This window comes from Hakea prostrata, chromosome 3 (assembly GCF_041222555.1).
Source record: "Hakea prostrata isolate BN-2017 chromosome 3, UWA_Hpros_2, whole genome shotgun sequence".
NCBI classification, from domain to species: Eukaryota; Viridiplantae; Streptophyta; class Magnoliopsida; order Proteales; family Proteaceae; genus Hakea; species Hakea prostrata.
The window spans coordinates 64,955,438-65,099,616 of record NC_142602.1 but is presented as its reverse complement, the minus strand read 5'-3'; the positions used below and the strand labels follow the sequence as shown (position 1 = coordinate 65,099,616).

Below are 144,179 nucleotides of genomic sequence, written 5' to 3'. Positions count from 1 at the left end.
ACTCAGTTTCAATCCCCCTACTGAAAGGGTAGTAGCATGTGGGGTACCTAGCCATGCAATCTAGACTCATCCTAATAATGTCATCAATTATCATGATAGTGCTAAAGGCATCAACAAGCATGTGTCCCATTCCACAGCCCTTCGATATCACCAGCCAAGATATCCCAAAAGGAACACCTCAACTATCATAGCCATATACCAATTACCATAATCATATAACATTCACAATTCAGTAGGTAATTATGAAATCAAGGCAAACAGCAGTAGTATATCAGAATTAAATACAACTACAACAGCATATAATAATAGAAATTAAGACTAACAACTATTAGATTAACATGTTCAAGTATATGTAGATAGATAAGATAGATTGTCCTTACCTGCATATAATTGAAATGTCCGTAAAATGAAATCCAGTAACTATTAGAAGACTTTTCTTTCAAACAGTAAACACCTAAACACAGGGTTATTAGAATATATAAGTCACATGAATCAATTTGAATCAGAACCAAATGTCAATTGGTCACTGTTTACCAGCCGGTCGCTTAGGTTGAGCGATCGCCACTAGTGACCGCCCCAAAAACAGTGAGTTTCAATCCGAAACTCAGGCTTCTGATTACTCAATTTCAATCCGGATTTCGAGTAATCTTGACCTAAGTCTCTAATCAAACACTACCTAAGCCAAAAGGGTGAGGGAAAACTAACCATTACCATCAATAGATTACCCATAACCCTCCCCTTGACTGGATTAACCATCTCACGGAAACGGGGTTTCGTTTACGGTTATTCCATCTCAAGTAGATTAAAAAAAGAGTTAAAAATATCCAAGGGGGTAATCACAAAGACGAGGGAAAAAGGTTAAATACTAATTTAACGGACAAAGAGAGTAAAGAACGAAGGATTAATTCAATACCTCACGCCGGAGAGTCAGAGAATTAGGAAAGAACTGATCTTCCCAAGTCAATGTCAGTACTCCAGAGACTCTTTCGGATCTTCCCTGCAGCCGTCTAACCTCCCAAATAAGCAACCACGAATAAAGTATTCATTAATTAGACGGAAGTTGCCTTTTATAGAAGTCAAGGGCAAAATAGGGCAAAATCCCGAAACAGACCGAGGGCGGTCGCTTGGGCCGGTCGCTTAGGTTGAGCGACTGCCACTAGTAACCGCCCCCATGTAATTTGCCATACAAGGGTGCTTTTACTAGGGGGTTGATACCCAAGGCCAACCTAGCCTGAAAATAGGAGATGGGGGAGATCTTACCTTCAATCCGGACCTCTCTGAACAACACCTGACTTCCAGAATTCCAAAATCCAACTAAGGCAGGCTCTTCAGATAAAGGATCCAGATCCATGGGTCCTGGGTATGGATCATGGGCTTCAATCTGGATACTCCACAAGTTCACCCGACTAGACCTTCGGGTTCTCGGACCTGAAATATGGATCTCGGGTTAGAAATATGGGGGGTGTTACAGGTGGTCCCAACCACTCTCCCTTAACAAGAAACGTCTATTGGGTTTTCCGTGGTTGTTGGGTAAAGTCTGTCAAGCCATGGTTTGGGTTATAGGTCACCACTCTCTCACATCACTGTTTGGTATGAGACTTAGCGCATGCCAAGGTTATACTTAGGCCCAATGCAAGGTCCTATAGTCTCACACTACATATGGTCTAGTTATCTCCACTCATGCCTAGTGCCCTTTTGGTTTGATATATTCCCCCACCTATGAATGGAATCTTCAAAGGGAGGCATCTGTGGATCCCATTCCATAACCCAATGCTCATCCACATATAATGGACAAGTTCTCCATGTCCTCTCATGGGTTGGTTACCAGTCTTAAGCGCCTATGAGCCATTATCTATTATTTGCAATTCTCCCAAACTATGATAACATTGGCCTGCTTGACACACAGGACCCAACCATTGCCATCATGGGTTAACCCGGCTTCAATACCCCCTACCGGAAGGGTAGTAGTACTCATAAGGATTCCTAGCCCAACACTTTTAAACACCTATAATTCATGTAGTTGGTCTATATGCAATCACATAAAGTCACTAGGGTAATGGGTGAACCCACAACCCTAGTTTGTAACATATGATAAAAGGAGTAATCTAATTCAACATCATCCATTTATTTTCATATCAATAATTTAAGGTTTAAAAATAAAAGAAAAACTCAATCCATCCAAACTCATCCATCTCATACACTCTCATATTGTTTTCATATCACTAATTTTAGAGTTTTAACATGAAAGGAAAACTCATTCTTTCCAACCTTACCTTCCGTTCGCACAAAGTCACACATAAGTATATTATGGTAGATAGAAATTTACACAATTTATATCAACAATAGAATTTAAAATAACAACAATTAAATATACAAAACATGGTTAGTCATTCCTTACCTTTCAATTCGATTGATTTCTCAATTTCACAAATTCGGCTCACAAGAGTCAGCGATTAACTCACAAAAACTCCTAATCATACAAGAAGACTAAGAGTGTAACTGTCACATCCCCCTAGCCGGTACCCTGACTGGCATACTCAGGTGTGTGATCCACAGCCCCAAAGATCAAGTATCAATGAAATCATCCTCCCACATATGCAATAACATAATCATGAACGGATAAAATCAAGTATAATATTATAAATAAAGGATCTGATCAAGAAATGTATATCAGTATAATTAGAGTGCGGAAAATGATACCAGATGTAAGCACATCAAAAGAAGTAGAGTGAGGTGGAAACTCACTCCACAGTTACAGCGGAATGTAGCACGTAAGTCTAAAAAGAATTACAACTGTTTCTAAAGTAAAGTAAGGAAAGAAAATCAAACTGAACTACGAGTTTTCTATCCTATAGATAACATCTTCAAAGTAATGGACTTCATCAATCCAATAGAGATGTTCCAACTCTACGTTACGCCTAATCGTAGTAGGCAACTTGATCGCCCTAGGAATCATCAGGGTTATCTTCATAGTTGCCAGTACCTTGCGTATAATACGCTTCATCGGTTTGTGCTTCATCGTACTGTCCTTCATAGTAGTCAGTACCTGTGGAATAATCTAACCAAAAAGATTGCAAAAAAAGGAGTGAGTTCGAATGAACTCAGCAAGGCAAGTTAACTCATAACAATATAAATAACATACAGCAGATCATAACAAGATGCAATGCAATATGAAACAGATAATGTATGTATGCATCTAAACTCTATGTATGCTGTTCTCTATTGGCAGACATGCTTTAAGTCATAGCACCATACTTCTTTGGGAAGGTCTTAGTCACTCGGCTTCGGTTGGTAGTGGGTCCGTCATCCCTCTCAGACAATCCATGGCTAGGGTTAAGTCACCGCTCTCTCACATCACCATTGGTCTAAGTACTGGCGCATGTCAGGGTTAAGCCTAGCCCAATGCAAGTCATCTACTCAGTTACATCAACTCAGGTCCAGATACGTCCATTCCTCCCCTCTCGGGATCCTTTCCGGTATCCTTCACACTAGAGTCAGCGTATTCCCTCTCGGACTACGAACTCATCAACCCTATAGGTCATCCACATATAGTAATCGGGAAGCTCTCATGTCCTCTCACGCATATAACTCACCGGTCTTGAGCGCCCATGAGCCCAAGTTTATCCATATGCAACCCTACCTATAAATGGCCCCCATAATGTGATTCCCGTCCTCTCACGGATATAACTCACCGATCTCGAGTGCCCCATGAATCCCCATTGCTGCAACGGGTCGTTCGGTCTCAATACCCTTACGAATCGGGTCTGATATAATGGGGCATCCTAGCCAAACACTGCTAGACAGCCCTAGGTATGACAACCAATGATTCGGGAAAGCGTCGATGGGCATCTTCGGAGAACATCCCATACTATTCCCTCCTATGTCCAAGGACAGAAGTGTCAAAAGGACACCTCTCAATCCCAAACCATATCTAATCAAACACATTCTTAGATCAGTCATGACATACAAAATCAACAACTCATCATACAAAGAGAATGTAAAAGCATAATCCAATCATTAAACCATATGCAGTAATGAGCATTTCATATAATCTTGAATAATGAAAAAGAAGACATAAGTGAAGTGCTACTGTACTTACAGTAGTACATCAGAAGTATAAAATACAAGAATAGTAAATAAACTCAGAGTTTCTTAAGTTAGAAACCAAAGCATACGCGATCTATGTTATTATGAAATAATTGTCCTTACCTTGATTATCGTCGAAGATAATCCAAAGATCAAAGAGAGAGGCTCCAAACTTAGCAATTAAACCCCTAACTGTAAAATCCAGCCCTATCCTAACTCTAACCCTAACCCGGATCCATTGTTGTTTATAGGTCCGAAGACCCGAAGCGGTGGTAGAAGAGACTTGTGGACCCTTTTGATTGATAATTTTGAGTCGGAGTCCGAGCCCATGGATTATTGTTCAATATGTCTAAATTATTGTTGGGTTTGAGTGTCTTGTATTCTATGGGTCCATGTAATTATGGTTTTGGTTGTATTTGAAATTGAAACAGGGTTTGGATCAATTACTAATACTGGGGTAAAATTGTAATTACATTGGGATTAGGGTTTTAGATTTCCCTATAAATAGTTTTTGTGGGATAAACTATAGGCATCAATCTCTGTAGGAGATTGGGGAATCAATCCCTACAGGGGATTGGAGAACCCATTCTGAGGATAAGGATTGGGGGTAAGTAAATGGTAGCACTTTGTGGGTGTGAGAGTGGTGTGAGGTTTTTTTGAAATAGTGGAACTCTTTTTCTCTTTGGTGGACGTAGGCATGGTTTTGTCAAACCACGTTAAATTCCCTTGTGTGTTTTGCTTGTGTTCTTCTCTGTTCGTGGTTGTGCATCCATTATCCCTAACAATTATATCAAACATACCACATGTAAAAGTCCAATATGCACAAAATCTCTAGAATGCAAGATGAAACAACTTTCAAAGAAGAATTGAATTAGTATGATCTGTATTAACCCTAATAAATGCAGAGAAAAAATGAATTTAACATCTATATTATTCTCAAGAATAACTCTCTTACAAAGATTGTGCAATGTAAATCCACTACTAAGAAAATAGAATGCTCGAAGCATCTATTCACATGTACTAATTATGACAATTTTTAGACGAGTTCCATCGAGATTCACTAGGATTAACTACATATTTTAAATTGCAGTAATGCTGATGAAATAGTGAAGATGGAAAGAGAGATCGTGGATTTCTCCAATAGCTTCTCTACCAATATTCATCCAAGCTAATGGGCAATGGCAGCAGGCATAATAAATAAATGGGTTTGTGGATTATTGCTTCTGTTTCATCGAACTTGAATCTTAAATATTAGTACTCTTTCTTATGTTTATTGCGAGTTTAGTTTAGCTCAACGAACACTTGTGACTACTGGTAGGTTTGTTTCATGGTTACTTGTATTAGAGGTGTATTTTATTGTTCTAAGAGTACTCTCCTTCTTATTTGTGTTGTTACTTGACTCATTTTGGTTGTTCTTCCTTTGGTTCTTTCTATTTTTTCCTCTCAATTCCCAATTCGTTCATTTGGAGTTATATAGCATTTCTTTGCATAAATTTGTTGATAATTTTTTATGACGTAGATTACTAATCTGTGGGATTGTAAGTGTAGATTGAAATGACAAATGTGTAAATAAGGCAAGATAGGAGAAACTCATAATTTATCTTATTTCTTTTCTATAATTTAAATTTTTATTTTTTTTTCAACATTTTGCAATAATTAGTTGAGAATGCATTGGTTAATCAAATATTTCATAGTCATATGCCTTTGATTTGCTCATTTCTTGCAAAAGTTTCCTTACTGTAATTAGGAGGTCTTAATATGAAATTTTCTTAGTTTACTACAGGTAGTGAAGCTTCTTACAAAAACAGTTGTTTTGGAAGAGGAGACAACGTAGCTTGAAGAAGAAATTCTAAATTTTTAATATGGTTTCTATCAGGATGTTATCTATAACATGGAGCAATGCTCAATTTCTATGTCCCTCACCCCTGTGAAAAGTTCTCAATAGGATCCAACATACTCTTCATCCAAAACTCAAATCAGTACAACGAGATCTATTAACGTGCTTCTTTTCCTGTAAATTCTTCCAGTTTGAGACAATTGGTTTCTAACTCTCTAATCAAACTTAAAATAGTTCCAATCAATCACCAAATGTGAAACGACTAAAAGAATAAAACTCATGGTTTTTTCACTTGGATTCTTTGAAGCTATAGTAGGTATGAAGTTCCCTTTATTTATTATTTGAAGAGTTATTTTAACTCTTCAAGTCATTGTTCCTAAGTTTCAATTAGGATATTGAGTTTGAAAATGCTTTTCCTAATATACAGTTTGAATGCATTTTGAGAGATTGTGGAAGGAAACGTTTAGCTCTTCTTTAATTGGAATACATACTATTTTCCCTAGAAAGTTATTACTTTCATCTTGTTTTTGCCTCTATTTTAATGCATATCAATAAATCCCATAAGATTTCTACCCAATAGCCAGTCACACATGGATTAACAATTTTATGTATTTGGGTGTCGTACTTTTTCTGTAGAAGAACAAAAACTATCTTAAGTAGTAGTGAGGGAAGCTTGAAATTTCTCAAAATATTTTCCCACAATTGTAGGTATTATTAGGGTTTGTTAAGAAGTTTAAGAGGTCGTCGAGTGAGCAAGATCTCCATCAAGGTATTTGCCTTCTCTTCCTTCACTACTTCTCTATGTTGCAAGATGAGCTCTATAATTGTATATGACGTTTAGTGTATGTGATGCTCTTCGCATCATCAAGCACTAACTATATATACAAAAGCATGTTTACTCTTCTTTCGTGGCAAATCTTTTTATGGACTATATTATCTTTTATTTTTATTTAAATTTCGTAACTTGTGTATTAGTTTTCTTATCATTTTCTTTTTTTCCTCACAAATTGTTGGTACCCTTTATAACTTTTTTTCTTTAAATTTATTAATTCAAATTAGGAAAGAGAATTTGTTACCCTAATCCTCTCACCGCCCCCATTTTCTCTCCTCTCTCTCTCTCTCTCCACTAACCCAATCCTCTCTTTATGGATCTTGATTTTGCATCTAGGTCTTTCAAAGGTTCTTTATTGCTAACAGAAGAGCAATAGGACTAGTCCTATGTTTGGTGAGAAATCTAGGATTTCACGTTCTTACTGTATAACATTAGATTTTTATTTTTTTTCCCCCTTTGCCTTTGCCTTCACTAGCATTCGATTTTCTCTTCTAAGATAGATTTAACTTTTCTCCACCTTGTAGGGCTGGATTTCAGTGAAGATCGTACTAAACTGAAGTTGGCTATACTAGTAGAATAAAGGAAACCCAGTATAGAATGATGATGATTCTAGAGCTATCCCTCAAGATGATAACTCTAAAGAGATTTCTGTTGTAGTTCATCAAAGCCAGTGAGTATCCCTAACAGAGCACATAAACCAAAAACCATCAGTTAAAACCCTAATTTCTTAGTTCTGCCCACGTATGAGTATGTATGAGACTATTTCGATTTTGATTTTTGGCTCAATTTATTTATGTATTTATTTGGTATCGATACTATTCATGTTTGAGGCTTTTCTCTATGAAAATCGATTCCTATCAATTTATGTTAGCATTCAAGAAACCAATTAAAGAAACAACTAGTGATCAAGAAAATCAAAAAAAGGCGAAAAGGGTGTTGTTTCTTTTTTTCTTTTTTTGGTAGAATAGAGATTTATTTATTTAGAGGGAGAATCCCCTATTACAACCTGTACCAAAATTATAAAATAGTAAAAACTAGTGGATGTGAGTGGGGGGGGGGAGGTGATATTTAAAAGGCATCTTGCGAAAGGACACTTTCTTTCACAAGAACATCTGCCACCATATTAGGCCTGTGATATATATGTTGGAATGTAAGAGAGGCAAATGTGGTTTTAAGTTGTAGAATGTGATATGATGGGAAAAATCTTCCACGGAGCTTCATGTGGACGGTGTTGCAAGATGCAGAACAGGGCTTGATTGTCTGTTTCTACTTCAACGTCAGACAAATGAAAATCACAAGCCCACATGGCACTTTCTTTCACAAGAACATCTGCCACCATATTAGGCTTGCGATATATATGTCGGAATTTAAGAGAAGCAAATGTGGTTTTAAGTTGTAGAATGTGATATGATGGGAAAAATCTTCCACGGAGCTTCATGTAGACGGTGTTGCAAGATGCAGAACAGGGCTTGATTGTCTGTTTCTACTTCAATGTCAAACAAATGAAAATCACAAGCCCACAATAGGGCTTGACACATTGTCATTGCTTCTATGGTGAGAATCTCGTGAGATTCTATTCCTTGTCCAAAGCAAAAGAGCATGCAGCCCCAGTGATCTCTTGCAATACCTCCAAATCCCGCTACCCTACTATCCTAAAAGAAGGATATATCCACATTTAACTTGATGAAAGGGGGATTTGGTGCTTCCCATTTAATTTATGATGGAGTTGGACAAAGCGGCATGGCATTCTGGTATCCCCGACTATAAAATTGAAGACCTTTCCAAATTTGAAAGGAAACTTGTGATGTAGAAGGTCGCTCCTGAGTGTCAAAGAGACTTGTGTATGTTTTCCACAAAAGCCATAGTGTTGTGAGGGCGGTAGTTGACTATTCTATCTAAGGGTCATTATGCCATTGATTGATTCGACATATGACTTTATCCACTATGGAACCCTGTTGTACCAATATAGGGAAGTGTAGAGCTAAGCAATAGGGTGTCGTTGGTTAATCAGTTTGATTCAGTTTGTCAATAACTAATATAATTCTGTCAATTTCGGTTTCTCAGTTCTTGTATATCTCATTTTTTGAATTTGGTGTCGTTTGGGGTAGTTCTTGTACATTTCATTTTTATGCAATTCCTATTAATTTATGTTACCATTCAAGAACCAAAGAAATTAACAGCTAGCGATCAAGACAATCAATAATAGGTTTGTTAGTACAAGAGGTTTCTGCTTCTGGATTTATAATTGGGTAGTTCTTGTATAGATATTTCATTATCTGTTGTTCATCTTCTATCTGTCTGTCGTTACTATTTTTTCTTACAATCACTTAAACATAATTATGTAGGAGACTATAAAAGGAACAAATGGAGTGCTTGTGAATACTTCTTCACCCACCAAAAGAGAAGAAACCCTAACTACAAAAGACCTGACAGAAGCGCAGGAGGTGGAGATTGGAAGACCACTGGTAGAGTCGAGGAAATCAAACTCAGTAAATTCAAAGTTGTTACTGGATACAGAAAATCTCGTCTTCTACCCAGGTCCATAACTAAACCCAATAAGATTTTTGGTAACCAACATGAACCAATGGACAAGGTATGATAACAAATTGCATTGTATCTATAGATTTCTCTTCTTCTCTTAATTACTTTTCTTTGACTACATTAATTATGTACATTTATTTTGTTATGCATCACATTATTTATAATAGATTCCCCCCCCCCCCTCAATTTTTTTTAGTCGTCAAAGTGAGTGCTTTGCAAAATGAGAGAGGCAAAGATGAAGGAGAAGGGGAAGCCGAAAGTGAAGAAGAAGAGGAGGTGATCCCTGCAGAGCCTCTACAACAAAAGAGGAGAGTGGAGGAAGTGACAAAGCAACCCAATGTACCTGACTCTGAAGAAGCTGATCATGATGAGATTAAATTGCAAAAATACATGTGAAGGTTTGAAAAAGTTATAATGTTAGATATGCTTGAATCTGAGGAAGATGATCATTTGCATCCATACAACATCTCAACAGTTCCCCAATGTTATTGATGATGTTGATTGCAGTGCTTCCTTAAGAGACACATAAGCTCTTGGAAACCCACTATTGGGTAAAACACTTGGAATCCCACTCTTGAGTAAAGCAAAAGGAAAGAGAAGTCAAAAAAAGAGGTGTCAGAACAAGCAGACTGGTTCAAGCTTGGTCTAAAGAGATTGAACAAGATATTGATGATACACATTTGAAGCTCAATGGAGGTACTGTATCAGATGACCTTGGTGGGAACCAAAACATCTCTTCATGGTTGGACATTGATGAAGATGGCTTGGAATATCATGATTTAATGGGCCTTGATACCCATGGATGACCTTTCAAAGATTGACATGCACTGTCCGTTATAAATCTTGAACATTATTTAAGAAATTATATAGCTAAGGGTGTTAGTGTTGCTGATGAGATTATATAATTGTTGATACGGAAGTTTCACACCTAACCGGGTAGAACCCGAACGAGTTCCCACATCCGATTAGCACTCGTCTCTTCTACCATTGGGTTATACCCAGATGTGGCTCCGCATGTTATCGGGATATAGCCGACTAAGTTGACCAAGGCACAATGAACACTCTACTAATATGGTAACCTTTCTCTCTTGAGAAAGTCAACTCCATCGACGATTGCACGGGGCTAATGACAAGAAGGCGTGATCTTAGGAGATATGATAGCCCCTGTCGGATAGACTTACCAAATGCATATAAGGTAAGTCAATCAATATAAGATGGAGAACACACCTCTCCGGTAAGCATCCAATACACTCTGAGTATAATCTTGTGTAGCTTTTGCATGAAACCTCACTCTGTTCATCATCTGACTTTGCCATCGGAGGCGGCTACCCGGCATACAAACCGGCCCGCATCTAACCTTTCTTGCAGGGCTCATTGTCCCAGATACGAGAGGAGGCTCAATCGGATCCAGAAGTATAATTGATACGCATCAATTGTAATTTTGGCAATCCATTGTATTATATACTTCTTTGAAAAAGTTGTTGATAAGAATCTTGAATGTTTATGTTAAACCCAAAGTAATGTACGTCATTGTATAAAAATATAACTTGTGTGTAAGTGCTTCTTTCATTAAGGACACTTCAGAGTTGGAATTGTTAAAAATAATATATGGGCAGCAAGCATAAGACTACATATGGCTAGACTTTGCCAATAAGAAGGGTTGATAAGGACTAAGGGGATCAAGTCGTCCTCTTCTACAGAAGAAGAATCAAATACTTTTATGTTTCTTGTATTGATATCATTTTGTTTTCGCAAATCTTAAATTTTAATTTGATTAATGTTGCAGTCAATGTTCCCTGGTTTATAAAGTATCTTATTCTCTTGATCCTTCTTGAAGCTGCCAATGGTTGGAGAAATAACACTTGATTCATATAAACTGGTTTTCCTAAACCTAGAAAGGTATTTGCTTGATCTTCTTTTCTATTATACTTTTTCTTTTATATTTTGATTTGTTTTTAAAAAATTTAACTTGATAAGATTATTTGGGTCATGGATTCTACGGAGACACGGTCACACGGGTGATAGTGTCAGAGGTCATGCAAGTTTTATGGTTTCCACTCACTAAGGGGTTGTATGGTAACGATTCTGGCACACTTATTCTGTGCCATTTGCCCACTTTGGCACAGAATTCAACAAAAACATGTATGGTAAACCGGTTCAACTTTTCTGTGCTGGTTCAGCAAAACTGTGCTGAACCAAGCATTTGGCACAGTTTTTCCTTATGCCGGAGAAGCTCCAAATTGGAGCTTCTCCGGCACATAAGCGATTCTGATGAAAACGCGCGGCACGCTCATTCGATCGACGAAAATAAGGGGCATCGACGTCATTATACGAACATCAAATGAAACACTTGAAAATGGCCATTTCTCACACTCGCAATGGTCGGAGAAAGTGGACGGCACTGGGTTTTGCAAAAAACCTTAATCGATTGTTCTCTAGCCGGAGTTCTGAGGAGATCTGCAACTCAAATGAAAGCCATTGTTCTTCTGAAAGCCCTAATCGAAACGAGACCTGCAAATCAGGTAATTTCAATTCTAAAAACATAACTCAATCGACACTCTCGGTGGTTCTCTTTGCGCTTGAACTTGTTGCTTTGGACCTTCCTCCACGAAGAAGAGAAGATGTGATTGAACCAGTGAGAATTTGTGAAGACAAATACAGCTTCAGGTACCCATCTCTGTCTTTCATTTCTCTTTCTCACCTAGATCCTCAAAAAAGAAGTTTTTCTAATTGTCTCGAAGCTCCTTGCTCCTTCGCCTTCATAATTTTCCTGCCTCTCTCTGTGGAATGCAATTTCTGCGACTTCAATCATAGTAAAGGTATGTCTTATTGCCCTAAAAGTGTCTTCTCTTCTCCCCTCGTTCTTTCTTCAGCCAGAAAACGCATCTGTCCTAATTTATTTGGGACCAATTAACCTTGACATTTGTACTCTGACTTTGTACATACCATACAAGATCCTGACTTTGTAATCTGACTTTGTACATACCATACAAGATCCTGTGCCAAGATGGGCCAGAGAAACGTGTCCATCTGTGTCCAACCATACAAGATTTCAGTATAGATTCTGTGCCAAATTTGCTCACTTCAACACAAAAGCATAAAAAATGGATTTTGTGCTGAATTGGGAATTTTGGCACAGAATCGTTGCCATACAACCCCTAATAATCTCGGCATTGTGATATTGACCGTGTATAAAATTGGGAATTTCTATTTAAAAGTAAAATTTCTTGGTAGCTTCCAATCTCATATGTTGTTAGATATTAATTTAATTAGCTTGTGATCTTTACTCTATATAAAATTGGGATTTTCTATTTCAAAGTTGAGTTTCTTGTAACTTCCAATCTCATATGTTGTCAAATATTAATTTAATTAGCAGCAAAAGCTTCTCAAACAGATTTGGCTCCATTAAATGGTAGAATACTTTTTGCATATTGGTTTTTGGTTCTTCCATTTCCTTGTATGTTTTCGTTTACATTATTGTGAAGTTACTCTTTTTCACTTTTATTGTAATTATATTCTCATGTGTCATTGGTATTGATTTCATTTTACCTTTTCGGAAAGGATTTTAGGGTTTCTACTTCTAATCACCTTCCGTTATAAACTAAACATTAATTCTTCCTTATATAGGTAGGAATTACCTTTTTCAATTTTGTGTTCATTTGGTTGTTGCTATTGAATGTGTTAAGGGGTTGTATGGTAACGATTCTGACACACTTATTTTGTGTCATTTGTCCACTTTTGGCACTGAAGTCAGCAAAAACATGTATGGTAAATCGGTTCAACTTTTGTGTGCTGGTTCAGCAAAACTGTGCTGAACCAGGCATTTGGCACTGAAGCAATTCTGTCCAAAATGCGGAGAGCAAGTGAAGAACGACACCGTTTGCGGGCAAAGTTGTAAAATCATAATATAAAGCAAAAAGCCTAACACCTGAAGAGGCATCGTTCCATTCGCACAACCTTCGTTGAAGAATCTCACTCCAAAACTTAAAGATTCTCTCTCAAGATCGCTCAAAGGTGTTATGAATCACGCGAGAATCTCTCGCTCAAACCTTGTTTTGCTCAACAATCTCTCTCTGCTGCATCGCTCATTCAAACCTGAAACTACAGTGAAGAGGCATCGTTCATCAAAAGCACCGTTGTTCAAATCGTTCAGCTCTGTTAAGGTACTTTCCCTGTAACTCAGAAGTTCTAGTTTCGTGGTTGAAGAGGAAACACTTAACTATTATGGTAATTTATGCCGGGCATACAGCTTGGGGCTTTGTTTTTAGGTGAATTTTTCTTGGTTTGAGATTTCCTGAATTATTTGACATCTAACCTGGTTTTTGTAAACAATGAGACTGTGGGTTGGCTTCCGTAGTTAGGGTTTTTGTTTTGTTTGAGGCTTATTAATCAATTACAGTTATTATGATTCCAAATTTATATGATAATGCATTGTGAGAGATCCCAAAATTAGCAAACACAGCCTAAGATTATCACAAACAAAAGAGGATTGATAGAATAAGCTCTTGTATGTTGGAAAATGGGATTTGGAAATATTTCAGAAGGATTGAAACTAAATACTTTGTTCAATGCATTTCAATAAAATTTGTAGTTCCTCTGTGTTGGTAATACATCAAAAGTAATTCAATTCAATTAATTGATGGGGAAAAAATTCCTTACCTGGATTTGCTTTCCCTTACTTGAAGTATTCGCAGCGGAAGTCTAGATCCACGTTCTCGTTCCACCACCAAAGATTTACCGGCGAGATTCCTCAATCACAGGGAAAGGGAATAATATCCACAACCCAAATGCCGTGAATTAATGGAATGAAGATCAAATACTAGGAAAGAAGAATTTCTAAGCCTGCGATTCTAAGAGAGAGGGAGAGAGAGATGGAGCCGCCGTTTCTCAGAGATTCGCTCGTGCGAATGAATCACTCAGTTACTTACTAATGCGGTGGTTACCAAAATATATAACCCTATTTTGTAACCGCCCTAATAGTGAGTTTCCAATATTGCCCTTGGGCATTTAATTTATTAAACAAATTAATAAATTCCAACAGCTCCCACTTGCACAAGGGCAAGTGTTAATCTTTCAATGTGTCCCAGACACACTTGTATATCCCAGATATACACATTCAATCTCTCTGCTATGTATCCCAGATACATAGACCTCTTGTGTCCTAGACACACATGCATATCCCAGATATACATATATATTGATCTCTTCACTATGTATCCCAGATACATAGACCACCGTGTCCCCAGACACTAATATCCACAAGTCATCCGGCAAAATGGGTTGTGCGACGGTGATATATCCACACGCGTGAGCCCCAAACTAGAAACCTTCCCGGAAGGCCAGAATGGCACATCACTCATAGAAACAAATCAAATAAGCATTAGTATAACACAGTGTCCTAGGTTTATTCAAACTCACCAGACTAAAGGTATCTCGATCCCTCTGAGAGATCACCTTCTTGTCCTTAAAATGTTCACTACTCTGACACATACAATTGGCGCCAGCAAACACTTTTTAGGGTGCAGTTGAATCAAACCTTTCCTTTCGCCCAGCACCATCACTACACTTAGGATTGACTCCTTTCCCGGTAGTGCCCCTTTAGGTCGAATCAATCATGACCATAGGTAACACCCCAAAGTAGCCACATCAACCCTTCGTTTCATGATGTCGTCGAAAGTCACTAAGAACACTAATGGGCCATAAGGTCCAGGACTCACACAATGAGAGGAGCAGGGATCCATCCTCTCATTTCCAATGATCGCTAAGCACACATAGTATGATATATGTGCTATGGTGGAGCATTCTATATACAATAGAACGTATGTCCATCTCAACACCATACAGGTCTTAGTCCAGTCGCAACCCCTTGCGCCTAACCCGAGTTTCTTTATTGTCGCCACCCTAGCGCCACATAAAGTACTCGCACCTAGCTCCTATAGGCAACATGAATAGTGGGAACATTCATGTCGATTCTCTTCACAGTAGAGAAACTCATCTTGATTCCAAATCAAGGCGACATCATGATTATGAATTGACCTACACAAATTCATTCACAATCCGTCTCATCTCTCGCTCGCCTCCAAGGCGCCGAGAGGCGAATGCTCGTGTGAGTGAGCCATTCTCTTGCCTATTGACATATGTTGTTTTATGCTAGAAGAAAACACAATCACACAGAAAGTGAATAAAAAAATGCTGGAATGAACTCATATTATTCATTAATAAGAAAGTCTCCGTACAAAAATAAGTCACAATCTACGCAAGCCCAAGGATTTTACATGAGAAATAAAAACATCCTTGGCTATAGGTTTGGTAAGAGGGTCAGCTACCATCAAACTAGTAGATATGTGCTTAAGTACAACTTTCTTTCTTGATGTAATGTCTCTAACAAAGTGATATCTCAACTGTATATGTTTGGTCTTCCCATGATACTTGGGGTCCTTGACATAGCTAAGAGCCGCCGTACTATCACAAGTAGACAATGGCAGCCTCTTTGGATGTCATCACAATCCCAAGATGTCGAAGGAATCTCCTCAACCAAACAGCCTCTTGAACCGCAGCTGAGCATGCCACATACTCGCTTCCATGGTCGAGAGGATATACAAGCCCTGCTTCTTGCTACACCACGAAATGGCCCCGCCATTCAGCAAGAAAGCATATCCAGAGGTTGATTTGCGCTCATCGATGTCTCCAGCCCAGTCGGCATCACTGTAGCCAACTAACCGCAAATCCGATCCTTGGTTACACAACATGTAGTTACTCGTTTCTCTGAGATATCTCAATATCCTCTTGACTGCTTTCCGGTGCTCTATGCCTGGGTTTGATTGGTACCGACTAACCAAACCCACTGCATAACAAATATCCGGCCTAGTACACATCATAGCATACATAAGGCTACCCACTGCACTGGAATATGGAACTCTTTCCATCTTGGTTTTCTCCTCTGGAGTCTTAGGACCCATATCAAGGCTCAAATGCAAACCCTTCTCCACTGGAGTATCAATTGGTTTGCAGTTGTGCATCTGGTATCTCGTCAAGACATTGTCAATATAGGTCTCTTGAGATAAACCCCAAGAATCTCTTTTGCCTATTTTCGACAATCTTGACACCAAGCACATAGCTTGCTTCACCCATGTCCTTCATATCAAATACGGAGGACAACCATTTCTTAATGGTTTCCAATAGCTCCTTGCCATTGCTAGCCATAAGTATGTCATCTACGTACAGTGTCAAAATGACATAATTATTATCAGATCTCTTGGTGTAAACACAGTGGTCTTCCTCAAGCATGGAAAAACCATTTTCCATCATAGCTTGGTGGAAGCGCACATTCCACTGTCAAGATGCTTGCTTTAAGCCATATATGGACTTCTTAAGCTTGCACACTTTGCGCTCAAGTCCATGTGCTTCAAAGCCTTGAGGTTGATCCATATAGATCTCTTCCTCAAGTTCTCCATTGAGAAAAGCAGTTTTTACATCCATCTGATAAAGCTCCAAGTCCAACTGAGCAACAATGGCTAGTATGAGGCGAATTGAGGCAAACCTAACCACAGGGGAAAAAGTTTCCTCATAATCAACGCCCTCTCGTTGGGTGTAGCCCTTAGCCACTAAACGAGCCTTGAATCTCTCAATAGATCCATCCGCCTTTCTTTTGATCTTGAGAACCCACTTGTTCCCAATCGCCTTTCGGCCTCGGCGGCAAGTCAACCAAGTCCCAGACATGATTAACTTTCATCGACTCCAACTCTTCCTTTATTGCTTTTAACCATTCCTTTGAGCTTGACCCCGCAAGAGCTTCCTGCACGCTCTTTGGTTCATGCTCATCGACTGAAATCATCTCATAGTCGATCTCTTCAGGAGTTACCATGTAGGCTTCATCCTCTATGTCGAAACGTCGACGAGGAACTAGCCGCGCCCACTACGACGCAAGTGCATGTCGATTGCTCACCGTCTAAGGTAGCTATCACATCTGCACTCCCACTCCCACTAGGATCTTCCGGATGAACCCCGTGTTCATTATCCGGAATCTGAATCCCCGGAGTGACAAGACCACTATCTTGTATCTCAAAGAATTCCGATGATTCTTTGTTAACTCTTGAAAGAGATGGAAAATCATTCTCCAAGAATGTTGCATCCCTAGACTCAAGTTCCGTTCTCCTCTCACTCTCATCTAGTCCAATGAAGACATGGCCCTTTGAGGGTTCGGAATATCTCACAAAGATACACTTTCTTCCTCTGGGTCCAAGCTTTCCATATTGGTGAGAAGTAGAGTGAACATATGCCGCACATCCCCATGCGCGCAAGTAACTCAAATCTGCTTCCTTCCGGTCCACAACTCATATGGTGTGGAAGGAACCGATTTGGTTGGAACTCTGTTGAGGATATAGGCCGATCAGCAAAGCATCTCCCCAATAAGAGATGGGTAGATTTGCCTGCGCCATCATGGATCTCACCATGTCTAGCAAGGTTCTATTCCTCCTCTCAAGCAACCCCATTTTGCTGTGGAGTCCCCCGAAATAGTAAGTTGTCTAGATATCCCCTTTTCATCACATAACCCTTTGAACATATCGGAGAGATACTCTCTACCTCTATCCGTTCTAAGAGTTTTAATCCTTTTATCTAATCGATTCTCAACCAAGCTCATGAATTTCTTAAAACATTCCAGAGCTTCTGACTTATGAGAAATTAGATAAATGTGACCATACCTTGTATAGTCATCTATGAATGTGATGAAATATGACTGTCCTTTTCTAGTATGCACATTCATGGGTCCACACACATCTGAATGGATAAGTTCTAAAGGAAGAGAGGCTCTCAAAGCCTTTTTAAATGGTTTTCTAGTTGCTTTTCCTGCTAGACATGACTCACAGGTTGGCAAATCAGATAGTGAACCTTGGCCTAAGAGACCTTCTCTTGCCAACCTGTTCATCCTATCTAAGCCAATATGTCCTAGTCTAGCATGCCACAAATTAGAATCAATACACACAGTATTTTGGCAAACAAAAGCATTACTAGAATTAAATGAATAATCAATTGTATCCAATACAATGAAACCATTATCAAGAAAACCATAACTATAAACTGTATCACCCAGATACAAAACCAAAGAATTGTTTTCAAATACAACTCTAAAACCATGTCTTAAAAGATAAATAACATAAACAAGATTTCGCCAAATGTCTGGAGCATACAACACATCATGGAGTAACACGTACCGGCCACCTCGCAAAACTAATTTGCATGTGCCTATGCCATGAACCTCCACGCTTGAGCTGTTCCCCATCGTTATCATTTTGCTTCCTCTTGGAATACGACGGTATTCCACGAAGCTCGAGCGTTCCCTTGTTATGTGTTCTGTCGCGCCTGAATCAACAATCCACAAAGGATTTAGTTTAGCAAGCATAGTAGAACTTGTTACATAACAAGATGAGGTATAACACACAGTACATACCTCTTGCTCAGTGTAATCACGAGCAAAATGACCAGGCTTTCGGCACTTGAAGCAAATCAAAGCTGATTTCTTCTTGCCAGCACTAGTCCCCCTTGAACACTTGGGCCCACTCTTGTTTTTGTTCCCACCCCTGGTTACTTTGCTTGGACCGCCGAGGTTGAGCTTTCTCTCTCTTGCGCTTGAAGCCCGCACCCTTACTAGTGCTTGCTTCAAGCAGCAAATACATCGGTTTGAGGGGTATCGGCCAACATCCGATCCTCATCAAGCTCAAGGTGCTTGGCAGCTTGATCGAAAGTCTTGACCTCATCAGCATGAGTCAAGAAGATCTTCATATGCTCCCAAGTCTTTGGCAATGACCTGATGACTGCGGAGACTTGCTCCTCATCAGTCTTCTGGCACCCACATGCGCTCAATTCACTAATCATGTTAGACATGATGGTTATATGTTGCCTCATGGTGTGACCCTGGCGCATCTTATAACCGTCAAAAGTGAGTCCGAGCTGGCGGCCTCTTGTGGTGGAAGTCCCTCCATACTGGAACTTCACAGCCTCCCACAAAGACTTTGCAGTCCTATGCTTCTTATAACGAAGCATCAGGTCATCCCTCATGGAGCTCAGGATTGTAATCCTGGCTACCCGGTCTTTCCTCTTCCAAGCATTGTATATATCAAGGTCCCTGCGATCTTTGTGCGGTGGTACCTTCCTCAGGTGGGTTTATGGTCTCCAGCATATCCTGCTCTTCCAGGAGATATTGCACCTTTCGATGCCAGAGGTCATAATTCCTCTCATTCAGCTTATCTCCTTTAGTGAGGTCAGCAACAATGCTCTTGGTAGCAGCCATTTTTTCTAAAGATATTACATACAAGAATGAGTTCAATAAATCTAGCATAAAACACAACTCATGCAACAACAAATCACACTAGCATAGTCAACTTATGGGATAAGCACTTAAACCAAAAAAGATGCTAAAAAACATTCAATCAAATTCTCATGCAAACCCACATAGACTTATACACTAGCTTCATTCTGTGCAAGAAACATGATTGATAGACCCATAAATAAAAAATAGTTTTATTAAAATAAAACATGCAATCATGTTCAAGCTATGAGGTGGTTCACACAGAACACTTCTACCTCATTAGCTCCCACTAGACCCCATTAGGCCCTCAATGCCCAAACATCACACAGTTTGTCGGGCCATTGGTGTCCAGTAAGTTAGAAACACATTCTGAACTGGACAGACCAATATCCAAAAAAATCCATCTCCCAATTCCGTCTGCCTTTTATGCCCAGACGGATGACCGTCTGCCCAGACGGTCGACCGTCTGGCCCAGACGGATGACCGTCTCCCAGACGGAAATTCCGTCTGGGTCACTGTGACTACTCTAATAATAGACGGACGATTTTTCAATTTTTCTTGAACGAAAATTTTTCAAAAAAAAACGGTAAAACACGTTTTTTCACTCAAAAAATTATCCAAAAACACATGAAAAAAATCCAACAATAAATTTTAAACAAAAAATTATCATCATGGATTATCAATTCATGCAAATCTTCATTAGGGAAATTCACAAGGATCTCCCACTCGGATCCGAATCAAAATTAAGGGTTTCCAAAAAAACCCTATCAATTCTCCCATGGGTTTCGTATTAAACCCTTAATCCTCCCATTGGATCCATACAATAAAATTAAACAATGGGGAGGAACAATAAATGTGGGAACCAATGGCTCTGATACCAATGTTGGTAATACATCAAAAGTAATTCAATTCAATTAATTGATGGGGGAAAGATTCCTTACCTTGATTCGCTTTCCCTTACTTGAAGTATTCGCAGCGGAAGTCTAGATCCACGTTCTCGTTCCACCACCAAAGAATTACCGGCGAGATTCCACAATCACTGGGAAAAGGAATAATATCCACAACCCAAATGCCGTGGATTAATGGAATGAAGATCAAAAACTAGGAAAGAAAATTTTCTAAGCCTGCGATTCTAAGAGAGAGGGAGAGAGAGATGGAGCCGCCGTTTCTCAGAGATTCGCTCGTGCGAATGAATCACTCAATTACTCACTAATGCGGTGGTTACCAAAATATATAACCCTATTTTGTAACCGCCCTAATAGTGAGTTTCCAATATTGCCCTTGGGCATTTAATTTATTAATCAAATTAATAAATTCCAACAGTGATTTATCGAATAAGTTTGTGATATTTTCCTACATCACTTTTCATTTTCTCTCTATAATTCTGCATTTTAAGTTTTATAAATGAATTTTGCAGTTTCGTTTAGTTTTTGGCCACTCAATGTTATTTGTATCTGGGTCATCACGATATTCTGTGTCTCTTGGTTGGTCATGGGTGTGATAGGAGTGGTGTAAGGAGAAAGGCAACTTTTTCTTCATGCTGGTTTGTGGGTTTCGATTTATTCTCTGTTTTGATATGGGTGTAGTGGAGTAAATGTATAATAATGTGGGAATACGAGATGGGATTTATGGTGTCTAACAATGGATGGGATTTCAAGATTTTGAAGGGCTGAGATGGGTAATCTCAAGGTTGTGAGGTGATATGGTTGTCATTGGAGTCAATATATAACACTGAGAAATATGAGATGGGTTATCTCAATTGATTTGAGATGAATACTTTGGTAAAGATTAATGAGACATGCATGGAATGAGACAACTGTTTAGTATTTCAAGTTTGAAAAATATTGAAGAACATGGATTGTTGTAGTTGATATGAGGTGAGATTCATATACCAGTGTAGGCTACAGTGTGCAGAAGTTGTCAAATTTTGGTATAATTCTATTGGTAGATTGAGCAAGATCTTAAAAACAAGCTGGGGTTTCCTGATGGGATCGATCTCAAGAAATGGCGCTGTGACTTTGACTTTTTTATTAATGAAAGGGGCTGCAAGGGGAAGTTAAGTAGAAGGATTGATATACAGGACCCCATGGAGATATTCTAATGAATTATAACTGTTATTTTAGATGATTGTTTGGCAATTCATTAGTTAAACTAATGTGAATTCCCCCTATCTTTTTTTACGTTTCACAACTTCGATCCTTTGATTGTATTTTATGGATCTCTAGCTCAATTGGTAGAGCACTTGGAACATGAGCATGTTTCAAGAGATGTTGGTTCAAATCCACCAAGGTTCTTTTGATTCAATGATGAATTAGGGTTTACAAAAGAAAGTGATGAATTAGGGTTGGGAAAATTACGTGATTAACCACTTTTAGGTTTTCCTTTTACAAAAATAACCATTCAATGTTTCACTTAACAAAACTAGCTAAAACTAAGTTTGGTGTTTACAAAACTAGCCAAAATAGTGAATTTTCATTCCTTTAACATTTTTAACCCCTAAAACAAACCACATTGAAAAGGAAAATTCACTATTTTGTTCAAAAGGGGAAAGTAACTAATTTTTCATTTTCTTTGGACATTTTTATCCCCATATCAGTATGATTAATTTTAGGGGTAAAAATGTCCAAATAGATGAAAAATCACTACTTGGCTAGTTTTGTAAACCCAAACCCAGTTTTAGCTAGTTTTGTTAAGTGAAACATTGAGTGGTCATTCTTGTAAATGAAAACTTAAAACTAGCTAATCAAGTTCAACCAAACTATATGTAATTTGTCTAGCGTGTTTAAATTGTTTTACTTGGTTTTTATTAAAAAAAAAATAATTTGCAAATAGTTATGTTGCAAATTATTTTTATTTTATTGCGTAATTATTGATTTAATTTTAAATTGATGTATTAACTTTTCTTAGTTGATTTTATTTTAAAAAAAAATGTGCCGATTTTGGCACAGAAGTTGTACATACCATACAAGATTTTGTGCCAAGATAGGTCAGAGAAATATGTCAATCTGTGTCCAACCGTATAAGATTTCAGTACAGATTCTGTGCCAAATTTGCCCACTTCAGAACAGAAGCGTAAAAAATGGATTTTGTGCTTAATTTGGAATTTTGGCACAGAATCGTTGCCATACAACCCTATTGTTCTGGGCCAAGTTTGTGTATTTTTCATCGATTACTAATGTCGTTGTCCTTTTGTCTTTGACAAGTTCATGCTTATTATAGCTTTGGACATCATGATTGTCGATTTATCAATATATTACTTGGATGGTTTCCTTTCAACCCATGAACTTCCTGTAAGTTCATAAAATTGGCTCCGTAAAGGATTTCATAATTATTTAGTTTCATTGATGATTGTCTCTAATCTTGACCATTCTTAAATTTGTTATTTGTATAAAGAAAAAGCTTGGATTATGCACTTTACTGTGGCTTCTTTATCTTTGGCAGCCAAAATGGCTTGGACAGAAATGCTCATGTCTCTAGATTTATGAGTGAAGAACGATAGTATTTATCAATTTAAGAACTACTCTTTTAGTAGTATGATGAGCACATTTATGTGTAAAATCTTAGGGCATAAAGCATGCATTTTATACATTTAGAGTGGAGTTACCTTGGGTTTTATGTTGTTTTTGCAGATTTTAGGACTTTTCAAGATTTAAACAAATATTTGGAGTTTTGGGCTTGAATCATGCTATTTTACATGTCAAGAAGTCCATTCAAATTCTCAAATGTGAAAATGGGCCTGATCTGGAGCATGATGGGCTAGAGATATGTGATTATGGGCCAACTCCGAAATATCAAAGAGATAAAGAAGGCAAATTTGATCTACGGCTGAGATTTTAAATCAAATCTACAGAGATATTATTGAGAGAGTCCAAATGGAAAAGAGTCATTGCATACCTCAATATCTTATTTCCTATCTTGGATTTAATTAAATAAAGAAAAAGAGGAAAAAGAATTATATTTAGAGAAGGAAGAGGCAAAAATTCCGTTTTTGAATGTCTCTGTCCAGTTTTGATAAAGCCCTTCATCGAACGGTCATCCGATGTCCGATCGTGCTGATTTTTAGAGGAGAGCTTCACGACTACTTAAACCTCAAATCCAACGGTGGAATTATGCATCTGATCTCTCTAAGTCGGCGCGATTAGTACGTCAAAACCCTAATTGGTTGAGTCAGATAGAAACCCTGATTTATTCAAATTCAGCTGTGCCTCATATCTCATGTAAACTCTATAAAAGAAGAGCATACTCCATCAAAGGAGAAGGTGTTCTAGAGCTTAGTAGAAGCATTATTTCTTCTCTCTTCAGTTTATTTAAGCTTTCTTTAGTTTTCTATATATATATTCTTCTTTTGTTTCACAAATTGTTGGTACTCTTTGTATTTTTATATTTTTTTTCAAATTTATAAAATCAAAATTGAAGATTTTATGAATAAACTACAAATCACAAGTTACGAATTAGAAAGAAAAAAAAAATCATCTAAGCTTTCCTCTTTGTAAACATCATAAATGATGACTCTGCATATGAGACATTGATAAAAAACGAACCAGTTGTAGATATGGGAATATTCGATGAAAAATTTTGGAATACTTCTTGGAAACTTCATCTTCCAAACCGATTTTGCAATTTCTTTTGGCTAGTTGTAAATAATAGGTTGATGACTAATGCTAGAAAGCACCACTTGCATCTTCAAGATAATGATAAATGCAATCTTTGCATAACAGAGGTGGAAGATGTATTACATGTATTTAGGGATTGTTGTTTTGCAAGAAGCATTTGGAAACGTATGGTTAAACCACGAAATCAAATATGATTTTTTAGGTGCGAAAAGCAAGAATGGATCTATGTCAATATCTGTGGGTTTGCTGCCAAATGGAGCAACGATTGGCCTGAGCGATTTGTGTGTACCCTACAATTTCTTTAGGGATGGCAAAATCGAGATATCCATGAGGTAGATTTTTCCAGACCAGGGAATGGTATGCTCATTATCGAAAAATTTTATCGAGCCAATAAGGAAGCTTGGACAACATGCCGAAGCCCTGTTCTTGATCCAAGTAAAGAATTGGAAGTTTTAGGGTGGACATGCCCTAGAAGATGATGGTTTAAGTGCAACACGGATGCTGCTTTGTGAAAGTGAAGGAATGCTACGCTCAATTAGCTGGGGTGATTCGGGATCAAGAAGGCTTGTTCAGAGGAGGATTTGCTATCAAGATTCCTCTATGCCATGTAGTAGAGGCGGAACTGCGAGTAATCAAAGAAGGGGTAAAGGTAACGTTGGATATGGGAGCATGGCCACTCCAAATAGAATCAGACTCACTGAAGGCCATAAGGTTACTGGAACTAGAAGTTAACGAGCAAGGATCGATGGGAAGATTAGTTGCTGAAATTCGAAGCCTATATGCTTCTCGAGGCCATGTTAGATTTAGTCATGTGAGGCGTCAAAATAACAAGGCTGCTGATTGGTTGTCTAAGAGGCGGCTAATTGGAAGAGATGATCTGGTATTTTTCAATGATCCCCCGCAGGAAATGACAGACATCCTTAGAGAGGATTGTCTCAAGAGTTGTGCTCTAGTTTGATTTGTGTTGTTTTTTTGGGTCTTTTGACCCCGTTTTGTAAAAAAAAATAAAACATCATAAATGATATTTTAATTTTATAAATTTTGTAAAATCCAATCTGAAAATAAAACCAACGAATTTTATATAAATTATAAATCACAATTAGGAAAAGAAGTTGAATAAAATCATTTTGAACTTTTCTATTTTTAAAGTTTTTCGAACTAGCAAAAAGTTTTTTTTTTTCTAAAAAAATATAAATTTTCCAGTGAATTTTGAATAAACTACAAATCATCAGTTATGAATTAGAAAAGCAAAAAAAGAAAGTTTGTCTAAGCTTTCCTCTTTGTAGACATCATAAATGATATTTTTATTTTATAAAATTTGTAAAATCTAATCTGAAAATAAAACCAACAAGTTCTATAGAAATTATAAATCACAACTAAGAAAAGGAAGATAAAGAAAATCACTCCAAACTTTTTATTTTTTTATTTTTTTACTGTGATAATCCGATTTTATAAAGAAATAAATGGTATTTTTGGTTTTGTAAATCATAAACTATAAAATAAAGTTGGAAAAAAATTGTAATATTGTAATATTGGACACTTTTTGAAAAGACAACAATTTTAGTAAAAAAAATGTCAAATATAATATTTTTTCCTTTATTAATAATTTATTTTTGGGGTATGATTTTTATTAAGATCTTATCTATTTCTTTTGTTTTTATTTTTAAAAAATCTCTTTCGTTCTCTACTCATACACCACTAAAGATGAAGGCTTTTCCAAATGATAGCTAGAGAAGCAGCTCATCCTAGAGCACAACAATGATAGGATTCTTGAAGATTTTGGTGCACAGGTTCACTTCCTCTTATTCAATTTTTTACTGTTTCATTTTTTTTATGTATTGTTGCTTATATTTTACTTGCCGTTCATCAATTACATATAAATTTATTGGTGCTCATTGTTAATTATATGCATTGAGGGAAAAATATTGTGTTTTACACGCACCACAAACCCAAAAAGAAAACGTTAGGTATATTACCAAGATGATAGAGAACGACTATGGGAATAACTATAATACCTATGAGGGCCATAAGGAAACAAAACCGTTATTTCCATCGAACAATTTAATTTTGGGTTTTCAATTAAATTATTGGATGTTTTAAATAATGGCTTGAATACTTATTAGTAGTAAGTTGCATTTCATTTATAGAGTTTTAAATCCCTGTAGTTCTTCAATGAAATCTATTATATCCTCTCGGATTTATTTAATGTCTTAATTTTGATATCAGTGGATGATATATTTATTAATGTCGAACAATAAACGAATGTTGTCATTTATACTTTATTTATTTGTGTAATAATTTGTAAGATTAGGAATTGTTTATTTACTTAATTCATGTTTGAAACCATTAGTTGCACATTTTGATTGTAAAAACATTGCTTTACCATTCTATGTCATTGAAAATTGATCATATCGCATTTTAGAGCTCATTTTTTTGAGGTCTACTGATTTTTAATTTTTTTTTTGTTTGATCTGTCTATATAATTTGAATAGTTTTATTTTTATCAGTTTAGCATAATCTTTCATTTCCACTTAATTTTTGGTAATTATTGTTTGGTTGGAAATTTAGAGCATTTTGTTAATTATATGAAATATTGTGAAAATGATCATGGGTTTATTTAAATGGTTGCTTAGTAACATATATCTTTCATTCTCCATCAATTCAACCACCACGTGAGCCTCACTTTCATCTTTGCCATTCTCTCAGATTCAAGAATAACGAGGTGAATGACTATTTGGTGATGATGGTTTATCTAATGAGTCATCAAAGATGAATGTTGCTAGAGAAGCAAATTTGTCTAAAACAAGCATTAACAAGGAAGTTCTTGTAGATTTCACTAAAGAGATTCACTTATTCTCTTTAAATCTTCACTAATTCATTGTTGCTTGTGTATCGTCATCCTCCAGATTCCGAATGCTTACTTACGTTTTCATTGCTTGGATCATTTTGCTTCAATAGAACAGCTAGGTTAAGGCTCCAAATTTGATATTAAAAATGATGCGTTTTAACTAAAGTTAGTATTGAGCAAAGTATAAATGTGATTCTCTGTATACAAATCCAAGTACCAATGCAACGAGGATACAATACAATTAAAAATTGATATCCAAGACATTTCCCTTATTTTCCCTACGGCTGCGTTTGTTTGCTGGAATAAAAGTGGGGTGGGAAAATTCTTGAAAAAAGTGTAGATTTCTTACTTTTCCTTTAAATCCCAAAATTGTAGATTGTTTTGTTGCTTGGGGTGGGAAAGTTAGAGACAAGCTTTATTGAATCAAGAAAACTTGTCTGGTAATGTGGCAGCCATCCAACTTTTCCACTCCAAGCCATTTTTAAACCCTACAAATTTGGTAGGATTTTGTGGAAAAGTTTGAAAAAGTAAAAAGTGGGACCCACCAGTATTACTTTTCCACAAAACCCTTTTATTTCTTTTCCTTATCCTTCACCCCACTACACATGGGGCCCACATATTTTTTTTTTCTCACCCTTTTTTCCCCACCCCACCTTTGCAAACAAATGCAGCCTACATGTATGGTCACGTGCAATGCACTTGCAATTCTCATTAGTGGTTTTTTCTTTTTCTTGGGGTAATATTTATTGTTGGTATTCATTATTTGATTTGATAATTTCTTCCTTTCTCAAGCAAAATCTATTCATAACAAACCAAAAGACAACACAACTGAATAGATAGACATTCATGCATGGAGTCCTTGAGAATATTACCATCCTTCAAATGGATATCCAGGGATGGGCACATTTACATTTCCGGAAACTGAAGAAGAACAATAAGGGAGGTCAATGGCATTAATTCCAGCTTGGGGAAGGAACATGTGATTTGGTTAATATGCAAGGAGGGATTTGTTAATTCTCATTTCTCTTGTTAGGCTTTGCGACGTTTGCGTTTCTCTTCCCTTCTCTTTCCCCTTCTGCGTTATTTAATGTCTAACTGAAGGGTAAAAATGGGAAATGAAGAAAACAGAAAACCCATCAAATCTTATAATCCCATAAACCACGATCGCAACGCTGATGAAACCCTTTCTCCTCCCTTGCGGAATTCTCTGCACCTCGCGCCGTTCCTTGGAAACCATCGAATCGGTTTATGCAACTGAAGGAGATCTACCTGAGCTCTGAACCTTGAGCTAGGAGTTAGGAGAGTAGTATACATTTGTAATCTGCAAAAAGGTTAAGCACTTGAGCTGCAACCTCGAGAAAATCTGCTGGTGTTCAACACTTAAAACCTGCAATCTTCCAAAAACCAAATATACCCATTTCCCAACTCGCCCATTGCGGCTTGACAACACCAACCCAGGTAAGCCTCCGGGCTGGTCGACATTGATTCACCCCAACTTGCTGGAACTAAGACTTGCGTGATTTTTCGCCATTAACAGCTCGTCTTTCCTTCTGAGTGTTCTTGTCAGCGTACTCTAAAAGTGTACAGTTTCTACACTCATTTTCCTTCTGAAAAAGTTGAACCAGATATCGATAGTTTGATACATAGAGGATCGTGGGTAACGATGGCAGTTCACTGTTTCTTCTTAATTCCTTCTATTGAGTTGGTTGTGTAGTTTGCCATTGATTCATCCAAACTGAAACCGCACACTGCATGTGATTTTTGCTTCTTATCGAAATTTCCATTTGTATTATGCCTCGTCCAACTCCTCTCCCCTTGTTTCAGAAGCCAATAATCCCTTGTTTGTTTGGATATTTATCACTGACTTACATGGCATGTTTATTGCAGGGCTAATTCCTTAAGAGGGTGAGATCATATTTGTACCACCTCCGCACAGGTATGGTCCTTATATCGTCATATTCTTTTGATTTCTTATTATATTTCTCTAATTCGTATGCGATGGCTTAGTATTTTAATCTGATATTGCATATTTTATCACGCACTTTTTTTTTTCCTTCTAAATGAAAGCTACACTTTTACAGGTAATGTCTGATCCATTTCTTATCCACTCTGCATTTTTGTGACCTTCGCTAGAGCATGTACAGTTGACCTCAATTTTTTTCTGCATTGCTGTTTTCACTAACTATGGTTTTGTTGGTCTAAAAAGGCACACTGTTTCATTTGGGATCTCCGATCTTACTTAATGGATCAATCAATGGAAATGTTGAGTTCTGTGGCGCAATTGGTTTCAACTTCATCTACCAAGCAACGAATTCGGATTTTCCGTGAAGAGTTATCACCAGTCGCATGCAATTCAGGTGTTTATTCCCAGATTGTCACTGTTTTAGTTAATATGCCAGCACTTATGTTTGGGTCCAAATTGAATTATTGTCTCATTGTATAATTTACTTGTACATGTGTATTATGCTTCCTATTAAGATGACTGCCAGTGTTTCAAGTTTACTTGCTGCTTTTTCTATCACTACTATTGGTTTTGCATCTAAAATAGATCCAATATACTTTGCGGTTCTTACCGTGTATTTTGCTGTTCTTACTGCATAATGAGTGAGTGTATCATGACTCCACCCCGTGTGCCCCTTCTTTTAATGGCATTGTTGATTAAATAATGCTTCATGCATGTGTATGCAGGTTCAAGTTGTCAATTCACTGATGTTAAAGAGTAAACAATAAGTCATTGATTAAAAGAATAATTTGAGTGTGCTTACCAGTGGTATAATTGAAAGATACTTGGTGTGGTTACTTGTTACTTTAGTTGAATGTAATGACTTCAGTTCGGTGCCTTACATTTGGCAGTGTATGTGGGGTGTTCAGTGGTTCATGTTAAAAGTGTTGAATGTAATGACTTCAGTTGGGTGCCTTACATTTGGCAGTGTATATGGGGTGTTCAGTGGTTCATGTTAAATATCTTCTTTTAACCTAGTAAAACTTTTACACATATGAGTCAATTGACTCAATTGAATTGCTAAGCTGCGTGTTCCTTTCAAATTTTGTGCCTCTCATATGAAGAGTGTTAGTCCGTGCAAGTTCATTGCTGTGTTGTAATATCACCATATTTACCTATCTGATATAGTTTCACACACCATGCATCATCCATAGTATGATTGTCAGCTTAGTAATATTATTTTCTGTTCCACTTGCCCTCTTTAATGTTTGATTTCAATTTCGTTTTATTATTAGCGGAAGTAGCATGCGCTGGTTCCTTTTGTTTGGATTAACGTGCGAGTCTAGGCTTGATGTTTGATTGCTTTATTGCAGCCATAACACTGTGGGTTTCAAACTTAGAAACTGACTGTCTCCGAATTGGGGATTAAATCTGTGTACATTTGCCTGTTCCACACTTTGCAGTAATGGAAGCCTTGTGTGTGCCAGAGTTTCAGCTACCAAGATATTGGTGATCACTTGAATTTTGTGGTAGTCATCCTGGTGGTTATCTTCTTCATATGATTATCTTCCAGTGGTGCTGGGACAAGCTCATCATTAGCTTCATAGCTTTTTCCTGTTCCCACCACAATTTTTTTCTTTTTTAGGGCAGTCCCAGGCATAGTGACCTTCTCATGATGGTAGAAACATTTATCTGGATAAGTGCTGACAATTGGAGCCTTTCCTTTATAACCTGATCTAGGAGGGGCTGTGGATGTAGGTTTAGGTGGTTTGGTGGCTATTTTACTCCTCTTTTAGATAATGACCTGTCTGTTCTACCTGCTACCTGTAGATTGAGAAAGCAAAATCTCTGCCCTTAGGTCTTTCTCAAACAAATCTCTGAGCGATCAAATATGTCAGTACCATAAGACCACTCTGAATTTCATGTTTCAAGCCCCACCTAAATGCAGTAATTATTTGTAGTTTGGTTTCCCTAGTCCCTGTTCTTGAAGCTGGGGAGTTAAAACTTTTGAAACCTTTTATCAAACACCTTGGGGATGCATTACAAGGGCTGCTACACTATCTAACTTCAGAGCAATAAAGAGAATAAGATAATTGGCAGCAAAGCTGAGAATTGTCAATAATATTAAACTGTATATTTCATTCTTCCATCTACTAGTGTATAAAGAGGCTTCTAGCTGGCCTTACAGCACATAGTAGAAACAGGATTTAAATTCCTAAATTCCTAAAAAGAAAGAAGGGCGAACCCGATGCTGAAGGCTTCTACACAAGCAGAGTCCTGTTTGGGGGGGGGGGCAATTTTCCTACATAGCCTTACCCTAGTAATATTTGCTGAGAGGCTGTTTTTATTCCGTGACTTCAGTCAACAACTGTGGTCCATTAACCATTGCGCCAAGGCCTGAACTCTTGAAATATACTTTAAATCCTATTAGGTTTAGGATTCCTGCTAAGCTTATGTCTTGGATACCTAAAACTAAAACAAAACATAGGAAAAAAGACTTGGATACTTAAAACTGAAATATAAATAGGCTTCTAGCCAGCCTTACAAATCATAATAGAAATAGTAATTGAACTCCTAAATAGAGAAAAAGGGCGAACCTAGTGCCTAAGGCTTCTGCACAAGCATTTCCCTGGGGTTGGGGGGGGGTTGGTGGTGCAGTTTTCCTACACCGCCTTACCCAACAACTGAGAGGCTGTATTGATGCCTTGACCTTAGACTACAAATGTGGTCCACCAACCATTGCAACAAGGCCTGATCTTGAACTCGTAGAAAAGGACCAAAACTTAAAATCCTAGTGATGTAGCCATGGATCTAGGACTAAGGGTGAAGATGTAATTTCCCTAGAATGTGGCTGCCTGGGAAATTCCAGCAAAGGTAAAGGGGTTTATAGGGTTCCTTCTACAATCCAAGCCTGCTGAATGTGAAATTCATATCGGAATTCTTTTGAAGACTGAAGCTCATATTTGAATTTTGAATTCAAACTCAGAGTTAGGGTTTAGAGTGGGTTTGGCCAGTGTGGTTTTTGGACTCTGTCTTGCTGGTTTTGTTGGTTCTGAACTAGATATCAGGGTTTTAGAAGAATTAAGGCCTCTGGATAATCTGGTTGAGGGTTTTCTGGAGTTCTAAAATTCTGCAGAATTCCAAGGCTAAAGAACACTTGCAGAAAGTTTCAGGTTATGTGAAAAGTAGGGTGAATGGAAAAATAACTTGGGGATTGTATTCTAGGATTAGGTGCGATCCTAGAAGGGGAGAAAAGGGGTCAAGAGGGGCTGGGGAGGTGGGTCAAGTCAAGTGAGGGTGCTGCTGCTATCACATTAACAAGGGAGGAGGGGGGAAGGCTTACGGCTGCTAGGGGAAGGGGAAGAGGGGAAGGGGGAGGGGTAGGAAGGCTATGGTGGAAGGGAGAAGGTCTTCCAGGGTTGCGCAAGGAAGGGGAAAGGGTGGGGGGAGGGGCTGTGACTTACGTGGCTTGTTGGGAGCTTGAAGAAGGCTGCTGGACTTGATGATTGGAGCTTCAGAACTTGAATGCAGGCTTGCTTGAATGCTGGAATCAATTAATAACTCTCAAAGGAACCCTGCCACTCACTTATGCAATTTCTCAAACAGATTCTTAATTCATCAAGTCTGAAAATAAGTCACTTGAAAAGGCTATTTATATTCTGAAAATAAAGAGTCTGACTCAAACTAGGATTTCCTTAACTAATGAGATTTAATTACAATTCAAATTGGACTCTTATCCAAACTCTTGACAGATAAGATAAGGAACCTTATCTTATCTCAACTACAAACTATGACTCATCCAAACAATTTTAACTCAAAATAAAACACTCAAAACAAATCCAAACTTGATTCAAACTGACTCGAGAAAATTTCTGAAAATTTTCCTAATTTAATTTCAGAGGTAGATTAAGGGCTAAATTGCCCAAAATACCCCTTAGGGAGGTTTTGGCCAGGGGGAGTCTTTGTGTCACATCACATGGTAGTTCTAACATTCTGCTAAACTTATTTCTTTGATACTTAAAACTGAAATAAAATATATGAAAAGAAGACTATTATGCCCTTATAACCTAATTTGGATAGAATTGTGCATAGCTGACCACTTAATCCAATCAATAAACTCATTCTCGTGCTTAGGCTAGACACTTAACTTTTAGGCCCATAGAATATGCCCATGACCATATAAACCTATGGGACAAAGGCCCAGCACCATATCTCTCAACGCTAGTTGATTTCAAAGGAAAAATATCCAATTTGGTGCTGGATCACAGGCATCCTTGTGTCAGCATTTCCAGTTAGATGGTGCCGTTCCATAAACAGGTCACATGACTAATTAGTTATAGACAAGTTTTTTTTATCACACTGCTTTCCCTGCTCTATACCTCTGGTAGTGTAGCCCACTACTTGCTAGGTATTTTATTCAAGTGCATTTTATTGTTCTTGCAGCAAGGTTGAGTATTCATGGCTTTCAGTTTTTTTCTGTATTTTTTCTGGGTAATTTTTTGGCATCTATATGTTACTTGTAAACCATGTAACATGTTTCAAGCCTATGGTATGTGTATGGTTGGTGGTGAAAGTGGTATCAATCTTCTCTTAACAAGTTTCTTGCTCTTGGACCTAAAAAGAGAATGCTGATGTTCTTGGATCTCTCGGGGTCCTGAAGTGTGATTGTTGTAGTTATGTTCTTCTTCTCCTCCTTTTTTTTTTTTTATTTTTTTTATTTTTTATTTAATTTTTAATTATATTTTGGATTAATTTATTTTCTTCTATTTGGACCCTGCAGAGATGTCTACTGAGCTTGCATCACAATTGGTTGATATTATTTTCAAAACACTATTTATTTATGATGATCATGCTTCAAGAAAAGCTGTTGATGATGTAATTGCCAAAGCGTTAGGTAGTGTTACCTTTATGAAGAGTTTTGCGGGGACACTTGTTCAGTCCATTGACAAACAGTTAAAGCTTCAATCCCACAGATGCTGCTACAAGCTTCTGAAGTGGTCTTGTCTTCTCCTAAGTAAGAGTCAGTTTGTCTCTCTTTCAAAGAATGCAGTGTGGAGAATAGCTGCATCACAGGCATCCCTGCTTCATATAGTCATGCAGGGCTCCCTCCACATCCAGAGGGCATGCAAGCAATTGTTTTTTCATTTGTTTTCGGAGGTTTGTTCTAAGTAACTTCTTTGTTGTGTCCAAGGCTCCAAGCAACTTTTTTTTTGGGGCCCCATTGAAGCTATAATTTCTTCTGTATTCTCTAATCCTTTGTCATTGCAGTCACCGGATCTTTACAAAATTTATGTAGCAGACTTAAAGGATTCAAGGATCCCTTCAAAAGACAGTGAAAGATTGATATGGATTTTAATTAATTACTCGAGTATGGTCCCTTCTTTATCTGAAGAATTCAAGGTAAAAACCTTCTTCCACTTCCTTTTTCCTAAGTCTTAACCCATTGGCTGTGGTTTTTTGGAATTAGTTTTCTTCATGAAATTGTATACTCATTGATTTCTGTCCGGTTGGAAACTTTAATCTTATGTTCCACAGCCAATATTTCTGGAGATGTATGTTAAAGCAGTTCTGAATGCAAGGGAGAAGCCATCAAGGGGTTTTAGTGAATCTTTTCATCCACTCTTTACGCAAATGTTGCATGAAGATTTTAAGAATGTTGTTATTCCATCTGCTGTAAAAATGTTAAAACGGAATCCTGAGATTGTGTTGGAAGCAGTTGAAGTTCTGCTGAAATCTGTCAATCTTGATATGAGTAAATATGCCACTGAAATTATTTTGGTGGTATTGCCACAAGCTCGTCATGCAGATGAAATCCGAAGGCTAGGGGCATTGTCTATTGTCAGATGTCTGAGCCAAAAGTCAAGTGATCCTGATGCTCTGCAAGCCATGTTCAATGCTGTCAAAGCTGTTATTGGAGGTTCGGGTCTTCTTATTCACTTAAATAAATGTTTTCGTAGTCTTTTATTGAGATTAATATTTTTCAATTATTCTAATTTTCTATAGCTAATTATGCTTTAAAATCTTTTTGTCTTTAAAGATTTGTATAAGTACTCTAAACCGGCAATTAATGCAAACAGGGTCAGAAGGGAGATTAGCATTTCCGTACCAGAGGGTTGGGATGATCAATACCCTGCATGAATTGTCATATGCTGCTGAAGTGAAGGCACTAAACAGCTTGGTGTCCACCATATGTAGCTTTCTTTTGTCCTGTTATAAAGAAGATGGTACATCTCTAATTTGGCATTGTTTTCTATTTCTTCTTTCCTTTGCCACTTGCCATAAAATCCATGTTACCTTGATATTTCCCGTCCATTTCTTTTTATTCTGGCTCATATGTCCTGCATCTATGTGCAGCGAATGAAGAGGTGAAACTTGCAGTATTGTCTGCATTTGGTTCTTGGGCAACACGATCTGCTGAGGCTGTTCTTCCAGATGTAGTTTCTTTCATAGCTTCGGGCCTGAAGGAGAAGGAAACATTGAGACGGGGCCACCTTCGTTGCCTCCGAGTCATATGTAAGAATGCTGATGTCTTTGTGCGGGTGAGGAAGACGACAACCTAATCATTTTGTTTGTTATTGCCTCAACTCTTTTTAGTTTCCTCAAGCTTTTTGTCCCACCTTCAGATATCATCATTGCTTGGGCCTCTTGTGCAATTGACGAAGACTGGTTTTACTAAAGCAGCCCAGCGGTTGGATGGCATTTATGCATTGCTGATAGTTGCTAAGGCTGCCGCTGTTGATATCAAAGCAGGTATTGTTTGGAATTGAAGTGTTGATTGTTGCCTTATGGTTGGTAATGGCTTAATCTGTATTTACCAATGCTGAATTAGTGATTGCCTCTTTCCAGAGGAGATGGTGTCTAAAGAGCGGATCTGGTCATTGATAGCTCAAAGCGAACCTTTCCTGGTATCTATTGCACTGGTGAGTGTCTGCCATAGTTTCTGATAATAACAAACAATTGCATTAAAGTGATGCTAGTTAGTGCACATGTTGTCTCTGATGGGATGGGGTAATCCACAAGCCTTAGCTGTACTTAAGTTTGGGGGGAAGATTAGGATCCATGATTTTGTTTAATTCTTAAAACAATCTTTGGTTGGAAAAGGAACTGCATTCTCGGTAGGCTCTGTGTGTGGGTCCACTTGGAACTGGTTGAATGGGGGGAAAGAGATGGTTTTGGATTTGACAGGTGATGTAACCCAAGGGTCTGGGTTACTATTCCAGGATCCTCGTTAATTAGAACCAGCACAAATTAGGGCTTAATAATAAGGTTGTGTTTGTTTATGGGCTGGTTTGGTTTGTTTGGGTGGATTATGGAATGGATGGATTTCTTTGGTCTTGGATGGATTTGGGTAAGATTTGTTTTAACAAAACTAAATGGGTTTGGTTTGAGATACCCGGATGATTAGGGAAGCCTGTGGCTAGGCATGGGAGGGTTTAGGGATGATGAAAAGGGATGGATAAAGACAGGGGGAGGCTTCTTGGATTCTTTAAGAATTTTTGGCAGACTTTCTTGATTCTTTTCTTTCCTCTCTTCTTTCTTTTTTTTTTGGTTTCCAGATTTGCTGCAAAGGGGAAGGAAGGGGACGACTGTGAGAGAGAGGAGGGGGAGAGGTGCTGCAGGGTTTAGTGAAGGGTTCTTGGGATGCCGCAGTGGTGGGGAGGGTTTCTTGGATGAATCTCAGGGTGGGGGAGGGCTGCTGCTGCTGCTTTCACAAGCAATGGGGAGGGATTTCAGGCCTTGCACTAGGGTCAGGGAGTGGAAAGGGAAGGTAGGGGGTTGAGATTGTACGCACTTGGCTGGGGTTGAAGGATCTCTTGAAGGTTGCTGGAATTTGAGTGTAGCCAGGCTTTTGAGAGCTTGGAGAGGAAGATGAATGCTGGAACTTACTGAAACTGCATAAAACACTCTTTCCCTCAACCCAGTTTGTGGTGCCTGTTCCCATGCTCCATGTCTGATTTCCATTTTAATATCCAAGCTGCTTGTTACATGGGGGGGGGGGGGGTTATTTATAGCTACAATTAAAGAAATTAGAAATGACTCTAACTTAGGAAACCGATTAGAACTCTTACTGGCTACCCACCTTTGACTCAACCATTACTTGACTAGGACATTGACTCACCAGAAAACTCAGTAACTAACACTAGAGGACTCCAATCCAAATCCTAAGAGTAGATATGGGGTCTTAGAAATTAGGAGATTAAAATGGAACCAACTTGTGGGACCCTAACATCTCTGGGAAACCCACCTATACTAGGGCTCTTAATAAATGACAAAACACTAATCAGAAAAATAAAACTATATTCAAGGTCCAGATGACATTCTGGACTCAATGGGACCCTGACCTAGGACACCACGAAATTGACCAAAATTACCAAAGGCCGAGATTCTCTGTGTTGCTGGTTTGCTGTAGGACACTGGCAAGCCCTTTTGGGCCAATTTTGCTGGGTCTTGGAAAGGGGGTGGGGTGGGGGGGTGGGGTTGGCCTGCCTACGCCAGTAGGTTAACCTGGCCAAGCTGTATGTATGTTATAAAATTGAATGGCTCTGGTATACTCCTTATAAATTTTAGACAACTTCTAAATCAGGATGAAGCTAAGGATCTTTGATTTTGCCTAGGCCTTGAATTCATGAAATTTGATGTGAAGGCTCCCTGAAGGAGTATTCAAGCCAAAACTGACACCTTACATTTCCCTGCATCCCAAATGCGAAAGCCTCAACCTTGCCCGTGCAACCTTTATTGAGGATCTCATGATTTCACCAAGGCTTTCTGCTCTTCCATTTTACCCATTATGTCTTCCTTGCCTCTCTTTGAAGTCTTTCTGACATTCACATCCAAAACCCCATATCTTTCTCTTGGTGTTTCTGATACAGACAAGAAAGCGCTTCTCTGCTAAACAAGGTTTGCCCTTGGATCAATGCCTTTGAACTACCTGGGGCTCCCAATAACCCCTGCTAGGCTGGCCAGCCAATATTGTTTGCCCATTCTGCACAAGCTTCCTTCTTTTGTTGAGTCTTCAGTTTGATTAAATCAGTCCTCCAGTCCTACTACAATTTTTTGGTCGACATTTACACCTGTGGTCTCCTCCACCATATCTGCCATGGAGCCTTCTGCTCCTTTGGAGAGGCTAAGAAGCATCTGAATTTTTCCATCTGATAAGGCCATGTCTTTGTTGTCTCATTGGAGTTGAACTGCTACATTGCATTCGGGGAAGTAAAGGTGATGCGTCTAGAAAAGTTGTGAGAGACATCATCTATTGCAAAGGGGCCAGGGTTTTTTTTTGAGATGAATAAATAAATAAATACATTACCAAAGAAGGTTGGGGGGGGGGAAGAGAATACAAGAGCACAAGGACAGAGCCCAAATAGAGCGAGATGAAAGAGCTCAATTAAGCAAGAAACAAAAGAAGGCACTGGGCAAATAACAAGCTGGGCACACTAGATGATATGCCTAATTTTTCAATTTTTTTCTTTTTCTTCTATTTCTTGTCAAGTTGAAGTGAACAAAAAAAATCTTCACCTAATTGGTGGTACCCCTTGTTGGCCTGATTTTTCCTCCTACAACCCTCACAACCATCTTAGCTTGATTTCGTATTCTGTCATTATATCTTTCTTGTTTGCCCTGTCTAATTGTGCCTGTATTGTGCTGTAGGCTTCAAAATTATCAACAGAGGATTGCATTGCATGTGTGGAGCTTTTCGAGGTTATGCTTGTGGAGCATCTGCAGAGGTTATTTGTTGTTTAGTTAATGCCATTGTGTTTCTCCATCCAATCCTTATCATGTTTTTTTTCCTTCTCTATCAACTATAAAGTGCTTCAGGTAGTTATCACATGCTATGAACTCAATGTGGCATCTGTAGATATATCTTGTTAACGCTTTGTCCTTGTTGCTGCAGAGTGTTAGAAGTCTTTTCAATCAGTTCATTATTACAGGTAACTATGGAGCAAATTACCATTTCAACCTATCTGTGCAAATAAGTTTCTCACTTATAAAACTGTCATGGTGCAGGTGATTCTCTTTCTGTTGTGCCATCCATGTTGGGATGTTCGTAAGGTGGCCTATGATGCCACAAGAAGAATCATTACTGCTGCTCCAGACTTGTCAGAAGATCTGTTACTTGAATACACAAATTTACTCTGTGTAATTGGAGACAGGGTGGATGCAATGAAATTAAGGTATTTCTTAATTTGCTCCTTAAGTGGATATTCAATAGTCTATTGCCTTTGATAGCAATTGATTTAATCTTTATCTTTCCGTTGTCTTGGCTTTGGTAATGAGTAAGTTATATTAATGTAAATTAGTGCGTTGTTCCCAAGATGCGGAAGATTCTGTTTTGTGGATGCTTTCATTCTATTTTTCAGAACCTGCATCAGGTTAATTAGCTTACAGCCTTTTTTGTATGGCAGTTGGAGTAAATTGTTTGGATACTGTCTGCTGTCTGTGGGTGTATTCTTTGGTTTGAATGGAACTGCTTGCTGAGAAATTGTTTGAACACTCAGGTTATTTTAGGTAATTGTATCCAACCAAAAAACTGCATATGGGAAATTGAAAATTTAAGGGTTTTGATGAAAAGTATGATTGGAGTTGAAAAGGAAATATATGGCAGTTGAAGGGGACTAAACTAAGAACGAAAACAGGAGAAAATTAGTGGCTTGTTGGTTTATTACTTATAAGGGTTTCACATGAAAATATTATATAAAACAGTTAGTAGAGGTTTTGGATGGAAAGCGACAAATTTGTAGAGTATGTGGGAAAGTTACCTCCCCAAAAGTGGGAACGAATGAATAGGTTGGGTTGCTATGATTGCTTTGTTTTCTGATGTACTGTTAAGCTCTACTCCAACTACTGTGAGTTGGTTTACTTGGGATTATGGTGGTTGCTGAGCTGGTGGGAGGCTAATGGTGGGACATGGTGCTCTTGAACAAGGTAGGCAACAACAACAATGAGAGGCAATGCAATGCAAACAGGGAACAAGTGACCTAAAGTTGGGTCAGGTGGGTTGGATAAAGGAGAGAGAAAAACAGATAAAAGGAACAACTACTTCCACCTAAAGCATGTAAGCAACCTGAGCCTGAAGACCTACTTGGAGGTTTCACTGGACATGCATCTCACATTCCAGACATCTTTTGTTAACGCACTTTTGCCAATGAGGGAACATACCACATATAATGGTAGGTCCTAATAGTGCAGTGGTTTTTTCTGTACAATAGGTTTCTCCGCTTGAGTCTTGGCAAATTATCTTTGGAGGGCTAAATTTGCCAGATTAACTGGTCTGAACAAGGTTTGAATGTATAGTCCTTGGATTCAAGATGACAATAAAGCCAACTCCTGCTTCTTCCTCTCCTGGGTGGGTTTGCTTTCTTTACCAACTTTAAGCCAAGTTTGTAGTGGTTTTACTCTCCTAAACCTATCTGTAGATTCATACCCCTACATCCTAAATAACAAATACGTATGATAAATATTATGATTTTTTTGGGTAAATTGATAAATATTATGATTATGATAAATTAATTGATAAATTTATTTAGTGGGTCAAAAAATAAATCCACTTGGTTTCAGACTAGGCACAAGCCGCACAACCCAAAATCATCATTCCCTTTGGTTTGTGCAATCAAAAGGTTATTCCGAGGATCTTTAGGAAGAATAAAGAAAAATAAAATAAAATCCTGGGATTGTATCAAGAATTATGCATGAAAGAAATAAGAGAATAGTCACCGGAATTGTACGTATAGAGATTCAAAAAAGAATCAATCTGATCCAGGTTCCCAAAGTTGTTAATAGTGGATAGTGATGCGAACAAGGCTGACCCCCCATAATTGGGTGAAAAAACTGAGGCCCAATTGGCACACCAAAGGGCTGGCTGAACCCATATAGGGGTATTTTGTTCATTTTGACATAGTTCAGCTGTCTTAGGTTTCGGTGTCATTGAGTCCAGTTTGTCTTGTGGACTTTAGATCTATTTTTATTTTATTTTTCTGTTTCTTGTTTTGCAAGTTATTTGAGATTCCTAGTGTAGGTGAGATTCCCAATTTGGTTGGGATCCCACAACTTGAGTCTACTTTAAACTCCTAATTGTTAGGACTCCATTCTACTCTTAGAAGTTGGGTTGGAGTCCTCTAGAGAGAGTTATTGAGTTTTTGGGGGGGGTCAAAATGAGAGTTAAAGATGGAATCCTGATCGGAATATGTTTTAAATTGAGATTCATTTTGGATAACTTAGGTGTTGTTTTCCAAGATGGTTTCTTTTATTTGTGGTGGTTATTGAGTTGTAAAGGGGGTCGTAGTCAATAAGGGATTCCCTACTTGAGTCAAGTTAGGATTCCTTATTAGAGTCTGAGTCTTTTCCTTCCACTTGTAAGGCTATAAATAGCTCACCCTACTTTATTGCAAGACAAGCTGAATTTGATGAATAAAATTATGAATTTGGAGGCAAGCAATGTTTTGGTCTTCTTGGTAGGGCCACAGTGGATTTGAGATCTTCTTCTTCAAGTTCAGCCATTCTTCTTCAATTTCAACAATCAACCTTCAAGTCCAGCAGTAGTTCAACTCTAACAGCAGCTCACCTTCGAACTCCAAATAAGTATACAGCAAACCCAACCCCTTCCATACCCTTAGCCACCCTCCCAAACCCTAAAACCATAACCCTAATGCCCGTATCATCCCTTCCATTTTTCCCGAATTTCTTTGCAATTTTTGGACTTTTTCCTAGTCCTAAAATTCAAGGTCAGATCTATGGCAATCTAGCCGTTAGATCTGTCCAAACATTAGGAACATCATTCCCCTAACCCTAGTGACCTTTCTTCCCAATTTCAGCCCAGTTGCACCACCCCAAATCCTAACCTACCCTAACCCTAGTTCCACTGAAACTCTCATAACTCACAAACCCCTCAACCAAACTCTAACCCCTCTTAGGATTAGCATCCCCATCCCTTCTCCTACACTAGATCCCAGTCACAATCAAATCCAAGAATCCCAAACTCTTTAGGACTTCTCGAACACATCCTAATCCATCTATGACTGGCCTAAACTTACTAGACTTAACCTGAAATTACAAAACAGTAGCAACAGCCCCCTCCTAAGCCTAACTGTACCCTGAAACAGCATCCCTTAAAGCCCTAACTTGGAATTTCAATTCTGGAATTACATTACAGCAACCTCCTAAAACCCTAAGACCCTTCTATTCAGCCTTAAAACCCAAAAGCCTAGTCCTATACTTAATTCCCAGGTCTGAAACCAAATTGCAGCATAGTATTAACCCCTGAAACACACATTCCTTCAACCCTCAGCCTGGCCGAACCTCCAAGCACTAAACCTAACCTTTGCCAACCTCAAGAGCTCTTCAGTTACTATCTTTTACAATCCTAGAAGACTGCTGGTTCACGGTAGGAGGATTCTCGAGTGACCCAATTTTAGGGTTTAGTTCCCAATTATCAAACCCTGGATTTTGGGTTTACATCAGACAGATAGTGAGGAATTGAAGAATTACAGACCAACATAGAATTGCAAGACCTTCGAAATAAAATATCATATATACAACCCAGTGAGCTCCTCAAGGCAATTCCACATTTATATCATGATTGAGGTGTCAAGGTAGGGTGAGGGTGGGAAGTTCTCTTTTAATCTATATAGTGGTGTGCCAAAAAAAAAGAGTCAAGTTAGTATGTGGATATGTGGCGCTTAGTGCCATATCCCCTTTTGCATTTCTTTGGATCACAAACTTGGGATTAGCATGATAGTTTTTTAATGTTCGGTTGACTATATTTGTCCATAAAAATTCATGACAAAATTTCCCCTTAGTTTGTATATTTGATCGGAGAGGGAAAATCTCACTTTGTTTTATCAAATTTATGGGGAAATGATTATTGTAATTATTCATCACTATTAAGAACAATTTTATGCACTACGGATTTTAGGTTTGCTTTTTTTTTTTTTTGAGAAATCTCAAGTATGTAAAAGATGGGTGAATGGGTTATTATTTAAAGTCCTGGTTTCCCAATCAACGAAATGAATCAATGGGTTATTGTTTAAAATCTTGGTTTACATAGGTTTTGACAAGTTTTGACTTTATTTTTGAAAATTTTAATGACTTCGACAAAGAAGTATCCCGTATGAGCATTTGTAATCAATTTCAAGTTTCAACCAACCCAGCTTCTATAGTCTTGACAGTATTTTCAAGTTTCAACCATGTTATGAGTATGTTATCCAATTTCAACAACCCAGCTTAACAGTTTTGTCTAGATTTGACCAGCTCATCACATCTCGAGTTTTACCCCCAAAATCTCTAGTTTTGGCCCACCTCAGCCATGCCCCATTGTCTAGCTGGTCAAAACTCCTGTCGAAACTGAGATCGTGATCCTTGATCAGAAGAGGATACTTGTCATCATTTCTATTTATGGAATATGGACTTTTAAGTGGTTTGGGATTTCATCAAAGATGAATATGCAGTTAGGAGGCAAAAGAGGCTTGTAGTAGGATTCGGATGACAGTGTCCAGCTATTCAATTCAATAACCTTCTTTTTAGATCAATTTCTAGTTGCATGATTGCAATTTCATTTGTGACACTTCAAAAGGTAAAATAAGGTGCAAGTAAGATAATGTTGTTATTTCAACTTCTTTTGAACTGAAAGCTCTGCCTAGATCATCATTCCAACAAATTTATGTGTTGGTAGCCAGTATATTGATCATGTGGTGTCAATGTGCATCGCTTACTTTCCATATTTCATTAGAAATTTCAATATAGGTCAGATGCTAGACACCATTAAACCCTGTTACCATCATTCAGATAGTCGTTGATTTTATTACCTGATAATTCTCCTGCTATTTTATAGAGCTTGTATTGCATAAGCATGTCAAATTAACTTCCAAATTTCATGGTGCTTTTGGTTAGCCTTTTTTTAAATTTTATTTATTTATTATCACATTCTCTGAGTTTTAGATGTTCATTAGTTTAACAATATATCTCTACAGTGACGTAGAAAATCCTTTGGATGCTCAAATTCCATATCTTTCTTCGGTTGAGGTTTTAGTGAAGGTTTTGCTGGTGGTTTCATCAGCTGTGATAGCTTCTGGGCCAGGTGCATGCTTCAGAATGATATTATGTTCACATCATCCCTTGATTGTAACCAATGCAAACAGAGCTGCAGTATGGAGGGTAATCCACTCTATATTTTGTTGTTTGTGAAGTTCTAATACATATGTAGAAGTTCCTGCTTCTGGAGTCTTCCTCTTTTTCTTTAGAAATTCCTTCCCACCTTTTGGTTATGATGATTTTCTTTTCTTGTTCTCTCTTAGCACAATATTTTATTTATATTAAAGCATGTCTTGTCCTATCTTTTTAATTGTTACTCAAAGTACTTCTGAGGTTCTGTTATTTAGTCGAAGATATGGCAATACATGGAGCAGCTTAGTGGAACATAATTTGTATTGCTTGATCAGCCTGTCCAAAATAACTCTGAGTTTCAGGATTTCTATTTCAATTACTGTACGGATTCGAAACTTTTTTTTTGCCAGTTCTATTTTATTCTTTAGGCTGGGGGGGGGGGGGTTGGGGTTTGAGTAGGAGTCTGGTCCTTAAGAATAAATGTGGCAAAAGTGAAGTTTCTCATGTTGGAAGACACAAGATAAATCGGAAAAAGGTAGGTGGAATAGAAAATTGTCTAGAAAAAGGAATTGCAGGAAGATTACATCAGGATATGTTCTTCAGCAACGGCATTAATCGTGACATAAAGGACCTACATGTGAGGATGAGTCGAAGAGAAGGAAACATGTTTTGAAGCCTGATTCAACATTTACCAATTTTTAATGAAAAACCCTTGTGTTTTTATATCCATTTAATATCTGTTCTTTGAATGAGTGGGAATTTTTTTGATGCAGATACGAAAACCCAAATTGGACTATTATCCTTTGAAATCAAAGAGTTGATTGATGTGGGTGTTGGGCCTTTGTCCCATAGGTTTATGTGGTCAATGTCCTGTTTATGGGCCTAAAAATTGAGTGTCTAGGCCAGGAATGGCTTATTAATTGGTCTAATTATGTAACTTGTGCCCAACTTAAATTATAAGGGCAGATTATTCTCCTGCGTAGTTGTTAGATTTAAACTGCCTCCACAATGTAGAGTTCTTATTTCATGTTTTAAGTGTCCAAGTCCTAATGTTAGTAGGAGCCCTAAGCTTAGTAGGAGCCCTAAGCTTAGTAGTTCTTAGGTTGTTTTCTTGGTACGATTTTATTTCCTATTTTCATGTGTTTTATGGGATTATTTTGATTGGGTTCTGAGGGTTTAGGCTGGGTTTCAAGAAATTTGGTATTTTCTTGGTGGGGGGTGAAGTGTGAAACCTCTGTTTCCCTTGTTGCTTTGTTAGTGGGGGTTAGAACTGTGTCAAACTTTGGTTGAATTTAATTGTCTCCAAGTTTGGGAGGTTTTGGGTGGGTGGATTGAACAGTTTCTTGATTTTAGGATTTCAGGAATGGATTTCAAATCAAGAACTGAGATAACTTGGGATTGTTTAGTCTTAGGTTTTGACTTGGATTGAGGGTTTGGGATATGATGAGGATCTGAGGGCTGAATTTCTGCTGGATTTTGATGGTAGATTATGGAGGTGTGTGGGTTCTTAGTTATGGGAGAAGGGGCATGGTTGAATAGAGATTTTGGAATTCTTGTGGTCACCAAGATGAGACCAAAGGCCGAAATGATTTTGGAACAGAACTTGATTTTGGTCCATATTTCGATGTATCGGTAAACTTGAGGGAGTTAGTTGTGGTAAACTTTCATTTAAACCCCATTTTGGTCGAATTCTCTCTGAGACTGAGAGTTTGACTGAGGGTTGTTGCGTGTGAAATTTTGAAGGGGAAACTTCCTTTTTCGCCTATTTTGAGTTATCTAGACTCCAAATCAGGGGGGAAAGTTTACAGCCACATTGGGAAACATGTGATTGATGTAGATTGAGCCTCCCAACAGCAGGATTGAAGTGTTTTCTATGGTTTGAGTTAGCTTGTTTTCCTCTAAACTAGTATTTTTGGTAATGTATGTTCAAAACTTGTTCAGTGATGATAATATTAGCATATGATGAACACCGTGGGCCAATCTACAAACTTACGGTGTCAAAATTTGTTTGCAAAATGTATCGCTTTTTACTTGTAGGTTTGAAAAATGTATTTTATTGCATAAAAAATTAAAAGAAATGTGTGATAGATCATAGATGTACCAAATGGTGATGCAATAAGTAATACATAGAACTCCATGGGAGGATCTACGTCCTCGTGGAATTGAAATATTTTTTTTCCAACCTGTAATTATTTAATTTTGGTTTTTTTTTTTGAAAATTAGGATTATTATATAAAAATTGGGGGAAAAAATACCAAATTTGGTTTTGAAAATGATAGGAAAAAAAGCGAAAGGGCTTTCTACATGTTTTTCAAGTGCTGCCCATGACATTTCACAGACGGATTTGTTAAAGTTAACCAATTTTATTTAGGAAAAAATTTGAAAAGATGGTTTCATATGTGATAGAAATACACGGGCAAGGGGAAAACACTAAGTAACAAAAACCTTGTTTGTTTATCTCAAAGAAATTAAATCAAGGATGATACACTCAATTGGATTATGCCAAAATTATTATTAAAAGAAGTCTTTGTATGTGCTGCTGGGCAGTAAACATAGGGGCTTTTCCTAGTCTTGGCCTTCAAGTTGGAATGGGAAGGCTTGGCTCCTGCATCAGGTTTGGGTTCAGTGGGCTTCTTGAGTTCGACAGTAGGAGAAGAAGGGGAAAGAAGGGGGTGGGAGAACATCTGTGATCTAACCCCAGGTCAGGTACCAGTCTTCAGGATCCTCATTTAGAAAACCAGCAGTGGTTAGGTTTTGAAGTTTGCTATTTTAGGTCTGATCTCAGTCAAATTTAATGGATAGCAACTAAGTATACTCCAATATACCCTCATCTCGGTAATGGGTGAAACAAAAAATGGGGTGAAATAAAAAAGTATGAGATTTTGGTGAGTCAGGCCATCTTGGAAAAGGAACAAATTTTGGTTGAAACTGGAATTTCGACCTTGCAAAAGGCTGAAATTCCTATGTTTCAGTAGAAATTTCGACCGAAACTGGACACTTTTTTTTCCAGGAATTTGGAACTTCAATTTCGAGCCTTATATGGACTCAAAATGATTTGGATTCTTGCATACTACCTATTTTAAGCATAACAAACACTATAGAAGTACTAGTTTACCAAAAAAACCATTGAAAATGTAACATCTAAGTATATACTACATAAGTACATATGAGAAGAAGTGAGAATGTTATCAATTACAAGTCTACTCTATTCCATGTCTCCCTCTTCCGTCTGCACCCCATACAAATGACAATACAAGTCCCATGATGTTTGCCCCATATAGTTTTCAATGTAGTCAGCAATTGCAGCTCTTTACGTGGCCTCTTCCACATGCCTAAGATTTCTTGACGGTGGGAAGTTGTAAATCTCCGGATAAGGAATTGGCTCAACTATATATGGAAAGGCTGGTGATGGCTGTGGTATAAAGTGAAAGATCTGCTCAACAAATGAAGGAGCACACTGGCTGTGAGCATAAGGTCCATACTAACAATAAGATTCCAGTGGCTGACTCCAATAGGTGACAGTGTGAGGGACACCATAAGCTCCATAACCATAAGGCTCTAGTAGTGGTTGACTTAGCCAGGAGGGATACCGTATGGTCCATAACCATAAGCTCCATAAGTCGACCCAGTAGAACCAATACTCTCCACAACAGTATTATATGAGGACTTTGCAGGCCTATGCCATCCGGATCCTCTGGAGGTGGAGGAGTCTCTAGAATCATCAATGCTCATCGATCTCATAGATCCCACCAAGCTCTCAGCATCAATCGGATGGTAGGACCCATATGATGGCGTGTCCTCTGTGCTATAGCCGTGCTGTCTCCCCTTCTCCTTCCTTGAATATGTAGAGGAAGCATTTTGGCCTCCAGATGTAGCTCCAGTATGTTTTGAATCCTATGTTGCGTGGGTGAATTGACTCTCGCCTGTGAATCTCGGTGGTCATCCTCCCCCCTGATTCTCAAGTACTGGTGGTGGTGGTTTGTCCGTAGGATCAGCTGAATCCTGATCATGAGGTCCAACACCCTCCTCATCCCTCCATCATCATCATCGTCATCGTCATCCCCATTGTAGTCATCGCTGGAGGCCTAAGTCACATCATCATCAGTGTCGGACCAGACAATCAAATCCTCACTTTGGGTGGATGCACTAGGGTGTGGCACGAAGGAACTGGCAGGTGCTGCATGTGCACTCCCCTCCTGGGCCATAAAGGCCTCCACATCAGCCTCCATCTCCTCTGCAATCTGTCTACTAGGACGACCTCCCTCCTCATCCAGCAATTGCTCTCCACTGTCCCTGATCCAGTCAACTACTGGGTTATCATCATCATCCATCTCAAATATGTCGGCCAACTCGATATTGTTACTCTCTCTGTCCATCCCCTCTCTAATATGATCCTCCCTCAATCTCATATTATAGTATATGTAGACAAGGTCCTCTAGATACTTCACAGCCAATCGGTTGTGCCTCTTTAAGTGAATGAGGCTGAAGGTGCTCCAATTTCGCTCACAACCAGAGGCATAACATATCTTGGAGAACACTTTGCTTGCAATCGCACTCAAGTGGGGTGAGTCACGTCCAAATTGCAACCACCACTCAGCTGCAATAAACATGGACTCTTAAGTCATTTCAATACATAAATAACTAAATTAAAGATAGAATATAATAATTAAATATATAATGAAATAAATGAATGAACTTACCCCCAGGGGCAGATTCCTGTCCCGATACGGCCACGGAACGACCGAAGCTCCTAGTGGCATCCCTAAATGTCTTTATCTAATATATAAAGAGAAAAAAGAATAACTAGTTACTAGGTTAATGACTTAGTATAAAACTATGAATTGTGAATATCAAATGATTGAAATCACTATCTCACTTCCATAAGGATGATTGCTTGTTTAGATGGATCCGATTCCAACTTCTCCACTACAGGTTGGATGGCATCCGTCAAATCTTGCCTCATCCCAAGATTGTCCTTGTAATGGTACTTGGGATTTAAATAGTATGCTGTGTAAGAAAAAGTATGTCATAAAAGGGAATAGTTAATGCTTAATAGTGTGATAACATAATGAAAATTAAATTGAATACTAGACTTAACAATTCACCAGCCTTATGCAGTGGATGTTGCAACATAGATTGCCATCTAACTTGGATAGTTTCAAGGACTTTCTTGTTGCCGTGTGGGTGGACCTGAGCAACTTGTTGCTTCATCCTCTCTACTGCTGCAAATATGTGTGGTAGAATAGGTTTTCTCTTGCTGATCTACCATCCCCAACATATGCACCACAGGATCAAGCATCTTCTCCACTATCCTCACATTATGCCAGAAAGTCTCATTGAGTATGATGCTCTTCTTCCTTCCATGGATGAAGAACCCTCCCAGCTAAACCACTGCTCTGATACAAACATGTTCCTAAGGCCAGTCTTCCTATTCTCAAAGCTCTGCAATGATATCCAATTAGTAGCAAATCTGGTTATGCCTGGCCTCACTAAGTCACCCTGACACTTGTCCCTCATCATCTTTAATGCATATGTGTGGTTTTAGATGAATGTGCTAACTTGTCGGGCTTGCTCCACGGTCTTCTTCACAAGCTTGACCTTTTCGATGTCCTTCAGCATTAAGTCAATGTAGTAAGCAGCACATGGAGTTCAAAAGAGCTTATATCTGTCCATCCATTAAGGGATCAATACAAAGTCATAAAGTGTACATGTAATGTAAATATATGTATTTAAAAATGAAAACTAATACTATATGTTTTGATACTTGGAGTTCTACTGCATCTTGAACCCAGCTTTCTTGTAGTTGGAGCCCTTATCAGTCACAATTTGGATCACATTTTCCACTCCAACCTCCTTCACCACTTGCTTTAATAACTTATATATATATTTTATTTAAAAATATAAATGTATGTATTTGAAAATGAAAATTAATCTAGTTTTGATACTTGGATCTTGAACCCAACTTTCTTGTAGTTGGAGCCCTTATCAGTCACAATTTGGATCACATTTTCCACTCCAACCTCCTTCACCACTTGCTTTAATAACTTATAAATATATTTGAATCCTTCTTATCACCAGATGCATCTACTGACTTGAGGAACATTGTCCTCCCATCACAATTCAACATGAAATTGATGATGAACTGTCTAGTGGGACCAGTCCAACCATTAGCCATCACAGTCACTCCATAATAAGCCCACATGGGATTTAATCCATTAATATATTCATTTAAGTCCTCCTTATATACGTAGGCAAATAGACATTATATATCTTGTTTGGAGTGAGTCCTTGTACACCACTCCTAGCCTAGCCTATCTCCTCAATCATATCCTTATAGTAGGGCCTTTGGGCTGTATGTGCTAGAATACTATGGTAATAAGCCCATTTGGAGAAAGCCATCCCCACTTTTTCCTTCACACTCCCCCATTAGTGCTTCAATTTTCTATGCTTATGCTCAGGCCTCACAAATAAGGCTGGATCATTGCGAAGAATCTCCGGATCTGCAGTATGTGCTGATGAAACTCGACCCCTTGTAAGGGCCCGTGGGATAGGAACCTCTTGCCTCACACTCTGACTCCTCCTCATAGGGACTTGGGAGCTGCCTGTGCCTCCCATATTTGCTTACTCTCTAGAGGACCCACAACCCAGAGACCTCTGTTACCTCCTCATGTCGTCAACCCTCTGTTGCTCCCTACTCATCATCATCGCCCTCCTGATCTGTTCAGCCTCTGGTTCAGGGTCACATCCATACTCTCCTAGTTCATCTAGACCATAATCCTTGGGATTTGGAAGGTCAGCTAAGCATGCATCCTCGAACTCCTCCCTTTGTGTTCTCTTCTCTTTCCTTTTTTGCTTTCCCCTACTAATATATGAGGCCATTGCCTTCTTGACCTCTGCGAACACCTTTTGGCACCCTACTACATCCTTGTTTCCACCAGCTATATGCACCTTCAGTCTAGTGGCCCCACCTCCTCCTATTTGTTTCTTGCAGTAATTACACTCGCTCTTTCTCCTATCAACTGTAAGTGGCCTCCCGTGTTGCCAAGCTATGTCTGACATCTTTGAAAGAGAGTGCCTGATACAAGAAATACACACTAAGTATCTTGAAAAGTTTCACAATATTTTCCAAAAATTACATATATGCTTCTAATAATAACCTCATATATATATATATATATATATATTATATATTAATCTATAAATAATTTTAAAATATATAAAATACACACTATCTTAAAAAGCTCCACAACATGCTCAAAAAATTGCATACATGCTTCCACTAATACTCTCCTATTTTTTAGATTTAAAATAGAAATTAATTATTTTTTTAAATATTTAAATATTTTTTAATTATTTTATATATATATATATATATATATATATATATTAAATACAGTAAAATTACATAATTAACAGAAAAAAATTGATTCAACACCATCACAGCAATATGGTGTCTCAACTCTCACATACATTAATTTGAAGCTCATACATCTACCATACATATACATTTTTAGCAATATACATAATTTACTAAATAATTTTTAATAACAGAAAAATAAAAAAATAGTAGGAAGAATAAAATTAATTTTGACATTACAAATTCATAAATCAACACTCTAAAGTAAACATACATAAATTTGGAAGCAATCCAAGAAGATTTAAGGTATAAACAAAACAAAAATAAAAAAATGAGGAAGTTGGTTACTCTCCTTGCAAGATTTGAGAAAATGCACAAATGGATGAGCAAATCTAACGTTTGAATGAGATGGAGTTGTAGAAATTAGGTGAAAAGGGGGATGAAATTAAGAGAAATAAAAAAAAAGTTGAAAAGAGGGTTGAAATGTTTGAGGCGATATGGCTCAAAACAGTGGTAGGTCGATAAATGGGTCGAAAATGGACACTTTATAACCTGCGTTTGTGTCGTTTCGGCTCGATTTCGTATTGACCGATATTTTGCATCTTATAGACCGAAATTTCGGTCGATACGATATGATATGGGACACTTTTTGTATCTATCATTGTATTTCGTTTCGATTTGGAAAAGTGCAGACATTTCAACCAAAATTAACGAAATTTTGGTCAAATTTTGTTTCATGTTTGGAATTTTTGTCATCTCGGTACAAGATAGGCAAAATTTCGGACAACCTTTCCTGCGGCTAAGATTTCTTAACTGAATTAGGGTTGAAAATTCTGTACTTAAGTTTCTAATGCAGACGCTGCTGTACTTGACCAAGTATGACCTGCAGTTGAGCTTATTTGACTTCCACACCTTGGAGATTTGAATAGGGAAGTCTAGGGTTAAGTGGGGGAAGGTTTTAGGGTTCAGCCAAGCTAGAATAGGGTCTGAAAATTGAAGAAGCTATTCTGTTTTAACAGAATTTTCAATTGCACAATTGTTCCTCAAACTAGGGTTTTAGGGAGGGTTTCTAGGGTAGGGTTAGGGTTAGAGTCAAATGTAGGTAGAAGGCTTGGGGTACTGAGTCCAAAAGGGGGTTGGATTTGGGTGATTGGTTGAAGTGTTGTGACGGTAGGGGTGTCAAAACCTAACCCGAACCGTTAAAACCGGACCGAACCGGCCCGGACCGAAGCTTAATGGGCTGTGTTTGGGCTGAACAACCTCAGCCCGCAGTGGTTCGGGCTGGGCTGGGCCAGCTCGTGTGTGGCCCGCCAGCCCGAACCATTTGGCCCGAAATAGCCCGAACTCAAACCAACCCGTTAAACCCGCTATAAAGAAATAAGATAAAATAAATTTAAATGTAAAAGACATTAAAACCTCCAAGTATCCATTGTTTTCGTTAATAGTTTTGCTTTGGAATATGCAAACACAAGCTTGTCAAAGCTTTCGCCATTTGGAAGATGGGTTTAGAAAATATATAGCAAGTGTATTGTCATTTGAAAATCTTTTAATGCTTTATTTTGATCCATTTTTACAAGTATCAAGAAGGGGGAGGAAAATAAGCAGAGACTACCACTAAAATTCATCAAGATGCCAGCTTTCTTTGGTATATTAGTTCTATAAGTTTTATTTCTTTGTAGAAAAAAAGTTTTTGGTTTTGAACACCCAACACAAAAGACTTGAAGATAACTTAATGCTTATATGTGTTCACATACTCTTGATAAATTTCACATATCAACAAGGTATTCAAAACATACCACTAAGAAACCCAAACCCAAACCGTTAGTAAACCAAATTCTAAACCGTTAGCCCAAACCGTTGGTCAGCCCGAACCCAAACCGCACCAGCCCGAAACCGGCCCAACCCGAACCGTTGACACCCCTATGTGACGGTTTGAATGTTTTAGGGTTTCTAGGGTTTGAGGGGAGTAGATGAGTTGCAGGTCTTAGCAATCTAATGAAGGGTAGGGGCTGTGATGTAATTCAAAGGATGATTAGAGGGGAAAGGGAGGTGCAATCCTAGGTGGAGGGTAATAGGGTGGACGGGTTGGAGAATTCTAGGGTTTTAGGTTAGGGATGGGGGCTGCTGCTGCCGTATGAATGAGGAGAGGAAAAGGGTTTCCCTAGGGGTTTGGGACGGTGGAAAGGGGATGGGTGGGTACTAGTTGATGGGAGAAGTTCTTTTGAAGAACTGCAGAATATCCTTGGATTTCCAGGGCTGCTGCAAGTGTAAGAGAGGAGAGAGAAGCTTGAAGTTGTAGAAAATTGCAGAAAACAGTAGCACAATACAGCTGCAGGCCTCCCCACCATGGGAAACCCATGACTTATCTCAAGTCCTCCAATTCAATTATTTATTCATCAAAACTGCCTGTCACACATGTGGACAGCTATATTTTAGCCTTTTACAATGAAGAAAATCATAATTGGACTGAACAAGATAAAATACTACTTAGGACTCAACAAGGAATTCAATTTGAAGTGGAATTCCTTCTCACACTATAACTCTACTTACTCATAGAATTAGAAGAAGAATTCTAATTAGAACTCCTAAACGAAAAAGATGCAAAATTAAACTATCTACTTTAAGAAGGAACCGAAATTGACAATAGGATTCCAACTAGGACTCACAGTGGAACAAGGACTCTGTCATAACTTGCGGACCAGGGACTCAAACTCAAAACTAATACTAGATCTACTTTTAGAAAGTAAAGTGCAACTAAGGGAATGCTTCTCTAATTGGGACTCCTAACCTTCCATAGCTAATCAAAGAGTAACTCAAATTAAAAAATATAAGTAGCAATAGGCTCGAAACAGTACTCTGCATGCAGTAAGACCCATTGGGACCCCAAAGAGAGGACAAATGACCAAATTGCTCCTGGTCAGATTCGGCCTTCCCCTGGGGGGGGGGGAGCACAAGAAAAGGGCTTCTTTGGAAAGGGGGGGGGGGTTCCCCCTAGTTACATACATCAACCTGGATCTTCAACTAACTTGCTGTAGAACCTGTTCTTCACTGGAGGAAGTGGATTTGTGGCTATGGCAGGCTGAACCTACAGTGATGGCCTGTTCGTTAGACTTCAAACACCTGGGACCTAAACCACCTTCAACTTAAAACTCCAAAGACCCTGGGGTTTGGACATTAAACACCAAGAACTCTCAGCTGGCTCAAGATCTTGTCAAGTTGGTGGAAAAGTCTCGAGGTGTGTTAGGGGTTATTTGGGGCTGAAATTTGCTCCCAAGCCTATTTTAGCCCTTCTGAACACACTTGTAACCTCAAATTTATGAATAAAAGGTAAATGTGGTCCACTTTGGACTTGAAGAGGAAAACCACTATACTGAAGTGAGACCTTAAAACTGCCTGTTGTAAGCATCATATTCTCATACATGAATGCTCCAAATTCAAAATTCAAACAAGTGTAATGCATTAGTACATTCTTGTCTCGTACATCATCCCATCTCGCTAGATTGAAAGAGAGAGATATCTCGTGAGATCTAATGAGATCTCGAGAGTTCTCCTACCATGAAAAGGAATGGGTTAACTGTAATTAATCAAATATAGGAGGAGTAACATATACACAAATGCGTAAGGACACTACGGAGCTGCTTGTTTATTGATTAGGGACATAATTGAGTGGAAGAATTAATTCAGGACAAGCTTGCATTAAGAGTGAGGGGAGGGTAAATAAGTAATTATGCACCCTAAATAACATGTTGTCAAGGGGAGAAGCCGCCTTCTTCCTTAGGGTGCAAGAAGCAGGCCAGCAGTACCCAGATTCATTTTAATGGGGATAGTCCTCACAAGTCACATCTCCATCTCTCAGAAAAAGGGGTTAAGTAATTCTCAACAAACTGGTTTTGAGGCCATGGTAATCCAAAATAGAATTGACGCAGAGAATTCACCTAAAGGATCTTATTCCATCAATAGACCAGCATAGCTATGGCAACCCTTGGGATAGATCTTCTTAAACTCAGAAGACCAAATTGCAAGTAAAAATCAGTTTATTTGAAGAGCTCTGATGACATATAAATTTAATAGAGTTAAACTTTCTTGGTGTCAAAACCTGATAACCACAGAGAACCAGAAACAAAGAGATTGAGATGGATTTAGGTTGTGAGATAGAATGAAATGGATAAAAGTGGGGCAATAGTATGTGCTTGTTCTATTCAACCAGCCTCCCTTTTTTTTTGGGGCGGGGGATTGTGTGTGGGTTGGTATGGGGGGAGCAGGTGGTAGTATAGAAGTCCAACAAGAGACATGCATTAACGGTGGTATTGTAAGCAATCCAGTGGTATAGAAGTCTCGCATTAACGGCAGTATTGTAAGATAAATCAGGGATACACAAGTACCATCCTCATGGGAGAAACAGCAGTAGCTGTATTGTGAGATGTCAGCCTCGGCAGCCACGTCTAATAAGTCACTGACAATCTGCAGAAGAATACTAGCGCTGGAAATGTGCCATAGGAGAAAGCCTTTGTTTTACATTGAAGCAACGAAGACATAGTAGTAGAACTAGATGCAACAATAAGTGGCTATGCGCCAAGAACAGAAAAGCTCAGAAGGGATTCTCAAATCAATATAACATTTTTACATATGATTACTCCAGCCCTGATACCATGTAGCAAATCCATTGTTTGAATCCACCATCTTCGAATGTAAAGAGAATGGAGAGGAGAAGAAAAAGGAAGAAAGGCTGTCCATACGGCTGGACTAGATTGATCTAGCAATAACGTGAACATGTTTATGTATAATATAAACTTTGCATAGCAAGTTGCTACTAGCACTACTGTAAAGACTAAAGAGTAACTAAGGACCAAACAGCAGTGAATGACAAACAACTCCTGATTGAAGAAGTAACATTACAAAACATCCTCACACTATATTCCTAGAAGTTATGATTCTTTTGAATGTGTAAGTGAATATTAACCGTACTGGTACCTTCCAACCCAGCAGTTGGTGTGATGGTGAAAGCTAAGTCTGCTGGAATGGAAGCATGGGGTGAAGTTTTAGGGTGTTCACATCATGAGAGGTTTGAAAAAGGCTTCTAGGTTGGGACCATGTCCAGTGCATCCTATTAGAACAATTAAAAATGACACTTATTCAGAGAGCTCTTTTTCTATGAACTGGAATCAGGTTATTTGTTTCCCTAAATGTGTGTGATATACGGAGTGACCTTTTTTCTTATCCTCTTCTCACCCCTCTTTATTTTCCTTGAGCCTATAATTGAATTAGTTACTTATTCAGTTGTTCTTTCATCTCAACTTCAAATTTGCATCTTGATGGACTAAATACATTCCTGAAATTGCTCCTCTTTGTATACTTACAGAGACTCCAGAGAAATTTGAAGAGGCATGGGTTTGATATTGTTGACATTATTACTGCAGATGTTGGGAATGTTTGCAAGGTAAATTCCAAATTCCCGAGAGCCTTTTTAGTTGAAATCTATATCATCTAGTCATCTACTACTAATTGTTCATATTCTATTGGAATTTGCTGCATTCCTTGGTTAGGGTATCTTGCAATTTGGCTAAACCCCTTATGTATCTTATGTATTTTGGTGGTTTTTTTTTTTTTTTTTAAATTTTTTTAATTATTGTTTCTTTTAACTTCTCCATTTGCATTTGTTAAGATATGGTTGGCGAGCTTGTGTGTTTATTGATGTAGTAATATCTGACTGAATTAATGAAAAAACAACTTTTACCATATTTTAGCAAATAGTCTGTTCCCATATGCGACTTCAATAACATATCGTCTTGGTTGCTGTATTAGTTGCCATGTTTATGAGTTTTAATCTAAAAAGCGAAAAATACAATCTAAAATCCCAAAATCCCGTGGTAGTTTGGCTAGTTGTTGTCAGTGTTATTAAAACTTAGGAATCCACAAGGGGTTTTCTGGAAATGTATTTTCTAGTCAGGGTCTTACGTGTAATGACACATAAGCGAGGTTTTTCGGTTGTTACTGGCACATTTTTTTTAATAAATACGATACTTGGCTGAGGCTTGGTATACCTTCTTCTCAGATTTAGCCTTTACTACTTTTTCCCTTTTTGCCTGTTATTCTCTACTTTTCATCTCAGAGAAGGCTAGTTATTGGTTATTCTTGATTTTGTTTTTCTACAGCAACTGTACCGAGGGTTCAGGTATATTAATATGAGATACAGATTTTGGTTTCACTTTAGAAATTAAGTTCTCTTCATTTATCAGATGTTGTGGTTATAGAAAAGATTCTTTGTGTTGAGTTTGCTCTACCAAAGTCTAGTTCACCTAGAGGTGTTGAAGGATAGCATTTTGCATTCGTACCCACCCACGCCCCGGGCCCTGGGGACCCCAAACAAAGCTATAGTGAAATTCTTATTCTTATTCTTATTGTTGCAATTTTCAGGAAAGATGACTTGTCAACGTGACAAAGGCCAAGTATTGGGTTTGCATATTGAATCAGTAGGTTCATTTTAAGGGATGTGTCATATTTGAGATATGCATAGAGTGCTACATATAGTCGTGGAAATTCTCAGGATAGTCGTAAAAATACGCTTTTTCAGCCACAAGCAATATTGCGGATGGTTTCCTCAGTTCAACCAAAAGTGCAGTTTGTTTCTTTTTATTTGATTTGTTTTTCAGCAAGGAATCATGGTCCCAAGCATAAAATTTGAAAGGTAAAATTGATGTTTTGGGGGAAAACTCATGCATCCAGTTGCATTGTATCACAATGTATTGGTGGATCAGTTGATCCATGTATTGATTTTATTAGTACCTAGTCATTGTATTGTATGGTATAGCACCATATCGATTGATACAGGGCAATGCTGATTTGTGTTCCTTGGGGGGGGGGGGGGTTTGGTTTTTTGGTTTTTGGATGTTTTCTAATAAAAGTGATGTGTCTCATTATATTAATTCAGTCTGCAGCATTGGTCGATGCATAAATTCTGATGGCCAGATTTTGTTCATAATAGAATACAATAAGTACAAGTACAATATTGTGATGCCCTGATAACAGTGCTTCACTTATATTCTTATTACTGTATTTTCTTTCAAGTGGATGCATAGATATTACACATGCCCAACTTGCACATATTTGGACGAAATACTTTACCACTAAGATCCAGTGGAATCATCAGCCAACTAGTCTGCAGACTCAAAAAGAGGAACACTGCTTTAACTTTTCTTTGATGGAATGATGGTCAATTTCCATAAGCCTTGTCCTGTCATATTAAACAGGATTATTGAGTGTCCTGTCATATCACAATAGTTGAATTAGAACACTGATAACCTGGAGAAAAGACTGAACCCACAGTAGCTTACAAATATCATGGGCAATTGCATGAAAATCTGTCTCAGCACCAAGGATCCGAATCTTGGTTTTGAGCCGGTTCCGACCAGGCCAGAAACTGAGATATTGAGGTTTCAACTGAAATTTCGGTCTAGACTTGGAACACTTCGACCATGGTTTTGAGTCTTTCGACATATGGTTTCGACCCTCATATGCCCTGTTTTTCATCTGATTTCTTACCTCTTACCTATTTAAAGCGTAATAAACACAATTGAACTTCTATTTTGCTAAAAAGACCAGTGAAAAATTGTCATTCAAGTACACTAGCACATGATTGGTTCTGAGAAGTACAAACTATAGTGCATACATACATGAATTGTTTGATAAAAAAGTAAATATAAAACCAGTCAACAAAATACAACAACCAGCTAAAAAGTCCCAGGCTTCAGTTCCCTGTTGAGTGCCTGGCTAGAATTGGTGGATACACCCCGTCTATGGTAGTCCTTCGAATGCTAGATGGAAACTGACCATGACATGTTATGCCTGAAGTTCTCCATGAACTGATTCACGTGTTTCTGTTGGTGGAATCATCAAGGTAATGTAAGATATCTCATCCTACGGAATGTGTCATAAGGAAGATACTTTGATGGACACCCACTCTCAGAACTTGCCCATTTGGATGTGAGAACCCTACTAGTACTTGAACTGGACCAACTGTTACTGATGGAACAGAGTCCACCAATGATGCATAGGCTGCCAGCACTGCTATACGATTCATACTCATATGCAGATTGCATACTACTGCCATCGTCTGAAGAATAAGTAGATGACCCCCTAACTCCTCCATATGCTGATGATGCTCCCCCATGTCCATATGGATCATATCCATAGCCATAATAAGCTCCACGTGGTGCAGATCCGACACTCTCAATTCAATAAAACACCATCACAGTGTAGATCAAGTTATGGTGTGTCACATACATTAAGTTCAATCCCATACATCATGTATACATTTTCATTTTTTCTAAGATACATAATTTAGAAACGAATTTTTAAAACCATAAAATAAAAAAATGGTAGCACTAATCCAAAAATAAATTTAATAACACAGAGTCATAGATCATAGTCCTAGACTAAACATATATTAATTTCATAGTAGTACAAGATCATTTACGCCATGAACAAAGCAAAAATAAAAAATTGGGAAGTTTGGAACAAACCTTGCAAGAATCTCTCAAAGTCCCCCAAAGGAAGAGCAAATGATGTGTTTGAAGGCAAGGGAGTTGTTGATTTAGGGTGAAAATAGGGTTGAAATCACAAAAAACCAGGGAAAAATTAACTTGGGGGTTGAAACCTAAGCTGCGAAACCTGGTGGAACTGTCAAAACCTGTGAAATCTCGCAGGTTTCAACCGAGAGAGAAGACTTTTATAGAAAAAGGTTGGAATTTCAACCATTTCGGTCGAAACTTAGGACTTTTTTGAGTCCTAACAGATCCCATCTCTCTTTTTGGAAAAACTGAGATCTCTGTACCATGCTCAGCACTAGTTTGGTAACAGCTTTCTTCTTGTTCCAACGGGTGGCAAGATCACTACCAGCAGTGGTACATTGACTATATGTGCACTCTCTGATCATCAAGATAACTAGCCTTCTTCAGCATCTGCAAAAGCTTCAACAAAATGTGACTATGAGAATAAAAGATAATGACTTTCCTGGAGCTGGCTTTACGTGTCATAGGATAGCCTCTTAAGTTTTTAGAATAGGGTTTATCTGTGGATTGGCTGCCCAAACATATAGTATATGCTATCACCAAGTTGAAAGGTATATCAATCTTCCAACCAATCTTTGATGTTGGCTTTACCAGCTAGCCCATCATCCTTACTCTTGTGCTAGGATTCTGCTTCCAGAGGCATGTTTATAGTTTTGCAGCCTAACATCCTGGTCTCGGGAAGTGATTGAGGGTATACCATTCCATCCCACCTCCTCCATTCTATTCACCCATTCGGGCATTCACTTCATTCACCCTCTACATTGCCTATAATCAACTTCTTATTTTCTGCCCGCATTGTAATCATCATTCCAGCAGTTAGAAGATGTTGAGATTTTAGTATTTGTTCTGTAGTATACGACCGGTTCTCAATCAGAACTTCAAGCAATTCTGCAGGTTGCTTTGGCTAATCATAACCTTCTAATTTCTGAAATTTGTTTCTAGGTTGGTGTTAAGCTTGAGTTCTACTGCTGATTTGCTGGAGCTTGAAGAACATATGTGGGACTGTTACCATTGGGCTTACAGTCTTGCATCAACGTCTTTTGGAGTTCAAGTCACACTCAATTGCTATATTCTGACATTTTAACTGAAATTTCCAAGACTTCAACTGAGTATTTCAAGGTTTTGCACCAAGGTTTCTAAAATTACGCTCAAAATATGGTCTCTTTTTCATGTTGAAGTGGTTTGTTTGGGCGATACTGAAATACGTGACAATTCAATATTTCTGGCTTCGTTTCTTTGGTTTTTGAACTATGATGTTAACCCAGAGAATATGATGTGAAGTTGATTGGAAGACCTTGGTATATGGTTGGTGGCACCTAAGTCAATTCTTAGAAGGGACAGATATGAATGAGGCATGGTGACCTCTGAAAGAAATATCTGAATGGTGGAAATTGGAGTAAGATGTGATTGGCACAGAGGCAGCAAGTGATGAAGGTGTAGATGAGGGCTCTGTCTTGGTCATCGGACGCCTGATGATCAGTAGCTCATCCTATCAAAAAGAAGCATCCATGGGGGCAAGCAACGTTAGTGTCTAAGTGTGGTGTACATGGGGCTGTTAGATCGAGCACAACAATTAGGACATCCAAGAAGTTTCTAGCAATGTTCCCTGAATACCTCTCTTTACGACAATAATCAGGTTTGATTGCTTTCTTGTCTGTATTGGCTCGATCATTATAGTGTGAGAATACGCAGCTATATTGTCATCTTGAGCCTGAGTGTGAGGCTGTTCTCTGCTTTGATAGGGTTACAACATTGCTGTAATTTGGTGGTCTTCTAGGTAACCCATAGCATACGATTGCTCTAAAGATGGAAAGGGTCACAACTAAGGACATAAGCATGAATTGTAGATTGAGAACTCATGATATCTTGGAGAGATCTAATGAGGCTTACCATTTTGAAAAGGCAAGATTAGATCAATGGTGAATTAAAAAACTAATCCAACTTCCTAGGTATCGTGGTCAACTCCAGATGTCAACCAGGATCTTTGTTCGTCCAGATCACAAACTGAGTTGACGCATAAAAGATAATTCAGTGAAGACGGGATATCTTGCTGCAACTTGATCGAGTTCTTGCATTTTGTTGGTGGAAGCATAGATCATCAATATTTTGGTTGATTTTTACTGGGCCCTTGTAGATGATTGCTACTGCATCTAGCCTTATTGACAACCAATCTGGCTTCCTTTCATGCAGATCCTAGAGAATGTAAACATATCTAATTTTTTGATTTCTTTTTTATGAACATCAGTGTTTAGGCCTTTTGCCTGACTATTCTTGCGGGTCCGTACTCACCCCACAGCCACATGGGCCGGGTCATACTGAGGAAGCACATCTAGTGTTTGTTGGAGCTGGTTTATGTGAAACGTATGATTTGACTACTTTGTATGACTAAATCATGGGTAGAATAGGGCACTTAAGAGTTTTAGTTTGAGATAGCAGTTATAACATATAGTCCAAAGTCAAAATTTAATGTTGACTTTTTTTTCTTCCCCTTTTTGGTAAATTTGATAGTGCTGTTTGTTCAAAAGGTCTAAAATAGTTTACATGCCAAGTTTCAGCTCCATCCCTAATCAAAAATCTCCCAAGCTATTTGAGTCTGCCCAAAAAAAAATGCATCAATTTGAAGATCCCTCCCCGACTCTATTTTTTTGGAGTAGCAACGTCTCAAGTTTGGGTTCTTGAACTGTGGCATGAATTTGATCATAGTCCAGATTGTGACCCACCCAGAAACCATCGACATGGGCTTGTCTTTATGGTTAATGAAGGTAGTAATGTCTGCAGAGCAAGTTATCTGAAAGACATTATAAAAACCCAACTCCTGCCATGATACACACGACCCAGAGTAGAAGAGCTTAGAATTTAGGTTTTCATAGAATTGTTGAAGAGCTAATCCTTGGTTGATGTATAAGCAGTCATCTTTCAATAAATTCTTTGTTTTCTTTTTATGTGTATCATCGTCCACCACCAGCTCTGTTAAATTGGTAGTGTGTGTCTATGTTGGTATGTTGTTGGCAGAACTTGCATGTGCTGTTTTCTACTTTTGACTTTGCAAATTGGCATGTGTTGTTGTGCAGGATGTACTTGGACCGATGGGTTTAATGAGTTCTAGTCCTTTAGAACAGGAAGCAGCCATTGGTTCTCTCTCAACGTTGATGTCTATATCTCCCAAAGACACATATTTAGAGTTTGAAAAGGTTCAAATGCTTAGTTTGTACTTTGGTTTAGTAGTTCTCAAATTCTGGTTAAATAATGACCTTATGGTTGGTAAATGTTGACTGTGTGAACATTATTCTTTATGACAGCACTTGAACCATCTTCCGGATCGTTCTTTACATGATGCGCTCTCAAGTAATGATATTCTGGTAATAGTTCGGAGCTATCTTGTTGAATCTGATTAATTTTTTCCATGAGTTTGAAAAGGAAAATTTAGTAAAAAATTGAGCTTCTCGCTGTTGAAAATTTTCTATCATTTCTCTGCCTGAATTTGTTTCCTTGGTGCATTCTTGAAATTATGCTTTTTTAAGTAGTGAAGTTCTGGTAATAAGAACTACCTTGTTGAATCCATGAGATTGGAAAATAAATTTTAATTAAAATTTGAGCTTCCCTCTGTAGAAAATTTTCTATCATTTATTTGTCCACATTGCATTACATTTTAAATACATACTTTGAAGTTTAAGTGCTTCTTTGGAAGAATAACCTAGATGACCACTTGGATTTATTGTGGTTAGTTAGTCTTCAATGTGCCTAATATCCCAGCAATTTTACCTTATAGATCTCGATGCAACTTTGGTCTCGGACATTATGTCCCTGTCCTCTCGTACTCAGGATGATGCTAGGGAAATGGTATATAGTATGCTTCAAATTATAAATCTGTTGCTAACATACTATAGTAATAGGCTTACCTGTTTATTCTGAATAGGGATGAAATATGGTGCCCTTTTTTTGGCCTTTTGCTTTGGGATAAATAGGAATGCTATTGATGGATTAAGAATACAAGCTAAAGATCCACTGTGTAAATTAGAAACCCTTGGTGAAGGAGTCCACGCATTCCTTTTTGGCCTTATTCTAAAGATGTTATTTTTTCAATTATAAATAAGGACATATTCCACTTAGATCTACCAATTGAATGCGTGGACTCCTTCACCTGTAATGCAGCTTATTAATGCTCATCCGCAAGTTGGAATGTTGATTTCACTCGTGCTCGACTTGCAACATGCTCAGAGAAAAATATTCTAAAACAAGTAGTTGTTATCAACTTGATATGCAAGTTTATCAATTGGTGTAGAAACCATGTGCTGCATCACATCTCACCTGCTGGATTACTACCAACGTGCATGGCAGAATGCTTGTCACAGAAAATCCTTAGGTTTGTTGGTAGTAAAACCTAGTAATAGCAGGCTATATGCGTGAATAGAAAAATGACAGGGAGAGGGGAGGACATCGTGTGATTACACAGACTCAGAAAGAAACCTCAAACTTCTACTCTTCATGCTATCTATTAGTTTGGTTTACATGCATGCATTTAAAGAAGAAACTGATAAATCTTCTAGTTGGACTATGAAATTGAAAATAACAACTTGTAATTCACAGTCTTAACTGTTAAATTCCTGAGTTGTTGACCTAAAAAAATTGAGTGACTGAAATAGTAACCACATCTTTCCAACCTTTGTTGGACCAAAGACCATTTGACCGGTTCTTTTGGGTTTGGCTCTTCAGGGCCTACATGGTGGCCCCTAACTTATTGATACTACTAGAAATCTCCTCTGTTGAAAACTTGAAAAGTGATCTACTCCAGTAAAAAGAATTTGTCTTCTGATCATACTCCTAAAAAATTGGACAAATATTTCAGTTTTTTGCCTAGTAGAGATGAAACTAGGGGGCAATTTTTTTTTTCTTTCTTTTTCCCTTGGTTTTGATCGAGTTTTGCAAAGTCCTATTTAAAAGTCCCAAATCTCGGTCAAGTTATGTGAAATTTTGCAGAAATCATAGGTGTCGCCGGTTGATATTTGGGGATTTCCCCATGTTTTGCCTCTTTCAACCTCTTTTGTACTGAAAAATCATCACTCCTTTGTCTTTCTTCACCTTGTTTGCTGCTTGCTCCATGTTTATAGTCCTTATGGAATATATGTTGGTGTTGCTTGATATAGGGGGTTCATGTGCTAATGCTAGATGCTATGTCTACGTATGTGTACGGGGATCAGGTGCATCATTTGTGACTCCATCTTTGACCATCCATCATACCCAGTTGGGCCAGTTAAGCATCATCATCTTACAGCCCATTGCTTGATGATACATACCGTAGGTTTGGATATCTAGCTTATGCTGTCGATGCCACCTATAGATTCACAATATCGGACTACTTGAACAAATATTCCAAGACTGTTGTGGGAGTCTTTTGTTCGGTATTTCGAGTAGTGGATCAGGTCTCACCAGTAGTACATGTTTCGTGGTATGGATCCACTAAGGAACTCAAGTTGGAATTGATTGAGGATGTCAGCAAAAGTGTCTTTTTGGTTATTTACTTCGTGGCTATTGTAAAATGAAGGTAGATCCCTAACCCTTGGTTCAAGGGGATTCTATCAAGACCCATATTCAGCCTCAATAGAGGGCTTGAAAATTGACCAAATTGCCCCTGGGGTGTTATGCTAGCTTTGAGTGCGTTTCCGGGTCTGGTTTTTGGGCTCAATTTTAGGAGGCCTAACCCTGGTTACATCAAGTATACTACCTTTTGAATGATAACTCTTCATTGGTTTTAACAGGGTTGAAATCATGCACTGAATTGTCCTGGGAAAGTTCCAAAGTTTCAACCGAGATGGTTGTAATTTTGACTTTATCTTGGTTTCGAGGCTGTTCAAAACTGGCCTCAAAACCGAGATTTTGATCCTTGCTGCTGATAACCTAAATGATTGGCTTTCTTCTTATATAACCATGGATGTCCAAAAATATTAGGGCATACTTTTTAACAAAGAACACCGCACTGTTTGTGATAAATCGGTCAACCAATGGTGTATATGAACAGACCTTCCATTAATCTGGTTGTTTGTGTTGTTCACCCACACAACCTTGTGGGATTTGTCTCAGGTTCCATTCTGACTCACCTGTGAACAACATCTTCAGTGACAAGCTGACAAGAATGGTACAATACCTGGATTGATCACCATATTGCAAAGATTATCTGATGCAGCCTTCAATTGAGTAACGGCCAGTTCTTCCAAGATCATTAGATGAATAGCAGTTAAGGACAATCAGGGCTTCTAAATAGCTTCGGCCAAAGTAGTGTAAGATTTCTGTTTGGTTCAAAACAAGGATAAAAGTGGGTCTGATTCCTTAGATCGGATCCTCCAATACTTGCAAATTACTAATGAGTGAATGCTTAGTAATCCCCTTCATGCTCTGATCTGCTGGTGTCACGAACCAGTTTTCACAGGCTTGGTGGGGCCCACATTATGGACACCCAACTTTGGCACGTGGCAGTTCCTCACATTATCAACCTGTTAAAAGCCACTAAAAACAATGCTAAACTAAGCATATCCAAGGACAAGGACAGATAACCTGTTTGACAATTTGACACTTTGACTCATTTACATATGTATATGGTCCAAACTCCTGTTTTACTTACATTTGAGTTTTCAACCAATGCCTAGTTAAATACATACAACCTCAAAAGAAATATATGCATTCCACAATTCAGTTTAATAAACATCAATTGCAAAAGAAATTCCCGTCCTCTACTTTAACTGTACTCTTGGGTAGCAATACTTGCCCTTGTTATGTATTCGGGGACCTGTCAACATTTATAATAATGAGCTTTACAAGCCCAATAAGCGATATAGTCAACCATGCAAGCAAACTAGATAAATCATCATGCATCCGTTTACCACACTAAAGTATCATGACATTATGCATTTCAATTTTCTTTTTTTCTCTTTATTAACCCAAACCTATGCGCCACCTGTAGAGAGAAGTAGAGAACACCCTTAGTCTAAACCACACCAGTGGCATCAATCTTAGTCTTAGTCTCCGTCGTGGAGGTTCGCATTAAGAGATTCTCTTTTCAGTCTCTTGGCATAAGGCCAAGTATTCTCTACAAGCGGCTATCATTGGTCTAGTCTGTCTTTTCACTCTTCAGTGTCGTTTCAGGCCTTCCCATTTGGGTACACTAGGTACTAGGACTTATAGAAGCCGTGCTTGTCAACACTTTAACATTTTATTTCTTTTGTATTATCATTATTTCCTCCCTTTTCTTTTCTCTTTTCATGTTTAGTTTCGACTTTGCATTACTGTACCTCTTCCATTTCAGTGTACCTCTTTCGTTTTAATCATCACTTAGTTTTATTTGAACAAGGTTTAACACAATACAATTATCAATACAATCAAATAAGGCTTATACAATTCGTGCAATTGTCATACAATCAAATAAGGCTTAATACAATTCATACAATCATCAATACAATCTCATCCTTTAGATAAAGAAACGTGAAGATTATGAATTAACAAGCATACGCATTGTTTCTTATTCCTAGTTTAATGGTTCAAGAATGTTTCCAGCATTTCAGTTCCATGCACTTCTATTTTATTCAAAAGCGATCATACACTTCCATTGATCGCACAAGTGAAAGCATGGAAAGGAGAATCGGAAAAGCTGCTGGCTTACTTGGATGACAAGCCATGTAATGACCAAGGTTTGAAATTTCTGTCATCTCGGTACTGACAATGTAATGACTGAGATGATTGATATTCCGAAATTTTGCCCCTTTAAACACACTGGAAGTGTTATTTTTGCCTGAAACCTAACCCAAAGTGGTGTTCATGATTGGCACATGCCCAGTTGTATGCTAGCGAAACTGGAAGTCTGGAACATGAATTTCAGCCGATGTAAATTTGGATTTGATGTAAGAGAACACTAAGATCTTTATTGAAATGCAACAAAAAAGACGACAACTAAGATTCAATGTACAAATAGTCAAGTACAAGTGTAGAAGACAGTAGTCAGTAGTACTCGATGAAAACAGCAATAGTGTATAACATAACAGTATGTGAATGAATTACATATTACTTTACAATACGCATCACACATTCACACCTATGGGTAATGCAATAATAGTTTCTCTGCTGTGGCAGCCTCATAGGGCCAACCTTGCAGGCTTGCCTTTGCGAACAGTAGACATACTCATCCCCTGTCATTGAACCCATATAGTGGTCCATATTGACAGATACTGGCCTTCTATGGGTAGGATCATCCTTATAAAACAGCCAACCCATCTTAAAGTGTTATAAGGGTAAGGACTACCGCGATGAAATTTCGGACATTTCACTGAAGTTTTGACCTTTTCATCTCGAAGCAGATTTATTTTGGTGTTCAAACACCGAAATCTCAGTGACATTTTTGCGGGGATTTGCAAAATTAAGACATTGGTAATAATGACTGAGATAGAGGTGGTTAGGATCGGCAGGCTGAAACCACAACCAAAGTGAAACATTAATTGGAAAAAAAAATAATAGAAACCTTGTAACTTGAGCAGCTGCTGGTTGCATTAGAGTTAAAACAATTATGACCAGTGCTCTGCAATTTAAAAGAGCAACAGAGTAGACCTGTATGAAGAGAAGTAACCTATTTCTGCTGCAAGAAATAATGTATATGTCATAATGAAAGTTTGTTTAATACATAGGGATCATTTCATGAAAATATATTGACCTAGTTTTCTGCGTAAGTACTGTATATATTATAATGAAAGGCTTGTTTAATTACAGGACTACTTGTGTCTATATATCCATAAGTGCATTAATAAGGAACATAACAAAACACCCCAAGGTGGTTTTGCTTCTTACTAACCTTATTTTCCTTAATATTTTGCTCACTACCTGGTGGCTTTTCGGATAGTGGTTCACTGGCTTGTGTGCTTGACATTCTTTATTGGCCTTAAAATTTTGTTGGTGGCTGTTTTACCATGCATTAGCTTAACTGTTTTTTATTTATTGCATTATTCTCTATTATCTTAAAGTTTTGTGACCATGTTCTATTGTTCCAGGTTTTTTATACTCCAGAAGGCATACTGTCCACTGAGCAAGGAGTATACGTTGCAGAATCTGTTGCTGCTAAAAACACAAAACATGCAAAGGGTCGGTTTCGTGCTTATGATGACCAAGAGGACCTGGTACGTCTGTGTGCTTTGTTCTTGTGTTCAGCTAATTATGAGTAAATCCTGCAGACTCACATACCTCGGTCTCTGCATGTGCGGATGCCTTTGGTGCCAGTTTTACCCCTTTTTTCATATTTTTCCAGCTAGAGATGGATCTAAATATAACGAATGAAGTGCTTGGCTGATGCCTATTGTGTTTTAATTCCCCAACCCTTTCTCTGGTTTCTAGGACCATGCCAGATCTAATCATTCTATACAGAGAGAGCCAGCTAAGCGAGATACTGCAGGGATGGGAAAGAAGGATGTGGGAAAGGCTGCAAAGAAAACTGGCATGCATTTCTTCATGACTAACTTGAATATTCAGTTGCTTATGTTGTGGTTTTGTCATCTTAATTGGATATTGATATGATTATTTGACTTATTTACTAATAGACAAGGGCAAGACTGCAAAAGAAGAGGCACGTGAGTTATTGCTTAAAGAAGAGGCCTCTATTCGTGAGAAGATTAAGGATATACAGAGGAATCTTTCTTTGATGCTGAGAGCACTGGGGGAAATAGCTATTGCTAATCCTATATTCACGCACAGTCAACTGCCTCATTTGGTAAGAGCATTTCGCTGCCTCCTACTTATTTTGTGATGAAAACTACCCATCATTATTCTTCCTGCCTTTTTTTTCCCCTTTTGTTTGTACTTTTAGATGAACCTCTTGTAGAATGTGTCAAGGGGTCAAACATAATATTTTGCTAAAGTTTTTCAAAAGATTGATACCAATTAACCTTTCTCTAAGTAAGCTTTGTTCCAACGGGGTAGTTTCTTTCTTGGTTGGGTCTATGTTTCATTTATAGACCTATTAAAGTTCTGTTCGTTTCTATTGTGCTTGATTTCTAGGGATGTCAAGAGCTGGTAAAGTTCTTTTTTTGCATTGAACGTGCTCCACCACTTAGGCAGCCCTCCCCACCAATTCCTTTTGAGTTTAATTCTTCTGAACAACTCGCCCCACCCACACATACCCCCCCCACAAAAAAAAGAAAAAAAGAAAAGAAAAGAAAAAGAGATAGAGAAAGAAAGGAGCTCTCTAAGTAGCAGCTTGTCCAAATTTTATGAATTTTTTCAAAGGACATTGTATCCAGCTTGAATGAATGAAATAGAAGAAGCAAAAATGATAATTTCTAGGTCAAGAGTGTTTCTTACAAATCTAAGGCCACCTCTATCTTTAGAAGGCCTAAAATAGGCTAAATACCACATTCCAGCTTTAACTGAGCCTTCATACCCACTGAAATGGGCCCTCGAGTTGGGTCGACCAGGGCGTTTTTACTAAATCTTGGCCGAGTTCTCAGTTTTTTGAGGAACTGAGACCTGAGATCTCAAACAATGATTTTTTGACCATAATTGGACCCACAGTTGAGGATGGGGGCATTGGTGAGATGACGTGTTTTCATTTCAAAACAATTTGCCAAGAATGTCCGTTCTCTCAATTTTGAGGAAATAGCAGCTGTGGCTGAGGATTGCATCAAAGAGGCATAAATTAGTTCCTTAGGCGTTTGAATGGCTTAATCATCTATTGGGATTTAACATTTGTTACATCCTCTGTTTGTTTTGCAATGGGAAGGAAGTCATTTTTCTCCTCATATTTGATGGGAATACTTTTTATCGTTGAAACTGATTTTACATTTTTATTAGTAAATTTTTTGTTACTTCATCGATCACAATGGCTGTCTTGGACCTTCTTCATGCTGTGATTGCTTGATTTAAAAATCTAACTGAGGTTTCAACACATGAATACTAAAACAGATGATTGTCATGCTTCAGTGACCACCACATTAGTGGTCCCAAATGTTTGTGTCCTTGCTGATCATCCTGAAATCATGAACACTGTAGACTCTATGATTGAAATGTCGACTTGTGAGTGCTTCACTGCTTTCTGACTTCATTAGGTAATGAAAGAAAATTTGCTCCTTTCAGATGAGAAGGAATTGGAAAAAGAATCCCGGATCTTTCTATTAGGAAATGAACTGAAACGTGGTCTGGTATGAATGCCTTTGCGGGCTGTAGTTCATGGCACGCTAGGCCTAGGTGCCCAAGTACTTGCTTTAAGGGCGACCTGATTCTCTGTGATTGTAGAGGGCATGCCAGCTGTTGTGGTCTAGTCGGGGTGAGCTCCCCTCCCTTCCTGTAGCGTGTAGTGTGCCGTCAGGTGCAGCCCTTCCCAACGTGGGGTGAAAGAGAGGTTAGAGGTGAATAATGCAGCGTTATTGTTGAATAATTTTAAGGCCGGAGGACCATTGATAGGGCAAAATATAGCTATATCAAGCAGATTTGCTGCCTGTGAGTTCATAAGAGGGGCTGGGTATCTCTACTTCCATGAGAGACTGAAAAGGTGGTCCTTGTAGCCAGTGGAGGCAAAAATAAAGAATTATCTCTTGAGTCGTAGAAGGGCAATTAAGCACCTCCAGAATCCTGCAATCATTTATGGAGATGAGAGCTCTTGACATGTAATGTGTACCCTTGTATGTATGTAAAGATTGCAGCTTACAGTAATGATTTCGTGGCCCCCTTTTATCTCCTGCCAAACAACTACGTGAGAGTCATTCTTTCCAGCTGTTTTACTATTTTATTTGCTTGTGGTAGTTATACAGTGAGTTGGTGGGGCCTTCATAATTTGTGTTACTTTAGTGATTATTTTATTTCCCCCCCTCCTTTTTCACGTTCTTTTTAATTAATCAATTTCGTTGTGCTTTGATTGTCAGGTTAAGTTTGTAAACCCTTTACTGCAATCACCAGTTGTAAACGATGTTGCATTTGAAACTATGCAAAAGTTGTCAAGATGTGTTGCTCCACCGCTATGTAATTGGGCCTCTGATATTACTGCTGCTTTACGCATTGTTTCTACTGAAGAAGGACGTTTCAATTGGGAACTAATTCCAGCAGTTGGTGAAGGGGTAGCCCAAGAGAGGCCTTCAATGAGTCTTTTTGAGAGAATTGTTAATGGCTTGCTGACATCTTGTAAAACTGGACCCCTTCCAGTTGATTCATTTACTTTTGTATTTCCGGTATTTATTATCAAATTATGACCTTTTTATGTATTTCCTTCCTATTGCAACTGTATATGTAATTTTTCATCTAAAATCAATTTTATCGCCAGATTATGGAGCAAATATTGTTGGCATCAAAAAAGACGGGACTCCATGATGATGTGCTTCGGATACTCTCTTTACACTTGGATCCCATATTACCACTTCCTAGGCTTCAGATGCTATCGGTTATATTTCATGACATTTGATCCTATTATTTTGCATATATTTTATGTCTTTAACCCTTATAATTTCACTATATTTTCATTCTCGATGTTGCAGGTTCTTTACCATGTTCTTGGTGTTGTTCCTGCCTATCAAGCATCAATAGGACCAATGTTAAATGAATTATGTCTGGGTCTGCAGTCAGATGAACTGGCTCCTGTATGCCCCAGAACATTTGCAGCTGACTATTGCAGTTATTCCATAATGTTGTTTTTTAATTATTTCTTTACCTTTGTTTATACCAGGCTCTTTGTGGGGTGTACGCAAAGGATCTTCATGTGAGGCTTGCTTGCTTAAATGCTATAAAATGCGTCCCATCTGTTGCCAGCCGCTCTATTCCTCAGAATGTCGAGGTTGCCACAAGTTTATGGATTGCTTTGCATGACCCTGAAAAGGTTGGGCGATGCTTAGATTTATTTGTGGACATATGTACTTTTGTCTTTTAGATTACTGATGCCCTTTAGTACCATAGTTTAATAACAAGTAATTCCCTATACCTTTTCAAATTACTAATTGAATCTTACACTTTGATTTTGCTATTGCCTCCTACCATTAAAAGCCGTCAGTTAACTGATGGCATGGCATCTGTGTATTTTTTTTTAAATTGCCCAAACTTACCCTGATTTGTTTTTTATTAACTGTTTTACCCTTGAACTAAATGACTGGTTTACTCTGATTCCTTTCCACATATCGATCCTCCATAGCGTCCTCCTTAAGAAATTGCTTTCTATGTCCGTATGATCATTCTCTTTCTCCCTGCAATCTAAACACCTCTTCTTTCTTTCGAATTACGTCTTCAAATTGCTCCTTCTTGGGTTTCTGTTCTCATCCACTTCCGCAGATAAGAAGTTAAGTTTCTCCCATAAAACCTTTTGAGAGTTAAAAAGACTGAGATTCCTTTTTCCCCAGGTTGCCTTTCGGTGATTTCATTGGTCATCTTTCATCTCTTTTTTGTGGCTTTCTCTCCTTCTGTTCTAAGGGTTTGTGCGGTTTTGACCTTCTCCCATCAGCTGAGTTGTTGGATTATTCGATAACTTAATTGTAAGGAAGAAGATCATAGATAAGGCGATGAATCTCTGCTCGGCTTCGGAGAGCTCTGGTCTCGGGTTGAGTCCTAGAATCATCTATTGCATCAATCAACTGGTGAGGGTTTGATTGAAGAAGATGGGTGCACAGAGTATTTCTTCACCCATCTATTATAACCATGAAGTTAAAATCAAATTTGTGAATGAGGGTAAATGGACATTCTGCACTGTGAAATAACAGTTACGTAACACTGTTTGAAGTGCGAGGGGCAACAGTAATTTCATTAAGTGCAGGATTCAATATGTAATTCAGCTAAGTACAGAGGGACATCAGTAATTATCCTTGCTTTTTAATGATAGTGAACATTCCATCAAATAATCCCTGCAACCGTATTCATGATTCCAAAAGCTGTAAATTGAATCATTTTCCTTCTGTTGGATAATATCTTTGGCGGCTGAATTACACGTTGGATGAAAAACTCATTCTTTATATTCTTGTTTGATATTCATCTTCTTTTCTAACCATAATATAACTCAATTCTTCATTTTATTTTTCTGGGTGGAATCTTCATTATGAAAGAAGAGAAAATACTGGAAAAACCCTCATTAGGGTCTGAAAGAAAATGAATAGAGTATAGAAGTCCTGGTTACTGGTTATTGGTTATGCTGCACCAAGGTAACCTTATGGTTGCAAGTTTAGAACTTGGAAGGGAACGGCTGCATACGTCCCTTGCCCCAGCCACGCAGAAAAAGCCAACACCCGCACACACATGCACACTCCCCCCAAGGACTCTGCAGTAGTAGTAATCTCTCACACAGTAACATTTTAGTCTTTCTAAAATTTGTCAACTTCCGAAAATGTTGACATTGGTTTCATCTGCTCCAGTCTGTTGCGGAAGCAGCAGAGGATTTATGGGACCGTTATGGGCATGATCTTGGTACTGATTATTCAGGGCTTTTCAGTGCACTTTCACATGTGAACTATAACGTCCGAGTAGCAGCTGGAGAGGCAATTGCTTCTACCTTGGATGAAAATCCTGATGCTATCCAGGTCAGTAATCTTAACATTTTCTTATAGTCAACTTTTTACTTTAATCAATCAATTTGTTATATTTACTTTTTTGGTGAAATCATAGGAAACTCTCTCGACTTTATTTACGTTGTATATCCGTGATGTTGGTTCTGGAGAGTACAATGTAGATGCTGGTTGGCTGGGTAGACAAGGAATAGCACTGGCGTTACATTCTGCGGCTGATGTGCTGAGAACAAAGGATCTTCCTGTTGTAATGACATTTCTCATATCAAGAGCGCTGGTAAGCATGAATTTGTAGTGGCACTGAGTGCTCCAAAGTATTGACTAATATTTGAACTCAACATTCATATTAGTTACACAGAATTGTTTGTCATGACGGGTAACGTGTCCAATGAATAAGCTGTGAGGTTCACTCATCCATTCTTTATTTTTATTTATTTTTAAATTTTTTTTTGTAATTTTGTTGTTGTTGTTGTTGTTGTGAGGCTCTTCCTTGGGGATCGCATGAACTTGTTCCTACTCTCCAATAATTGCTTCACTAGTCGTTTATTATTTGAGTGCTTCCTTGTAAAAAAAAAAAGTCTTAAAAGAATCTTTCTGAATTTTTTTCTTTCTTAAGCCTTGTGTCTATTTCTTTCCTGTTGTGATGGTGAATGGATGGGTGTTCCCAATTTATCAGAGAAAACTCTGATTGGTTTTTGAATTGTGAGGTCAAATAGGCTAATGATGAAAAATGTAGGATTGGTTGAGTGTGTGGTTAGCCTTTATAACAAATAGGTGGAAAGAAGACTTTAACTTAATATGTTTTGGATTGGCAAGAAACTAGCTAGAAGCCAATAACCTGGATCTGCTGTGAATGGTAGTTTGGCTAAGTGAGAATAGGTAATTCTTGTCATAGTCAGGTAAGAATTAGGTTAAGTAATGTAGGGAATCTTCTTGTGAAGATTTGGTTAAATTTTAATGCAGGGAAGTTTCCTGGAATGGGTCCGTAGTACAAGTTAGGGTTAGGGTTTGGGTATGGTTTGAGATCTAAGTCTAGATAGGGATCTCGGTCCCTCAAAAAATCGAGATCTCGCGCGGAGTGGGGGTAAAAATCCCCAATCAACACAATCCAACTCAAGGCCCCATCTCGGTGGGTATTAGGGCTTAGTTTGGGCTGGATTTTGGCATTTAGATTTTTCAACACAATGGTGGCATTAGATTTGTGAGAAAATAAGTGTACATGTAGACTTATAAAACAGGATTTACTCACCATTACTTGAAATAAATGAAAACATAAAGGTTTAAAGTCGAATAATGCATCAAATATGTTCAGTTCACAATTTCACATTACAACATTGGTTTAAGTATAAGTTATAACACGAGACTATGACAGTAAAATCCATGACTAAGCAACTCCTCCAACTTCTTTTCCACCAGCACTACCTACCTCAGCGTAGAACATAGTTTTTTTTTGAAAACAAAATAAAGTTCGGTAAGAATGCTCACCTTGCTTCAAGATTGGCTTAAAAATGGGAGATCTGTGTTTTAGGTGAGCTGAACAGCTTGTTAATGCAACCTAGGTAGAGATCCAACCAAGTTTTTGGCTAACATTTGACTAAAGCACCAAAACCGGAAAAGGGGGAAGTAGTGTTGAGACAGGTTGAGATTGAGGTGTCTCAACTAAGGAAGAAATTTCGATTGAAACTTGGATTTCAACCTAGGAAAAGGTCGAATTCAAGTTTTGACTAAAATTTTTGTTGAAACATTTGAGTTTTTACTGAAGTTTCGAACTTCAATTTTGAGCTTGGACTAAAATGACCTGGATTCTTGCATGCTACTTATTTCAAGCATAGTAAACACAATGGAACTACCAATTTACCAAAAAAACCATTGAAAAGGTAACATTCAAGTATATAATATATATGAGAAGAACCAAGAATATTACCAAGTACAAGTTTGTTCTATTCCATGTCTTCCTCTTCCCTCTATACCCCATACAAATGACAATACATATCTCATGAATCATGATGTTTGCTCTATATGGTTGTAGACATAGTCGACAATTGCAGCTTTGTATATGGCTTCATCTATATGCCTAAGATGGTGGGAAGTTGAGAATCTTCGGATAAGGAACTTGCTCAACTGCATATGAAGGGGCTGGTGGTGGCTGTGGGTGTAGAGTGAAAGATTTGCTCATCAAATGAAGAAACACCTTGGTCGTCGACAAGGGCAGGGACACTATAAACTCCATAATGACAGTAAGGTTCCAGTGGTTGACTCCGATAGGTGACAGTGGGAGGAACACCATAAGCTCCATAAGTTGACCCAATAGAACCAACACTCTCCACAATAATATCATATGAGGACTTTGCGGGCCTATGCCATCCAGATCCTCTAGAGGTGGAATTTTTGGAATCATTTATGCTCATCGATCTCATAGAGCCCACCAAGCTCTCTGCACCAACCGGATGGTAAGACCCATATGATGGCGTGTGACCGTGTACTCTGTGCCATATCCGTGTTGTCTTCCCTTCCCCTTCCTCGAATATGTCGACAAAACATTTTTGCTTCGAGACGCAGCTCCACTATGGTCTGAATCGTCTATCGCATGGCTGAACTGACTCTTGCCAATGAATCTAGGTGGTTGTCCTCCCCCTCCCTAACTCTCACATATTGCTGGTGCTAGTGTTGGTGGTGGTGGTCTGTCCCTAGGATCAGCTGAATCCTTATCATGAGGTCCAACACCCTCCTCATCCCCTCTATCATCATCGTCGGGGGATGCCTAAGTTGCATAATTGTTGATGACAGACTTGACAATTAAATCCTGACTCTGGGTGGATGCACTAGGGTGTGGCACGAAGGGATGAGCAGGCGTTGCATGGGCAGTCCCCTCTTGCTCCATGAAGTCCGCCACATCAGCCCCCATTTCCTCTGCAATCTATCTACTAGTAAGGGCTCTCCTTTGCACTTTGCTTGTTGTCATACTCAAATGGGGTGAGTCTCGTCCAAATTGCAATCACCATTCAGCTGCAACAAACATAGACTTCAAGTCATTTCAATATTTAAGTAACTAAGTTAAAGATAGAATATAACTAATTAAATACATAATGAATTAACTTACCCCAAGGGGCGAATTCCCATCCTGATATGGCCACAGAACGACCGAAGCTCCTAGTGGCATCCCTAAATTCCTTCATCTAATATATAAATGAAAAAAAACAATAAGTCAATAACTAGGTTAATATTTAATAACTTAGTATAAAACTATGAATTGTGAATATTAGATCACAATCTCACCTCCATAAGGATGATCCGGTTCCAACTTCTCCACTACACTTACGACATCTATCAAATCTTGCCTCATCCCAAGATTGTCTTTGTAATGATATTTGAGATTTAGATAGTATGCTTGTGTAAGAAAAAAAAAAAAAATAAGAGGAAATAGTCAATATTTAATAGTGAGATAATATAATGAAAATTAAATTGATTCCTAGACTTGACAACTCACCAGCCGTATGTAGTGGATGCTGTAATATAGACTCCCATCTAACTAGGATGATGTCAAGGATTTTCTTGTTGCCCTGTGGGTAGATTTGAGCAACTTGTTGCTTCATCTTATCTACTGCAACCCATATGTGTGGTAGAGTAGGTCTTCTTTGTTGATCTACCATCCTCAACACATGCACCAGAGGCTCGAGCATCTTCACCACTTCCCTCACATTATTCCAGAAATTGTCATCGAGTATAGTCAATTGTGCTCTCCTTCCTCCTACGGATGAAGAACCCTCCCAGTTAAACCACTGCTCTGATGCAAATATGCTCCTAAGGCTAGTCTTCCTGCTCTCAAAGCTTTGTAGTGCTATCCAATTGGTAGCAAATCTAGTTATGCCTGGCCTCACTAAGTCACCCTAGCACTTGTCCCTCATCATTTGTAATGCATATGTGTGGTTATAGATGAAGGTGCTAACTTGTCGGGCTTGCTCCATGGTATTCTTCACAAGCTTGACCTTTCCCATGTCCTTTAGCATTAAGTCAATGCAATGAGCAGCACATGGATTGAAAGCATGTTTTGATATCGGAGTTCTTGCATCATCTTCAACCCAACTGTCTTGTAGTTGGAGCCATTATCAGTCACAATTTGGTTCACATTCTCCATTCCAATCTCCTTCACCACTTGCTTCAATAATTTGTAAATGTATTTTGCATCCTTCTTCTCACTGGATGCATCTAGTGACTTGAGGAACAGTGTCCTCCCATCACAGTTTAACATGAAATTGATGATGGACAGTCTAATGGGACTAGTCCAACCATTAACCATCACAATCACTCCATAATAAGCCCACATGAGCTTTAATCCATTAATATACTCATTCAACTCCTCTTTATGCTTAGGGAAATGGACATTATATATCTCATGTAGTGTGTGCCCTTGTACACCACTCCCAGCCCTGCTTATCTCCTCAATCATATTCCTATAGTAGGGCCTTTGGGCTGCATGTGCTGGAATACTATGGTACATAGCCCATTTGGAGAAAGCCATCCGCACTTTCTCATTCAAGCTCCCCCACAAGTGCTTCAACTTTCTCTACTTTTGCTTAAGCCTCCTAAATAGGGCTGGATTGTTGCGAAGAATCTCAAGATTCGGATCTATAGGATTTGCTAATGAAGCTCGATTGTGGGATAGGAATATCCTCCCTCACACTCTGACTCCTTATAGGGACTTGGGAGCTGCGTGTGCCTCCCATACCTGCTAGCTCTTTAGATGACCCAAAACCTATAACCCTCTGCCATCTCCTTTTGTCTTGAATCATAGCTTGCTCCTTACTCATTATCGCCCTCCTCATTTGTGTGGACTCTGGGTCAGGGTCACATCCATACTCTTCTAGCTCCTCTGGATCAAAGTCCTGCTCTCTTGGCTTTGGAAGGTCATCTAGGCATGCATCCTCGAACTCCTCCCTCTGTGTTCTATTCTTTTTCCTCTGTTGCTTTCCCCCAGCCAAGTAAGAGGCCATTGCCTTCTTGATCTCTACGGGCACCCTTTGGCATCCTACGACGTTCTTACTTCCCCCCGGCTAGATGCACCTTCAGTCTAGTGGCGCCACCTCCTCCTATCTGTTTCTTGTAATAATTGCACTCATTCTTCTTCTTATCAGCTGTCAGTGGCCTCTCGTGTTGCCAGACTATGTCTGACATCTTTTAAAGAGTGCCTGATACAAAAAATGCACATTAAGTATCTTAAAAGCATTACAATAGGCTCAAAAAATTACATTCATGCTACTATAAATAATTTTCTATTTTTAAATATATAACATAAATTAATTAGTATTTTTTAATATTTAAATAAAATTTGATAATATTTTAATATTTTTGAAACATTTAAAATTAACAATCAGAAGAAAAAGATTTGATTCAACACCATCACAGCAATAGGTGAAGTGATGGTGTCTCCCATTCATCAATTTGAAGCTCATACATGAGTGTATACTTGTGTATTTTAGGAATATACATATTTTAGAAAAGAGTTTTTAGATATAGAAAAATAAAAAAGTAGTAGCAATATGCAAAATTAATTTTAACTTCACATAATCATAGATCAACACTCCAGGCCAAACATACTTTAATTTGGAAGCAATCTAAGTTGATTTGAGCCATAAACAAAACAAAAATAAAAAATGGAGAACTTTGTTAACTCACCATGTTTGATTCTCAAAAACCCAACAATGGAGGAGCAAGAGTCGAGAAGGAATGCAAAGGAGTTGCTAAAATGAGGTGAAATGGGGGTAGAATGCAAGAGAAATTAGAAAAAAAACTTAGTGGTGGAAAGTCATGAAACTGGTGGAACCTGTATTATTTCACAGGTTCTGCTTGAAATGATTGATTTTTATTACACAAGTTGTAACGTTTTGATACGATATGAAATTTCACGTTGTTTCTACCAAAATTTCGTATTGTTTCGGTTGAATCAATTGATCCCAATGAAAAAAATTGCATCTTGTTTCGTTTTTCAAAGCTGCAGGCATTTCGAGCGAATTGTTTTCCATGGTTTCAACTTGTCTTGACTGAGATTGTGTATTTGTGAAAACTAGGTCTGATATAGGGCCAGTTGCAGGATCAATTAATTGAATCAACAGGACAAAGTAGGGCTTCTCAAGACTTTGTGGCCAGAGATGTAGGGACTGTTTTGGGGTTCTGGGAGTGGTGGGGAGAGTTGGCTAGGTGCAGTGAGGGTTTTCAGTCGTAGGTCGATGAAATATAAATCTGAGCCTAATTATTTTCAGATTCAAACTCCTTTCTAAGGTTTTAGGAGTGTGGAACTTAGGGTTCAGATTTTAGGGTTTTCAGAGGTTTGCTAGGATGGTAACTTAGGATCGAAGTCTAGGGTTGGTGAGGAGACGAGGGTTGCAAAAGGGGAGGTGATTCTATGGTGTGAGTTGGATGTTATGGGATTTAGGGTTGTGGGGAATGGGGAATTAGGAATTAGAGTTTCTAGTTGTACAGTTTCTAAGGGATGTTTGGGGCTAGGGTATAAGGTCATGTGCTGAATAGAGATTAGGGAATAAGATCCTAGGAGAGGAAGGTGTTTGGTGTAGGGAATTGGGAGATATGGGAACTAGTTTTGTGGGAGAAGATGGAGTACTGCAGGGGTGGGGGAATTGTTTAGGATAGGTGTGAGGGGGAGAAGAGAGGGGAAAGGGCTGGGAATGCTTGCTTACCAGATGCGGATTTGGGGGAAGAAGTACTGTGTGAGGCCAATAATCAGGCTGCTATAAGTTTCCTGCTCTTGGAAGCCCTTAAAGCTCCACTCAACTTTTCCTTCAATCAATTTTTTTTTCAACATAAACTGATTTGATTACAAGCAATGGGCTGTATTTATAGCCTTTATTAAAGACTCCTAACAGGACTTAGCAACTAATTAGAATCCAGATAGGATTTCTAGACCCCTTATATGTATAGCAACTAATTAGAATCCAAATAGGATTTCTACTTTTACACTGTCAAAGACCCCTTATCTCATTCTACATTGGCTCAAATAATATTATTTAAATAGATCTGGACTCCTAATAGTTCTTAACATTAAAACGAAATTTTAAAAAGGACTTGTATTTTTAATAGAACTCCTAACTAAAGTAGGACTGCTGCTTAAATTAAATAGAACTCCATGCTTCTTTACAGTATTCCTATGCCATTCCACAGTATTTGTATGCGACTGTGTTATATTCCTATGCCACTTCACGCCAAACTTCATACACTCGTGCCTCTTGGGATCTACCTCACTTTCAAAAAACATTATGGGGTCCACAAATAGTAGAGCTCTTTCTCAATTCTACACTTTGATGTAGGCTGCACATGGTGGGCAATAGTGGCAACTCATTGCAGGCTCTACCAATGGACTAATAGAATAAACAAAGCTGGTTGCCGGTTGGGCTCTGATTATGTCTAATCAATTGTATAATAAATTCTGTTAGAATTTACAATTGCATGTTAAGAGGGGGAATGCTAGGAGATAGGGATGCAAGTTTGGCCCTAGTGGCTCTGACAATATAACGCCTTTCCAGATTTTGTTTTCTTTTTGAAGTTCCTTGATTTATCTGGAATTTTTTATTTTATTTATTTATTATTTTTTTTTGTATTTTCTTGCTCAAATCTATAGGTTTTTTTGCTTCGAATGCTATTATCTGATTGTGTTCTGTGTAGTTGATGATGACTGTCTTTTCCCACTTCTCATTTGTTGGTGAACTTTTTGTTTTAGTTTGTATTTGATAATTAAAATCATATTTGACCGGAATTTTGAAAATGCTAGTCATAATAGCAAGAATAATTGTAGAAGTTAAGGGGGACTAGATCTAAGCTTCCTTTGGCATTGCCAAACACTGAAAAAAATGCTAGGTCGTTTGCACCCTAGCTTGACAAGAAAAGAAATTATTTGTTCACGTCACCCATCTCCGTTCTACTTCAGTACTCTACCTTGGTGTTCCATTTTCCTCAACAATGCTGGTCTAGTAGGCTGGAATACAGACACTCACGTACAGCCCACTCGGCCTAAATCAAGGTACTGTTCTATTTCCTGTTCAAACAATACAGGTAGTCATGACACTACTGTGGGTCCGATTAGGGTATTTTGGTCATTTTGATTGGGTGATTTTGGGCAGTTTTTGGTATTTTGGTCATGAAGGGTATTTTAATTATTTTGGGCATGAGGTGTATTCTGGTAATTTTTGGACATGAATGGTATATTAGTCATGAAGGGCAGTTTTGTTGTTTAGTGATTAGGGTATTTTGGGCATGAATGGTATTTTGGTTGTTTTGGGCAACATGGTATTCTGGTCATTTTGCACATGAATGGTATTTGGTCATGAGGGAATGTTGTGGATCAGGGGTATTTTTGTCATTTAGAGAATAGGGCATTTTGGTAGTTTTGGGCATGAGGGATATTCTGGTCATTTAGGACATGAATGCGGTTTTCATTTCTTTATCTCAATTTGAGTCACAGTTCCTTATTTTAGGTTTTAGGGGTCTCGGGTTTTAGGGTTTTAGTGTTTAGGGTTTAGGGCCAAAATATTCTGGCCCTGAATCAAGGCCAAGGTCAGTCTTGGGATTATTGTTTGTCCTGGTCAACTGGTCTTTGATTTTTAGCCTTGATTCTGACCCTGGTTTTGGCCTTGATTCTCATCTTGTTTTGGCCTTGATCTTAGCCCTGATTTTGTCCCTGATCCTCACCTCAATTTTTGCCTTGATCCTAACTCTAATTTTAACTCTCACATAGTCACATTAACCTTGGATTCATCCTAATATTGACCCTCATTTTAACCTTGATCCAAATCTTGATTTTGACCCTGAATCATCAGATCCAATGATTCCATTTCATTTTATGGTAATTTTAATCCTTTGGTCGTTTCATGTAGTAAAAATAGATGATTTATTGTCTTTTTTATTTTTTTATATTTATTGTGTTGCCATAAAAACAAATTGACTCATTTGTTACATCCTGCATTTTTATTATAAATCTATGTAAATAATTGTTGACTTACTCAGAATCAGAATTCTAGTCCGATTTAGTTAGGGTGTTTTAGAATGAAAGTTCTAATTGAACTTGGGTACTTTTTAAGGCCCATAAGTTTAAGGTCACAAATCGTCACTCTTAAGCTAGGGCATTCTATGATTAAAATTTTGATTAAACTGTTCTAGGTGCTTTTTAATGATCAAAGCACAAAACAAGTTTAAGTCAGAACTTATTAGGAGTGTAAATATTTGTACTGGCTTCATACTATAAACAATAATTGAAAACCTAATTCGAGTGATTCTTGCACCTAAGCGTAATTCTTTTAGAGTGACAATCGTAATTTTGAATATATAAGTAAACTTTCAAAATAGAAGGTTTTCAAGAGAAATTTGAATGGCATGATCTGTAGATTAAATTTTTTTTTTATATGACACTATTTTTCTGGTCTGGCCACTATTGATTTTTATGCTGTTGATGATTATAATTCTTTGCATTCTGTAAATTTTCTGTGGGTACCTCGATTTTTTCTGGTTTGTCTGTTCTCTGTTAGCAGTGGAATCTTGTTATTAAAGTCTATTAATCTCATTATCTTTTGTATTGGATTGTATCACAACTAAGCTGTTGGTGATATATTGTATTGCAGGCTGATCCTAATACTGATGTTCGAGCGAGAATGATTGATGCTGGTATTTTGATAATCGATAAGCATGGAAGAGAGAATGTTTCTTTGCTATTTCCAATTTTTGAGAACTACTTAAATAAGAAGGTATATTACTCATTGTTAGATTTTGCATTAGCTTTGCTATTTCTTGGATTCATATTTGTTAGTGAATCATTTTTTTCAATTTGTATCCTGAAGTGTTGTTCATGGTCTTAGGACAGTGGGGATGAATCTGTGGCTGCTGTAGTCCCCCCCCCCCCTTTTTTTTTTTTTTGCATGAGTGTATGTGGGTGTGTTGCTTTTTACATGCAGTCCCCTGGTTTTGGACACTATTATGTGCACCTTCTAGGAAGAATCCAGGTTGTGTTTACCCCCTTCAAACCTGATGGTGTTAATGGACTGTTAGCTGTTTGTAGGAGAAGTCAATTTTACCCATAAAAGAGCATACATGGTGGTTTATGAAATACCAGTTATACCTATGGTTTTTTCCTTCAGCCCTTTCTTTTCTAAATTGTTCTTTCTTACCATATGTTCAGCCCCACCTTCCAGTCTCTGGAATAATGCCGCACAAGAATAGTAAATTGAAACAAGAATTTCGAACAACTGAACACTAAGGTCAATGACATTCCGGATAAGGGTGGGAAGCAGCTTCATTTGCCTAGGGAATCTTTGGAAATAGGCCTATGTGGTGATCAGGTTGAACAAGGACATCCTATTATGCAGTTGTAGGCATAGACGAATTGTGCCAAGATGACCGAAATTTTAGTCAAAATCTCGGTTTTTTCCAAAATTGGAATGAAATCGTACTGGCGAAACTATAGGCCTAGGTCTCGACTGGAATCTGGAAAACCCTATTCAAAAGTCCCAAATCTTGGTCGAAATCTGCAAAATTTCACAGAACTCGCAGGTGCTGCCCGTCGAAATTTTGGGGATTTCCCCCTTTTTTGGCCATTTTTTCCTCTTTCAACCTCTTCTTCACTAAAAAATCATCACTCCTTTGTCTTCCATCCCCTTGTTTGCTGCTTGCTGCATGGTGATGTGAACCAAAATCTAGGGTTTGGTTTGTTAGAATATTTCCATACGATTTGGCTCACTTCAGAATGCTCTCTTAGGAACCGGCAGTCTTCTAGGGCTGTAGGTGCTTTTGGGTGAAGGAATTTTGATGTATCTAGGGTTTGCAAGGGTTAGGGATAGGGCTAAAAAATCTTGGTCAGGCCTAGGGTTGTGAAACTTCAGGTTTTGAAGGTTAAACCTTGCTGTAATTTATTTTCAAGTCTGGGATTTAAGTCTTGGGTTAGGTTTAAGGGTGTTTAAGGGTTTTAGGGTTGACTTGAAGAGATTTTAGCATTCCACAGCTGCTGTTAAGAAATTTCAGATTAGGTTTTAAAAGTTTTGGGCTTAGGAATTAGGTAAAAAGGTTTTGGTTAGACTAGGGAGGGGCTTTGTTTGATGTTTTATAATTTCAGGTTTTTCTTAATTGGTTTGGGTTTGGTTTGAAGTATCTTACTTGGGTTAGGACTGTTAGGAAAGTCAACTAGGGTTAGGGAGAGGTAGAGAGATAAAAATCCTAGAAGGGTTGGTAGTTACATTGAGGAAGTTGGGTGTTCTAGGATTTCTAGCAAAACTAGGTTTTAGGGTTTCTAGAGGTTGAGAATTTATTTCAGGAATTTTGAAACCTAAGAAATGAAGGCCTTTTGATGAACTAAAAGTAGAGATAAGGGGAAGGAAGGGTGCAATTCTATAGGGGAAGGAAGGATTAGGGGATCTAGGGTTTGTATGGGGAGGTGGTATGCAGCTGCCGCTGGGAGAAGAAGGGGTGGGGTGCTCGTGGGAGGTAGGAAAGATTGGAAGAGGGTTGGGAAGGGGTTGGGGTAGGTTGTACTTGGGAATTGGATTGGAGCTGCTGTAGTTGAAGAAGCTTGCTATAGATGCAAGAGAACTGCGGAATTTGATCACACTAGAAGTGCCGCAAGCCCCTCCATGAGCCACGATTTCCTCTCTTGCCTCCAAACACAGTTCTGAATTTTATTTTTAAATCAACATGTGTTTACAATGGTTTAAGGTTTTATTTATAGCCTCTAAAAGAAACAAACTAAAACTCAGACTAGGAAACCCACTAGACTTCAAATTAGCACTCTAATAAGTATGACCTGACTTAACTAATGACTCTCACATAAACAAGGACCCTATCATATCTTAGTCATAGAGAATCCAAAGAGTAGATATGAAGTCCTAACAAAAAATAGACTGACACTAGGGGATTCCAACATAACTAGGAATGAGACTCTTCAATAAATCACAAATTAATGACTCAAATGAGAAAATAGAAATAGATCTAAGGTCTTGATAACTAGCTGGACTCAATGGGATCCTGACCTAGGACTCCATGAAATTTGCAAAAAAAATGGCCAAAAGACCCCTGGATCAACTAGGGGCCATATGTTTTGGGCACATAACTATAGGCCCCATGCAATTGCTGGAAACGATTTACATCAACTCTCCCCCGCTTGAATGCATTCATCTCCGATGAATGAGGGGCTTCTTCTGAACTTCATGCTTTCTTGAAGTTTTTTTTTTTGCTGGATTCTTTCTGGACTTTTTTGTAGCTTCACTGGATTCAGCCATAAGGACTTGCTCACTAGGGTTCGAGTCCTTTTGATTGGTTATTAGGGCTTGTCTTCTTGGCTTCCTTTGGTAAGTTTTAAGGCTGTATTACAAACTTCTTGCCTCTATGTTCAAAGACATACTTGTTCTCTCTGCAAGTGATGGTGACATTGTTTCGAACAATCAGGGTTTTCCAAGGATAATATCAGAAAGCTTCTGGCACCGTTAAGGAGTGAAGCTTTCCTTTTCTGACAACCTAGGGCTTTTGGGTGGTTTACAAACATGAACAAAATTAGCATTAGCTAGCATCTTCTGATGCTTGATCAATTTGATGATTGTATGTAATCTAAACTCCAGGTCTTCCCTGGAAATTCAGGTGAAAGTTGGGGATTCTATTGTTAAGGTGGATTATGATGATTTCAGGTTGATTTTGGCCATTTAGCTTTGGATATTTGGAATTTCAGAGACATGGCAATCTCTGTTGCCTGAGAAGATAATCTCAGAGCTCCTTTCTTGCCAGAGAGTTTGCATCAAGCTGAACATGTCAGCAATTGGTAAAATACCAGGAAGGGTTCCTATAAGAGAATACAAATAAAACAATTGGGTAAAATTATGTTATTACCCATTTTAAGTGTGATATTGCCATTCTGATTTTTCTTTGGGGGAAGACTAATGGTCAAACTTTAACCGATTTTCTTCTGTAATTGAGACCCTACTTATAATATGGTGCATGTAATTCATGGTTTCTTTTTTTGTTTGGAAGGGGGGGGGGGGGGGGGACGTAAAAAGTCCTTTTTATTTCTTCCCTTCGTGTGCTTGATGTAGGTGATTTGTGGTAATGGTTGGTTTTTTGGTGCTTCCATTTTGGGTTATGGAGTAAGGTTTTCTTTGCTCTCTGTTGGAAACATTGGTTGTTGAAGCAGGTGGTAGTGTGGTGGGGAGTCCTGTTGTTGGTTTTGGTGTATTTGTTGGTTAGTTTGCTCTTGCAGGCTGCAGCTAACCAACCCTTTCTATTTTTATTTCTTATATTTTTGCTAATGCGGACTAAAAAGTTTCTCTCTTTATTGTTTCTTTGGTACATTTTAGCAGATTAAGACACATGTTTGCACATTAGTGTTGCTCTAATATCCATGTTGTGTTTATTTGCAGGCATCTGATGAAGAGAAGTATGATTTAGTACGTGAGGGAGTCGTTATTTTTACAGGAGCTTTGGCTAAGCATTTGGATAAGGTGGATAAATTTTATATTTTGTATTTCTTTTTTAATGATAAAAAACTCAACTTAGAGGATATGATTATGTTTATATTTTGGTGCAGAATGACCCTAAAGTACATGTTGTTGTTGAGAAATTGTTGGAAGTCTTGAACACTCCATCGGAGGCAGTCCAACGTGCAGTCTCATCCTGCCTGTCCCCGTTGATGCATTCCAAAGAAGTATGTTTGATATTCATTGATAATGTTTAATTTTAATGTCGTCTGTTGGGTTCCTACTTACTAAAAGTGTATTGAATTGAGTTTCTTCTTATGAATTGTGATATGATATAATGTCTGAATTCTCCGAACCTTTTATACATTGTTTGGAACAGTGTTTGATATTAGAAATTGATAGTTTCAACTTTTAGAGGGAACAATACAACTTGAGGAGGCTAGCTTTAAGTCCATCCCCTGAATATTGAGTTGGGTGTCCTTTTTTATTCGAGTTTAGAAAACAAAATGATATTCAATATATGGAACTCATGGTAACTCCTGTATGCAATAATATCTCACCTTCTTCCTCACACTGCCCTAAATGATGTAATGGCCCTTCCATAAGCCTAGCTGAACCCATTTTGGAATCTATATCAAAATGAACCGGGTGCAATTTGGGTTTTTATTCAGTTGGGTGTTTAGGCTATTTTACTTTCTATGGTTTGGAACTTATATGTGATAGTTGTTGTGAGTTGAGAGAAATTATTTTAGTAATTTTTTGCCATATTAAGACTTCTCAACTTATTTATATTTGAGAAAACCCCAGAATTAGAAAATTGAAAATTCACCTACTGTTAAGACTTAAAAATCAAGGTTTTGTTATTGGACTCTTTTTTTGGGGGGGGTGGTGGTGGTTGGGGGGAGTGTGTTTAGTAATGAATAATATCTATTAGTAAATGATGCAAGAAATATAGAAGCATTCAAATAAATAGTATTTGGTGTAAATAAGGGTGGTACCTAATTAAGTTGTATTAAAGCTGAGTAGTAGTAGCTGCAGAGTACGAATCCAAAAGGGAAGGAATAATTGCGCAAATTGGGGTTTGGAGATTTTACTGTTTTTAGAAGAATAGAAACATGTTGAAAGTGTTTAGCTGGATCGAGAATTTTTTTGGAGTTTTTACAAGCCCTTACTCTAATTTCACCCTTGCTGGTGCTCCCTGCTACTCGCTTCCCTCTGACTCTAATCCATTCCCTGCAATTTCACCCACCCTAATGTAGAAGAAGTTCTAGTATGAACCAACACTGTAGTACAGTTTATGTACGAATTCTCAAGCTGTCCTGTAACAATCGAATGTCAATTCCAGTGGCAATTCAGTCTTTCGAATGGTCTTCAGCAGATCAACAATTTTCAGAGCAGAATTCTCAGAACAGGTGGAGAGCTTAGATTGAGCCTCATTCTCTCCCCCATGGCCTCTCACTTACTGGGGTTGGCTATCCCAACCTGAGAATCTCACCCTTCTCAGCCTCTCTTAGGATAATGTATTGCAAAACTGCCATGTGATTTCATCCATTAGATCATGTTGGGGCCTCTAAGGGCATTACATTATACATAGTCAAGGGTTTACCTCAAACTATAAAAGTAGAAAATCTCTAGAGCTGAGACTTGAGTTACAAGTATTAGATCTATGCTAAGTAACAAAACTAGAAGGTAAAGCTTGTCCTTGTGCATCACTGGGTGGGAAAGTTGGCAGTTTGTGCTACTGTGTGTCATATGTGGGCTGAAAAGAATCAAAGATCTTAGAAACATGATACAGCTAAATTCTGAACTGTGATGGCTGTCAGATAACTTAATTCCATCAATGTGCTTTTTTTTCTCTAATCGGTATGCAAAACTGAAAGACACATGTTCAGAGGACAAAAATGTCCCTCTTGATCTAGTGCTAGTGTGCGCTAGGATCAAGAGGTATCATCCCTCCCAATCTAGCAGCAGCACGCACTAGGTTCGAGAGGTATCATCCCTCTCCTATTTGTACTATGACTCTACTTCTATTTGGTATTAGAGTCATGAATTCATTCTTTTATTTAATTTTGTTGCTTGTTTTTCTTTTCTATTCCAGTTCTAGAGTGGTTTCTATTCCTTCTTGTATTTATATTTCCTTTTGTACTCAAAAGTAGGACTTGCTCAAATTGTAAACTATAAATTCCCCCCACTGGTGGCTATCAATAAACTAAACTTAGTATGAGAAAATACCTCTCAAAGCTTACAACAACATAATATGTAGCTGGTAAATGGGGAATTCACATTTTGTGGAAATAGTCCCTAAACCTTGCTGAATTGCATTGCGATGGCTCCCCAACAAATGATTGGGCTACCTATTAACTGATTTAAAATGTAAGTGGCACTCCAATCCTGGCTTACTCTGGTCTAGATAATGATCTGTCCATTATTAATTGTGGGGCTTCTAGCTATTCAAAAGGGAATCAGTATTGGAAACTTGGAATCCTCTTATATATATTGATCTGGATCCTTCATTCTCCCCATTATGTCATCAGATTTTTTTTATCTTTGATGGCTTCCTACATCTATATACAGGAAACATGTCATCCACTGGTCTTCCATTTGCCTTCCTAAGAAAGGAGGTGTTGGTGTTTGAAGAATCAAAGAAGTGAACTCAGCTGGGGTCATCAATCTGATTTGGAAAACTATCTCTAAAAAGAATACTATTTGGGTTGACTTATTGTAGTAGCACTTCCATAATTGATTAGATTCCCTTGGGACTGCTTTCGTCTCGGCGAATGCTTATTTGACTTTGTGCAAAATCTTAGCTGCTTTACTCTGGTGGTTGCGACTACATTTGTTCCCCTATTGGAGATTGCAGATCTACTTTCCTTGAGTTAGGTACCTTGTATCCCTTGAGAGTATTTCTTCACTTGATCGGTCCAAGAATCCTTTATTATTCGGTGCTACTTAAAAAAATATTATTCAGTGGCTGATCTTTTTGATTCCTTGGGCTGGGCACTCTTACTACCAAACCAGGAAATTTGTACCAACATTTGGAGTTTGAAGATCTCTATCCCTCAAACTCTCAAATTCCTCTGGGGAGGGTGAGTCTAGTGACTTTATCATCTGAGGTGTAAATTCTGCTGGTACCTTCATGGCTAAAGCTGCTTGGAAGTTGGGACCTTTGCCACTCCAAAGCTTGCTCGGCCCCCTGGTGCATCTGGTTTGGTTGAAGCATCACTTCCTTGACACTGCTTCTGAGTCTGGTGTGCTTTCTCCATTGCCACCCAAATCCTTCATCCTTGCCAACTTATAGTTGTTGCCTCCGTTGGATTGCAAATTAAACATCTCTTGTTTGACTGTCCTTTGTCAGCCTAAGTCTAGAAAGCTCTTCTTGCCAAATGCTGGCCCTTAGGTGGAAGAAATCTCCCATCATTGGAGAATCTCAGTGGGTTGATAATGCTTTTGCTGGATCGACCAGTTGTGTCATGGTCAGAAGCGGGTAATCTATTTTGCTATCAATTTGGTTGGATGGGTGCATTTTCAGGAAATGGACCAGCAACTCTAGGCCCTTCCATCAGATTTAGGAAATATCCATTTTATCTGAAATTAGAGCAAAGATCTATACTTTTTCGTGTTCCTTGTCCTGCCACCACAAGGAACAGACTCAATGTTATCTTGGGTCCCTTCTTTAAATCTCTTTTCAAGCCTCACCTTCCTCTATTTTGGGTTTTAAGTCTCGTTTCTCTCTTTTTTTTTCTTTCTTTTCTTTCTCTCTCTTCTTTTTTTTCTTCTCTTGTTTCTTGTATTCTCTCTCCTTCTGGGGCTTTGTTGCTCTTTCTCTTTTGGTAATGAGTCCTTTTCAGCCACAAAAAGGGTGAAGGAAGTAACTACAATAGAAACTTTAACTCAGTTAAGCAACTAAAAGTGGAACTTTAGTTTGAATAAAAATAAATGGGAAAACAAAAACTATCTAAATGCTAATGTAAACACTAAATTAATTAGAGCTTCTAATAGAATGTTCCACCCACATTCAGAATCTAATTTACACACCTGCTGCCCATATCAGCCGCCAACTCCTGGCTCATGTGAACTGTAACTTTTTCCCCCTAAAAGATTTCTATCTTTGTTCCTTTTTCTCTACATGTATCTTTGTGTGGTGGGATTGCCTTATGTGATGCTCCATCATTCCAACAAAATTTTACCATATCATCAATTCATCATACCAGGCTGCCTCTCATGGCAGGTTGATCCCACAACTACAATGGGTTGGTTTTGGGGGTTGTTCCTGCAAGTACACATTGGTTTGTGATCTAGATCACTACCCTTCCTGCAACTCCTGTGTAGCCCAATCCCTCTACAACTCCCTTTCTGATATAGGACAAATTGCAGGTGGACAACAACTCATAAGATCAAATTAGGCCCACGGATATTGGACTTTGGCTTCCAAGTCCTGCGACAAGGGTTAGGAGGAGTCTAGGGTTGACTGAGGTGAATTAGGGAAGAGTATTACGACTTGGCTAAGCTGTATGAGGTCTGGAACTGGAAAAGATGATTCAGTTAGAGTTATAACAGAATTTTAATTGCAGAATTATTCTTCAACTAGGGTTTTAAGGAATTTCAGGGTTTTGTGATTTCAAGGGTTTCTAGGGTTATGTTAGTTTGACTTAGGGCTGGAAATTGATAGAATTAATTCTGTTTTTTTTTGTCCTGTACCTTCAGAATTAATTGCTTAGGGCTATAGTTCAAAAACTCGGTTTCCAAATTGGTTTAGTACTCTTGGTTAGGGTTAGGGTTTGGTCTGATTGGGCTGAAAACAGGAAGGAAGGTCACTAGGGTTAGGGGAATGATGCTTCTCAAGTTTGGGGCAGATCTAACGGTTAGATTGCAGTATGTCTGGCCTTGAATCTAGGTCTTAGGAAAAGTTCGAAAGTCGTAGAAAATTCAAGAAAATTAGAATGAGGGTAATTTGGGAAACAGGGTTATGGATTTAGGGTTTGGGGGATGGGGGGAGTCTGCTGGGGAAGGAATGAGAGGGGAGAGGCTGGTTTCACGTTGGGGATTAAACTTACTTGATAGAGAAGGGTTGTTATGAATGACAACTGAATAGAAAGTCTTCAATGGCAGCCACAACCACAAGCTTAAAGAAGATGCAGAAGAACTTGAAAATTAGAAAACTCATATCTCTCAAAAAATTAGGTTGTTGGCTTTGTTCCCCCATGGCTTCAAGTCTGATTTTTTATCCAATATTCAAAACTGATTTGCTTGCAATGAGGTGGGGGCTTTTTATAGCCTTACTACTAAGATTCAACTTAGGAAACCTACTTGGACTCAACTTCAGGAATCCTATTACCAACAACTTAAAAAAGGACTTTGATAGAAACTAGAAAAGGAGTCTTCTAGAGAACTGCTGAACGAAGATAACTTGCAAAATAGACAACCAACTTCTAGAAAGAATCCTACTTGAAAATTGGATTCAAACTGGGATTCCTACTTAGACAAACTTTTCAATAACTTTACAAAAAATGACCTAGACTCAAAAATAAAAGTAGTTCTAGGATCCTACTAACATATTGGATCCAATAAAAGGGTTCCTTCTCTAGGAATCCTAACTAGAGTAGGACTCTGTTGTAAATTAACAACGAAGGACTCAATTGCAAAAATAAAGGTAGACCCAAACTCCTAACAGTATTCTGCATCCAATTAGGTGGATTAAGACCCCAAAAGAGAGGACAAAATGAGCAATTTGCCCCTGGTCAGATTCAGCTATCCTGGAGGGCCACAGAAATTGGGCAGGGGTCCTCCTTGGTTATATCATTCTCCCCTTAAAGAAAATTCAATGCTGAATTTTGTAGTGTTGTGGTGGGAGTTACTTATTCACGGCAGCTTGTACCACTTCTAGATAAAACTCTGGCAAAGTAGGAATGCAGGGAATGAAGTCTTTGAGTATGGGGGCCTTCTTTTTGAAAAACCAAGGGGGTGGAAAAAGTCACTATGGTCATTCTCGAAATCAGCTTTAATGCTTCTGGAGTCTTCTTCATGCTTGCTTAACTGGTACAGTCATCTTTATGCTGTAATCACTAAATGTCTTGTTACCAACCAGCCGTGTCATTTTTTTTCCCTGAGGTCTTGAGGCACATGCTCTATATCTTCAAGAACATCATCAGGAACTTCTTTGGGAATGCTCTCGGTTACTTTCTCCGCTTCCACTGTGTTAGCCTTGTTTGCTTTGATTCCTTCAAGTGGCTCTCGACGGGCATAGTGGGTGTTGCCTGGAACGGAGGCTGGATCAAGTACCTCTCTTGTTGTCACTTGAAAATCTTGGGTGGCAATCTTCTATATTATAGATCAAGGGCATGGTGAACTTCTAGTTTGAGAGGGGGGGGGGGTTACTTCTCTAAGCACATCTCCTGCTGGTGTTATTGTTTTGGCCATGTCCTTGTAAGATTTGGTAGCACCATCACCAGTTTCTTTATCAAAGGCTTCTTCTCCTCGTCTTCCACACTTTCAGTCCTGAAGTCGCTCTTAGGCCCTTCTGATATCACTTTAGTAGGCATGGGAATATTTCTTTATCTTCCACTCTTTCATTAAGACCCTACTAGTTGTCCAAACTGTTCTCCTTTGTCAAAGAAGTCTTCTAGGGCTGCTTCTAGAGAAGGGCGAAGTACTTCTTCTTCAAGAGTTTGTTGGTGGATTTTGAAGACAGCAACTTTCCTTTTTTGAGGGCACTCTCATGCAAAGTAATCCATCTTGTAGTAACTAGGGTTGCCCTATTAGGGCGCTTTGGAAAATGGACACTGCTAGATATATTTGCTCTCCTGAAAAAATAAAATAATAAAGAAAATATAAAGTAAACATAGAAATTTTCTGAAAGTGGCACTAAAAATGTGCTGCAGCCTGCACGGTGAGCCAGGTGGGCCCACCAAAATCTATTCGAATCCCTACTTTGTGATGCTGCTTTATTTATTCTTTGAGCCTCTCTGATCTTCTAAGCTTTTTGGTGTGTTCTGATGCCCCATGACTCCAAAGACAGCTTCTGCTGTTTAACCAGCATCTCCTTGTCGGTCTGAACTATGAATGTTAAGACACCACTGCTTACATAACAACTCTATTTAAGATGATGGATATTGAGCGAGGATAGGGAGCCAGAGCCAAGACAAGGTCTTCAACAGGAAGCAAATCCCTCGAGGCAAAAGAAAACTCGGCAACAGATGTTTCATTCCTTAATAAAAAGATCATCCAAAATTATTCTTGTCATCTTCAAACTCTAGCTGTGTGTCAATATACAGCCTAATACTTCTTGGTTACTTAAGAGATTGTTGCATTATCCTTCTTTTCTCTTTGAATTACTTGGATGTTTGGTAGGCTAGTTGTGCTTCTGTATTGGGTATTGCATTTTTGATGTAGATCCTTTGACTGAGGTTTCTGTTATGTGAATCCATGACAAAATAATTGTTCTTGTTAACATTTGAGCGGTTACAATTTCTTAATTTTCATTTTTTTTCTTGTGTTGTATCAGGAAGATGCTCAGGTACTTATCTCTCGGCTACTGAATCAATTGATGCATAGTGACAAGTATGGTGAACGTCGGGGGGCTGCATTTGGACTTGCTGGAGTGGTCAAAGGATTTGGAATATCTTGCATAAAGAAATATCGAATTGTGATTGTGTTACAAGAGGGTTTAGAAGACAGGTTCATCCTCCATTTTCTTTCTAACTATTAGTTTACAAACTGTGTAATAAGCCTGGATATGTCATGGTGTGGAACACTTACATTTAGGTGGGTAATAGTGGTTTTGTCTTGGTATTTTCTGTTCAATGATGAATCTAGATTATATCTATGAGTGATTACTTTGTGGCGTTAAAAGATCCCTTTGAGTCTACTCCTGTGAAAAGCCTAGGAACAGGTTCAGTGCATATGTAGTAACACCAAGTTAAGTGTGATAAAATATCTATTAGTTGAGTTGGTGCAAATTTGTCAGTGCGGGGCAAACACATGAGATTCTCTAAAATGCCTTTCCTTTCTGGACAAGGATCTAGACATTCTGATGCAGATAAAACTCTGTCGCGGATTTATTATAGTTGAAATGATCTTTTGGTTTATACATGTTTGGCCTTTGGTCCAGTGGAATTGTATTATAATAATCCACTTTATTGTATTATTAATACAAGGTTTCTTTCATCAGTTAGTTTAGATAGAGTTATATTTGCTTGTTGTATGTGTTGTTAGATGTTGTGGTTTGGTGTTATACGTCTGTTAAGAATCAAGCCTCATTCAATCTCCTTTTCTTGGGTTTGTAGCTTTTCTTCAATTTGATTTTTTCAAATATCTTGTATTAAAATATGCCTCCGAATTATGATTTCAGTTCTTCACCCAAAAAAATGTGATGTGACCCAGGTTCTGGGCCAGCCTTCAGGATCCTTGTTAAGTAGAGTCAGCGATTAATTGAACTATCCCTGGGGTTAGGGTTTTATCCATATCCAAGATGGGATGGTTTTGGTGAAGAAAATGAGGAAGTTTTAGGTTAACAAAATTTGGATGGGCTGGGGAAAATTGTATCTTGGTTATGGGAGGATTACAGAAGCTAGGGTTTTAACAAGACCTAGTTGGGAAAGTGTTTGGGAAACTTGGGGTCTTAACCAAATAGGATGGTAACAATTGGGGAGATTATGGTTTCACCCAACTAAGATGTGATATTTTTGGGAAGGTTAGGGTGTTAACAAACTCTAATGTGGCCATGTGGGATGGTTGATTGTGGTGGAAAGGGATTTGGGATATCCTGAGACACCCTAGGTAGGAGCTGGATGTTTAGGTTTTTGACATATAGTTAAAACAATCTATCAAGCTTTTCATTGACACTCTAATCCATTAAGAGACCCTTCACAAAATTTTGCAGAATTCCTTTAATTATAATGATTTCCAATATAAGGCGTAAGGACTAAGGACAAAATTAAATAATATAGAAAGAACAAGCCATTAAGTTCCCTAAGTTGAGACCAAATATCTAGCCTAGAAAGGAGTTTGTTGCAAGAACAGACCCATCCAAAATCCCATTATTTTGAAAATTGAGATGTTTCCACATCATACGATACCTATGATATGTTCTTGCAATTTAGTCCTTCCTGAGGTTGGGGTTTGGTCTTAACTTATGAACCTGTAATGTCTTGTAACCTTACTAAATTATGGGATTTCGTTTTATTTGATCTTAATGGGATTTGTTTTTGATTACAGGGAATCTAGAAAATCTCTTGAAGGTGTCTCTTTTTGAGTTTGGAGCAGAAACAGGCCAAATTTATGTTAAATGTTAAATTAAACTAGAACCACTAAAATGACTAAGTTAAAATTTGCAACTTATATGTAGTCCATGAACCAGTTAACATACAAAATGAATAAAAGGAGTCCATTTTAAATATAGTTCAAACAATCTATCTTTGCAGTTAATGGGTCATAGTCTTCTTTGAATGCAGCTTAATAAGATCTCAATTGGAATAAAATTGGCCAAGCATCATTCTAATGGAGAAGTTTTGACCTTTCAAAAATGGAATTATATGGAAGTGACAGGAACATGTAATATTAGTGATTCAGAAAAAGATGTTATTCCATTAGTGCTTACTTGAGTTGAAACTTGGGATGTTTCTGGATCATATGATATCTGGACTTTCTTCTTGCAACGTATTCCTTTCTAGGCTTGAACTGGAGATTTGGACTTAACCTAGGGAACTATGATGCCATGTGACCATCCTGACTGAATCTTGTTCTTATATTGGCATTCATTTTGATTACAGGAATTCCGCAAAATCTCGTGAAGGGGCTCTTCTTGGATTTGAATGTTTGTGCGAGAAGCTTGGTAGATTGTTTGAACCGTATGTTAAATGCTCTGCATCACATCATAATCAGACTTCCTGAAATAGTTTTCCGCCCTCTAATTATGTACCCTACCCTACTTGGCTTCTCTTTTTCCTTTGTCCAGATATGTGATTCAAATGCTTCCGTTGCTTTTGGCATCCTTTTCCGATCAAGTTGTTGCTGTTCGTGAAGCTGCTGAATGTGCTGCTCGTGCTATGATGTCTCAACTTAGTGGTCTGGGAGTGAAGCTTGTCCTTCCATCACTTTTAAAGGTTCATTTTTTTTTAAAAAATTGTTATCTTATTCTGAAATATTTTGGAGGCTTATTTCCTCCCCACCCCCCCCCCCCCAAAAAAAAATTTTTTTTTTTTTTTTTTTTTTTATTTAATTTTTGAGTGAGAGTTTCTTAACATTGTGGGAGATCTCGCAAGATAGTTCGTTTTTTCACATAGGCGAGATGAGATGGAGGTTGAGAGCAGAGAGTTGGGATATCTCGCTCGAGATCTCACCATATCTCGCTGGAACTCTCAATTTTTGCCTTTTTTGTATGGATTTCGACTGGATTTTCACTTGCAACTACTTTTAGCACATCTACAACATCGAAGAAAGATCAATCATTCTCTGCTTGTCTTATGAATTTATGATTTAATGACTTATATAGAACTTATAATGGTTGTATAATCTTATTATTCTATTCTTGAAAATTGAGATTGTTATACTCATATGGATGGAATTTTGATAACATTTAGGTTACTGGATGCATTTGATACACTTGCTTTTCATTTATATGCCTTAAAGGTTCTATATTACATGTTGTATAACCTTGCATTCCCTAATCCTTCAACATTTCGGTTTCACACTATAGGTAGACTTAGAAATCATACATATGGTTGTTTTCTGGTAAATCCAAGGCCACCAATGTGTTCAAAAGGCCTTAAATAGGCTAATTACCAAGTTTCAACCCAATTGAGACCTAAAACCCACCGAAATGGGCCCCTAGGGTTTAATTGGACCAAAAATTAAAACAATTCGAATTAAATGATATTTCAATGAAAAACCTAAAAAATGACTGAAGCAAATCTAAAGATTGGGATTTTTGTATTCTCCATGTTTTAGCTCCATAAATAGGCTGACGACATAGGAAATCCATCCAATAAAGGTCCAACCCATACGCATACCAACCCTTGGTCGTTTCCAAATAGAAGGCCCCTTCGGCGCTGGATGTGCATCACGACACCTTTCTTTTGAGGAGTATAAGAGCAAACAGTTTGGTGTGTCATGCGATGCACAATGCAGAAAGCAGATGTGTAAAATTGAGCATATTCTGAAGAATTATTTGATTAAAGATATCAGCTGACACCAAATTAATTTTTATCTTCAGATTAAAGCTGCATAAAAATAGGCAAAAAGGCGTTGACTTCATACGTTAGAGTGAACAAAAGACATGAACAAAGGTGATGTATCCCAAATTGAGGGCCAGTCGTCAGGATCAGTCCTTGTGAACCAGCAGTAAAATAGGGTTTTATTACCCTGCAGTTGTAGGATTAGGGCTGAATAAGGGTTCTAGGGTTGAGAATTGAGTAGGATTAGGTTTGGTTAAGGTTGGCAATGAGGGTTTCGGGAGAATAGGATTTGGTAGAAATTAGGGTTTCCAAGGGGTGGCTAGGTTAGGTCAAAGGTAAGAAAGGGGGAGGGGATGATGATTCTAAAGGGAAAAAGGTTTTGGAGGAAGGGTTTGAAAGATCTAAGTGAAAAGGAAGGCTAGGGTTTCTATGGTGTTGGAACTCAAAGGCAGCAAATGAATTAAGGTTAGATTTGGGTTAGGGTTGGTCTGATTTGGCTCGAATTGGTCGGGAAGCTCACTCAAAATAGGGGCTTGATGCTTCTAAAGTTTGGGACAGATCTAATGGTTAGATTGCTGAAGATTTGACCTTGAAATTTGGTCTCTATAAATGTCCAAAAATTCTGGAGAAGTTTAAAAATATAGAAAAGAGGGTGATATGGAAATTATTGTTATGGTTTTACGGGTTTTTTTTTTTGGGGGGGGGGGGAATAAATAGGGCTGCTTCTAGGGTTTAAGTGTTTGGGAAGGAAGGGATAAGGTGGTCTGCTAGAGATTTCAAATCTGGTTCATGAATCGGAATACCCGTGGTGAAAGATCGTGAGATTCATGAGTGAGGTGGATTGGGGTGCGGGAAAAAAAAAGAAGCTATCAGTTGTCCCACGCAAGTTGGACCCCCACCAAACACAATAAAATTAGATTCCATAGATTGGAGCATAGATTTGAAATCTCTAGAATTTAAAGAGAGAAGGAAAGGACGGGCTAATGTAGAGCTAGGGGAAGGGAAGAAGGAAAGGTGCTAATGAGAGAAAAGAAGGGGAAAGGAAGGGCTGGGGTTGGGGTTTGTCTGTACTTGAATGAGAGAATGGGATTAGAAGATTTTCAAAACTGTAGAAATTTCAATTACACAACAGCTGCCAGTTTTCCCTCCTAGGGAAAACCGATGACTCCACTTTTGCACTTTCAAATCTCAATCTTTATTAATCATTCAATCTGTCTTTTACAAGCTAGAGAGGCTTTATTTATTGCCTTACATGAATGAACTCAGACTAGGGCTCAAACATAAAATGTGATCCTAACTAGGGCTCTAATTGGACCAAGGCCTCTCATTCCAAAAAAGCTTCTGTCATAACTTATAATGATTCAAATTAAGAAATGCCCTATACTCCTTGTAAAAAGTGGACTATCACGAAGGGAATCCCTCTCTAATTGGGACTCCTACCTTAATTGGGAGATAAGTTGAGAAGGACAAATCCAAACTCAAAAACAAAAGTAGATTTGGGATCCTACTGATGTCCAGGACCCAACAAAAGGAATCCTTCTCTAATTAGGACTCCTAGCTAGACTAGGACTCTATCATAACTTAACAAACAAGGAGTCACATAACAAATTAAAAGTAGATCTGGACGCCTAAAATTGTGCTGCATCTATCTAAATCAATTGGAACTCAGAAAGGGGTTGCAAAATCTCCAAATTGCTCCTCATATGGTCCGGCATCCTATACGGCCGCATGGTTTTGGGCTACAATCCTCTCCTTGGCCTTGCTTGAGAAAAAGAAAGGGGGGGGGGTTCCTTCTGATTATTATAGAAGGATTATGAGGAACATTAGGAGGTGCGAATGATATACAGTGATGCCTTTGAAGCTTGCACGGTTCACATTTTAGATGTTAAAATCTTTTTGCTAGTGAGAACTATTTGTTGGAGTTTGAAAAGAGAATGATTTCCCATCTGGTACCGACTATGAGGCGAAGTGGTAGCAGACACTACCATGGTAGTGGAGTCTTCATATTTTAGAGAATGTCGATTATCTTACTGGCACAAATTTTTGGTGGTAAGTTAGGAACTTGAAGAACACAAGTCATTGGAGGGAAGCATGGCAAAGAGACCATCATGGAAGTAGTCACATAAGTAGATGAGCCATGAACAAGAATGACCTCAAAAGAATGGGTAGTCATCTGAGGTGAAGAAAATGTGGACTTTCACTTGTCACAGGTGTAGAGGCCCCTTGAATTGATTATACATGAAGTTGATGAAAATGGTAGAGAGTATATCAGATGGACCTATGTGAGCAAGTTTGTTGTAGAGGAGCATGGGTCATCGACTAAAATTTCAATAACGGTTGTAAGGATTTGTCTGTAATCATCATGAGGTCCAAAACTAGATGATGGATCCTTAGAGGTGGATGCAATATGCTGGTGTCGCCAGGAAGCACCTTCATAGAATTACCATCAAAAGCGATGATGTTGGCCAACTCTGTAACCTAATCTAGTTTGCCATGTTTCATCTACAAGGTATCAATATTGATTTAACTTGCCAAAAAAAGGAGCCTACCTGACTTGTCGGTTGCTGTGCTGTCCACTCTTACTATATCCATCAGGGCCTAATGCAATATTCTCTTCCACAGAATTAGAATTTTTCCCTTGGCTGGTAACAAATGTATTAGGGGAGGCATCTTGGTGAGAAGGTGTAACGATACACTGAAGACATGTATGGGATTTATTAAGCATATCGACTTTCTCCACAGTAACAATTGACTTTTAATGACCTGTAATAGTCCAGCAATGAACCAAGCAACTTATAACTCATGCTGGAGTTGTAACTGTTCAAGGACTTGCTTCCTACTTGATTTATCATACTTATAAATTCCATGTACATTCTTCTCTTTGGAGTATGTTCTCTTCAAATCATCCCAGACTCCTTCGAAGTGGGGTACAGCATTAGTTTTGCGGTAATAACCTGATCCGAGCTATTCCACTACCGTAGATGTAGATTATCATTCTATGCCATCCATGCCTCATGCATTGATCTTAATTCTCGGCAGGTTCTTTGGAATCGGCTGATGGAGGATCAGATCGGATGTACTTCAACTTTCCTTGGTATTAACTTGACCCTTAGCTGCTTGAGCCCATAGAAATTCTTGAGAGTATAATCATTGATTACTAAGAATAATTTTTGGGAAAAAAATTACCATCTGATACTCTTCCTTGGGGTCAAACAGGTGACTTCCCTACTTTGCATGGTTGTCAAAGCGTCTGCCTAGGTGGCAAGGCAGTTTTTCAACCCCCTTGTTTTGAACCGCTTTGTTAACATGCAATTTTTTGGCTGCTCTTTCACCTAATTGCTACCACTATGTCGCCTTGTGCGCCTTATTGCCGCCTAAAACACCAAAACGGTCACCTTTTTGACATTTTGTACATGATAATATTTTTCTTTATTTTTTTATCAAATTTTATTCTACAAAGCCGTATACAAACTTAATAGTTAGTCATTTTGGAGTTGGGAATCAATGAATCATTAAATGGATAAGGCACTTATTTAGCATCACACTATCATAGAGGTAAGTAAAAATGTAACATTACTACTTTCATTTTCATACTTATAATTTTTTTATATAGTTTATAGTCTTATGTTATGATGCTTGATGAGATGAACTTATGTTTGTGCTCTTTTTTGAATAATTCTTCATAATTATGATTCTTGAATGCTTGTTTTTTTAGATGAATGTGATTCTGAAATGTTTATTTAGCTTATAATAGAAATTTATCAACATAAAAGTAGTCATATTAAAAAAGTTTGACCTAACTGCTTTGGTCGCCTTATTGCTGCCTATGCACTGCTTTGTCGCCTAATTGCCTTGGTGGAGCCCCAGTTGCTTTGGTCGCCTTGCCGCATTGACAACCTTCCTACTTGGGTACCATGCTTGTTACTGTTTGGCTAAAAGCTTGAGCTGTTAGGAAAGGTCAGCATACCAAACCTAGCAGCTGCGAATAAAGAGCCAACAGAATAGTGCTGATGCGAGGATCTGATGAAACCAACTGCAAAAACCATAGAGAAAAATCAGGTCGGACTGAACCCAAATCTGGATTGACTGACTTTCCAGATAAGATTAACAGGACTCTGTCACTGGTCGTATCAGCTGGTTAGGTAAGGAACAAAATATGAGTTTATACTCAACAAATTTACCCCCAAATAAAAAGGGAGCACTGCAAGCTCCTTCTGGTTTTCAACTAGAACCACAATCAGTGGTCCAAAATTCCTCAGAGTAGCAACCAAGGGGACCACCTTTGGATTTCAAAGAACTCTTGAAATTTCTGAGATAACTGCTGGGTTAAATACTTCTCCATCATCAATAGTTCAATGCCATGCTGGTTAAATTCTTCATTGGACAACTATATTTGAACCGGACTACCACAACCCGTCTTTGTCATCGTCTCTTTTTATGGTTGAACTTCATCATCATCGTCATCATCAAGCCTTGCCTTCCAATCAGCTCTATGTGAGGTCATGTTAGATACAAGGCCTAAGTTATGTGTATCCTTTCTCACCACTTCTCTTAAGGTTATCTTAGGTTTGCCCCTAGCTCTTCTAATTCCTTGAATTTGGATTATATTACTTCTCCATATAGGGACATTTACAGACCTTCATTGAACGTGGCCTTACCACCTGAAACGACTTTCTCGTAGCTTATCACTTATCAGAGCAACTCCAAATCTACTATAATATGATCATTCCTTATCTTATCCTTCCTAGTTTTGCCACTCTTTCATTTTGGCATCCTCATTTCTGCTATACTGAGGTTATCTATATGATTCTTTTAACAACCTAACACTTTGCACCACACATCATAGCTGGTCAAACAACGGTTCTATAAAATTTTCTTCTGAGGTTTAAAGGACTATGTCGATCACACAAGACCCTGGATGCACCTTTCCACTTCATCCATTGTAGTTTAATTCTTTTGGAAACATCATCCTTCTTGTCACCTTTTTTATTATGATTGAACCAAGGTACCTATAATTTTCACTTTGTGGTTTCTCCTATTGCCAATTTTCACGAACCCATTTTTAATTCTATTGTTACTAAAGTTACGTAGCATAAAATTTTATATTAGGTAAATGAATTTATGACATTGTAACAAGCAATAGGTATGGGGCCCAAAGTTTCCAATCTCAACCTTAAGCCAGGTCAGCCAAATGATACCTCAAACAAAATCAAATCTGATTGTATCAACATGAATTTCAGTTTAATCAATTGAATAATCCAAGAATTGAATCAATCAATAGAATTCTCCAAGAATTGAATATTTTAGCATTATAAAGCAGTGTACATTCAGTTACATGTGGAGGGAGCAAACCAACTGGCTGTCTTCATAGCAGCAAGTGAATAGTGGACAGCGCGTGTGGACATCTAAAGAGCTTCCCACTGTGTTGCTAGGATTGATCCAGGACACATCATCATATAAGTTTTATAAGCTGTTTTAGGGAAGGAAATATTCCTTTTGGATGGAGTCTCTGTCCCATTTTTGGGTGGTTGTTGGAGAGTTGGAGACTGCCTACCATGTGTACTGCCTTCCTCTCTAATATGAAGCTACTTATTGAACAAAATTAGTCTACAAAGTTTAGCTCTGCTGCAATAAGCTGACACAATATTGTTCTTTACTCAGGGCCTAGAGGATAAAGCTTGGCGAACTAAGCAAAGTAGTGTTCAACTACTTGGTGCTATGGCCTTTTGTGCTCCTCAACAGCTGTCTCAGTGTCTGCCTAAGATTGTCCCCAAACTAACAGAGGTTTATACCCATTCTTTTACTAGATTTTTATTATCTTTCTAAGTACCCTTTGCTCTTTCTTGTCAAAAGTGCCTCAGGTATCATCTCTAACACAAATACTACATTTTTCTATCAGGTTTTGACGGATACACATCCAAAAGTCCAGTCAGCTGGGCAAATGGCCCTTCAGCAGGTGATCTTTCTGCAAGAATATGTAGTTTTTGTTTGTTACCAAGTCCTTGCTTAATTGTTATCTGTTTGCCTCTTTCCCAGGTTGGCAGTGTAATAAAGAATCCAGAGATTGCATCTCTTGTTCCCACCCTTTTGATGGCTCTTATGGATCCTAATGACTATACAAAGCACTCGCTTGATATTCTCCTTCAAGTAAGATTCTACGGATGTATCTATGACTTCTTATGTCTTGTTGTTGTTATTATTCATTGATCAATAGCGAAGTTATTAGTGGAAAAGAAGAGTGCATTTCCATTTCTTTATCCGCTCATTGGTTTTTCTTTTTTGTTGCAGACTACTTTTGTTAATTCTATTGATGCTCCTTCATTGGCACTATTAGTACCTATAATCCATCGAGGATTAAGGGAGAGGAGTGCTGAAACTAAAAAGAAAGCTGCCCAGATAGCTGGAAATATGTGCTCATTAGTTACGGAGCCGAAGGACATGATCCCTTACATAGGTTTACTTCTTCCAGAAGTCAAAAAGGTACATTGGAACTTTTTCTCTTCTGACTTTTGATGCTGTCATTGTTGTAAAGTTATTTTTCACTCTGATGGTTGTGTATGGATTCCCATTGAAACAGGTTCTCGTGGATCCTATTCCTGAGGTTAGGTCAGTTGCAGCCAGGGCTCTGGGATCTCTTATTAAAGGAATGGGAGAAGAAAATTTCCCAGATCTTGTTCCATGGTTATTAGATACACTTAAATCTGATAATAGCAATGTTGAGCGCTTTGGGGCTGCCCAAGGACTGAGTGAGGTTAGTCCACCATGCCCTTTTTCCAGTCTTCCACTACTCCCAAGTCCCAACAACTTGTGTGACAAGAAAGAAACCCAAAAACTGTTGTTGCTTTAATTTATTTTCTTGATAATCTTTGTAGGAATTTCATCTATTTATTGAAAAAGAATGGGAGAAATTGCTTTTGTGTTGGGATGATTTCTAACATCATGATTGATTATGTTGACCATCCAAAGTGTTTGGTAGGGAGAAAAGCTATGGGGAACTTGTTTTCTAGAAGTCACATGATTGTATTGTTTTGAAAGTAATATCCTTGTATTTTTCTACTAAATGAGCCTGTTTTATTTAACAACAGAAGTCAGTTCTGAAATATAGTTGATAAGTTAAAGTTCACTTATTGTAATCAGTGTCCTTTTTGCTGTGATACATAGAAAAAAATTCGAGGGAAACTCAAGTTTCGACGAGGTGAAAAGCTGGATTAATTGTATTTTGGGCTGGAGCAATAAACTTATTTGAAGTGGCTCCTTTTGTACCAGAGAAGCCCATGTATGAACAAGGATTAATTTTACTTCCCCATCTAGCTATTCTAGGGTAAAATGGGAAACTTAGGTGGAAACCTAAGAAATTTCGAGGAAACTTAAGGCTTTTTTGTGCAAGTTTTGATATATTTTAGGGAGTATTTTGGGGTGGGACTCTGCATTTAAGCTAATTGGAGTATAAAGAACACATTAACACATGTATTTCTCTATAAAAGTTAATGTAGATATGTCATTCAATGTACATAAAATCAATGTAGAGTTGTTTGAGAAGTACACTATAAACTTAAGTACTTAAGTACATAACATTCAATATATAACTTGTAAGTTCAAAACATCAATTACAAAGTAATTGACAATAAAAGGGAAGTACAACTCAGTGCTAAGAGGAGTGCCTTGGTGGACCCATCCCATGGGCCGAGTAGTACTTTGCCGAACCAACAAACATAGACATCCCATGATGTGTTATGCATATGGTTGTCGAGGTAATCGACAACTACAACTCTTTAAGCTTGGTCATCAACATGCTTAAGATGACTTGTCTGATGGAATACACAATTTGGATAGGGAAGTTCTGATGGAGGGGGTATTGGTCGTGGTATTTGGGGGAATATGAAAGAAATAAACAAATAAAAAATTTGGGGAAACCATGAAACTTGTGAGAAAAAGTAATAGGTTTTCCCAAAATTTCCTAGGTTTCCTCGAAATTTTCCAAGTTCTCCTTGAATTTTTTCTCATGAGCCGGCTTATCTAGTTGGGTCGAACCGGGTTTCGTCGAAATTTTGGGGGTTCCGATAAAAACCTGGGACTTTTTTCCCGCTCACCCATGGTTCTGTTTTGAGGTTCTCATAATACGAAATTTCGATCGAAAATTCGATGGTTTTGATCAAATTTTGTACGATGCGTGAGAGGCATTCAGCTAGAAAATCTTGGCGAGCAGGAATTGTAACATAGATTCAGATTCTTGCATTCATCACATGATTGAAGCTTTAGTTTGTATCTTATGTTTTCCTAGGCTTAATGTATCTCCTCATTTTCTTTAATTTCTGTCTACTTTTGCTTTATTGGGTTTGTGAATACCTTCACAGGATGTTTGAACTTTGAACACATCAAGCATCGAAGTGGTTTCTCTTGAAAACTGGATCAATGTCTGAAGCCTTGAACTTCTTCTGAACTTGAATCTGTTCTCCATTTAAATTTCCACTGTTCCAGTAAACAAATTTATCGTCCGTTGTTCTGAAATAGATCTTAGTCGCCCCACAGTTGCTGAACTAGTCTGTCAAGGGTCAAATTTTTGAATTTTAGACCCATTTCATCCACTTGCAAAACTGCATTTGTTAAGGTTTCTTTTCATATTTGTCAGGCAGTGTATTTGCTAGGGAAGGATTTTGCTACTCAAATTGAGAATACTAAATCTGATGTTATTTTAAAGAGAGTGTTGATGTCAAATTAGTTGGTCATTCACAAAATTGTGTAGTCAGAATCATCTTGAATGTAATGCTGGTTTTTAGTGATGCATTGGATGCCATCAGATCAGAGCAGGTGCTCAGTGGTGCTTACCAAATCGTTGTTGCACCCATGGTAGAAGATCTCTGCACGAGAAGAGATCTGAACACCAGTTGAATCAAGAGAGATCTCGACCATCTAGAGTGAGATCTGGATCGAGATATACATCCTTTATAGAGGTCTAGGAACTGGCCCATCTCGGTGGGTTTTAGGGTCCCAATTGGGTTGAAACTTGGTATTTAGCTTAATTAAGGCCTTTTGAACACGTTGGTGGCCTTGGATTTGTCATAAACAACCCTATGTATGATTTCTAAGTCTACCCATAGTGTGAAACCGAAATGTAGTAGGATTATGGAATGCAATGTTATACAACATGTAATATAGAACCTTTAAAGCATATAAATGAAAAGCAAGTATATCAAATGCATCAACTAACTTCAATGTTATCAAAATTCCATCCATATGAGTATCATAATCTCAATTTTCAAGAATAAAATAATTATACAACCATTAGAAGTTCTATATAAGTCATTAAATCATAAATTCATAAGACAAGTAGAGAATGATTGATCTTCCTTGTTGTAGATGTGTTAAGAGTAGTTGCAAGTGAAAATTCAGCCAAAATCCACAAAAAAAAGGCAAAAATTGAGAGTTCCAGTGAGATCCAGGGCAAGATATGGCGAGATATGGCGAGATATGGCGAGATATAGCGAGATATGGCGAGATCTCGAGCGAGATATCCCAACTCGCAGATCTCGACCTCCATCTCGTCTCGCCAAGGTGGAAAAACGAGATATCTCGCGAGATCTCGGCGAGATCTCGCGAGATCTCCCACCATGGTTGGATGATGTTAGGTTGTTGTTGCTAATATTTCTAATTATTGATGATGATGTACATGCCTTCAGATTTTGTGTTTTGGATAGTTGAATCTTCTTAGCTGCATTTCAATATGATATTGATATTCCTCTGTGCCACTATGCTTATTTTTTATTCAAAGAGGCAAAGCATTTTGTAATTAAAGATACATCTATTTATTTGTTCATTTTGTTTGAGAGACTTTAGCTCACTTCAGTAATTTAATACTTTACTGACTTGAGAAATGTTTCTGGTATCAGGTTCTAGCTGCCCTGGGTCAGGAGTATTTTGAGCACCTACTTCCTGATATCATCAGGAACTGCTCCCATCAAAAGGCATCTGTTCGTGATGGCTATTTAACCCTTTTCAAGGTGGACATTTAGAATTTATTATGGTTTATTATACTCAAGTTTGTATTTATCTCACCTTTTGATGTTCATTCGTCTGTAGTATTTCCCAAGGTCATTGGGTGTCATGTTCCAGAATTATCTGCAGCAAGTACTACCTGCTATTTTAGACGGTGAGTGTATCTACTTCTATGTGAAAAAATAAGGCACCAGATATGATATGCTTTAGATCTAAGCTTATATTCTTCCAGGTCTTGCTGATGAGAACGAATCTGTTCGTGATGCGGCACTAAGTGCTGGACATGTTTTGGTGGAGCATTATGCAACAACGTTTGTGCACTCGAATACCCATTTGATGATGAATGTTTGCTGAAATCCACTTATATCATTCACTAATGCTCACTTCCCTTGTCTTTGTTATTCCCAACTCAGGTCTTTACCCCTTCTTCTCCCAGTTGTGGAGGATGGTATTTTTAATGATAACTGGCGTATTAGACAAAGTTCTGTTGAACTTTTGGGTGATCTCCTATTCAAGGTAGATGCTGTTAATGGTCTTACTAATGTTCTAGCTTTCAAACTTTTTTTGTTCATAAATATATTATTCTCAATTTATGTGTCATGCAGGTTGCTGGAACTTCTGGAAAGGCAATACTTGAGGGTGGCAGTGATGATGAAGGTTCTAGTACTGAGGCACATGGTCGTGCTATAATTGAGGTTCTTGGAAGGGACAAGCGCAATGAAGTCCTTGCTGCTGTTTATATGGTTCGGACTGATGTCAGCTTATCTGTGCGGCAGGTAAGGCACACATCTTGACTGGGTTGCATGCAATTATTTTTCTTGCTTCATGTTAACACTCATAAATTCTATCTACTTCAATTCATCTGGCAGGCTGCATTGCATGTATGGAAGACTATAGTGGCTAATACTCCTAAGACTCTCAAAGAGATTATGCCAGTTTTGATGAGTACCCTCATTACTTCTCTTGCATCTTCATCATCAGAAAGGCGTCAGGTTCTCTTTATCTATTTCTTTGGTGCAAGTTTTCTTTATCTATTTCACCATAGTGATATCTTGATATTAATGCGTGTTGTCAATAACTATCAATCTTACTTTCCTTGCTTCTATAAGGTTGCTGGACGAGCACTGGGTGAGCTTGTCAGGAAACTTGGTGAAAGAGTTCTTCCATTGATTATCCCGATACTGTCACGAGGGCTAAAAGATGCTGATACTAGCAGAAGACAAGTGAGATTTTTTTTATCATAAAATTGCACTTTGAATCTCCTCTGTTTTGTCATGTAGTTTTAGTTTGATAGATTACAAATTGGATAAAGTACTTCTTCTTCCTAGTTTGGATGGTGACATGTGCAAAATAGAGGGAGAAAAATTCTTTGCTTGTTGACTGAGTGATCCCACAAACCAAAATCTCAGAACTTTATTGGATGGAGTGTATTGAACACAAAATGTACTGCTTTGGCTTTATGGAATAAAGTGTCTGCTGCTGAAGTTCATGAATCCATCTCAAATAAATTGGCCTTTTAGACACCACATAGGTAAACTGAAAATGTGATCCATCTCATGCCTGCTTTGGAGATAGGTTGCTGGCTTTTGGAGCTAATTGGGCTTCTTAAGGCGTATTTCCTTATTTTATCAAGTTGCCCAAATGCATTCAGTGGCCCAGTGCTAGGAAAGCAACCAACAAACGACCACGTGGACCTGAACCACCAGTCCATCCCAAACCCTTCTTGGACTCTCTTCCCCACTGAGGACCCTTACTGCAAACAGAACTGTTTTGGTATGCCGCTTTTGCACTGTGCCTGGAGTAACTGACTCCTCTGGTTTGTGGGCAAAACTGAGCGGGAATTCACTCCTCAATGGTTACCACATTGCGATAGGGTCCCTCTGTTGCCAGCGATGCTACCAGATGTGATTTTCCTTTGTTGTCTCTGTAGGCCTCATCCAAGGGGGTATAGCAGAATCTTGCTTAGCCCAACCACCTGTCTCTCTTATCCGGCGATGTGCCTCCATGGTTAGATGTTGATGTCGTCACTTGATTCAAATGCTCACTGCTTACTGAATAAGCAGCATTGACTTGCTCTGAAAAGTCAGAAGTTGCAAAGGTTCCTGTCATCCAGAAGGCTCATAGTTGTCACAGCGACGAGGCGACTTAGGCTAGTTTACTTAAGGTGATGAGTTGACGAGGCGCCCTCCGAGGTGCTTTTGAGGATGTTGAGGCATAATAAGAGAAATTCTTAGTGTATATCTATCTCATATTCTCTAATTCATTATATATCTATCTTATCTTATAGTCAAATATCCTCATTAGTAGAAGAAAAAAATGAAACAAAACATATAGCCAAATATCCAAATACCAAGTTTTAATTATTTAAGCAAACTATCCCACTTAAGGTCTTTGTTGCACAAAGTGCACCTGACTGTATTCATATCAGCCACATCTGGCCAATACCCATACTTCCACCCTAGGTCATTTGACTTGGCCTTTCTCTTTGGGTCTTTTGAGGGATCATAACTAGCTTCACCCCTACTAGCAACAGCGGCCGGATTATCAGTTGAGGCCATTGTAAATAACTAAGAAATATCTACGAATAAAAAACATGAAAGTTGAAACACATGCATATAATCAGCCAAAATTAAAAACAACAACAATAATGATACCACAAAGCCAATTAAACATCTATGGTAGATCATATTGATTAAGCATTTCTGAAAGCAGAGTTAAAAAAAAAAAAAGAAAAGAAAAGGCCGAGAATCTTAGAAGCAACTATTAGAGGCTTAAGAGCATGAGGGTATTTAATAACAGGTCATACAAAGTCCCTAATGGGACTCCAAAGGCATCAATGACTTGAAAAACATGAGAGATTTGAAACTAGAAACCTCACCGTGCCGGAGATGAGCTGAAGACACCGTGTCTTCTTCCCAAACTCTGCCGCTGTCTCCTCCTCAGCCACCCTCTCCCAACCCCACCACTAACCTCCCTCCCCCTCTTGCAAAACCTTGGAACTCCCTCTTCACTAAGCAACCCCTCTCAACTGGCAATCTGAACGTTTCCTTCATACCCCCTGTAACCAACAATTCTACCCCTCTTGCTCATTGCCTAGCCACTGCCCCTGGTATCACTTGCTGGGAATCTGCCATTATTGGCAAGTTTCTTTGCCCTAACCCCCCCCCCCAATCAACATCCTGAAATCATCTTTTGCCAAACAATGGAAAGCCTCGGGTCTCATGGACACTTTCTTGCTTGATGCTGGAATGTTCCTATTCAACTTCTCCTCCATGGACTGTCGAGATTGTGCGTTGGATGGTTCCCCTTGGTCTGTTGGAAAATCACAAATCTTTATCAAACCTTGGTCTCAATCCTCTCCCCTCCACATGGTCGACTTCAACACCCCTGTGGATCAACCTTCTAGGACTGCCTCTCGAATTATGGAACAATGACTGCCTCAGTAGAATCGGCTCTGGAATCGGTTTCCCATTGCGCACTGACATTAAAACCCTCAAGATGGAAAGGCTCCCTTATGCTAGATTGTGCGTCGACTTCCCTGTTGCTAAACCTCTACTCGCTTCGGTTTCAATCACTGATGACAATGGCCTACTGGATGAACAAGTAATAGTGTATGATTGGATTCCTTTGCATTGCAATAGTTCTTCTTTCGGACACGAAGATGCTTCCTGCGCCTCATCCACTCAAGCTCATACCAATATCAGCTCACTTTCAAGTCCCCTGCCGTTAAAGAATCCTCTGCAAATCTTCCCATCGAGACTGCCCAAATTCTTATGAAGATGCCTCTGATTACCAAAGCTCCTCAGAAAATCATCGATGCTCTAAAAGAAATTGCAGTTTCTGAAGTTCCTGCTCACTCCACTGTCGCTGCCGGCAGATCTGAAGATGCAAGACCCTTTTTTGCTAACACCTACTGGAGAGTTAGAAAAGGCTCTAGAAAACCATCGCTGGTGAACAACACAGCTTCCCAGGCTAACGCAAGAAAACACTGCTACAGTCTGTACCTCCCTGTCACTTGCGAATCTGGAATTCACGCAAAGCTCCACTACCGCTACAACTCCTTCAAGCTCCATCACCTCAGATTCAGCTCCCAAGGCTCAGGAAATCAAGCTCAGATCAATTCGGTCTTTGAGTGGTAAGTCTAAGCTTAGAAAAGAGCACCAATCCCTTATCTTTCACGGAAATTGTAAGCTGCCCAGTTTTGCCTCTAATGGTAGATCTTAACAAAGCTTTTGACTCCATTCGCTGGGATTTCATTAGTGATGTCCTCTCCACCATGGGCTTCCCTCTCCCTTTCATTCATTGGATGGACATCTGTATCTATTCGCCCCGCTTCTCCATCATCACCAATGGCTCTCTCCTGGGCTTCTTTCCTTCCCGTGTTGGCATTCATAAAATTTGGCCCCTCTCCCCATATCTCTTTTCCTTAGCGTTAGAGGTCCTCTCCTGCATTCTCCAATCCAAAACTAATCAAATTCTCATTTATCCCATCCCCAAATGTAAAACCATCAACCTCACCCATTTTGCTTTTGCTGATGATCTTATGATCTTCTCTAAAGCAGATCATCAATCTATCTCCTCCATCATCTCAGCCTTATCGTTCTTCGAATCCCTCTGGGGCCTCCAAGTCAACCTTGATAAATCCACCCTCTTCCTCTCTGGTGTCCTCGATTAGCTCCAAACCTCTCTTCTCCAGCTCTCGGGCTTTAAGCCTGGCTCCTTTCTCGTTGTCTACCTCTACCTTGGCCTTCCGTCATCCCTAGTAGACTCACCCGCCACCACTGCCTCCCTATGCTCGATCTTATCCACAAGAAGCTTCCAACTTTGGAAGGGCAAGCTTTTATCCTTTATCGGCACAATGGTTCTTTTTCGCTCTGTGCTGCAATCTTTGTATATCTATTGGTGCGAAATCTTCTTTATCCCCAAATCCACCATCGATGCTATGGAATCCCTGTTCTGTGCCTTCCTTTGGAAAGGGTGGGAAGCCTCTCGCTTTTTCCACCCTATCAATTGGTTGACTATCTGTCTCCCAACTTCTAAAGGAGGCCTAGGAATCCGCCGAATAACTAATGTTAATCTTGCATGCCTCCGTAAACTCATTTGGAAAATCGCCTCAAAGCATGATTCCATTTGGGTTAAGTGGGTCCTATCCTACCTTCTTTGTGCGGATTCCTTTTGGACTATTCCTATGCCCTCTAACCCTTCGTGGTTCTGGAGGAAAATCCTTACTGTGTCCCCGCGCCCTCTCTACCATTTCTACCATCATATCCTCCGGCTCTTCTACCTCATTCTAGCTTGATCCGTGGCACTCGATAGGCATTCTCTATAACCATTTTGGCCCCCGTAATGTTTATGCATCCCGTATCCCCAAAAGCACCCCCTTGTCAGCCTTCATCACCAATGGTTCCTGAAATCCTTCCCCCCTCCCCCTTCTCACTCAGGTTTGGGAGTCTCTCCCCCCTCTCATTAGTTCCTCTCATGATTTCACAGTTTGGCTCTTGTCTCCCACCAAAACCTTCTCCACCCTCTCAGCCTGGAATCTCCTCCGAGCCCATAACTCTAAACCCCCTGGGTCCCCTTGGTCTGGTTCAAAGGTTTCATCCCATGCCATTCCCTTACCCTTTGGAGAGCCCTCAACCAGCCCTTCCCACCCAATCCTTATTAGCCGTCATATCCCAATAAACCCCAACTTCATCCTATGTTGGAACGACCTGAAGAACCTTGAGCACCTTTTCTTCTCCTACCCCTTCTCCAGACCTATTTGGAGAAAATCCCTAGCCTCCATTTGGCCCCGTTCCAGGCGTTCTTTTGGGTTTGCTCGTGACTGGTCTTGGATTGTGTGATACTTCTCAGGCTCTTCCATTTGTGATCGGATTGGTAAGTTAGTTTTCTATGCCTCCACCCATCGTCATTGGTGAGAGCGCAATCTCTAAGATGGACTTCCAAATCCAGCTCTTCAGACATGATTTGGAATGCCATTTAGTTTGACGTTTCTTCTAGATTGTTAGCTTATCCTCATCCCCCTGTTGATGATACCCCAAGGAATAGATTAATTGTTATCTCCTGGGGTCTTAGCTCCTCTTTTCGGTCTTCCTCTTAAAGACCTTGTATGCTTTTCTTTTTTTCTGATCTTTAATATAATTATTCATTCATCCAAAAAAAAAAGTCCCTAATTAAGCATTGTTTATTTCTGGAAACATATAATAGAGTTAAAAAAATAAATTCTGGAGACATACCGTCGCTTGAGAAGATGGTGTACAAACACCCAAAAGATCGCCGGAGTTTATTGCAAATCGATCATTGATTTTGTTAAGATTATTAGGCTTGAAAAATTAACAGCTTAATGAAAGGGGGGGAGGGGAGAGAAGTAGTAGAAAACAGCGTCTCCAACCTTTGTTTGAGATGATTTCGCTGGAGTGCCGCTGCAACTTCAGAATACTGGTGCTGCAAGCCTGCAACTGGTTTGTACGAGATTTTTTAGGGGGAAAAAAGAAAAAAGAAGAAGAAAGAAGTCGCCAGAGAGAGTAGAAGCACCTATCAGAGTGCCGCTGCAACTTCAGACTACCGGTGCTGCAAATGGTTTGTACCAGATTTTTTAGAATAAAAAAAAAGGGGAAAAGAAGAAGAAAGAAGTCGGAGGAAGTAGAAGCACTTACCTGCTTGTCGCCACAAAGCTGTCGCTGCAAGTGCCGGACTGTTGGTTGTGGGAAGAGAGGAAGACAGAAAGAGAACAACGTATTTCTGTTAGGGATTTAGACTCGAGTCATTATTCTTTCGCTTTTTTTTTATTTAAAAATTTGATCCCATGTAGCGTTAATGTAAATATGCATATTACTTCCAAGCAATAGTTAATTTACAATCGGAATCTAATAACTCTCTACCTTGGATTTGGTATCTTTCATGTTTGGTTTTATTAAAAAAAAAAGTCGGTCGCTCGGGGGCCTAAGGTGTTCGAGGCGCCTGAGGCGACACCTCAAACCCCTAGGCGACCGCCTTATGGTCTACAAATAAGGTGACATGTGATTTAGATTTACGGTCTCCAAAGGTGTCTGGACACCTAGGCGACGCCTTAACAACTATGAGTGAAGGCCGTTACTCAACGTTAGGGGAGCTGGATTTCTTAACGGTTCCCATGTGCTTCACCACTAGCCAAGCCCGAATGCCTGTTTGCTTCGAGGAAGCTGCAGACTTTGTTTTTGTAAACTTGTGGCATTCAATCAGTCCTTTGAACCAAGACTTTATGACTTCCGTAGCCCTTTCCTCGGTTTCAATATAAAAAGGGCGTACCCAGTGCCGAAGCTCCCACACTGTGGGGTCTGGGGAAGGGACTTTCTAGGCAGCCTTACCCCTGCTTTGCAGAGAGGCTGATTCGATATAGCTGCTGTTAAATCCACACTCAGATTTGTTATCTTCCCTTTGCTGAAATCGAGTTGCGGGGCCTCCTTGAAGCTTGTCCAATCAAACTCCAGCCATTTTCTCTGGTAGACCCGATCCAAAATATCCCCTTGCAGGTGTTAGAGAGCTACCCAGTCAATATCCATACTCAATCTGATGGTCTAAACAAAAGTAAGTATAATCTCCCCAAGCCATGCATTCACACTTCCTGTACCGGAAAAGATAAGACAATCCAGTTTCGATCTTTCTTCCCTCAAATCAAATTCACTATGAGACCAATTGATCAGAATCTTCTATCTGGGTTACACAATATGCAATAAGAAAATAAAGAGATAATCCTGGTTACAATGGTGCCACATCGCCTGCAGCATGCGCTACCCTCAGCCAATGGCTGCCCAAAACACACATAAAACAACCGATACTTCTCCTCATGTTTCCCCCCTTTTTATCTCCCAGCAAGAGATGTTGATTATGGTAACCAGCTCCCCATCCATGAATCCTGCTCAAAGTACACATTTTTGTCAAAACCATGCGAAGTTTTGGCCTCTAGGAAAAAACAAGTCGAAACATGCTGGCCGAAGTTGGTTGGAACAACAGCTTTTTAGGGTTTATTCTTTTATTATTACGAGTTTTGCCAAAGTCTCAATGGTTTTGACAGTGGTTGTTGCCAATGGCTTCAGCACAAAGCAGTCAGCATGGAGATTTACAGAAGGGTCTTTCCCTACTTCACCCTCCAGGCTCGATGGTTTCACACTACTTCTCGAACCTTACATATTCTCGACCTACTTCGCTGCTCGAGCTACTTTTGAGATATTTTGCTTGGTAAATTTACAGTCATCTGCGCTTCACCTAAGTGAGTAACAGAAAGAAACACTCACAGGTTTTTACGAATTGAAATTTGAAAATTTTCTGGTTCTTGTCTTCTTGAACCACAGAGGTTAGCATGGTGGAGTTGAAAGGGGAGAGATAGATAGTGTTTTTACATGGTGATGGAAGGCCTGTAATCTTTTACAAGGAAAATTCACTCTCAAAAATCAGAAGCAACCCAGAATTCTTTTAAGCAGATTGGCCAGACCACACAGAGCTGGTTAATAGCGTGGAAACCTATTGAAATTTACTGCAGAAAATACCTGGTTTCGACTGAAATGGCTGAAATTTTGACACTGTTGTTTTCTAGGAAGGCTGAAACCAGCCTTGAAATGGAGTTTCCGAACCTTGGTCTTGCTCCCAGGGGCCTATCAATCTGTATGCCAATTGTGAATTGTGAAGATCAAGTAGCAGATATCTTCATGAAAGTGTTACCTCAACGTGTGGTTCATCCTATTTTGACCAAGCTAGACGTGTGTGATATCTATGCACCAACTGACAACATCGTGCATTAATGCGAATTTTGTTTTTTTTTTTGTTGGGTAAATCACTGGTGCAATTTAATGTTCACCGATATCCTTTCATGCATATTACAATGTCTCCCTTGTAGGCATTGTGGGGAAAAAAAATTAAATAAAATGTTTAGTCATCACTGACTCTAGTCTGCCTATGTGGACTACGTGTTAACAGTTGCTTCCCATTTTGCTGGATTAGTGACTAGAAACGGTAATCCTGAGATTTGGAACTGGTTATTACAATGCATTTAATGGTACAATCACTGAAGAGTGAGGAATTTTTTGCTTTAGCTTCATAAAGCAAGTGAGCAATGCTTTTCCAAAAACATTATATGGGGTATCCTTATATTTTTTGAAACTATAGGTGTTTCTAATTAGCTCTTTCTGTTGTGTTCTTCCATAAGTAAATTACTGTTCTGAACTTAGTTTTCAGGTTTGTCCTTGTAAAAATTTTATTCCTGAATTTGTTGTGAAAAATTCTGTACTTGTCTTCTGTGCTGGATTTTATTTGTAAATGATGGAATTGTTTGGAAAATTAAAATGTGTACTAACATTAAATATTGTTATCAAATAATTGAAAGTAATTCTATAACATATTAAGATTTGAGATGCAATGCATATTAGCCCTTCAGTACACCAGTTGATTGACTAGTGTTATATGGTTCAAGCAATTTTCCTTGGCTTTAGTTGATTTGACCCACATAAGATCCCGGGATACATTTTTTTGAAATTTAATATGCCATAATTTTTTTTGTGTACTATTGTTGATTTATCCGACTCTTTTCACATCGATTAATTAATCCTACAAAAAGAAAAGATCTTTTTATCTCATGAATTCAAGAATACGGGTTGGATCAGATGACTCCAGGATGATCCGGTTTGATTGATCCCCTTCGTGACACTATGGTTATAGCAAATTTCATCCCATTCTTGCCAATCTGGATAAGCAGTAGTCAGAACCAATACCATGTTTGCAGTCTTTAATATGTTTGCCTCTGTAGAGTTTCTCTCTGTTATACTAGAATTTGCCATCATGATGTGTTTCATAGAGTTGTTGCCTGGTATTAGTATCTACCTAACCTGGAATGTATATGAAACATACTGTTCCTTTCCTTTCTGTACAGAGTAATTCCTTAATAGTTTAAGGCAGTTGGTTTTTTTTTTCTTCCCCTTTTAAGAAGAGATAGTTTTTTCTTTTAATCTCCAGTATTCATATTCACATCTCTGAACACAGGGTGTTTGCATTGGTCTAAGTGAAGTGATGGCTTGTGCTGGCAGAAGCCAGCTACTTAGCTTCATGGATGAACTCATCCCTACCATAAGGACAGCCCTATGTGATAGGTTTGCTCTTTCTATAGATCTACATTTTCTGCACTTGTACCTTGATAGTAATATTCAAAATAAATTGTGTTGTCTCCATTTCTATCATACCTTGATTATGAGGAATATAATTAAATTTTCTGTCAACAGCACGCCCGAAGTTCGTGAGTCTGCAGGCTTAGCATTCAGCACTCTGTACAAGGTTTACTGCAGTGTGTTGTAATATTTTTTTTCGATGTTTTAGCTTGTGAATTTAAATTAATGATGAAGTATAATATTCTAGAGTGCGGGAATGCAAGCAATTGATGAAATTGTCCCAACACTTCTGCGTGCATTGGAAGATGATAAAACCTCAGATACCGCCCTAGATGGCCTGAAACAAATCCTAAGGTAGTATATTTCTGTAATGGATTAAAATATTTACTATCAGAGTGTCAAGATTCATATATGAATATGAAATGATTCTAACAGTACTTCCTTTGTTTATTCAGTGTCAGGACTGCTGCTGTGTTACCTCATATCTTGCCCAAGCTCGTTCATCTTCCTCTTTCGTATGTTTTCTACCCAGTTTCTTGTTTTGATATTCTAGAATGTGTCAAAAGAGGGGGTTACCCAGCACATGAGGTTCCCACAACTGTGGGGTCTGGGTGCTTAACAGAGTCTGTTTTCTGAACCCATGACCATTGGGTGACAATTTTAATGTTACACTGAAATCCACTGTCTCTCTAAAATATGTACAATTCTACCTTTAAACCTCTTCCCACGTGGGATATGTGGGATCTGATTATGGGTTTCTGGTGTTTTGTATTTTATTCACTCTTCTTTTGTCTTCATTATTCATCCAGTGCCTTCAATGCGCATGCTTTGGGAGCACTGGCCGAGGTTGCAGGATCTGGCCTTAATTTTCACCTTGGAACTGTTCTTCCGGCTTTACTATCTGCAATGGGCAACAGTGATATGGTGAGATAACCATCCCTAAAGTAAATTTTCAGGATATTGAACAGGCATTGAGTTGATTCAATTGGCACTGTCATGGGATTGTGGTTTAATTAATTTTAAAATTTATTCATTGGCCTTTTCTGTATGTTTATTGACCAAAGGACTTGATTGATCGGAATAGCAAATCTTTATATGTTATGTAAAGAGTCAATTAGTCGATGCATAAAATCCTAGAACTGGAATCTTCATATGTGTTATCCTACCCCAAAAAAGGGGGAAAAAAAAGAATCTTCATATGTTATGGTTTTTTTCTTCTTCTTTTTTCCCCTCTTTTTGAAATAAAAATATCATTGCCAAACCCCATTAAGGGGAAGAAAGGAAAAAGGCTCTTTATACCCGCCCTATTATAGATAGGGCAAACAAAAAAGAAAGGGCCTCAGCAATTTCTAGTCCTCATCTATCTGGTGTTTTATCCATTTTTAAGGTCTTTGATCCTCAAAAGGGGAAATAAGCGCGCGCTGTAGAGTTTTTCAGCTGGTTTTGGCGCTCGTATTTATTGTCGTTCTCAGCTTACTCAAATAAAGGGGGCGATGGCGAGCCAAACTTACTTGGCCAGGGCGCAAAATATCATTGCCAAACCCCATTAAGGGGAAGAAAGGAAAAAGGCTCTTTATTTTGGTTAAGGGGGGTTGCTAGTGAATCTCAAACGAGAATTAGCTTGGCAAAAAAATAGCAACACTAGGGCCCCAGGTAAGAAGACTCTATTTTCTTATTCTAGCTTGGCAAAAAAATAGCAACACTAGGGCCCTTTTTGTTGGTTCTGATGTTGGTCTTCAAAGGATTTTAGTGGACTTGTGTTGCTGTAAGCTCTCAGAATACATGGTGCTTGTGTGCTTTTATGGCCATGCAAGCCAGGTAGCTGGAGCCGCTGGAAAAAGTCTGCTAGATCCTATATGTGTATATATATACATGCTGGAGCAGTCTAGATTTTTATGGGTTTTATCACTCCTTGATGGCTGGAAATGCAATGGATCTGTTGTATCACACTGGATCAGTCAAATTACAAGAGAACTGCAAAAGCAATGAATAATGGTGATATTAAATTCAAGAGAGATACAAAGACGGATAATGATTAATGCTGAATAAAATGTTCTTCTCATGTTTCAGAGGGTGTTTATTAAATATTCCAAGCATCTTCAGTCTGACTTGCAGGCTTAGGTTGACGTCCTGAATGATAATTTTCTTATACATGTATTAAGGAGAAACACAGCTAAGTCTATCAAATACATCTTCATGAGAAGAGCTTCCTGTGATTTCTTTGTGGTTCCGACTCATGTCTTATAATTAAGTGTTGATATGTAATGTTCTAATGAAGAAGTTCATTAAATATTAGGTTAAATATTTATTGAACGTGTAAGAGATTGCAAAATTCTCTCACTCAGAGTAAGGAAAAGGCATTCAAAAATGTTATTTTTCTTGGGGTTTGTTATCTCCATGCAATTCATATCAATTCAGAAAAAAGCCAAAAAAGGGGATTGCCCAAAAAAATAAACTGCAAGTTAACTGCATTTTAACCATCCAAGATCTGACCTTGATTCCGTTTGTTGCCTCTTCTTCAATTTAGAGCCACATTGTTCAGTTGTACTGATGCTACATAAATTTTAGGATGTTCAAAGTCTGGCTAAGAAAGCTGCAGAAACAGTTGTCTTGGTCATTGATGAGGAAGGTGTTGAATCTTTGATTTCTGAACTTCTTAAAGGCGTTGGTGACAACCAGGTATTGAATCTTTGATCTCTATCTATAGGTGTTTGTCAAAATTGTAATGCTAAGCTACCCTTTTTTATACATGTTCCTATGCATATTGTTTTTCTCCCTATATAATTAATCTCTTCACTTTTTTCAGGCTTCAATTAGAAGAAATTCGTGCTATCTAGTTGGATATTTCTTCAAACACAGCAATTTGTATTTGGTTGAAGAAGCTCCCAGCATGATATCAACTCTTATTGTCTTGCTAAGTGATTCAGATTCAGCTACAGTTTTGGTAAATGCTTGTGCGATATTATTGTTGCTTACTTTTTCTTTATACAAAAAGATTGAATGTTGCCTTCTGCACAACAGGCTGCTTGGGAAGCTTTATCACGAGTTGTTGGTTCAGTTCCCAAGGAAGTGCTTCCGTCCTACATAAAGATAGTTAGGGATGCTGTATCCACAGCAAGAGATAAAGAACGTAGAAAAAGGAAGGTATGTTAATTCCAAGTCCGTGGATACATTGACATGCTGAAGTTATTTATTTCTTGCTGTAAGGCACAGGCAACTCGAAGTAAATTTGCATCCCTAATTCTTTTGTCTGGTGGATTCTCAGGGAGGAGCAGTTCTCATACCTGGTTTCTGTCTTCCTAAAGCTCTTCAGCCATTGCTTCCAATTTTTCTTCAGGTACTCCTTTTCAATTTTCTTTTGCAATTACTATAAAAATCATGGATGCTATATAAAAAGTGCATATTGTGAGTTGTTGCATATTACTTTTTATTTTTCTCAAAATTATTGGAAAATTGTTGATTCTCTTTACTTTTTAATTCTTTATAGAAAAACAACTGTGTGTATTGCTTTATATTATCTTTTTAACCAAAATGAATCTTGCTGTCGCATATTTCTTAGATGCATTTTATGTATACATATTTATTTCTATTTTTTTTCTACCTTTTTAAATTAATGAAAATATTCTCTATCATAGAAAGTTGAGTCAATTTCTTTTTGGAGAATCACCAAGTCTGAAAAATAGAAAGTGCTTAGTGTGTTTGGCATGACAAAGATTTTATGCTGTAATCTGTTGATTTTCTTAAACTTTCAATAATTATTTCCATGGATTATTTAATTGAATTGGGCTGTTAATGAATATCCCAGTTTATATTTCATCTGTTCTGGAATAAATTTCAAAGGAGACTTGTGATGTTGTTCATCAAGGTTTTGTTCCTTAGTTTATAATGTTTAGCATAATTTTACTTTTCTGCTTGTATATGAGTTTTGTTTATAGAAAGCAATGTTTGCTTTGATTGTGTTGTACGGCATAGACTATTATTCTTGCACTAGCATTCACATTCTGACTGAACTTTGTCTTTTATGTATTTATTGTGCCTTCAGGGCCTAATAAGTGGCTCAGCAGAACTAAGAGAGCAAGCATCACTCGGTTTAGGAGAGTTGATCGAAGTGACTAGTGAGAAAACACTGAAGGATTTTGTTGTTCCAATAACTGGGTATGTACATGAAATTTTTTGTATATAAAGATGGTTTCTTAGTTAAATTCTTATTGCTGAAGCAAAGAATCATTGTCTGTACTTGTACAGTTATACGTCGTTGAACTTAATTTATTATGGTACTTGCATTTTATTGTTCTGATTGCATCATGGGGGGCTTTTTCATTGGCAAAGAGAAAGAAATGCAGTGTTATCCATAAAATACAATTTGGGAGACCTGAGAAGTGTGGGAATGTTGAGAGGTAGATTTCAGTGTGTGAAAAAGAGGAGTGTATGCAAAGGGGCAGACCAGCTAATGCTGATGCACAGTCAATTTGGGGTTGGGAGTAAGCCTAGGGTTGGGTCATATAGGGGTTGGGACCTTTGTTCCATAGATTCACTTGGTGATGTGCCCTCCCATATGGCCTAAAACATGTGTGCCAAGGTGTCACATGAATTGAATTCTTTTAATTAGTTTAAGTATGTAGTAGGGGTCATGTGACCACTTAGTCACGTGTCTTAATTAGATTTTTGGGGTCAATTACATGGTAGGCTAGAAGATATGGGCCCCTTTCCAAATATAATTGGAGTTGGGATTAATAAGGAATCAAGTTAGTTTGCCTTCCTCTTGTTGATTACACCCCTTATATTTGTATCGCATCAACTGAGAAGTGAGAAGAATACACGGACTGAGTTGATGAAATGTTGATTGCTATTTAAGCTTTTCGTTGACTCCTTGCATGAGACTTGAGCATAGGAGTCTGGAGCTCCATTTTTGCTTAGTTTTAAGACCTTATTTCTGTTCCGACTGATGGACAACCTTCATTGCTGATCAGCAACCCAAGATTCTGAGTTGGGAAGTCACCTCTCTTGCACGGGATTCAGCCCCCCTCCCTTCTCTTTTCTCATCTCTAGTTTTGTTCACAGGAACCTCCATTCGTAGGTATCCAATTCATTCAAATTCAACCCACAGCACCCCCCCCCCCCATATCATAGCCTATATCTGATCAACCTTGCTGCTGCATCTAACCATTATAAACCCCTAATTTTCCTTTTCAAGGATGGCACTGTTGACCTGGAACTATCTTCTATGAGAACATACACAAAGGTGTCCTAACAGAGATTCTGCCCAGCCCAATCCAGCTTGTCCTCCTATCCTCCTAACAGAACCATTTGAATCGGGTTGCAATCCAACCGCCCGAAATCCTAGATCTAGATTTCTTTAATTTCTCTCAACAAGACCCAAATATCAGATCTATCATTCTAGCCCTTCAACTTTGCCCTACTTTTGAATGGTTCAACCCTTTGTTCCCCATTAGAACTCTATCCAAACCCCTGCTCTAGAATCCATCTGTAAACCCTGAAAACTTAAATCTCAGATTTCACAATCCTAGTCCTAATTTCCACAAATTGGCATGGTTTTGAATTGAGATCCTGTATTAACTCCTAACTGAACTTGTATCAATCTAGGACTTCATTACTTGCATCAAGTATGACCTCAAATAATGCTGATTGAAGTACAATAATTATTTGACCAAAAAATCAGTACAATACTTATTCACTAAATTATATGCTTCTTAAGTGTCAGCTGAGACTAGGGTTCTTGTACCGAGCAATACTTTCCTTGGTGATCCCCTGACAACTATCTGCAACCAGCCAGGTCAGACTATTGGTAGGTAGACCTTGGCTGAACAGTTTGCAGTTATCAAACATGATGTGTATTAAAGTGCTACATCCGCAAGAACAAGCACAATAGTAAATAATCTTAGTGCTTTTGTTATATGTATTTTTACTTAACTGGTTTTGCTGGTTTAAAACAATGGATCAACTCAAGTATGGTATTCCCTTTGCTAGCTTAGGCAAATCTTAGAAGTAAATTTTAATTTCCCACCCTTCTGTGATTTTTCAATGGAGGTCTCTTTTTTCAAGAATTACCCAAGGGTAAGTACCCAAAGGCTGCCTAGAAGGTACTCTTGGCAAGGTTATTAATACAACAATTTGGGGGTGAGTTTTTCCTTCTTCTTCTCTCTCTCTCTCTCTTTTTTTTTTTTTTTTTTTTTTTTTTTGTGGGTGGGGGGTGGTAAGGGGAGACTCAAGAATTTGGTTGGAAAGCGGAAGTAAAATTTGACAGGGGAAGAAGAAGGTCCGAAACCTGATTACTTTCCTGCCTAGAACACTTTCCTGGGAATACCTGCTTGATCAACTTGACAGAACACTGGCCCATGGATCAAGAACTCAGTCTTAAGGCCAATCCCGTCATACCAAGTTAGGGAATTGATTCAAGTTTGGCAAGATCTTGCTAAGTTGTTGATTTTTCCCCTCAACTCAAGGGGTATTATTTGGGGCTGAAACTTCCTATCTAGGCTATTTAAGACCTTCTAAAACACAGTGATGCCCTCAGATTTATGAAAGCAGTGTGTATCTTGTTCAAACAAGTTCAATACATTACACGTCTATAGTTAAAATGGTAGTCCAATCATCAAAGTTACGAGTCTTACGACTCGAGAGTTGATACCCTTTGTTCTAAGCACATCATCTCATCTTGCTAAATAGAAAAAGCAAGATATCTTGTGAGATGCCATATCATATACTGTGCAGCAGTGTTGAGGTCCTAGATTTGGCATTCATTGAGTCCTACTCCCACTGCTACAGCTCCAACAGCTTATAGTTCAATAAGTTTTCTAAATACCAGTGTTTGAATTCTTCTATGTAGGGTATTAGTGTACTCGGTATAAAGAGTCCTCTAGGGACTTTGAAACTGAAACAGTAAGAGAAGAGGTCTCTATTGCATGAAAGTGAGGAATCCTAGAACATCTCTTAACTAATTCCTACCTAATCATATACTGTAGCCTACCTTTTCTCAAGGATCAATTGAATATATTTTGACTAATAAGGACTTAGAAAACGTCTATCAACTCTAATGAGGACTAGGCTTTATATAAAACAAAAACTGAGTATCAGGATCTCCATATTCTATGTATGCTGTTTAAGGTCCATAAAGTTAGCTGATTTCAAGGGGAGCCTGACTGATGAAGGCCCAATTCATATAGTTGTATCAACCTTAGGTGGTTTGCTAAGAAAAATGGTCTTCTTTGGTGCCAGATTTGCGTAATCCCCCTACGTATTTTTCTACTTCTCCTAAACCCTGAATCACTCACAGCCTACCATCCATCAAGACGAGTTCCCAGGAAAAATTAACCGTACCTGCCGAGATCTTGGTGCTTTTTGGACCACTGAGTTGGCCACTAAGACTGGGTTCTACGATCATTGTTATATTACATAAGAAAATCTATAATCAAAAGAAAAAGGAAAGGGGGGGGGGGGGGGAGAAGACAATTCTTGCAAACAAGTGGGGAGAATAGAGCATTTACAATTTATGACACAACAGCAGGAGGAATAGAAATAGTTGCAACATAAAAAAGCTGTTATATTATGAACTTGAAACAAAATAAATAGAAACCAGAAGCAGCAGATGGCTGATATTTGTGACTCCCTCTTATGGTGTACTCTAAACCCATGCTCAGCTGAGATGATGTCCTCATCTTGTGCTTTACAAATGTCAAGTTCTTGCCTAAATGGAAAAATAATGCTCCAAGGAAGGCTGATAGGGTGCTTGCCAAATGCATGGAGAGCATATGACTGAACTGAACTGAACTTGGAAATTTGGTATGTGCCTAATCCAAACCATGCTTTCAGTGATCGTACTTCCCATATTGTTTTTACACTTGGCTAAAAGCGTGGACTGTGTGGGCCCTATGTGGACCACCCATGAGAACTTTCCCCATTTTGTTATTTATTTGATTTTGAAGTTAAATGTTGCATGGACTTGGTTATAGCAGTGACTCTTATAATCCTGTTTCCCTTGAATGTTTATCTTGGGTTTTATTCCAACCTGATTCTGGCTCTTTTGAAATCCATCTTGGAAGCACATTTTCTGAATTTTAAAATAAGATCTTATGTAAGCTCCTTTCCTATGCTGACAGGCTCATGCTGATCAAATCCATCTCCATTTGTCATATATCTATTGGTGCAGCATTTACACCATGCTAAGTACATATTAAGCTATGGAATCCATATTCGGTAACCTTCAATGGGAAGGCAAATGAACCATCAAATTGTTCATCCTATCTGTTAGTCCTCCATCTGTAGTCTCAAATCTGAAGGTGGCCTAGGCATGTATTGTAGTCGTGACTATAACATCATAGGCCATAAGCTAATTTGAAGAATCTCCCACAGACTGGCAGGACACTATTTGGATTTACTTTTATCTTCTTAAACAGGACTCCTCGACAGTTCCTCAACCTTCCAACCCCTTTTAGGTTTGGAGTTGACTGGTACTTGTCCAACCTCTTGCCTTCTTGATCACCTCTTTGGTAATTGCCAATGGCTGTTATATCTCCTCTTGGCTGGACCCCTACAACCTTCTATGCATTCTTTCCAGTCTGGTTGGAGTGTGACCATTCTACTCTTTTGCAGTCCCCAAGGCTGCCCCTTTTTCCACTTTAATTTCATTGAGCTATTAGTCCACTACCCGCTAGCCCCCCCCCCCCCCCCCAAAAAAAAAAAAAAAAAAAAAAACACTTCAGAAACCCCCTTCTACCTCTACGGCTCTACCCACCTCCCAAACATAGACATCTAGATAACTTGTCTCCCCTCCAAAATTGGCACCTGGTCGGGGAACTCTGAGATCTGCCAAGATATCTCTCTTTTCCCAGCAAGCAAGACTAGGTGATGTGCAAGATGAGACAATGTGCTTATAGTCTCAAGTCTCAATCACTAGTTGTAACTTTGATTCGATTATCATTTAAACTTTGTAATTTGAACTATGAACTTGTGTAATTTATTAGACTTGTTTGAATTTTGAAGTCAGCATTAATGTATGAGTATATGATGTGAAATTGTGTATAATTGGCAATTTTAAGGTTTCACTTCAGTGTAGTGGTCTCCCTTTTGGGGTCCAAAGTGAAACTCACATTTAACTTCCCCCCCCCCCTCCCTCTTTAAATCTGAGGCATCCAGTATGTTCAAAAAGGGTTGAAAGAGGCTGGACAGAAAATTACAGCCTCAAATGAGCCCTTATATCCCTCGAGCTGGGTGAATTCCAACAACTCAGTGAGATGTCAAGCCAACTCTCTTTTTTGAGTTGGTGGAATGGTCCTCGTGATTGAGATCTTGAACCATGATTAACACCACACTACCTCTACTTGGCATTTCTTCAGACCACCCTAGCCTGCCAGTCTGCCCCCTAGGGACAACTTTATTTGGTTAGAGGCAATATTCTCAGCCACTATTTTGCTTCCTGGAGTACCTTGAACCTTTTCCTCTCCACATAATCACTTCTTCACTGTCACATCTGACTTTCCCCTTCATGCACACTGTGTTAGAACCATGTTGAAGACATCCACCATCTATTTTTTCAGCTGCTAATTTGCCATCGCAATTTGGCATAGAGTCTTAGCCTCCATTCAGCCCCATAGTAGCAGCTCCCTTCCCTTTGACTGTGAATGGCAGTGGGTGTTGTCATGCTACTCAGGTTTGTCAACCTGTGGCTCTATTGGAGAGTTGGTGTTTAGGCCTACCATCACCCATGTTTGGCTGGAGCTTAATCTTAGAAGATGGCCTACCACATCTGGCTCCTTTGATCAAATTTGGAGGCCTATCTTTAATGATGTCAGCTTCAAACTCAGTTTTGTCCCACCGTAGGCCTTTTATTGTCCCCCAAGCAAGAGTCACATTATTGCTACCTGGGATTTAATGTTTCCCTCTTGTTACTCCGCTGACCTTTCTCTTGGACTTTTGGGAGTATTCTTTCAGCCCAAACCACCCCCCCCCCCCCCCACTTTTTTTTTCTTTTTCCAGAACTCCCTTTTTCCCTCTGTGTATTCCCTACTTTTCTCCTCCTGCAGGTTTTAATTATTGATTATTAATACTAACCTGGGAAAATATGTAGTAGTAAGGTTGCACGTGCAAATGCATGTTTGGTGTATGATCAAATATGAATCTTAAATGAATTATATAATTCATGTTTACATTGCATATTGTCCAGACCAAACTTGAAAAAATTCACATTTTTCTAATTGAAGTGATTTACATTAGTCATTAGTTGTATCTTAATTATTGAACCTACAAATAAGATGCTGTAATTACTCTACTATGTAATTATTTTAATAAATTTTATTTGTAATTGTAGTAAATGCAATTATTGTAATAAGTATTTGTCTAGGTACAATGCAGTAAAGAGAAGTGAATAGAGAGTAACAAATATTAAAAGAGTATATCAAAGATTACTACAAAGTATAAGTTCTAAAGGCATATAAGGGAACTAGTAAAAATAAGTATTTATGTAGTAAAAATGTTGTTATGTTCTTTGAGTTCATAGGGAAATCAATAGAGAGTTATAAAGGGCAAAAAGTATATTAAAGTTGATTGAGAAGTGTAAGAGTCACAGGGTACATAAGGGAATTAGAAAAAATATTTTAGGGTATTTTAGGAAGTAAAATTGTAGCCCATCTTTCTTGAGTTCTTGCTTTTATAACAATGTGAGTTTGTGTGTGTGTGTATATATGAGCCACCCACAGATTACTAGTTTGCTATGCTACATGGTATCTGGTACCACTGTTTTTGAGTATGTTTACATGGTTACTGATTAACTCTGCTTTCTTCACAGGCCTCTGATTCGGATAATTGGTGATCGGTTCCCTTGGCAGGTCAAGAGTGCCATTTTATCAACTTTGTGCATCATGATAACCAAGGGTGGAATAGCGTTGAAGCCTTTTCTTCCACAGCTTCAAACAACATTTATCAAGTGCCTACAAGATAATGCAAGGTTTGTTTAAATTTTCTTTTTTGATCATCATGATTAGCGTAACAGTGATATGCAAGGCTTCTAGGCATTTTATTTATCACATGTTCAATTCCTACCAGATTGGAACAATATGCTTTTAGGAAGACTGGGAAGATACTTGCCAATTCATAGGAGAGCATCAAATCTTTGTTTTATCCACCATTCCACCCCCACCCCCCGACTGCACGCACGCGCATATTCATCCGAAAGAAGGAATAATAAATGAAAAGCCTCTACAATGATCTAGAATTAGGAATTGAGAAATATAAACTAGGATTCATAATTTCTGAAAGTGAATAAAGATTACTCAGGTCATCTAAGTCTTCTATGCGTTCCATTTGATTCTTCTTAATTGACCAAGTGTTCTGCACTGCTGTTTTTATCTGTGACAGCATCTTATGAAACGACTCCAGTGCTTCTTCTAGGGAGGCTTTACAGGTTTTGACAAAGGGACTATTAAGGGACTATTATGCCTCCACTTAATAGACTTGAAATAATTGATAAAATAGTTTGTCCCCCATGTTCAGGGTTTGAGACACGAGGTAACTCCAAGCCCAAGAAGGCTTGCCCATACCCAAGCTTGTTGAACCGATGGATTGGTCCACTAATTTGTTTAGTGAACCTGCCCTCTTCTTACATGCATTTCTAGCATAATGCTTGCTAAACATCAGCTTGTTCATCTACTTATCTCTCCATGTCATCCATCCTACTTTAATTCTTCATGAACTATGATCCTTTATATCACCTTCAATCTCTAAACTCTGAAAACTCTTATCAGAATCCCCAAATCCGTAATTGATGAGAATTTTTCTTTTCCTATTTTTCCTAATTCTATCAATGCATAAATACCTGACTATGAAAAGGAGCATTAAGTACAAGGTGACAAGGGCATTCAATTGATTATATATACAGGTTGAGGTTTCTTACAACTACTTAAAACACTCTCGTTTAGGTAACATATCGGGACCTTAAAGAGATGATGTTTGCCAGTAGATATGGAAGAATACTTTAAACCTTGCCCAACACTATCGTCAAACAGTAAAGATCCCATAAATCTCCTCAGAGATAAATGGAATGGCATTACAGGCTCACCGTATCTATTGCCTTCCCTGACACACCTTTATTCATCTTCTTGGTTTTGTCTAGGAAGAATCTATTTGATTGGATATTTCTAATTATTGTCTGATGCGTAGTTTTCTTCACTTCAAATGTTTCTATATAAGTGTGTGGTTTTTGTCTAGATAGATAGAACATGTTTTCACCTAGCATATGTGTTTTCTGCTCTTTTTTTATTATTATTATTTTTTATTTTTTTTACTTGTGTCTATGCAGGATAGTTCGTTCAAGCTCTGCCCTTGCGCTTGGAAAGCTTAGTGCCCTCAGTACTCGTGTTGACCCTCTAGTTAGTGACCTCCTGTCAACATTGCAGGTGATGCATGTGTCTAAGATACTCATTTATAATGAATTCTGAAAACCGAAAGTATTTTGACAAATTTGCATCATGTTCAGGCTTCAGATGGTGGGGTAAGGGAGGCTGTGTTGACTGCACTTAAGGGTGTGTTAAAGCATGCTGGAAAGAGTGTTTCTACTCCTGTTAGATCTCGGGTGTATGTACTTCTTAAGGATTTGATTCATCTTGATGATGATCCAGCACGGAGCTTAGCTGCTAGAGTATTGGGCACAATATCTGAGGTATAAACATGGCAAGAGGCTACCCTAATTTGTATTCTATTGATTAAAACTGCATTTATTACCAGTTCAATAGTGCCTGTATAAGATCCTGTAAGGAATTGGTTCAGTAATTGAATTGGCTGCTCTGGGTTAAATTTTTGTTGGACTGGCTGAAGTAAGTAGCCGCTCCTGAGTCCTGAATCAGGACATGGATCAAACAAACTCTCCCAAGTCTTTGCTGAAGGTAGGCTGCTCCATTTGTGTTGTAGTGAATTTGCATTTGTGGAGAAGAACATGTGTGTTTGTCACAGAGACATACTGAGTTGTGAGTGTGTGTTGCTTGACCATGCTTACCAGTAAGTCTATGAGATTAGGATCAGTATTAGCTGGTTGGGTTTCAGTGGTGTTAAGTTGGCAGCAATTATAACCTGAAGTGATTAGTCTAATCCCAATTGATGTATACCCCAACGCTAAGTTACAAGAAAAAGATAATGAAGATGAGTGATTGGACGGCAAAGCTGTATTCCTTGCAGAAGCTTTTATGATTCTGAAACAAAAATAATACAGAAGCCACTAAAATTAAAAAACGTTCAGTAACTCCCTATCCTAACAGTGTACTATACATCTAGAAAGCCACCCTCTCCAAAGACCTGCATGAGCTCCCTAATATGGTTGATGATAGACAGAAAGCAGTGGAGTCAACACATTTAACTAAACCGGATGCAGAATATATTGGTTACCCTTTAGCTACAGAAAGTGCAACCCTGTCTTATTTCCATACCACATAGGTATGTATTCCTGCTTTAGATTTATTCATTAGACCAGTCATGAACCTGCTTGGTCGGAGCTATGTATGCAGCTTTTCAGAGCCACTACCAGCTCACATTATCCATGAAAATGTAGGAGTTTGAGCAAGGGGGGGTTGAAGGGGGTGTTGGTGTTTCCAGAAACCATGAAGCCTAGGTTATGCCAGCCTTTGCTTACTATGATTGTCTGTGTACGAAAAAGCGGCAAGAGCACCAGACAGTAATAGAATTGACAAGGAGCTGAATCTTGTGAGGTTGGGATTGGGTCAATCTGTCCTGTGGCAAAGTATCCTAACTGCATGCTTGCACAATTATGCTGATAAACAAGAGAGCAGGCAGGCAGATGGAGGAAACAACTCAATACTGAGGACTGGAAGGATAGAGAACAGAGATTAAAAGAAAACATTCACTCACCAGAATGAGATTTATGAGCTTCTTAGCTTATCTTAAAACTTCAACCAAACATAGGAGGTCATTTTAGCTAGGTTTTGCCTAATGCTTTTTTCAAGAAGGAAGGAAAAAAACAGCAAGCCTGGCTTGGGGCAGACATAATGATGAGTTAAATGATGGAGAATATTATATAGCAGGGCCAGAAATAGACTGAGATAAACTGTGTAACTTGATCAAAGACAAAACAATTACCATGAGCTTCTGCATCACAATATCATAACCAATTTTGGCTGGAGCATGAGAACTTGCATCAGAAATCTGGTCATATTGAAACATTAAAAAAACTAAAATATTAGTGGGGGTTAATCAGAAGAACATAGAATCATGGTAGACGATCTCGCTCTCGAGCGAGATCTCGTAAGCTTGAAAAACCAAGATCTCAGTCGAAATATGCAATTTTTTGTTGTCATCTCGGTGGGTTTTAGGATCCCAATTGGGCTGAAACTTGGTTTTTAGCATATTAAGGCTTTTTGAACACATTGGTGGCCTTGGATTTGTCAGAAGACAATCCTAAGTATGATTTCTAAGTCTACCACAGTGTGAAACCGGAATGTTGTAGGATTACGAAATGCAAGGTTATACAACATGTAATATAGAACCTTTGAGGCATATAAATGAAAAGCAAGTGTATCAAATATATCAAATAATTTAAATGTCATCAAAATTCCATCCATATGAGTATCTCAATCTCAAGTTTCATGAATAGAATAATAAAATTATAGAACCATTAGAAGTTCTATATAAGTCTTTAAATCATAAATTCATAAGACAATCAGAGAATGATTGATCTTTCTTCGACATTGTAGATGTGCTAAGAGTAGTTGCGAGTGAAAATCCAGCCGAAATCCACAAAAAAAGGGCAAACATTGAGAGTTCTGGAGAGATATGGCGAGATCCAAGGCAAAATATGGCGAGATATCTTAACTCTCTACTCTCAATCTCCTTCTCTTCTCGCTTCTTTGAAAAAGCAAGATATCTCGCGAGATCTCCCGCCATGCATAGAATGCAAACACAAATTTGAAAAGAAATATGCTCAGGCTGGCTGACACAACAATGATCAATTTGACAGGCAATTAAAGCCCAACTGATTATTGGTAACAAAGAGAGATGGGAGTTAGGGTGAGAAATCGATCAAGAAAAGGGTCATATTTAGGAATTAAAAAGAATGTGCCAAATGTAAGTCATTTGAGAAGGGTCATCTTCCATAATCACTCTATTTATAGAGAAGGTACCCATGTAAAACCAATAAGAGAGAAAAATTCAGATCAATAGGGATAGAAAGGGAATCTCATGTCTGTTGTTATGATTGCAGAGAGCTGGGCTTTGAAGTTCTTTTTAACCTGCAATCAACTGCTTTGTCAAGGTTTAGAGTTGGTGAAATACTATGACAGAGATAAAGAGGGGGAAGAAGAGTGAGAGAGGGGTAGGGTTGGGACGAGTTTCTTTTTGGAAAAAAATAAAGAGGGGTATATATTTCCGATATCTATCTTTGTAGATACCTTAATCTTTCACTTCAAAGGATTGATGATATTTTACTGAAGGTGTTCTTTTAAGGTGAAAGATTTTCTGTAAGATTTTTTTTTTTTTTTTTTATATACTTATTTTTGTGATTCTCCAGAATACATAGCAGTGTGAACTAAAACCTGGTGTCCATGTAAAATTCAAGTGTGGCTTGAATATTAGAAGTAAAGGATTTCTGGCTACATCTACTCTATTGAATTAGTTGCATATTACTTGTAAATGCTACTATTTTTATTTATTTCCATCTTGTAAGCTTTTTTGTCCTAGTTTGTTGCTTTAGGGATTTGTTTCTTTCTTCTTCTTGTCTCCTGTTCTTGGTTCTATCTGTGATTCTCTGATGTATCTGGTTTTCTGTATACAGATTTGCTGTTAAATTTTTGAGGTCCTTTCCACAATATACTCAGTTTGTTGCCTTCTTATATGAGTGCACTCATTACTTTTTCTTCTATCCTGATAACTTCTACACTCTTCTGACAGCACATGGAGGATGGTGAGCTGTTAGACTTGTTGAAGACAGTAGTATCCTCTGCTTCATCTCCAATATGGTATGCTAGGCATGGTTCAGTCCTTACAGCCTCTTCTGTACTTAGGCACAACCCATCCGCAATTAGCTCGTCTCCAATATTCACATCAGTCCAAGACTGTCTGAAATCTGCCTTGAAAGATGACAAGGTATGATAATTCTGTTGGAATGCATCGCATGGTTCTACAATTTGCCACCTGACTCTTGTCCTATTTCTAACAGTTCCCTGTTCGTGAGACTGCAACAAAGGCATTGGGGCGGCTTTTACTTCATCAAGCTAAAAATGATTCTTCTAACACACAGTTGGAACTTTTTCCTTGTATAGTCACTGCCTTGCAAGATGATTCTAGTGAAGTGAGAAGAAGAGCATTATCTGGCCTCAAAGCTTTTGCAAAGGTATTCACAATATCTGACGGCTGTTTGGAATTCATGTTCTTGAATCTTCTGGTACATTGTTTTCTGGTTGTCCTACTGGAATCTTGAGAACCACATTTTATGGCAGGCAAACCCATCAATTATTGCAGCCAATCTTACGCATTTGGGCCCTGCACTTTCTGAATGTCTGAAGGATGGAAGTACACCTGTACGTCTTGCTGCTGAACGATGTATTCTTCATGTATTTCAGTTGACAAAAGGTACTTATTTGTTCCCTTTCTTTCTATGTTGTTGGTCATCTATTCCTTGATTGTTACTTGCAATTTGGTCTTTCCCTTTGTTGATTGTTTCTTCATACCAATTGAGGCAAATTGGTTGGATAAGAAGGAAATGGACTAAAATTAATGGCATCCTCAGGTCTGGAAAATATACAAACCGCCCAAAAATATTTCACTGGCTTGGAAGCTAGGCGCCTATCAAAACTTCCTGAACACAGGTATTGGACTTCTGTCTCTCTTTCTTTTGGACATGCATCTAACCCATCTTTTCTTTGATGACTCCATAGCTTTTCTACTGTATGCTAAGCTACCGAAGATCCATTTTATTTAGCAATAGGGCTGAATATCTATTCGAGCCTTGTTGAAATCATTTGCCAACCTAAGCGAACCAACATCTGATACACATATTTCAAATTAGTTTAGTAATTTTTACCTTAATGTGTGCCACCATCAGCACTTCTAAAAAGTAAAAAGAGCTTGGATATTACAGCATTCCCATGATGCAGATCCGCACCAAAGAATGCCTTTTTTCTTGAAAAGAAACCTATTGTTGATAGGGATATGGGTTGGGCCTTTTATTTGTTTGGTTCCCCTTGTAATTGGCCAACTTAATGGACCTCAAACATGGGTTAATGAGTTGACTCGGTTGAGTACTAAATTTCACAATCCATTAATTGGTCCAATTTGAATGAGGGTGGTAGAGTCTTTTCCATTTAATTTGTGTAGAATAGAGGTCCTTGCATGGGAGCTAGTGTTATGTTATGTTTTTAAGTCCTCTAGAAAAGGTAGACTGGTGATTATCATTTGTTTGAGAATACCTTGAAAAAGGGTGGTTGGTAGTTAGGATCAAGTAGGATATTATCTGAGAGTTATTTTCAGACGCCTTTATTTCTATTCAGTCCAAAAAGTACTCTATTGTATGGTTATTAGCCACTTTATAAATACCCCTTGAGGGAAGAATAAAGTGGATAGAAAAAAAATAAAAAATAGAAAATTTATTTGGGATTAGAAGTTCAGCAGGAACCCTGTGCTTCCTCCTTGTGTCTGCCGAACAGCCTCTCCATTGAGACATTGACAGCCAAATAAATCTGGGACTTAGGGTCAAGAGTCAACCACCTTCACCAAGAGCTGTTAAGCAGCGTTCTATCAGTTCACCAAGCAGGTCATGGACCTAGGACTTGGACCTTTTGTTTACCCTACTTCTCTAACTGCTAGTTTCAGATTTAGGTTAAATTTCCATAAATCCTGCAACTGCAAATTTCATGATTTGAACACTACCAATTTAAGTCCTCCCTTCAGGGAACTCTGCCTTTATATTTTCCCCCCATTCCTGTAAAACTTTAGCCTCATCTGAACCCTTCCCTAAAAGGCCACTGGCTGAGACTCCTAAATTCCCTCAACTGACCCCCATTCTTAGTAGTCTTCCATTCAGGATGAAATTCAAAACTGTCCTACCCATATTAGTCTTAACTCCTAACCCTAAAAGCACATCTTGAATAGACTCCTTAACCCTCAAAACATGGCCTACAGTGATGTTCAAAAATAATTCGATTTGCTCCTATTTATAGGATCCTAGTGTACTGCTGCCCTGCTTGTTCAAGGATTGTATTATCCAATCCCAATGGATCAATTTTGTTTCATTGGCTGAATTTCCTATTAATCCTGCAGTAAGTTAAATCAGGATTCTCTAGAAAGAGCACACCTAGTCTACGAGTCTCCCACCATTGTGGGTTCTGGTGGATGTGTCATAATATGTAGCCTTACATCCTTCATGTACAACCTAATCCTCATTCAATCCCATGACTACTTGGGTGTAGTTAATCAGGATCCTCTAGGCCAATCTAATTACAATTACTGCTCCCAAATCAAGCATCAGTAGGATGAGGGCCGATAACCAAGAGTCCTTGATGAATATGAGGCAAAATTTGGGTTTACAAACCTTACAGCAAGGGGACTATAGGCTGTTTAGGAGGTTTCAGGGTTTGTAGGAGAAGGATACTAGGCTCGGCTAGGGTTTATAGGCTTAGGGTTGGTGGAATATGAATCTGGACTTTCCATTTTGAGCTTTGGATTTGAATTCTCGAGGTTCTAGGGTTTTGGAAATTTGGGTTTGGGTTGGGATTGATTGCTAGATGCAGGGGAGGGATGGTAATTCTAGAAGGGGAGGGGATTCTGTTGTGGTAAATGATGAGTACGTATTTTAGGTTTTTTTCTCTTCTTTTTTTTGTTTTTTGTTTTTTGTTTTTGTTTGTGTGTTTTTTTTTTTTGGGGGGGGGGGGTTGGAAGTAGGAAGAAAGGTAGGGCTAAATAGTATTGAGGGGAATCTAAATAGGTGCGATGAAGGGGTGAGAGGAAGGAAGGCTTGGGGAATGATGGTGTAACAGATGAAGGACTTGTGGATGAAGATTGATTGGAAGAATGCAAAGAACAAGCTGCCGCAGGAAATCCTCATTTGAGATATCCTAATACCCTACTCAATCCTTGCCCTCTTGCTGCCACTCCTCTTCAATAATTTTATTCATCAAAACTGATTTGGTACAAGCTTTAGGCTGTGTATTTATAGCACTCCTAGAACTCAAACTCAAAAACAAATTCTAGAAAGACCTTTTGGGCTTGGTTGTGACTGCCCAAATTTACAAAATTACCCTGCTGTCGGATTGAACTCCTATGCTGCTGGGCAGCAAGCCTAGGCCTTCTTTCGGACCTTCAGGACCTTCTTGGGATGGGCATGGGGTCCTACTTCACCCCCTGATGCAGATCCAGCAACAAATTGGGTTCTTTGTGTCATGAATAGGCTCAGGGTTGGATTACATTGGCATTGATACTTCATTCCATGGGTTTCCACTACAATCAGCCAACTTAATGGACCTAAAACATGGGTATATGAGTTCAGTGCAGAAATCCCTCGGTTTTATTTTGCTCATTTTTCAAGTTTTTAATTGATTTCTGGTACAATTCAAGTTCAGGACGAGGGAGTCTGTTTACGTTTTCATTTGGCTTATATTAGGACTGTTAGAATGCAAATGCCTCCAAGATGGGAGGATATTTTTTTTCCTTTCAAAATTAGGATGTTGTATCCCTAATTTATTTAGAAGTTGTATTTGGCCTTGAGGCCATATTTATACCCCCTACAGTCGGAAGAATAGATTACTTTCAGTTCAAGATAATTCTACTGGTAAGCTGCTGGTGTTCCTTTTTTTGAGTTTATGATCTTGTGTTTTTCAAGTCTAGAATAGGGTTTCTTGGTGGTCAAAGTTCAAGTAACTGAGATCCTTGGTGGTTAAAATCTAAGTAACTCGGATCCTTGGTGGTTAAAATCTAAGTAACTCGGATCCTTGGTGCTGTGAGTCCATGGCGGTTTTGGATCTTGGTGTTTGAAGTCCAAGAGTCCTGCTTTGATTCTGGACACAGTTCCACCAAGCCTATAGGCTACTCCACTGAAGATCAAGGTCAACAGTGAGATTAGTAGCAGGTGCAACTTATCCCACCCCTTTCTTTCTCCCAGATCTCTTGTTTCTAGATTTGAAGGAAACAACCAAATACACGCACACAAACCCCCCCCCCCCTCCCCAAAAAAAAATTTTATTAAATAAAAAATTCAGTCAATAGTTGCAGGCTATTCCTTCATTGTAGGTTGGGAGTAAAACGAAAACCTCCTTTCTTAAATTTTTGACTCCCAAGGAAACCTATATTTCAAACTTAAATCTACACTAATCTAACTGTCCTAAACTATAAACATCATCCCTTAGTTTGATCCAAGTGTCATGTTAATCTGACCATTAGAACCCTGTTTCTTAATTTCCCTGTAATCTTCTGAAACTGAAACCCTGAAACCTTGTGAGTTTGAAAACCCTCTCTGATTATCAGGATTGACCCAAATTTGAGTCCTATCACTTACCTACACTACATGACAATGAGGTCACTCAGCCTTGCCTAAGAAAATGGGGTTTGTTACATGTATATGCCTTCCAATCAGCTTTTTTCATTAACATACTTGATACAAGGCCTTAACCATTATGTCTTACCCAAACTAATCGTTCTCTTACCAAACAAACCACCCAAAACCAAAAAAAAATGCCGCACAGCAACCTCCCCAAAAGAGAGAGAGAGAGAGAGAGAGAGAGAGAGAGAGATTCAAAGTCTGACACCATAATTCTCTCCCCCCCCCCCCCCCCTTTTTTTCTCTCTCAAAGCAGAACCACCAAAAAACCCCAGAGAAGGAAGGAATTTGATGGAAAAGTCTTGCCAAAAAACTCTTTAACACTTAGAGGTCCTTCCTCTGTTTCCTTCATTTTCTGGTCTTACTCAGATTGTTTTACCTATGTGCCTTATTGAGATGTTTGCCAATTATATTCTTGCTTCTACTGTTACTATTCTAATTATTGATGCGTTGACAGACTGGTTGCTAAGTGGTTTTGACTTGGAAAAGTATAAGTGGTGAATGTGGATTAGGTGGCATTTGAGGTGTTACAGGTTTAAGGCTTATTATTCAATTTAGCAACCACCATTCTTCCGGATTCCAAATATGACTTGGTAAAAAGAATCAGATTTTGTGCCAAGATGTGTTTTCCCCACAAATCCAACAAACCCTATACCCCCATTTAAATGTAGGCATTAGTGGGTGGTTTGCAGAAGTTTCAAGTCTCTGCTTCTAATGTTGTCTTTGCATGTGTCTATTATGATTTTGTTGCTTAACTCATCTTGGTCTGGCAATGCAGTGATGATAGTGAAGACAGTGAAGCTGATTTAGCAAGTGGCTGATAGATCCTTTTCTTTGTGTTCGACATCCTTTGGATGGATAAGATTTTGTAAACTTAGCAAGTGCGGCATTCTTCTGTGGAAAATTTTCCAGCTGAGTTGATTCTTGTAAGCAATCTTGTGATTGTATAAAGTACAGAACAGATGGATATCTATAGATGTGAAATGCAGTTTTTACCTCAATTGAGGCATACATTTATGTCATGTAAATAATGCTTGTTAATACTGTAAAAGTAAAAGAAAATATTCGGAGGGGGGACCTCTGGATCCCCTAAAATTGTCATTTCTGCATGAATGGAGAAGATGATTTTTTTTTTTTTTTTTTGGGGTGTTGGGGGTTGGGGGGGCATATTTTTTAAGAAATCTTGGGATGCCTGGTTTGAAAGTTTTGAAGTTTTGAAAATGGTTTTTTTTGTGGAATTGCTCAAAATTTGATTGGTGCTCTTAGGAATCAGGTTAATGATTGATCTTCCAATGAATGCTCAATGTGTATAAGATTTAGGCTTTTTTTTTTTTCAATTATGAAAAAATTTCATTATTTTAAATTGTTTGGCATCTATTTATCAGTTTTGTTTTTATTTAAAATAATAGAAAATCCTCTAAAATTTATAATAGGCTTTTTGTCTATTATTGATTATGGTGAGAATTTATTCTCTTCATTTATGCAAATGTTTATTTAAAATTTTATAGTTAAGATGAGGGTAAAATTGTTAATATATACTATTTTATAAAATCCATATTATTTTTCTCTTTTCTCATTTGCTCACTATTATTTTTTAACAATTTTTTATTTTGACATATCAAACTTTTTTTCATTTTTTAATATTTTTTTGACAAAATTCACCAAATCATTATTTATTCTTGACCAATAATGAGTTTTTGTACTTATTTCTATTAAATAGGCATAATAGGGAATGAGAATTGATATAAAAAAGAGCCTTAGTTACTTCTAATAATTTTAATTCAATCGGCAAAAGCTTACTTGTCTAACAGCTTGGTTTGAGCTTAATGGTTTTGGGTTGAATAAAAATACCAAGTCCAAGTACAGTTTCAGTTTAGTGAGGTTTGGGTTCTGGTTGAGGAGGTTTTGAGACCATGATTAACCCATTAGAAAAATGTATTTGAAACATAGAAGTTCTTATCATTCATAAAACTCCCCAAAGGGAAACAACCAAATATATACATGTTCCATTTGAAGTATCCCAATCTATAACAAGAAAAGAAAGAAAACCCAAAAAGATTGATTTAAGCGCATTCCAAAGAAGCGCTGCCCTAAAAATATAGATATAAATTAGGGAATAATTGGTTACAACGGGTTGAAAATTTAATACGATTCAGTCCAGGTAATGGTTCAGGCTAAAGAGCTACACATGAATTGGCTCGAACCAAGCCAAAACCATTTGGTTTTTGCCTTCAGTCCATAGCCCAATCATTAAACTGCTTTAGGGTATAACTGTCATAACCCTAGTTTTCACAAGCTTGGTGGGGCTTACATTATGGACATTCAACTAGGGCATGTGATAGTTCTTCTCTTTATCACTTGTTTATAACTATTAAAATAAAATGTTAAACTAAACATTTTCAAGGGCAAAAACAGACAACCTATTTGACAGTTTGACTCATAAATATATGTACACAGTTTAAAATCCTTTTATGTTTACATTTGACCTTTCAACAATATTTAGTTAAGTAAATAGTTTCAAAGAAATATATATACATCTACTGTCCAGTTAAACAAACATTAATTGCAAAAAAAAAAAAAAAAAAGTTTCAATTTTTCACTTTAAAGGCATTGTCAGGTGGTAGCACCCTTGCCCTTATCACGTATCTGAGGATCTGTCAAAATTTACAATAGTGAGCTTTGCGGCCCAGTAAGCAATATAGACAACCATGTAAGTAAGTTAGATAGTTCATCATGCATGAATCATCACATCACTGTCATATAACATTAGGCATTCCAATTTCTTTTCATTTTTCTTTTTCCTTTTTTATTATTAAACCAGACCTAAGTGCTACGAGAGAGCACCATCAGTATAAACCACACGAGTGGCATCAGTCTCAGTTTTAGAGGTTCTCATCAAGAGATTCTCTTTTAGTTTTTTGGCACAAGGCCATGTGTTCTCTACAGAAGGCCATCATCAGTCTAGTATATCTTTCCACTTTTCAGTCTTGCTTCATGCCCTCCCATTTGGGTACACTAAGTACCAGGACTTACAGAAGCCGCTTCATGCCATCCCATTTGGGTACGTTAAGTACAAGGACTTACAGAAGCCATTAACATTTTATTTCTTTTTCTTTTACTCTTTTTTATATTCAATTTCAGTATTGCATTACCATGCTCTGTCTATTTCAATGTACGTTTTTCATTTCAATAATCATTTAGTCTCATCTGAATAAAACTAGACACAATTCATACAATCCAATCATTTAAATATGAAAGCATGAAAATTCTACATTTATCAAGCATAAACATCATTTCAAATTTATAATTCAACATCTCAAGAATACTATTGACATTTCAATTCAAGCAATTCAATCAAGTCATTAAACTGTCATCCGATCCCATGCATTTCTATTCCATTCACAAGGCAATTCATCATGCATTTTCATAAATTATGTGAGTAAATAAAATCAATTCTATATTAACATGTGAATGCTACATGTCTACTAAATGAAATCACCTACTTATAACATACATGGGTTGGTCGATATCATTTACCTGTTCCTATTCCATGTGTGTCTTGATTCTGGCTCAGTTAAAAATCCGTTCTCCCTCCTATATTCAGAACAATTTTCGGCTATTCCAAATACGTGAGAGCCAACAGGGGGTTTCCCCTCTCTTTTTATTATTATTCTCTCTCCTCCTTTCTCTCTCCTCTTTCCTTTCTCTCTCTTCTCCACGTTCTCCTCTATTCCTCTTTTCTCTCTCCACTACTTTTGTCGGTTATGAAAACCCACCGAATAGAGCAATCAACAAATAAAAGAAAAATTGCATAAAAGGAGAACACAAGAATTTACATTGGAAACCCTAGTGGGGAGAATCACGGGTAAGAGAGCAAACTCCACTATAGAGAAAGAATTATACAAGAATGAAGAATTTTGAGATTAATTACATGTGGAGAAGGAGGCATCATTTTATAGCCTCTCCCCATCCCAACTTCTCCCACATCTTCCGATGTGGGACTAAAATCCTTTTTCAACAATCTCCCACTTGGATATTAGATTGAGAACCAATCAATCTCTACACCATTTTCTATCTTGCCAACACCATGCTGTCTACGTCTCTGTCAAGCTATACAAGGATTTGCACAAAATGAACTTGCTAGTGTTGATTGCCTTTGTCAATGCATTTACTAGGTTCTCTTTCGTGTGGATTTTCTGTATATCCACCCTTCCATGTTCCACCACTTCACGAGCAAAATGATATTGTATTTCTATGTGTTTTGTCTTGGAATGAAAAGCTGGATTCCTTGCAACGTGCAAGGCACTCTGACTATCACAATACAAGAGAATCTTTTCTTGTTTGTCCCTAAGTTCTTCCATGAATCTTC

The 144,179-nt window shown here is 38.4% G+C and overlaps 1 protein-coding gene across 2 annotated transcripts; it reads left to right on the top strand.

Annotated features, from left to right (window-relative positions):
• The first annotated feature begins 28,194 nt into the window (after window positions 1-28,194).
• ILA (putative protein kinase regulator ILITHYIA) lies at window positions 28,195-140,925 on the top strand. 2 transcript variants are annotated; one of them, XM_089150711.1, is made up of 62 exons: window positions 28,195-28,521; window positions 28,951-28,999; window positions 29,270-29,420; window positions 33,786-34,162; window positions 34,274-34,405; window positions 34,541-34,922; window positions 35,083-35,229; window positions 35,360-35,544; window positions 35,629-35,755; window positions 35,852-35,925; window positions 38,654-38,730; window positions 38,898-38,934; window positions 39,011-39,177; window positions 43,969-44,152; window positions 56,818-56,895; window positions 63,097-63,216; window positions 63,325-63,384; window positions 69,052-69,177; window positions 69,392-69,491; window positions 69,595-69,764; window positions 71,911-72,213; window positions 72,306-72,422; window positions 72,517-72,618; window positions 72,705-72,854; window positions 74,371-74,535; window positions 74,621-74,797; window positions 84,144-84,266; window positions 87,915-87,995; window positions 88,082-88,198; window positions 95,473-95,645; window positions 97,739-97,816; window positions 97,924-98,071; window positions 104,804-104,926; window positions 105,042-105,098; window positions 105,179-105,289; window positions 105,431-105,622; window positions 105,720-105,893; window positions 109,030-109,140; window positions 109,220-109,289; window positions 109,368-109,446; window positions 109,549-109,651; window positions 109,741-109,911; window positions 110,005-110,127; window positions 110,245-110,358; window positions 119,147-119,253; window positions 119,383-119,434; window positions 119,516-119,622; window positions 119,724-119,783; window positions 120,078-120,192; window positions 121,837-121,947; window positions 122,075-122,212; window positions 122,290-122,412; window positions 122,534-122,605; window positions 123,311-123,423; window positions 130,070-130,228; window positions 131,579-131,675; window positions 131,756-131,938; window positions 135,172-135,366; window positions 135,440-135,613; window positions 135,720-135,852; window positions 136,010-136,088; window positions 140,589-140,925. In XM_089150711.1, exons 3-62 carry the CDS (start codon window positions 29,306-29,308, stop codon window positions 140,629-140,631), a joined length of 7,881 nt encoding a protein of 2,626 aa, XP_089006837.1. In that variant the 5' UTR covers window positions 28,195-28,521; window positions 28,951-28,999; window positions 29,270-29,305; the 3' UTR covers window positions 140,632-140,925. The 2 variants fall into 2 exon arrangements, with proteins under 2 accessions (XP_089006837.1, XP_089006836.1); XM_089150710.1 differs by having other exon boundaries at window positions 28,195-28,644.
• The last annotated feature ends 3,254 nt before the right edge of the window (window positions 140,926-144,179 follow it).

Coding starts and splice junctions, on each gene's coding strand:
- ILA (XM_089150711.1), top strand. CDS start 29,306: ATGGATCAATCAATGGAAATGTTGAGTTCTGTGGCGCAATTGGTTTCA. Junction 34,163..34,273: donor TTTTTCATTTGTTTTCGGAG/GTTTGTTCTAAG, acceptor TTGTCATTGCAG/TCACCGGATCTTTACAAAAT. Junction 130,229..131,578: donor TGCCTACAAGATAATGCAAG/GTTTGTTTAAAT, acceptor GTGTCTATGCAG/GATAGTTCGTTCAAGCTCTG.